Source organism: Salmo salar, chromosome ssa12, assembly GCF_905237065.1.
Source record: "Salmo salar chromosome ssa12, Ssal_v3.1, whole genome shotgun sequence".
Lineage (NCBI taxonomy): Eukaryota > Metazoa > Chordata > Actinopteri > Salmoniformes > Salmonidae > Salmo > Salmo salar.
In genome coordinates this window covers 97,735,827-97,880,005 of record NC_059453.1, presented here as the reverse complement: position 1 = coordinate 97,880,005, position 144,179 = coordinate 97,735,827, and the positions used below count along the sequence as shown (strand labels likewise).

The 144,179-nt window shown below is 44.2% G+C and overlaps 1 protein-coding gene across 3 annotated transcripts; it reads right to left on the bottom strand.

The window, feature by feature from the left end:
* Positions 1 to 55,001: 55,001 nt before the first annotated feature.
* Positions 55,002 to 125,455, bottom strand: LOC123725578 (transcription cofactor vestigial-like protein 4). Of its 3 annotated transcripts, XM_045691971.1 has the most exons (6): positions 125,175 to 125,455; positions 124,418 to 124,494; positions 71,391 to 71,613; positions 57,593 to 57,833; positions 57,341 to 57,437; positions 55,002 to 55,973 (listed from the first exon to the last, which is right to left on the bottom strand). In XM_045691971.1, exons 2-6 carry the CDS (start codon positions 124,479 to 124,481, stop codon positions 55,726 to 55,728), a joined length of 873 nt encoding a protein of 290 aa, XP_045547927.1. In that variant the 5' UTR covers positions 124,482 to 124,494; positions 125,175 to 125,455; the 3' UTR covers positions 55,002 to 55,725. The 3 variants fall into 3 exon arrangements, with proteins under 3 accessions (XP_045547927.1, XP_045547926.1, XP_045547928.1); XM_045691970.1 differs by lacking the exons at positions 124,418 to 124,494; positions 125,175 to 125,455 and adding an exon at positions 89,476 to 90,012; XM_045691972.1 differs by lacking the exons at positions 124,418 to 124,494; positions 125,175 to 125,455 and adding an exon at positions 84,568 to 84,756.
* Between the last annotated feature and the right edge of the window lie 18,724 nt (positions 125,456 to 144,179).

Here is a 144,179-nt window from a genome sequence, read left to right as displayed (position 1 = left end):
GGCTATATACAGAGGGTACCGGTACAGAGTGAGTGTGGAGGCTATATACAGGGGGTACCAGTACAGAGTCAATGTGGAGGCTATATACAGGGTGTTACGGTACAGAGTCAATGTGGAGGCTATATACAGGGGGTACCTGTACAGAGTCAATGTGGAGGCTATATACAGGGGGTACCGGTACAGAGTCAATGTGGAGGCTATATACAGGGGGGTACTGGTACAGAGTCAATGTGGAGGCTATATACAGGGGGGTACCAGTACAGAGTCAATGTGGAGACTATATACAGGGGGGTACCCGTTCAGAGTCAATGTGGGAGGCTATATACAGGGGGGTACCGGTACAGAGTCAATGTGGAGGCTATATACAGGGCGGTACCGGTACAGAGTCAATGTGGAGGCTATATACAGGGGGTACCGGTACAAAGTCAATGTGGAGGCTATATACAGGGGGTAGCGGTACAGAGTCAATGTGGAGGCTATATACAGGGGGTACCGGTACAGAGTCAATGTCGAGGCTATATACAGAGGGTACCGGTACAGAGTCAATGTGGAGGCTATATACAGGGGGTACCGGTACAGAGTCAATGTGGAGGCTATATACAGGGGGTACCGGTACAGAGTCAATGTGGAGGCTATATACACGGGGGTACCAGTACAGAGTCAATGTGGAGGCTATATACAGGGGGGTACTGGTACAGAGTCAATGTGGAGGCTATATACAGGGGGGTACCAGTACAGAGTCAATGTGGAGGCTATATACAGGGGGGTACCGGTACAGAGTCACTGTGGAGGCTATATACAGGGGGTACCGGTATAGAGTCAATTTGGAGACTATATACAGGGGGTACCGGTACAGAGTCAATGTGGAGGCTATATACAGGGGGTACCGGTACAGAGTCAATGTGGAGGCTATATACAGGGGGTACCGGTACAGAGTCAATGTGGAGGCTATATACAGGGGGGTACCGGTACAGAGTCAATGTGGAGGCTATATACAGGGGGTACCGGTACAGAGTCAGTGTGGAGGCTATATACAGGGGGTACCGGTACGGAGTCAATGTGGAGGCTATATACAGGGGGTACCGGTACAGAGTCAATGTGGAGGCTATATACAGGAGGTTACTGGTACAGAGTCAATGTGGAGGCTATATACAGGGGGTACCAGTACAGAGTCAATGTGGAGACTATATGCAGGTGGGTACCCGTTCAGAGTCAATGTGGAGGCTATATACAGGGGGTACCGGTACAGAGTCAATGTGGAGGCTATATACAGGGGATACCGGTACAGAGTCAATGTGGAGACTATATACAGGTTTGTTACGGTGCAGAGTCAATGTGAAGGCTATATACAGGGGGTACCGGTACAGAGTCAATGTTGAGGCTATATACAGGGGGGTACCGGTACAGAGTCAATGTGGAGGCTATATACAGGGGGTACAAGGGGGGGGGCAATGCAAATAGTCTGGGTGGCCCTTCTATTAGATGTTCAGGAGTCTTATGTCTTGGAGGTAGAAGCTGTTTAGAAGCCTCTTGGACCTAGACTTGGAGCTCCGGTAACCCTTGACGTGCGGTAGCAGAGAGAACAGTCTATGACTGGGGTGGTTGGAGTCTAAAGACACCTTTTTAGGGCCTTCCTCTGACACCGCCTGGTATAGAGGTCCTGGATGGCAGGAAGCTTGGCCCCAGTGATGTCCTGGGCTGTATGCACTACCCTCTGTAGTGACTTGCAGTCGGAGGCCGAGCAGTTGCCATACCAGGTGGTGATGCAACCAGTCAGGATGCTCTCGATGGTGCAGCAGTAGAACCTTTTGAGGATCTGAGGACCCGTGCCTAATCTTTTCAGTCTTCTTAGGGGGAATAGGTTTTGACGTGCCCTCTTCACGCTTGGACCATGTTAGTTTGTCTGTGATGTGTGCACCAAGGAACTTGAGGCTCTCAACCTGCTCCTCTACAGCCCCGTCGATGAGAATGGGGGCGTGCTCAGTCTTCTTTTTCACGTAGTCCACAATCATCTCCTTTGTCTTGATCACGTTGAGGGAGAGGTTGTTATCCTGGTACCACACGGCCAGGTTTCTGACCTCCCTATATGCTGTCTCGTTGTTGTCGGTGATCAGGCCTACCACTGTTGTGTTGTCTGCAAACTTAATGATGGGGTTGGAGTCTCACCTGGCCGTGCAGTCATGAGTGAACAGGGAGTACAGGAGGGGACTGAGTATGCACCCCTGAGGGGCCCCTGTGTTGAGGATCAGCGTGGCGGATGTGTTGTTCCCTACCCTTACCACCTGGGGGTGGCCCGTCAGGAAGTCCAGGATCCAGTTGCAGAGGGAGGTGTTTACTCCCAGGGTCCTTAGCTTAGTGATGAGCTTTGAGGGTACTATGGTGTTGAACGCTGAGCTGTCGTCAATGAACAGCATTCTCACATAGGTTTTCCTTTTGTCCAGGTGGGAAGGGCAGTGTGGAGTGCAATAGAGATTGCATCATCTGTGGATCTGTTTGGGCGATATGCAAATTGGAGTGGGTCTAGAGTTTCTGGGATTATGGTGTTGATGTGAGCCATGACCAGCCTTTCAAAGCACTTCATGGCTCCAGACGTGAGTGCTACGGGGCGGTAGTCATTTAGGCTGGTTACCTTTGTGTTCTTGGGCACAGGGATTATGGTGGTCTGCTTAAAACATGTTGGTATTACAACCTCGGACAGGGAGAGGTTGAAAATGTCAATGAAGACACTGCCAGTTGGTCAGCGCATGCTCGCATTACATGTCCTGCTAATCTGCCTGGCCCTGCAGCCTTGTGAATGTTGACTTGTTTAAAGGTTTTGTTCACATCAGCATTATCATCCAGAACAGCTGGTGCTCTCGTGCATGCTTCAGTGTTGCTTGCCTCGAAGCGAGCATAAAAGGCATTTAGCTCGTCTGGTAGGCTCGCATCACTGGGCAGCTCGCATCTTGGTTTCCCTTTGTAGTCCATAATAGTTTTCAAGCCCTGCCACATCCGACGAGCATCAGAGCAGGTGTAGTAGGATTCAATCTTAGTCCTGTATTGATGCTTTGCCTGTTTGATGGTTCGTCTGAGGGCATAATGGGATTTCTTATAAGCATCCGGATTAGTGTCCCGCTCCTTGAAAGCGGCAGCTCTACCCTTTAGCTCGATGCGGATGTTGCCTGTAATCCATGGCTTCTGGTTGGGATATGTACGTACCCGTAGCACGCGTTCCAGCAGGTATATTTCACTGGTCATCCCCAAAGCCAACACCTGCTTTGGCCGCCTTTCCTTCCAGTTCTCTGCTGCCAAAGACTGGAACGAATTGCAAAAATCACTGAAGTTGGAGACTTCTATCTCCCTCACTAACTTTAAGCGTCAGCTGTCAAAGCAGCTTACCAATCGCTGCAGCTGTACACAGCCCATCTGTAAATAGCCCATCCAACCAACCAACTACCTACCTCATCTACATATTTGTTTTTGTTTTTCTGCTCTTTTGCACACCAGTATTTGTGCTTGCACATCCTCATCTGCACATCTATCACTCCAGTGTAAATTGCAAAATTGTAATTACTTCACCACTATTGGCCTATTTATTGCCTTACCTCCTTACTTCGTTTGCACACACTGTATACAGATTTTTCTATTGTGTTATTGACTGTATGTTTGTTTATCCCATGTGTAACTCTGTGTTGTTGTTTGTGTCACACTGCTTTGCTTTATCTTGGCCAGGTCGCAGTTGTAAATGAGAACTTGTTCTCAACTAACCTACCTGGTTAAATAAAGATTTTAAAAAATATATATATAATAAGTTACACAAAACGCCAAAAAAATAACAAAATAGCACAATTGGAGTAAAAGGTCAGCCATGTTCTTCGGCGCCATCTTTCTTTTTAACTTTTGCAACGATGAACGTTTTCTTGCGCCACTGCCACAGTTGGCTACCAACCAGGAACTAGACAAAACCTCCTGGAGGACCATGACACAACGTCCCAAGAACATCCTAAAAAAAATCCTCGGGACAAATCGGGAACTATAAAAAGGTCCCCCAGAGAACAGTAATAATACAATGAAATCCTGAGAACGTCCTAAAATGGTCCTGACATGGTCCTCAGTGACGTCCTGGGAACGTGCAGGGAACTAAACAAAGGTCCCCAGAGAACGTTCCCTTGGGAGCATCATGCAACATTCTCAGAATGTTCTCAAAACGTCCTTGGGATAACGACGCGCCGAAACCTTTACGGGACCTAATGGCAACGTCACAAAATGTCCTCAGGACGTCCCCTGTTTTCTGGGTAAGCTACTCTTTTATAGGTTGAGTTGAAGGGAATTAACAGGGCTGGGACTGAATCATTTTCCTGATAACCTCTTGTGTAGGGCAGGAAATGTGTCACACATACAGAGCGTGAAAGGAAGAGAATAAAGAAAGAGCAATTAGAGGGACACTGTTAACAGAGAGAGAAAAAATAGAGAGAGAGACAGAGACAGAGAGAGAAAGAGAGAGAAAAAGAGAGAGAGAGTGAGACAGAGAGAGAGAGAGAGAGAGAGACAGAGAGAGAGAGAGAGAGAGAGAGAGAGAGAGAGAGAAAAAAGAGCGAGAGAGTGAGACAGAGAGAGAGAGAGAGAGAGAGAGAAGGAAGGAAGGAAGGAAGGAAGGAAGGAAGGAAGGAAGGAAGGAAGGAAGGAAGGAAGGAAGGAAGGAAGGAAGGAAGGAAGGAAGGAAGGAAGGAAGGAAGGAAGGAAGGAAGGAAGGAAGGAAGGAAGGAAGGAAGGAAGGAAGGAAGGAATAATACAGATGGAGAGAGTGGAGTCTCTATCTATCCAGAGGAACAACAAACCACAGCTGTTGCTCTCTGTCTTGGTCATCACCCCCAGGAGAGACTCACTGGGTTTTTCTGTTATTTATGAGAATCTGCTCAAAATGGAGCTGAGAGAGAGAGAGGGAGGGAGGAGGGAGAGAAAGGGAGGAGGGAGAGAAAGGGAGGACGGAGAGAGAGGGAGGGAGAGAAAGGAAGGAAGGAAGGAGAGAAAGGGAGGAGGGAGAGAAAGGGAGGAAGGAGATAAAGGGAGGAGGGAGAGAGAGGGAGGAGGGAGAGAGAGGGAGGGAGAGAAAGGAAGGAAGGAGAGAAAGGGAGGAGGGAGAGAGAGGGAGGAGGGAGGGAGGGAGAGAGAGGGAGAGAGATACTCTCTGTGGAGTTGTTTTGAATTGATTGGGGTAGTATGGAGATGTTGAGGCTAGTTTGTGGTGGTAGCTGTTTGGGGTGGTTCTGGGTATCTGGTTTGTTTTGGGTAATTGGTAGGACCCAGGGAATGTACTGTAGCTAAAGTACAGACAGCCCGTCCTGGTTGGTCGTTAGTTAGTGTTGTTCATGTAGTGGTAAAGAAAATAGGTGGGAAAACGCTCAAACAAAATAAAAATAAAATGTGTGTTTACTCTCCACTACAACACTGACTGTACTGTAGGAACTGTATGACTGTGTGAGGTGGTGACAGGCTGAGAGAGAGGGAGAGAACGCCAGGCAGTAAAACAGCCCAGAGCCCCTGCTGACAGAGTGGGGAAACCCCTAGTTTGTCTGAAACACTGCCCCCTTTCTCCTCTCCTCCCACCTCCTCCTCCTCTCCTCCTCTTCTCTCCTCTTCCCTTCTAGCTCTCCTCTCCACCCACTTCTCTCCTCTCCCATTATCTCTCTCCTCTCCTAGCCTCCTCCCCTCCCTTCCTCTCCCCTTCTCCCCTCCACTCCCCTTCTCTCCTCTACCATTCTCTCTCTCTCCTCTCCTAGCCTCCTCCCCTCCTCTCTCTTCCCCTTCCTTTCTCCACCTCCACTCCCTTCCTCTACCCTCCTCCTCCCCTCCCTTCCTTTCTCCCCCTCCCATCCTCTCCTCTCCCTTCCTCTCCTTCCTCTTCCCTTCTATCTCCTCCCATCCTCCTCTCCTTTCCTCTTGTCCTTTCTCTCCTCTGGTCGTGGTCTGTTTGAATAGTCTGGCACGGATATGACCTCAGCTGGGATCTTCACACTAACCCTGTTCCCACTACAAGTCCCCCCTGTCCCTGTCACCTCCCCCTTGCAGTTTTATCTCAATCTCTTCACTCAAAGACTCAATCATGGACACTTTTACTGAGAGTTGTGGCTGCTTTGTGTGATGTATTGTTGTCTCTACCTTCTTGCCCTTTGTGCTGTTGTCTGTGTCCAATAATGTTTGTACCATGCTGTGTTTTCTACCATGTTGTTGTTATGTTGTGTTGCTACCATGCTGTGTTGTCATGTGTTGCTGCCTTGCTATGTTGTTGTCTTAGGTCTCTCTTTATGTAGTGTTGTGTTTACTCTCTTCTCGTGATGTGTGTTTAGTCCTATATTTATATATTTCAAAAAAATTTATTTTTAATCCCAGCCCCGGTCCCCCCAAGACGCCTTTTGCCATTTGGTAGGCCGTCATTGTAAATAAGAAATTGTTTTTAATTGACTTGCCAAGTTAAATAAAGTTTAAATAAAATTAAAATCCTTACTCTCCTCAACCTCTTCCCCCTTCTCTACTACCCTCACCAACCCCTCAGCCCCTCACCAACCCCTTCTCTACTACCCTCACCAACCCCTCACCAACCCCTTCTCTACTACCCTCAGCCCCTCACCAACCCCTTCTCTACTACCCTCAGCCCCTCACCAACCCCTTCTCTAGTACCCTCAGCCCCTCACTAACCCCTTCTCTACTAACCTCACCAACCCTTCAGCCCCTCACCAACCCCTTCTCTACTACCCTCAGCCCCTCACCAACCCCTTCTCTAGTACCCTCAGCCCCTCACCAACCCCTTCTCTACTACCCTCAGCCCCTCACCAATCCCTTCTCTTGTACCCTCAGCCCCCAGCCTCCTTTGCATCCCGGTTCTCCACCATTCTTCCGAAGTGTGCATTGATAAGCTTTCTCACGTGGATTCAACAATGGTGGAACACTTTCTCTAGCCAATGCTTTCACCAATCCAATGATTTTACATTCATGATGGGGAGTGTGCAGGTGTACACTTCTGGAAAATGGTGGATCATTAGAGGTCGGGATGCAGCCATACTCTCTTCACTGAGGAAGTAGCATATATTGTCTTGGGTTCATTCAGGAGAAATGTTTTCAGAGGACACACCATTTCTCTGTCCACACACATCATGTTATGTTCAGCTCTGGCCTGCTCACTCTGTTCCCTCCTGAGACCAAGGCTTAGAACACCGAGAAACGTAAACCCTACCACAAAACCTCACTATAGTAAACAAACCAACATTTTACCAACTGGGTACATTCTGTTTGTCCCCACAAGGTCAAATGCTATTTCTAGGGGGTTTAGGTTAGAGTTTGTCTTCAGGTTAGGAGCTAGGGTTAGTTTCAGACTTAGGTTTTCGGGTTATTATTTTGAATGAATTGTGTGTCCCCACAACATTAGTAATACAAGACCGTGTGTGTGTGTTATGTCCCCAGCAACTCAAACAGAAGGGGAAACTAACAGAGTCACAGACAACCAAAACTAAACAGGTGGGGTTTTTGGAGGGGTTCTGAAAGACACTCATGGGAGTGTCCTCAGAAAGCGACTAGCAACAACAACTAAGACCTAAAAGACATCCACCATGAACTTCCACTAAATTTTCCCCAGGACAGGCAAACAAAATTAAAAGCAACACCAAACTTAAAGACAGGAAGCAAACCAGGAATTGGAGCAAAATTAAAACAGGGAAGATCAGATAAAGGATTGTTTTTTTGGAAATCAATTAGGCAGAGACAACTAAAGGTGTTAACCCACTGCATCTATCAAGACAACTGGAACACTAGGCCAGCCACTCTTAAATAGCACCTGGGCCAGCACAGGTGAAACACCTTTCCACTAACGAGATGGACAAGCCAGCACAGGTGAAACACCTTCCCACTAACGAGATGGACAAGCCAGCACAGGTGTAACACATACTGACTAACGAGGTGACACCAATTGGTGCACCCTACGTGCTAACGAGCTATACATGCTATACCGTAAGTCCAAACTCAAAATATAAATGGAAAATCCAAAGCCTGTAACTATGTGTGTGTGTGTGTGTGTGTGTGTGTGTGTGTGTGTGTGTGTGTGTGTGTGTGTGTGTGTGTGTGTGTGTGTGTGTGTGTGTGTGTGTGTGTGTGTGTGTGTGTGTGTGTCTGTGTGTGTGTGACGTAGATCCACCTCTGAAAGATGGAGAGGAAAAATTAAAGTTTAGAGCTGTGCAATGCATTCAGATTTTTAGAATGATCGTTTTCTGCCATACAATGAACAGATTCAACGTTACTTTTAAAGATACTTTACTAATGAAAGCATGTTTGTTAAGTAATAAAGACCAGACCTCGCTGTAGCAGCAGGCACCGACTAGGATCTCTCAGTGATAAAGACCAGACCTCGCTGTAGCAGCAGGCACTGACTAGGATCTCTCAGTGATACTTGGAAATACTTCACAAATGAAAGCATGTCATTTATTTCAAGTAGTTGTGATATCACTGAGAACATGTCAGTTATTCTAAGTCGTTGTCCAAGTCTAGAGCCCCAGAAAATCAGTGTTGCGGAGAATGCGATCCGTAACAACAATATACATTTTTTTTTTATTGAACTTAGTAGGAAATCAACTAAATGTATTTGAACGTATTAGAAAAGTCCTTATTTTGTCCAAGATTAACTTAAGACATGAACAAAACACATCAGTTATTCATATTTTCCTTCATCTTCTTGAAAACGGCACAGGACTGCCCATCTGTGGGTGCGGTTCATGTCTACACTTTGTGTAGCAGTTAGCGGTGTAGCAGTTAGCGATGTAGCAGTTAGCGTAGTAGCAGTTAGCGATGTAGCAGTTAGCGTAGTAGCAGTTAGCGGTGTAGCAGTTAGCGATGTAGCAGTTAGCGGTATAGCAGTTAGCGGTGTAGTGGTTAGCAATAATGATAACATTCTTTTGGTAGAGATGGAAAAGCTTCCCCAAAAAGCTTCTCAATTAAATCTTAACCTAATATGTAGTTATGCCTACCTGGCAGAATGATATCATGATTATTTGGTGCATTAAAGGGTAACTGCACCAAAAAATCCACATTTCATTTACTTTTCCCAAACCTCAAAAGTGGTCTCCTGATGTGGTTTAAGCATCGTTGTGGACTTAAAATATCAAATTGTGTTTTTATTTATTTTTTTTTTTTTTTTACTACCTCATGAAGCTGGTTGAGAGAATGCCAAGAGTGTGCAAAGCTGTCATCAAGGCAAAGAGTGGCGACTATGATGAATCAAAAATATAAAATATATTTTTATTTGTTTAACACTTTTTGTTGGCTACTACATGATTCCATATGTGTTATTTCATAGTGTTGATGTCTTCATTATTATTCTACAATGTAGAAAATAGTAAAAAATAAAGAATAACCCTTGAATGAGTAGGGGTTCTAAAACCTTTGACCGGTTGTGTATATGTGGTAGTAGAGTGGTTGGTGAGTGACCAGAGGGCACACACTTAGTATGTTGTGACATCTGTTGAGAAGGTATTGTAATGTTTTTAAAATTGTATAACCGTCTTAAGTTTGCTGGACCCCTGTAAGAGTAGCTGCTGCTTAGGCAGGAACTAAAGGGTAATCATAATAAATACAAATCTTTGAACATATTCCAATCAGTATTCTTAAAACAATCCCGCAGCATTGTCCAGCACCTCACTGTTGTCTTTGTTGGTGGTGGCTCCCTCTTGAGTTGCTGCTTGTAAGCGAGGAGTAGGAACAGAAAGACGTGATCTGATTGGCCGTAGTGGGGGCAGGGAATGGCTTTGTATGTGTCGTTGATGGTCTTCTTGTTGGGGAAGGATACAAGTCGGTGATATTTTTGGGAAAATGTGTTTCACACAAGTTTGGTTAAAAGTCACTAGCGACAATAAAGATTTCTTCCCGGGGTGAGAGGAATCTTGCTGGCGAATGATCTTGTACAGTTCGTCGCCTTGGTGTTTACTTGTGGCACCAGTCCTGAGCATTACGGGGACAGACAGGCTTACTGGACTGGCTGGAATTTACCTTGGCTGTTATAATGATGGAGGCTTCTTGGGCACCTTCAATACTGCAGAAATGTTTTTGTACCCTTCACCAGATCTGTGCCTCGACACAATCCTGTCTCGGAGCTCTACAGACAATTCCTTCGACCTCATGACTTGGTTTTTGCTCTGACATGCACTGTCAACTGTGGGATCTTTATATAGACAGGTGTGTGCCTTTTCTAAATCATGTCCAATCAATTTAATTTACCACAGATGGACTCCAATCAAGTTGTAGAAACATTTCAAGGATGATCAATGAATCTGCACATCTATCACTCCAGTGTTTAATTGCTAAATTGTCATTATTTTGCCACTGTGGCCTATTTATTGCCTTACCTCCCTTAACTTACTTCATTTGCACACACTGTATATAGACTTTTCTATTGTATTATTGACTGTATGTTTGTTTATTCCATGTGTAACTCTGTGTAGTTTGTGTCAAACTGCTTTGCATTATCTTGGCCAGGTCACAGTTGTAAATGAGAACTTGTTTTCAACTGGCCAACCTGATTAAATAAAGGTGAAATATATATATTTTTTATTTTTTATAAATGGAAACAGGATGCACCTGAGCTCAATTTTGAGTCTCATAGCAAAGGGTCTAAATACTTATGAAAATTAGATATACGTTTTTAATACATTTACATTTTGCTTTGTCATTACGGGGTATTGTGTGTAGCTTAATGAGGAAAAACAATTTAATAAACGTTAAAATAAGGCTGTAATGTAACAAAATGTGGAAAAAGTCAAGGGGTCTGAATACTTTCCGAACGCACTGTACATCCATTAGTTTATAATTGGCATCAGTGACTGTGTAAATATCCATTATTATAATTGGAGTCAGTGATTGTGTTCTATAGACGCGATGGTAGTCACGTATACAGGCATTGGTTGAAGCTCGGTGTTAAATTCTCCCTACCATCAAGTCTAACACGGAACCCAAACTGCCATCATGCATACATTTATTTTGTCCCCCCACACCAAACGCGATCACGACATGTAGGTTAAAATATCAAAACAAACTCTGAACCAATTATATTAATTTGGGGACAGGTCAAAAAACATGAAATAATTATGGCAATTTAGCTAGTTAGCTTGCACTTGCTAGCTAATTTGTCCTATTTAGCTAGCTTGCTGTTGCTAGCTAATTTGTCCTGGAATATAAACATTGAGTTGTTATTTTACCTGAAATGCACAAGGTCCTCTACTCCCACAATTAATCCACACATAAAACGGTCAACCGAATCGTTTCTAGTCATTTCTCTTCCTTCCAGGCCTTTTCTTCTCTGGACTTTATATTGCGATTGGCAACTTTCATAAATTAGGTGCATTACTGCCACTGATCTCGGTCGTCTTCAGTCACCCACATGGGTATACCCAAAGAGGAGATGGCACGTGGGTACCTGCTTCTATAAACCAATGAGGAGATGGGAGAGGCAGGACTTGCAGCGCGATCTGCGTCAGAAATAGGAATGACTTCTATTTTAGCCCTTGGCAATGCAGATGCTCGTTGGCGCTCGCGAGCAGTGTGGGTGCAATAATTGAATAACATAGATTTCTAAATTTATTTTGCAACGCTCGCGGTGTGGTCAGCCTGTAAGCCAATATGAAACCAATACGGAGAACCACATACAGATGTCTTTTTTTTAACAGCGTCGGTAGCAATTTACTTTTTAAAACTATTTGTAGTGGCTACCGAGCTCAAACTCTAGACGTCACATTAAAATGAGTCTATAGTGTGCATAACGTGACCCTTAGACTTAGCGCCAGAAAGACTAAATTTGTAGGTGCAACAGTTTTTATTGAATCTATAATTTGATGCTCTCACGTGTCCATTTCTATCCATTATGAACCAATGATATGCTACCTTTTTTGTAGCATTTCTGACAATGCTAACATATTTTTTTTTTCAGTTGAATCGGGCCAACAATTCTAAAACCGGGGCCAGAAATTCAGAATCATCTTGAATAAACAAGATTATTAAAAAAAGCTAAACTATTTCCAGCCTGTAGTAAGGTTTCCATCCAACAGGTGACAGATTTGCATGCAAATATTCAAAAATCCACATAAAGAAAATGCACATTTTCCCACCAGTAGTGTTTCCACCAAACGGACTCCGAGTCGTAGAGGGAGGACCACACAACCATATCATCACGTGACTCCAAGTTTCCTTCGATATGATGGGTATTATATAAATATTTGCACATAATGACATTTCCCCCCGCCATTTCTCACATAATAATATATATTTTTTTTTACAGACACATAAAAGATCATGAAATGGTTGGATGGAAACCTGGTTTGTGTCCGAATGAGATGTAGTAAAGTGTTGGCTTCACTAATAAAAAAACGATCTATTCAGATTATATAAATCTACACACGCACGCACACACACACACACACACACACACACACACACACACACACACACACACACACACACACACACACACACACACACACACACACACACACACACACACACACACACACACACACACACACGCACGCACACACACACACACACACACACACACACACACACACACGCACGCGCACACACACACACACACACACACACACACACACACACACACACACACACACACACACGCGCACACACACACACGCACGCGCACACACACACACACACACACACACACACACACACACACACACACACACGAGCATGGAGCTCCAGTTGGTCCATTTCAAAGCGTTTCCGCTCGCTGTTCCTTTTGATGTTTATAAAGCAGCAACAGAGGAACAAGGAAGGGACTTTGTTTGATATGAATGTGCTGTTAGGTCCCACTGGAGCCCTGTCTGTCTGTCTGTCTGTCTGTCTGTCTGTCTGTCTGTCTGTCTGTCTGTCTGTCTGTCTGTCTGTCTGTCTGTCTGTCTGTCTGTCTGTCTGTCTCTGTCTGTCTGTCTCTCTGTCTGTCTGTCTGTCTGTCTGTCTGTCTGTCTGTCTGTCGGTCTCTGTCTGTCTGTCTGTCTGTCTGTCTGTCTGTCTGTCTGTCTGTCTGTCTGTCTGTCTGTCTGTCTGTCTGTCTCTCTGTCTCTCTGTCTGTCTGTCTCTCTCTCTCTTTCTCTCTTTCTCTCTTTCTCTCTCTCTCTTTCTCTCTCTCTCTTTCTCTCTCTCTCTTTCTCTCTCTCTCTCCCTTGTTTGTAGTCTCTTACAACCCAGGGGGTTGGCACAGCGAGACTATCTCTGAGGTATAGGTTACTGTCGGTTATGGGATGCAGGACAATATGTAATCATGCCAAGACTGTTCTACAGCAATTAATGTGAAGCCGCCCCTCTCTTCAAGTTTATTGATTGGGGCAGCAGGTAGCCTAGTGTTTAGAGTGGAGCGGCAGGTAGCCTAGTGGTTAGAGAAGCAGGTAGCCTAGTGGTTAGAGTGGGGAGGCAGGTAGCCTAGTGGTTAGAGAAGCAGGTAGCCTAGTGGTTAGAGTGGGGAGGCAGGTAGCCTAGTGGTTAGAGTGGGGAGGCAGGTAGCCTAGTGTTTAGAGTGGGGAGGCAGGTAGCCTAGTGTTTAGAGTGGGGAGGCAGGTAGCCTAGTGGTTAGAGTGGGGAGGCAGGTAGCCTAGTGGTTAGAGTGGAGCGGCAGGTAGCCTAGTGGTTAGAGTGGGGAGGCAGGTAGCCTAGTGGTTAGAGTGGGGAGGCAGGTAGCCTAGTGTTTAGAGTGGGGAGGCAGGTAGCCTAGTGTTTAGAGTGGGGAGGCAGGTAGCCTAGTGTTTAGAGTGGGGAGGCAGGTAGCCTAGTGTTTAGAGTGGGGAGGCAGGTAGCCTAGTGTTTAGAGTGGGGAGGCAGGTAGCCTAGTGTTTAGAGTGGGGAGGCAGGTAGCCTAGTGTTTAGAGTGGGGAGGCAGGTAGCCTAGTGTTTAGAGTGGGGAGGCAGGTAGCCTAGTGTTTAGAGTGGGGAGGCAGGTAGCCTAGTGGTTAGAGTGGGGAGGCAGGTAGCCTAGTGGTTAGAGTGGGGAGGCAGGTAGCCTAGTGTTTAGAGTGGGGAGGCAGGTAGCCTAGTGTTTAGAGTGGGGAGGCAGGTAGCCTAGTGTTTAGAGTGGGGAGGCAGGTAGCCTAGTGTTTAGAGTGGGGAGGCAGGTAGCCTAGTGTTTAGAGTGGGGAGGCAGGTAGCCTAGTGTTTAGAGTGGGGAGGCAGGTAGCCTAGTGTTTAGAGTGGGGAGGCAGGTAGCCTAGTGTTTAGAGTGGGGAGGCAGGTAGCCTAGTGTTTAGAGTGGGGAGGCAGGTAGCCTAGTGTTTAGAGTGGGGAGGCAGGTAGCCTAGTGTTTAGAGTGGGGAGGCAGGTAGCCTAGTGTTTAGAGTGGGGAGGCAGGTAGCCTAGTGTTTAGAGTGGGGAGGCAGGTAGCCTAGTGTTTAGAGTGGGGAGGCAGGTAGCCTAGTGTTTAGAGTGGGGAGGCAGGTAGCCTAGTGGTTAGAGTGGGGAGGCAGGTAGCCTAGTGTTTAGAGTGGGGAGGCAGGTAGCCTAGTGTTTAGAGTGGGGAGGCAGGTAGCCTAGTGTTTAGAGTGGGGAGGCAGGTAGCCTAGTGTTTAGAGTGGGGAGGCAGGTAGCCTAGTGTTTAGAGTGGGGAGGCAGGTAGCCTAGTGTTTAGAGTGGGGAGGCAGGTAGCCTAGTGTTTAGAGTGGGGAGGCAGGTAGCCTAGTGTTTAGAGTGGGGAGGCAGGTAGCCTAGTGTTTAGAGTGGGGAGGCAGGTAGCCTAGTGTTTAGAGTGGGGAGGCAGGTAGCCTAGTGTTTAGAGAAGCAGGTAGCCTAGTGGTTAGAGTGGGGAGGCAGGTAGCCTAGTGGTTAGAGTGGGGAGGCAGGTAGCCTAGTGGTTAGAGGAAGCAGGTAGCCTAGTGGTTAGAGGAGGCAGGTAGCCTAGTGTTTAGAGTGGGGAGGCAGGTAGCCTAGTGGTTAGAGTGGGGAGGCAGGTAGCCTAGTGGTTAGAGTGGGGAGGCAGGTAGCCTAGTGGTTAGAGTGGGGAGGCAGGTAGCCTAATGGTTAGAGTAGGGAGGCAGGTAGCCTAGTGTTTAGAGTGGGGAGGCAGGTAGCCTAGTGGTTAGAGTGGGGAGGCAGGTAGCCTAGTGTTTAGAGAAGCAGGTAGCCTTGTGGTTAGAGGAGGCAGGTAGCCTAGTGTTTAGAGTGGGGAGGCAAGTAGCCTAGTGGTTAGAGTGGGGAGGCAGGTAGCCTAGTGGTTAGAGAAGCAGGTAGCCTAGTGGTTAGAGAAGCAGGTAGCCTAGTGGTTAGAGGCAGGTAGCCTAGTGGTTAGAGGCAGGTAGCCTAGTGGTTAGAGGCAGGTAGCCTAGTGGTTAGAGCGTTGGACTACTAACCGAAAGGTCGGTGGATCAAATCCCCGAGCTGACAAGGTAAAAATCTGTCGTTCTGCCCCCTGAACAAGGCAGTTAACCCACTGTTCCCCTGGTAGGCCGTCATTGAAAATAAGAATTTGTTCTTAACTGACTTGCCTTGTTGAATAAAGGTAAAATGCAGTTGCAAAATAATGTTTTATTTTTTTTTGTACTTGTTAAAACCCATAGTCTTATTTTGGACATGTCTTGAGTTAAAAACACATATTTTACTGAGGCCATAACCACAGCGACGTTTCAGTGCATGACGTCACTACATACAGAGGTCCTGGGCCGCAACAGGAGCACATGGCATCTCACATTTCAGAAGATATCTATTTATTATCTAATTAGGCAAGTCAGTTAAGAACAAATTCGTATTTACAACAACAGCCAGTGGGTTAACTGCCTTGTTCAGGGACAGAACGACAGATTCGATCCAGCAACCATTTCGGTTACTGGCCCAACGCTCAAACCACGAGGCTACCTGTCGCCCCCTCTCTTCAAGTTTATTGATTGATTTATTGCTAATGCTGTTGTTAAAATGATAACGTGAAGCCTCAGTGAACACATTATGGCTGTCTATGCATGAATAATCCAGCTTGACATATACACCATGTCTAAACCAGCTTGACATATTGGGCTGCATTTAGAGCTCCTCATGAAGAAAAAGATAGAGCATAGTCTCATAAGTCCTATAGCAGCATCACAACAGAGGAGAGTTCTATAGCAGCATCACAACAGAGGAGAGTTCTATAGCAGCATCACAACAGAGGAGAGTTCTATAGCAGCATCATAACAGAGGAGAGTTCTATAGCAGCATCACAACAGAGGAGAGTTCTATAGCAGCATCATAACAGAGGAGAGTTCTATAGCAGCATCACAACAGAGGAGAGTTCTATAGCAGCATCAAAACAGAGGAGAGTTCTATAGCAGCATCACAACAGAGGAGAGATCAATAGCAGCATCACAACAGAGGAGAGTTGTATAGCAGCATCAAAACAGAGGAGAGTTCTATAGCAGCATCACAACAGAGGAGAGTTCTATAGCAGCATCAAAACAGAGGAGAGTTCTATAGCAGCATCACAACAGAGGAGAGATCAATAGCAGCATCACAACAGAGGAGAGTTGTATAGCAGCATCAAAACAGAGGAGAGTTCTATAGCAGCATCACAACAGAGGAGAGTCCTATAGCAGCATCAAAACAGAGGAGAGTTCTATAGCAGCATCACAACAGAGGAGAGTTCTATAGCAGCATCATAACAGAGGAGAGGAGAGTTCTATAGCAGCATCAAAACAGAAGAGAGTTCTATAGCAGCATCACAACAGAGGAGAGTTCTATAGCAGCATCACAACAGAGGAGAGTTCTATAGCAGCATCATAACAGAGGAGAGTTCTATAGCAGCATCACAACAGAGAAGAGTTCTATAGCAGCATCAAAACAGAGGAGAGTTCTATAGCAGCATCACAACAGAGGAGAGGAGAGTTCTATAGCAGCATCACAACAGAGGAGAGTTCTATAGCAGCATCAAAACAGAAGAGAGTTCTATAGCAGCATCAAAACAGAAGAGAGTTCTATAGCAGCATCACAACAGAGGAGAGTTCTATAGCAGCATCACAACAGAGGAGAGTTCTATAGCAGCATCACAACAGAGGAGAGTTCTATAGCAGCATCAAAACAGAGGAGAGTTCTATAGCAGCATCAAAACAGAGGAGAGTCCTATAGCAAGCATCACAACAGAGGAGAGTTCTGTAGCAGCATCAAAACAAAGGAGAGTTCTATAGCAGCATCAAAACAGAGTTCTATAGCAGCATCACAACAGAGGAGAGTTCTATAGCAGCATCACAACAGAGGAGAGTTCTATAGCAACATCAAAACAGAGTTCTATAGCAGCATCACAACAGAGGAGAGTTCTATAGCAGCATCACAACAGATGAGAGTTCTATAGCAGCATCAAAACAGAGGAGAGTTCTATAGCAGCATCACAACAGAGGAGGGGAGAGTTCTATAGCAGCATCACAACAGAGGAGAGTTCTATAGCAGCATCAAAACAGAAGAGAGTTCTATAGCAGCATCAAAACAGAAGAGAGTTCTATAGCAGCATCACAACAGAGGAGAGTTCTATAGCAGCATCACAACAGAGGAGAGTTCTATAGCAGCATCACAACAGAGGAGAGTTCTATAGCAGCATCACAACAGAGGAGAGTTCTATAGCAGCATCACAACAGAGGAGAGTTCTATAGCAGCATCAAGACAGAGGAGATTTCTATAGCAGCATCACAACAGAGGAGAGTCCTATAGCAGCATCAAAACAGAAGAGAGTTCTATAGCAGCATCACAACAGAGGAGAGTTCTATAGCAGCATCATAACAGAGGAGAGTTCTATAGCAGCATCACAACAGAGGAGAGTTCTATAGCAGCATCACAACAGAGGAGAGTTCTATAGCAACATCAAAACAGAGTTCTATAGCAGCATCACAACAGAGTTCTATAGCAGCATCACAACAGAGGAGAGTTCTATAGCAACATCAAAACAGAGTTCTATAGCAGCATCACAACAGAGGAGAGTTCTATAGCAGCATCACAACAGAGGAGAGTTCTATAGCAGCATCACAACAGAGGAGAGTTCTATAGCAGCATCACAACAGAGGAGAGTTCTATAGCAGCATCACAACAGAGGAGAGTTCTATAGCAGCATCAAGACAGAGGAGATTTCTATAGCAGCATCACAACAGAGGAGAGTCCTATAGCAGCATCAAAACAGAAGAGAGTTCTATAGCAGCATCACAACAGAGGAGAGTTCTATAGCAGCATCATAACAGAGGAGAGTTCTATAGCAGCATCACAACAGAGGAGAGTTCTATAGCAGCATCAAAACAGAGGAGAGTTCTATAGCAACATCAAAACAGAGTTCTATAGCAGCATCACAACAGAGTTCTATAGCAGCATCACAACAGAGGAGAGTTCTATAGCAGCATCACAACAGATGAGAGTTCTATAGCAGCATCAAAACAGAGGAGAGTTCTATAGCAGCATCACAACAGAGGAGGGGAGAGTTCTATAGCAGCATCACAACAGAGGAGAGTTCTATAGCAGCATCAAAACAGAAGAGAGTTCTATAGCAGCATCAAAACAGAAGAGAATTCTATAGCAGCATCACAACAGAGGAGAGTTCTATAGCAGCATCACAACAGAGGAGAGTTCTATAGCAGCATCACAACAGAGGAGAGTTCTATAGCAGCATCACAACAGAGGAGAGTTCTATAGCAGCATCACAAGAGAGGAGAGTTCTATAGCAGCATCAAGACAGAGGAGATTTCTATAGCAGCATCACAACAGAGGAGAGTCCTATAGCAGCATCAAAACAGAAGAGAGTTCTATAGCAGCATCACAACAGAGGAGAGTTCTATAGCAGCATCATAACAGAGGAGAGTTCTATAGCAGCATCACAACAGAGGAGAGTTCTATAGCAGCATCAAAACAGAGGAGAGTTCTATAGCAGCATCACAACAGAGGAGAGATCAATAGCAGCATCACAACAGAGGAGAGTTTTATAGCAGCATCAAAACAGAGGAGAGTTCTATAGCAGCATCACAACAGAGGAGAGTTCTATACTAGCATCAAAACAGAGGAGAGTTCTATAGCAGCATCACAACAGAGGAGAGATCAATAGCAGCATCACAACAGAGGAGAGTTGTATAGCAGCATCAAAACAGAGGAGAGTTCTATAGCAGCATCACAACAGAGGAGAGTCCTATAGCAGCATCAAAACAGAGGAGAGTTCTATAGCAGCATCACAACAGAGGAGAGTTCTATAGCAGCATCATAACAGAGGAGAGGAGAGTTCTATAGCAGCATCAAAACAGAAGAGAGTTCTATAGCAGCATCACAACAGAGGAGAGTTCTATAGCAGCATCACAACAGAGGAGAGTTCTATAGCAGCATCATAACAGAGGAGAGTTCTATAGCAGCATCACAACAGAGAAGAGTTCTATAGCAGCATCAAAACAGAGGAGAGTTCTATAGCAGCATCACAACAGAGGACAGGAGAGTTCTATAGCAGCATCACAACAGAGGAGAGTTCTATAGCAGCATCAAAACAGAAGAGAGTTCTATAGCAGCATCAAAACAGAAGAGAGTTCTATAGCAGCATCACAACAGAGGAGAGTTCTATAGCAGCATCACAACAGAGGAGAGTTCTATAGCAGCATCACAACAGAGGAGAGTTCTATAGCAGCATCAAAACAGAGGAGAGTTCTATAGCAGCATCAAAACAGAGGAGAGTCCTATAGCAAGCATCACAACAGAGGAGAGTTCTGTAGCAGCATCAAAACAGAGGAGAGTTCTATAGCAGCATCACAACAGAGGAGAGTTCTATAGCAGCATCACAACAGAGGAGAGTTCTATAGCAGCATCAAAACAGAGGAGAGTTCTATAGCAGCATCACAACAGAGGAGGGTTCTATAGCAGCATCAAAACAGAGGAGAGTTCTATAGCAGCATCAAAACAGAGGAGAGTTCTATAGCAGCATCAAAACAGAGGAGAGTTCTATAGCAGCATCACAACAGAGGAGAGTTCTATAGCAGCATCACAACAGAGGAGAGTTCTATAGCAGCATCACAACAGAGGAGAGTTCTATAGCAGCATCACAACAGAGGAGAGTTCTATAGCAGCATCAAAACAGAGGAGAGTTCTATAGCAGCATCAAAACAGAGGAGAGTCCTATAGCAAGCATCACAACAGAGGAGAGTTCTATAGCAGCATCACAACAGAGGAGAGTTCTATAGCAACATCAAAACAGAGTTCTATAGCAGCATCACAACAGAGGAGAGTTCTATAGCAGCATCACAACAGAGGAGAGTTGTATAGCAGCATCAAAACATAGGAGAGTTCTATAGCAGCATCACAACAGAGGAGAGTCCTATAGCAGCATCAAAACAGAGGAGAGTTCTATAGCAGCATCACAACAGAGGAGAGTTCTATAGCAGCATCATAACAGAGGAGAGGAGAGTTCTATAGCAGCATCAAAACAGAAGAGAGTTCTATAGCAGCATCACAACAGAGGAGAGTTCTATAGCAGCATCACAACAGAGGAGAGTTCTATAGCAGCATCATAACAGAGGAGAGTTCTATAGCAGCATCACAACAGAGAAGAGTTCTATAGCAGCATCAAAACAGAGGAGAGTTCTATAGCAGCATCACAACAGAGGACAGGAGAGTTCTATAGCAGCATCACAACAGAGGAGAGTTCTATAGCAGCATCAAAACAGAAGAGAGTTCTATAGCAGCATCAAAACAGAAGAGAGTTCTATAGCAGCATCACAACAGAGGAGAGTTCTATAGCAGCATCACAACAGAGGAGAGTTCTATAGCAGCATCACAACAGAGGAGAGTTCTATAGCAGCATCAAAACAGAGGAGAGTTCTATAGCAGCATCAAAACAGAGGAGAGTCCTATAGCAAGCATCACAACAGAGGAGAGTTCTGTAGCAGCATCAAAACAGAGGAGAGTTCTATAGCAGCATCAAAACAGAGTTCTATAGCAGCATCACAACAGAGGAGAGTTCTATAGCAGCATCACAACAGAGGAGAGTTCTATAGCAACATCAAAACAGAGTTCTATAGCAGCATCACAACAGAGGAGAGTTCTATAGCAGCATCACAACAGAGGAGAGTTCTATAGCAACATCAAAACAGAGTTCTATAGCAGCATCACAACAGAGGAGAGTTCTATAGCAGCATCACAACAGATGAGAGTTCTATAGCAGCATCAAAACAGAGGAGAGTTCTATAGCAGCATCACAACAGAGGAGGGGAGAGTTCTATAGCAGCATCACAACAGAGGAGAGTTCTATAGCAGCATCAAAACAGAAGAGAGTTCTATAGCAGCATCAAAACAGAAGAGAGTTCTATAGCAGCATCACAACAGAGGAGAGTTCTATAGCAGCATCACAACAGAGGAGAGTTCTATAGCAGCATCACAACAGAGGAGAGTTCTATAGCAGCATCACAACAGAGGAGAGTTCTATAGCAGCATCACAACAGAGGAGAGTTCTATAGCAGCATCAAGACAGAGGAGATTTCTATAGCAGCATCACAACAGAGGAGAGTCCTATAGCAGCATCAAAACAGAAGAGAGTTCTATAGCAGCATCACAACAGAGGAGAGTTCTATAGCAGCATCATAACAGAGGAGAGTTCTATAGCAGCATCACAACAGAGGAGAGTTCTATAGCAGCATCAAAACAGAGGAGAGTTCTATAGCAACATCAAAACAGAGTTCTATAGCAGCATCACAACAGAGTTCTATAGCAGCATCACAACAGAGGAGAGTTCTATAGCAACATCAAAACAAAGTTCTATAGCAGCATCACAACAGAGGAGAGTTCTATAGCAGCATCACAACAGATGAGAGTTCTATAGCAGCATCAAAACAGAGGAGAGTTCTATAGCAGCATCACAACAGAGGAGGGGAGAGTTCTATAGCAGCATCACAACAGAGGAGAGTTCTATAGCAGCATCAAAACAGAAGAGAGTTCTATAGCAGCATCAAAACAGAAGAGAATTCTATAGCAGCATCACAACAGAGGAGAGTTCTATAGCAGCATCACAACAGAGGAGAGTTCTATAGCAGCATCACAACAGAGGAGAGTTCTATAGCAGCATCACAACAGAGGAGAGTTCTATAGCAGCATCAAAACAGAGGAGAGTTCTATAGCAGCATCACAACAGAGGAGGGTTCTATAGCAGCATCAAAACAGAGGAGAGTTCTATAGCAGCATCAAAACAGAGGAGAGTTCTATAGCAGCATCAAAACAGAGGAGAGTTCTATAGCAGCATCACAACAGAGGAGAGTTCTATAGCAGCATCACAACAGAGGAGAGTTCTATAGCAGCATCACAACAGAGGAGAGTTCTATAGCAGCATCACAACAGAGGAGAGTTCTATAGCAGCATCAAAACAGAGGAGAGTTCTATAGCAGCATCAAAACAGAGGAGAGTCCTATAGCAAGCATCACAACAGAGGAGAGTTCTATAGCAGCATCACAACAGAGGAGAGTTCTATAGCAACATCAAAACAGAGTTCTATAGCAGCATCACAACAGAGGAGAGTTCTATAGCAGCATCACAACAGAGGAGAGTTGTATAGCAGCATCAAAACATAGGAGAGTTCTATAGCAGCATCACAACAGAGGAGAGTCCTATAGCAGCATCAAAACAGAGGAGAGTTCTATAGCAGCATCACAACAGAGGAGAGTTCTATAGCAGCATCATAACAGAGGAGAGGAGAGTTCTATAGCAGCATCAAAACAGAAGAGAGTTCTATAGCAGCATCACAACAGAGGAGAGTTCTATAGCAGCATCACAACAGAGGAGAGTTCTATAGCAGCATCATAACAGAGGAGAGTTCTATAGCAGCATCACAACAGAGAAGAGTTCTATAGCAGCATCAAAACAGAGGAGAGTTCTATAGCAGCATCACAACAGAGGACAGGAGAGTTCTATAGCAGCATCACAACAGAGGAGAGTTCTATAGCAGCATCAAAACAGAAGAGAGTTCTATAGCAGCATCAAAACAGAAGAGAGTTCTATAGCAGCATCACAACAGAGGAGAGTTCTATAGCAGCATCACAACAGAGGAGAGTTCTATAGCAGCATCACAACAGAGGAGAGTTCTATAGCAGCATCAAAACAGAGGAGAGTTCTATAGCAGCATCAAAACAGAGGAGAGTCCTATAGCAAGCATCACAACAGAGGAGAGTTCTGTAGCAGCATCAAAACAGAGGAGAGTTCTATAGCAGCATCAAAACAGAGTTCTATAGCAGCATCACAACAGAGGAGAGTTCTATAGCAGCATCACAACAGAGGAGAGTTCTATAGCAACATCAAAACAGAGTTCTATAGCAGCATCACAACAGAGGAGAGTTCTATAGCAGCATCACAACAGAGGAGAGTTCTATAGCAACATCAAAACAGAGTTCTATAGCAGCATCACAACAGAGGAGAGTTCTATAGCAGCATCACAACAGATGAGAGTTCTATAGCAGCATCAAAACAGAGGAGAGTTCTATAGCAGCATCACAACAGAGGAGGGGAGAGTTCTATAGCAGCATCACAACAGAGGAGAGTTCTATAGCAGCATCAAAACAGAAGAGAGTTCTATAGCAGCATCAAAACAGAAGAGAGTTCTATAGCAGCATCACAACAGAGGAGAGTTCTATAGCAGCATCACAACAGAGGAGAGTTCTATAGCAGCATCACAACAGAGGAGAGTTCTATAGCAGCATCACAACAGAGGAGAGTTCTATAGCAGCATCACAACAGAGGAGAGTTCTATAGCAGCATCAAGACAGAGGAGATTTCTATAGCAGCATCACAACAGAGGAGAGTCCTATAGCAGCATCAAAACAGAAGAGAGTTCTATAGCAGCATCACAACAGAGGAGAGTTCTATAGCAGCATCATAACAGAGGAGAGTTCTATAGCAGCATCACAACAGAGGAGAGTTCTATAGCAGCATCAAAACAGAGGAGAGTTCTATAGCAACATCAAAACAGAGTTCTATAGCAGCATCACAACAGAGTTCTATAGCAGCATCACAACAGAGGAGAGTTCTTTAGCAACATCAAAACAAAGTTCTATAGCAGCATCACAACAGAGGAGAGTTCTATAGCAGCATCACAACAGATGAGAGTTCTATAGCAGCATCAAAACAGAGGAGAGTTCTATAGCAGCATCACAACAGAGGAGGGGAGAGTTCTATAGCAGCATCACAACAGAGGAGAGTTCTATAGCAGCATCAAAACAGAAGAGAGTTCTATAGCAGCATCAAAACAGAAGAGAATTCTATAGCAGCATCACAACAGAGGAGAGTTCTATAGCAGCATCACAACAGAGGAGAGTTCTATAGCAGCATCACAACAGAGGAGAGTTCTATAGCAGCATCACAACAGAGGAGAGTTCTATAGCAGCATCACAACAGAGGAGAGTTCTATAGCAGCATCACAACAGAGGAGAGTTCTATAGCAGCATCAAGACAGAGGAGATTTCTATAGCAGCATCACAACAGAGGAGAGTCCTAAAGCAGCATCAAAACAGAAGAGAGTTCTATAGCAGCATCACAACAGAGGAGAGTTCTATAGCAGCATCATAACAGAGGAGAGTTCTATAGCAGCATCACAACAGAGGAGAGTTCTATAGCAGCATCAAAACAGAGGAGAGTTCTATAGCAGCATCACAACAGAGGAGAGATCAATAGCAGCATCACAACAGAGGAGAGTTGTATAGCAGCATCAAAACAGAGGAGAGTTCTATAGCAGCATCACAACAGAGGAGAGTTCTATAGCAGCATCAAAACAGAGGAGAGTTCTATAGCAGCATCACAACAGAGGAGAGATCAATAGCAGCATCACAACAGAGGAGAGTTGTATAGCAGCTTTAAAACAGAGGAGAGTTCTATAGCAGCATCACAACAGAGGAGAGTCCTATAGCAGCATCAAAACAGAGGAGAGTTCTATAGCAGCATCACAACAGAGGAGAGTTCTATAGCAGCATCATAACAGAGGAGAGGAGAGTTCTATAGCAGCATCAAAACAGAAGAGAGTTCTATAGCAGCATCACAACAGAGGAGAGTTCTATAGCAGCATCACAACAGAGGAGAGTTCTATAGCAGCATCATAACAGAGGAGAGTTCTATAGCAGCATCACAACAGAGAAGAGTTCTATAGCAGCATCACAACAGAGGAGAGTTCTATAGCAGCATCACAACAGAGGAGAGTTCTATAGCAACATCAAAACAGAGTTCTATAGCAGCATCACAACAGAGGAGAGTTCTATAGCAGCATCACAACAGAGGAGAGTTCTATAGCAACATCAAAACAGAGTTCTATAGCAGCATCACAACAGAGGAGAGTTCTATAGCAGCATCACAACAGATGAGAGTTCTATAGCAGCATCAAAACAGAGGAGAGTTCTATAGCAGCATCACAACAGAGGAGGGGAGAGTTCTATAGCAGCATCACAACAGAGGAGAGTTCTATAGCAGCATCAAAACAGAAGAGAGTTCTATAGCAGCATCAAAACAGAAGAGAGTTCTATAGCAGCATCACAACAGAGGAGAGTTCTATAGCAGCATCACAACAGAGGAGAGTTCTATAGCAGCATCACAACAGAGGAGAGTTCTATAGCAGCATCACAACAGAGGAGAGTTCTATAGCAGCATCACAACAGAGGAGAGTTCTATAGCAGCATCAAGACAGAGGAGATTTCTATAGCAGCATCACAACAGAGGAGAGTCCTATAGCAGCATCAAAACAGAAGAGAGTTCTATAGCAGCATCACAACAGAGGAGAGTTCTATAGCAGCATCATAACAGAGGAGAGTTCTATAGCAGCATCACAACAGAGGAGAGTTCTATAGCAGCATCAAAACAGAGGAGAGTTCTATAGCAACATCAAAACAGAGTTCTATAGCAGCATCACAACAGAGTTCTATAGCAGCATCACAACAGAGGAGAGTTCTATAGCAACATCAAAACAAAGTTCTATAGCAGCATCACAACAGAGGAGAGTTCTATAGCAGCATCACAACAGATGAGAGTTCTATAGCAGCATCAAAACAGAGGAGAGTTCTATAGCAGCATCACAACAGAGGAGGGGAGAGTTCTATAGCAGCATCACAACAGAGGAGAGTTCTATAGCAGCATCAAAACAGAAGAGAGTTCTATAGCAGCATCAAAACAGAAGAGAATTCTATAGCAGCATCACAACAGAGGAGAGTTCTATAGCAGCATCACAACAGAGGAGAGTTCTATAGCAGCATCACAACAGAGGAGAGTTCTATAGCAGCATCACAACAGAGGAGAGTTCTATAGCAGCATCAAAACAGAGGAGAGTTCTATAGCAGCATCACAACAGAGGAGGGTTCTATAGCAGCATCAAAACAGAGGAGAGTTCTATAGCAGCATCAAAACAGAGGAGAGTTCTATAGCAGCATCAAAACAGAGGAGAGTTCTATAGCAGCATCACAACAGAGGAGAGTTCTATAGCAGCATCACAACAGAGGAGAGTTCTATAGCAGCATCACAACAGAGGAGAGTTCTATAGCAGCATCACAACAGAGGAGAGTTCTATAGCAGCATCAAAACAGAGGAGAGTTCTATAGCAGCATCAAAACAGAGGAGAGTCCTATAGCAAGCATCACAACAGAGGAGAGTTCTATAGCAGTATCACAACAGAGGAGAGTTCTATAGCAACATCAAAACAGAGTTCTATAGCAGCATCACAACAGAGGAGAGTTCTATAGCAGCATCACAACAGAGGAGAGTTGTATAGCAGCATCAAAACATAGGAGAGTCCTATAGCAGCATCAAAACAGAGGAGAGTTCTATAGCAGCATCACAACAGAGGAGAGTTCTATAGCAGCATCATAACAGAGGAGAGGAGAGTTCTATAGCAGCATCAAAACAGAAGAGAGTTCTATAGCAGCATCACAACAGAGGAGAGTTCTATAGCAGCATCACAACAGAGGAGAGTTCTATAGCAGCATCATAACAGAGGAGAGTTCTATAGCAGCATCACAACAGAGAAGAGTTCTATAGCAGCATCAAAACAGAGGAGAGTTCTATAGCAGCATCACAACAGAGGACAGGAGAGTTCTATAGCAGCATCACAACAGAGGAGAGTTCTATAGCAGCATCAAAACAGAAGAGAGTTCTATAGCAGCATCAAAACAGAAGAGAGTTCTATAGCAGCATCACAACAGAGGAGAGTTCTATAGCAGCATCACAACAGAGGAGAGTTCTATAGCAGCATCACAACAGAGGAGAGTTCTATAGCAGCATCAAAACAGAGGAGAGTTCTATAGCAGCATCAAAACAGAGGAGAGTCCTATAGCAAGCATCACAACAGAGGAGAGTTCTGTAGCAGCATCAAAACAGAGGAGAGTTCTATAGCAGCATCAAAACAGAGTTCTATAGCAGCATCACAACAGAGGAGAGTTCTATAGCAGCATCACAACAGAGGAGAGTTCTATAGCAACATCAAAACAGAGTTCTATAGCAGCATCACAACAGAGGAGAGTTCTATAGCAGCATCACAACAGAGGAGAGTTCTATAGCAACATCAAAACAGAGTTCTATAGCAGCATCACAACAGAGGAGAGTTCTATAGCAGCATCACAACAGATGAGAGTTCTATAGCAGCATCAAAACAGAGGAGAGTTCTATAGCAGCATCACAACAGAGGAGGGGAGAGTTCTATAGCAGCATCACAACAGAGGAGAGTTCTATAGCAGCATCAAAACAGAAGAGAGTTCTATAGCAGCATCAAAACAGAAGAGAGTTCTATAGCAGCATCACAACAGAGGAGAGTTCTATAGCAGCATCACAACAGAGGAGAGTTCTATAGCAGCATCACAACAGAGGAGAGTTCTATAGCAGCATCACAACAGAGGAGAGTTCTATAGCAGCATCACAACAGAGGAGAGTTCTATAGCAGCATCAAGACAGAGGAGATTTCTATAGCAGCATCACAACAGAGGAGAGTCCTATAGCAGCATCAAAACAGAAGAGAGTTCTATAGCAGCATCACAACAGAGGAGAGTTCTATAGCAGCATCATAACAGAGGAGAGTTCTATAGCAGCATCACAACAGAGGAGAGTTCTATAGCAGCATCAAAACAGAGGAGAGTTCTATAGCAACATCAAAACAGAGTTCTATAGCAGCATCACAACAGAGTTCTATAGCAGCATCACAACAGAGGAGAGTTCTATAGCAACATCAAAACAAAGTTCTATAGCAGCATCACAACAGAGGAGAGTTCTATAGCAGCATCACAACAGATGAGAGTTCTATAGCAGCATCAAAACAGAGGAGAGTTCTATAGCAGCATCACAACAGAGGAGGGGAGAGTTCTATAGCAGCATCACAACAGAGGAGAGTTCTATAGCAGCATCAAAACAGAAGAGAGTTCTATAGCAGCATCAAAACAGAAGAGAATTCTATAGCAGCATCACAACAGAGGAGAGTTCTATAGCAGCATCACAACAGAGGAGAGTTCTATAGCAGCATCACAACAGAGGAGAGTTCTATAGCAGCATCACAACAGAGGAGAGTTCTATAGCAGCATCACAACAGAGGAGAGTTCTATAGCAGCATCACAACAGAGGAGAGTTCTATAGCAGCATCAAGACAGAGGAGATTTCTATAGCAGCATCACAACAGAGGAGAGTCCTAAAGCAGCATCAAAACAGAAGAGAGTTCTATAGCAGCATCACAACAGAGGAGAGTTCTATAGCAGCATCATAACAGAGGAGAGTTCTATAGCAGCATCACAACAGAGGAGAGTTCTATAGCAGCATCAAAACAGAGGAGAGTTCTATAGCAGCATCACAACAGAGGAGAGATCAATAGCAGCATCACAACAGAGGAGAGTTGTATAGCAGCATCAAAACAGAGGAGAGTTCTATAGCAGCATCACAACAGAGGAGAGTTCTATAGCAGCATCAAAACAGAGGAGAGTTCTATAGCAGCATCACAACAGAGGAGAGATCAATAGCAGCATCACAACAGAGGAGAGTTGTATAGCAGCTTTAAAACAGAGGAGAGTTCTATAGCAGCATCACAACAGAGGAGAGTCCTATAGCAGCATCAAAACAGAGGAGAGTTCTATAGCAGCATCACAACAGAGGAGAGTTCTATAGCAGCATCATAACAGAGGAGAGGAGAGTTCTATAGCAGCATCAAAACAGAAGAGAGTTCTATAGCAGCATCACAACAGAGGAGAGTTCTATAGCAGCATCACAACAGAGGAGAGTTCTATAGCAGCATCATAACAGAGGAGAGTTCTATAGCAGCATCACAACAGAGAAGAGTTCTATAGCAGCATCAAAACAGAGGAGAGTTCTATAGCAGCATCACAACAGAGGACAGGAGAGTTCTATAGCAGCATCACAACAGAGGAGAGTTCTATAGCAGCATCAAAACAGAAGAGAGTTCTATAGCAGCATCAAAACAGAAGAGAGTTCTATAGCAGCATCACAACAGAGGAGAGTTCTATAGCAGCATCACAACAGAGGAGAGTTCTATAGCAGCATCACAACAGAGGAGAGTTCTATAGCAGCATCAAAACAGAGGAGAATTCTATAGCAGCATCAAAACAGAGGAGAGTTCTATAGCAGCATCAAAACAGAGGAGAGTTCTATAGCAGCATCAAAACAGAGGAGAGTTCTATAGCAGCATCAAAACAGAGGAGAGTTCTATAGCAGCATCACAACAGAGGAGAGTTCTATAGCAGCATCACAACAGAGGAGAGTTCTATAGCAGCATCAAAACAGAGGTGAGTTCTATAGCAGCATCAAAACAGAGGAGAGTTCTATAGCAGCATCACAACAGAGGAGGGTTCTATAGCAGCATCACAACAGAGGAGGGTTCTATAGCAGCATCAAAACAGAGGAGTGTTCTATAGCAGCATCAAAACAGAGGAGAGTTCTATAGCAGCATCACAACAGAGGAGAGTCCTATAGCAGCATCACAACAGAGGAGAGTTCTAAAGCAGCATCACAACAGAGGAGAGATCTATAGCAGCATCACAACAGAGGAGAGTTGTATAGCAGCATCAAAACAGAGGAGAGTTCTATAGCAGCATCACAACAGAGGAGAGTCCTATAGCAGCATCAAAACAGAGGAGAGTTCTATAGCAGCATCACAAAAGAGGAGAGTTCTATAGCAGCATCATAACAGAGGAGAGTTCTATAGCAGCATCACAACAGAGGAGAGTTCTATAGCAGCATCAAAACAGAGGAGAGTTCTATAGCAGCATCACAACAGAGGAGAGTTCTATAGCAGCATCAAAACAGAAGAGAGTTCTATAGCAGCATCACAACAGAGGAGAGTTCTATAGCAGCATCACAACAGAGGAGAGTTCTATAGCAGCATCACAACAGATGAGAGTTCTATAGCAGCATCAAAACAGAGGAGAGTTCTATAGCAGCATCAAAACAGAGAAGAGTTATATAGCAGCATCACAACAGAGGAGAGTTCTATAGCAGCATCACAACAGAGGAGAGTTCTATAGCAGCATCAAAACAGAGGAGAGTTCTATAGCAGCATCACAACAGAGAAGAGTTCTATAGCAGCATCAAAACAGAGGAGAGTTCTATAGCAGCATCACAACAGAGGAGAGGAGAGTTCTATAGCAGCATCACAACAGAGGAGAGTTCTATAGCAGCATCAAAACAGAAGAGAGTTCTATAGCAGCATCAAAACAGAAGAGAGTTCTATAGCAGCATCACAACAGAGGAGAGTTCTATAGCAGCATCACAACAGAGGAGAGTTCTATAGCATCATCAAAACAGAGGAGAGTTCTATAGCAGCATCAAAACAGAGGAGAGTTCTATAGCAGCATCACAACAGAGGAGAGTTCTATAGCAGCATCACAACAGAGGAGAGTTCTATAGCAGCATCACAACAGAGGAGAGTTCTATAGCAGCATCACAACAGAGGAGAGTTCTATAGCATCATCAAAACAGAGGAGAGTTCTATAGCAGCATCAAAACAGAGGAGAGTTCTATAGCAGCATCACAACAGAGGAGAGTTCTATAGCAGCATCACAACAGAGGAGAGTTCTATAGCAGCATCACAACAGAGGAGAGTTCTATAGCAGCATCACAACAGAGGAGAGTTCTATAGCAGCATCAAGACAGAGGAGATTTCTATAGCAGCATCACAACAGAGGAGAGTCCTATAGCAGCATCAAAACAGAAGAGAGTTCTATAGCAGCATCACAACAGAGGAGAGTTCTATAGCAGCATCATAACAGAGGAGAGTTCTATAGCAGCATCACAACAGAGGAGAGTTCTATAGCAGCATCAAAACAGAGGAGAGTTCTATAGCAGCATCACAACAGAGGAGAGATCAATAGCAGCATCACAACAGAGGAGAGTTGTATAGCAGCATCAAAACAGAGGAGAGTTCTATAGCAGCATCACAACAGAGGAGAGTTCTATAGCAGCATCAAAACAGAGGAGAGTTCTATAGCAGCATCAAAACAGAGGAGAGTTCTATAGCAGCATCACAACAGAGGAGAGTTCTATAGCAGCATCACAACAGAGGAGAGTTCTATAGCAGCATCACAACAGAGGAGAGTTCTATAGCAGCATCACAACAGAGGAGAGTTCTATAGCAGCATCACAACAGAGGAGAGTTCTATAGCAGCATCAAGACAGAGGAGATTTCTATAGCAGCATCACAACAGAGGAGAGTCCTATAGCAGCATCAAAACAGAAGAGAGTTCTATAGCAGCATCACAACAGGGGAGAGTTCTATAGCAGCATCATAACAGAGGAGAGTTCTATAGCAGCATCACAACAGAGGAGAGTTCTATAGCAGCATCAAAACAGAGGAGAGTTCTATAGCAGCATCACAACAGAGGAGAGATCAATAGCAGCATCACAACAGAGGAGAGTTGTATAGCAGCATCAAAACAGAGGAGAGTTCTATAGCAGCATCACAACAGAGGAGAGTTCTATAGCAGCATCAAAACAGAGGAGAGTTCTATAGCAGCATCACAACAGAGGAGAGATCAATAGCAGCATCACAACAGAGGAGAGTTGTATAGCAGCATCAAAACAGAGGAGAGTTCTATAGCAGCATCACAACAGAGGAGAGTCCTATAGCAGCATCAAAACAGAGGAGAGTTCTATAGCAGCATCACAACAGAGGAGAGTTCTATAGCAGCATCATAACAGAGGAGAGGAGAGTTCTATAGCAGCATCAAAACAGAGGAGAGTTCTATAGCAGCATCAAAACAGAGTTCTATAGCAGCATCACAACAGAGGAGAGTTCTATAGCAGCATCACAACAGAGGAGAGTTCTATAGCAACATCAAAACAGAGTTCTATAGCAGCATCACAACAGAGGAGAGTTCTATAGCAGCATCACAACAGAGGAGAGTTGTATAGCAGCATCAAAACATAGGAGAGTTCTATAGCAGCATCACAACAGAGGAGAGTCCTATAGCAGCATCAAAACAGAGGAGAGTTCTATAGCAGCATCACAACAGAGGAGAGTTCTATAGCAGCATCATAACAGAGGAGAGGAGAGTTCTATAGCAGCATCAAAACAGAAGAGAGTTCTATAGCAGCATCACAACAGAGGAGAGTTCTATAGCAGCATCACAACAGAGGAGAGTTCTATAGCAGCATCATAACAGAGGAGAGTTCTATAGCAGCATCACAACAGAGAAGAGTTCTATAGCAGCATCAAAATAGAGGAGAGTTCTATAGCAGCATCACAACAGAGGACAGGAGAGTTCTATAGCAGCATCACAACAGAGGAGAGTTCTATAGCAGCATCAAAACAGAAGAGAGTTCTATAGCAGCATCAAAACAGAAGAGAGTTCTATAGCAGCATCACAACAGAGGAGAGTTCTATAGCAGCATCACAACAGAGGAGAGTTCTATAGCAGCATCACAACAGAGGAGAGTTCTATAGCAGCATCAAAACAGAGGAGAGTTCTATAGCAGCATCAAAACAGAGGAGAGTCCTATAGCAAGCATCACAACAGAGGAGAGTTCTGTAGCAGCATCAAAACAGAGGAGAGTTCTATAGCAGCATCAAAACAGAGTTCTATAGCAGCATCACAACAGAGGAGAGTTCTATAGCAGCATCACAACAGAGGAGAGTTCTATAGCAACATCAAAACAGAGTTCTATAGCAGCATCACAACAGAGGAGAGTTCTATAGCAGCATCACAACAGAGGAGAGTTCTATAGCAACATCAAAACAGAGTTCTATAGCAGCATCACAACAGAGGAGAGTTCTATTGCAGCATCACAACAGATGAGAGTTCTATAGCAGCATCAAAACAGAGGAGAGTTCTATAGCAGCATCACAACAGAGGAGGGGAGAGTTCTATAGCAGCATCACAACAGAGGAGAGTTCTATAGCAGCATCAAAACAGAAGAGAGTTCTATAGCAGCATCAAAACAGAAGAGAGTTCTATAGCAGCATCACAACAGAGGAGAGTTCTATAGCAGCATCACAACAGAGGAGAGTTCTATAGCAGCATCACAACAGAGGAGAGTTCTATAGCAGCATCACAACAGAGGAGAGTTCTATAGCAGCATCAAGACAGAGGAGATTTCTATAGCAGCATCACAACAGAGGAGAGTCCTATAGCAGCATCAAAACAGAAGAGAGTTCTATAGCAGCATCACAACAGAGGAGAGTTCTATAGCAGCATCATAACAGAGGAGAGTTCTATAGCAGCATCACAACAGAGGAGAGTTCTATAGCAGCATCAAAACAGAGGAGAGTTCTATAGCAACATCAAAACAGAGTTCTATAGCAGCATCACAACAGAGGAGAGTTCTATAGCAGCATCACAACAGATGAGAGTTCTATAGCAGCATCAAAACAGAGGAGAGTTCTATAGCAGCATCACAACAGAGGAGGGGAGAGTTCTATAGCAGCATCACAACAGAGGAGAGTTCTATAGCAGCATCAAAACAGAAGAGAGTTCTATAGCAGCATCAAAACAGAAGAGTATTCTATAGCAGCATCACAACAGAGGAGAGTTCTATAGCAGCATCACAACAGAGGAGAGTTCTATAGCAGCATCACAACAGAGGAGAGTTCTATAGCAGCATCACAACAGAGGAGAGTTCTATAGCAGCATCACAACAGAGGAGAGTTCTATAGCAGCATCACAACAGAGGAGAGTTCTATAGCAGCATCAAGACAGAGGAGATTTCTATAGCAGCATCACAACAGAGGAGAGTCCTATAGCAGCATCAAAACAGAAGAGAGTTCTATAGCAGCATCACAACAGAGGAGAGTTCTATAGCAGCATCATAACAGAGGAGAGTTCTATAGCAGCATCACAACAGAGGAGAGTTCTATAGCAGCATCAAAACAGAGGAGAGTTCTATAGCAGCATCACAACAGAGGAGAGATCAATAGCAGCATCACAACAGAGGAGAGTTGTATAGCAGCATCAAAACAGAGGAGAGTTCTATAGCAGCATCACAACAGAGGAGAGTTCTATAGCAGCATCAAAACAGAGGAGAGTTCTGTAGCAGCATCACAACAGAGGAGAGATCAATAGCAGCATCACAACAGAGGAGAGTTGTATAGCAGCATCAAAACAGAGGAGAGTTCTATAGCAGCATCACAACAGAGGAGAGTCCTATAGCAGCATCAAAACAGAGGAGAGTTCTATAGCAGCATCACAACAGAGGAGAGTTCTATAGCAGCATCATAACAGAGGAGAGGAGAGTTCTATAGCAGCATCAAAACAGAAGAGAGTTCTATAGCAGCATCACAAATGAGGAGAGTTCTATAGCAGCATCACAACAGAGGAGAGTTCTATAGCAGCATCATAACAGAGGAGAGTTCTATAGCAGCATCACAACAGAGAAGAGTTCTATAGCAGCATCAAAACAGAGGAGAGTTCTATAGCAGCATCACAACAGAGGACAGGAGAGTTCTATAGCAGCATCACAACAGAGGAGAGTTCTATAGCAGCATCAAAACAGAAGAGAGTTCTATAGCAGCATCAAAACAGAAGAGAGTTCTATAGCAGCATCACAACAGAGGAGAGTTCTATAGCAGCATCACAACAGAGGAGAGTTCTATAGCAGCATCACAACAGAGGAGAGTTCTATAGCAGCATCAAAACAGAGGAGAGTTCTATAGCAGCATCAAAACAGAGGAGAGTCCTATAGCAAGCATCACAACAGAGGAGAGTTCTGTAGCAGCATCAAAACAGAGGAGAGTTCTTTAGCAGCATCACAACAGAGGAGAGTTCTATAGCAGCATCACAACAGAGGAGAGTTCTATAGCAGCATCAAAACAGAGGAGAGTTCTATAGCAGCATCACAACAGAGGAGGGTTCTATAGCAGCATCAAAACAGAGGAGAGTTCTATAGCAGCATCAAAACAGAGGAGAGTTCTATAGCAGCATCAAAACAGAGGAGAGTTCTATAGCAGCATCACAACAGAGGAGAGTTCTATAGCAGCATCACAACAGAGGAGAGTTCTATAGCAGCATCAAAACAGAGGTGAGTTCTATAGCAGCATCAAAACAGAGGAGAGTTCTATAGCAGCATCACAACAGAGGAGGGTTCTATAGCAGCATCACAACAGAGGAGGGTTCTATAGCAGCATCAAAACAGAGGAGTGTTCTATAGCAGCATCAAAACAGAGGAGAGTTCTATAGCAGCATCACAACAGAGGAGAGTCCTATAGCAGCATCACAACAGAGGAGAGTTCTAAAGCAGCATCACAACAGAGGAGAGATCTATAGCAGCATCACAACAGAGGAGAGTTGTATAGCAGCATCAAAACAGAGGAGAGTTCTATAGCAGCATCACAACAGAGGAGAGTCCTATAGCAGCATCAAAACAGAGGAGAGTTCTATAGCAGCATCACAAAAGAGGAGAGTTCTATAGCAGCATCATAACAGAGGAGAGTTCTATAGCAGCATCACAACAGAGGAGAGTTCTATAGCAGCATCAAAACAGAGGAGAGTTCTATAGCAGCATCACAACAGAGGAGAGTTCTATAGCAGCATCAAAACAGAAGAGAGTTCTATAGCAGCATCAAAACAGAAAAGAGTTCTATAGCAGCATCACAACAGAGGAGAGTTCTATAGCAGCATCACAACAGAGGAGAGTTCTATAGCAGCATCACAACAGATGAGAGTTCTATAGCAGCATCAAAACAGAGGAGAGTTCTATAGCAGCATCAAAACAGAGAAGAGTTATATAGCAGCATCACAACAGAGGAGAGTTCTATAGCAGCATCAAAACAGAGGAGAGTTCTATAGCAGCATCACAACAGAGAAGAGTTCTATAGCAGCATCAAAACAGAGGAGAGTTCTATAGCAGCATCACAACAGAGGAGAGGAGAGTTCTATAGCAGCATCACAACAGAGGAGAGTTCTATAGCAGCATCAAAACAGAAGAGAGTTCTATAGCAGCATCAAAACAGAAGAGAGTTCTATAGCAGCATCACAACAGAGGAGAGTTCTATAGCAGCATCACAACAGAGGAGAGTTCTATAGCATCATCAAAACAGAGGAGAGTTCTATAGCAGCATCAAAACAGAGGAGAGTTCTATAGCAGCATCACAACAGAGGAGAGTTCTATAGCAGCATCACAACAGAGGAGAGTTCTATAGCAGCATCACAACAGAGGAGAGTTCTATAGCAGCATCACAACAGAGGAGAGTTCTATAGCATCATCAAAACAGAGGAGAGTTCTATAGCAGCATCAAAACAGAGGAGAGTTCTATAGCAGCATCACAACAGAGGAGAGTTCTATAGCAGCATCACAACAGAGGAGAGTTCTATAGCAGCATCACAACAGAGGAGAGTTCTATAGCAGCATCACAACAGAGGAGAGTTCTATAGCAGCATCAAGACAGAGGAGATTTCTATAGCAGCATCACAACAGAGGAGAGTCCTATAGCAGCATCAAAACAGAAGAGAGTTCTATAGCAGCATCACAACAGAGGAGAGTTCTATAGCAGCATCATAACAGAGGAGAGTTCTATAGCAGCATCACAACAGAGGAGAGTTCTATAGCAGCATCAAAACAGAGGAGAGTTCTATAGCAGCATCACAACAGAGGAGAGATCAATAGCAGCATCACAACAGAGGAGAGTTGTATAGCAGCATCAAAACAGAGGAGAGTTCTATAGCAGCATCACAACAGAGGAGAGTTATATAGCAGCATCAAAACAGAGGAGAGTTCTATAGCAGCATCAAAACAGAGGAGAGTTCTATAGCAGCATCACAACAGAGGAGAGTTCTATAGCAGCATCACAACAGAGGAGAGTTCTATAGCAGCATCACAACAGAGGAGAGTTCTATAGCAGCATCACAACAGAGGAGAGTTCTATAGCAGCATCACAACAGAGGAGAGTTCTATAGCAGCATCAAGACAGAGGAGATTTCTATAGCAGCATCACAACAGAGGAGAGTCCTATAGCAGCATCAAAACAGAAGAGAGTTCTATAGCAGCATCACAACAGAGGAGAGTTCTATAGCATCATCATAACAGAGGAGAGTTCTATAGCAGCATCACAACAGAGGAGAGTTCTATAGCAGCATCAAAACAGAGGAGAGTTCTATAGCAGCATCACAACAGAGGAGAGATCAATAGCAGCATCACAACAGAGGAGAGTTGTATAGCAGCATCAAAACAGAGGAGAGTTCTATAGCAGCATCACAACAGAGGAGAGTTCTATAGCAGCATCAAAACAGAGGAGAGTTCTATAGCAGCATCACAACAGAGGAGAGATCAATAGCAGCATCACAACAGAGGAGAGTTGTATAGCAGCATCAAAACAGAGGAGAGTTCTATAGCAGCATCACAACAGAGGAGAGTCCTATAGCAGCATCAAAACAGAGGAGAGTTCTATAGCAGCATCACAACAGAGGAGAGTTCTATAGCAGCATCATAACAGAGGAGAGGAGAGTTCTATAGCAGCATCAAAACAGAAGAGAGTTCTATAGCAGCATCACAACAGAGGAGAGTTCTATAGCAGCATCACAACAGAGGAGAGTTCTATAGCAGCATCATAACAGAGGAGAGTTCTATAGCAGCATCACAACAGAGAAGAGTTCTATAGCAGCATCAAAACAGAGGAGAGTTCTATAGCAGCATCACAACAGAGGAGAGGAGAGTTCTATAGCAGCATCACAACAGAGGAGAGTTCTATAGCAGCATCAAAACAGAAGAGAGTTCTATAGCAGCATCAAAACAGAAGAGAGTTCTATAGCAGCATCACAACAGAGGAGAGTTCTATAGCAGCATCACAACAGAGGAGAGTTCTATAGCAGCATCACAACAGAGGAGAGTTCTATAGCAGCATCAAAACAGAGGAGAGTTCTATAGCAGCATCAAAACAGAGGAGAGTCCTATAGCAAGCATCACAACAGAGGAGAGTTCTGTAGCAGCATCAAAACAGAGGAGAGTTCTATAGCAGCATCACAACAGAGGAGAGTTCTATAGCAGCATCACAACAGAGGAGAGTTCTATAGCAGCATCAAAACAGAGGAGAGTTCTATAGCAGCATCACAACAGAGGAGGGTTCTATAGCAGCATCAAAACAGAGGAGAGTTCTATAGCAGCATCAAAACAGAGGAGAGTTCTATAGCAGCATCAAAACAGAGGAGAGTTCTATAGCAGCATCACAACAGAGGAGAGTTCTATAGCAGCATCACAACAGAGGAGAGTCCTATAGCAGCATCAAAACAGAGGAGAGTCCTATAGCAGCATCAAAACAGAGGAGAGTCCTATAGCAGCATCAAAACAGAAGAGAGTTCTATAGCAGCATCAAAACAGAGGAGTGTTCTATAGCAGCATCAAAACAGAGGAGAGTTCTATAGCAGCATCACAACAGAGGAGAGTCCTATAGCAGCATCACAACAGAGGAGAGTTCTATAGCAGCATCACAACAGAGGAGAGTCCTATAGCAGCATCAAAACAGAGGAGAGTTCTATAGCAGCATCACAAAAGAGGAGAGTTCTATAGCAGCATCATAACAGAGGAGAGTTCTATAGCAGCATAACAACAGAGGAGAGTTCTATAGCAGCATCAAAACAGAGGAGAGTTCTATAGCAGCATCACAACAGAGGAGAGTTCTATAGCAGCATCAAAACAGAAGAGAGTTCTATAGCAGCATCAAAACAGAAAAGAGTTCTATAGCAGCATCACAACAGAGGAGAGATCTATAGCAGCATCACAACAGAGGAGGGTTCTATAGCAGCATCACAACAGAGGAGGGTTCTATAGCAGCATCAAAACAGAGGAGTGTTCTATAGCAGCATCAAAACAGAGGAGAGTTCTATAGCAGCATCACAACAGAGGAGAGTCCTATAGCAGCATCACAACAGAGGAGAGTTCTAAAGCAGCATCACAACAGAGGAGAGATCTATAGCAGCATCACAACAGAGGAGAGTTGTATAGCAGCATCAAAACAGAGGAGAGTTCTATAGCAGCATCACAACAGAGGAGAGTCCTATAGCAGCATCAAAACAGAGGAGAGTTCTATAGCAGCATCACAAAAGAGGAGAGTTCTATAGCAGCATCATAACAGAGGAGAGTTCTATAGCAGCATCACAACAGAGGAGAGTTCTATAGCAGCATCAAAACAGAGGAGAGTTCTATAGCAGCATCACAACAGAGGAGAGTTCTATAGCAGCATCAAAACAGAAGAGAGTTCTATAGCAGCATCAAAACAGAAGAGAGTTCTATAGCAGCATCACAACAGAGGAGAGTTCTATAGCAGCATCACAACAGAGGAGAGTTCTATAGCATCATCAAAACAGAGGAGAGTTCTATAGCAGCATCAAAACAGAGGAGAGTTCTATAGCAGCATCACAACAGAGGAGAGTTCTATAGCAGCATCACAACAGAGGAGAGTTCTATAGCAGCATCACAACAGAGGAGAGTTCTATAGCAGCATCACAACAGAGGAGAGTTCTATAGCATCATCAAAACAGAGGAGAGTTCTATAGCAGCATCAAAACAGAGGAGAGTTCTATAGCAGCATCACAACAGAGGAGAGTTCTATAGCAGCATCACAACAGAGGAGAGTTCTATAGCAGCATCACAACAGAGGAGAGTTCTATAGCAGCATCACAACAGAGGAGAGTTCTATAGCAGCATCAAGACAGAGGAGATTTCTATAGCAGCATCACAACAGAGGAGAGTCCTATAGCAGCATCAAAACAGAAGAGAGTTCTATAGCAGCATCACAACAGAGGAGAGTTCTATAGCAGCATCATAACAGAGGAGAGTTCTATAGCAGCATCACAACAGAGGAGAGTTCTATAGCAGCATCAAAACAGAGGAGAGTTCTATAGCAGCATCACAACAGAGGAGAGATCAATAGCAGCATCACAACAGAGGAGAGTTGTATAGCAGCATCAAAACAGAGGAGAGTTCTATAGCAGCATCACAACAGAGGAGAGTTCTATAGCAGCATCAAAACAGAGGAGAGTTCTATAGCAGCATCAAAACAGAGGAGAGTTCTATAGCAGCATCACAACAGAGGAGAGTTCTATAGCAGCATCACAACAGAGGAGAGTTCTATAGCAGCATCACAACAGAGGAGAGTTCTATAGCAGCATCACAACAGAGGAGAGTTCTATAGCAGCATCAAGACAGAGGAGATTTCTATAGCAGCATCACAACAGAGGAGAGTCCTATAGCAGCATCAAAACAGAAGAGAGTTCTATAGCAGCATCACAACAGAGGAGAGTTCTATAGCAGCATCACAACAGAGGAGAGTTCTATAGCATCATCAAAACAGAGGAGAGTTCTATAGCAGCATCACAACAGAGGAGAGTTCTATAGCAGCATCACAACAGAGGAGAGTTCTATAGCAGCATCAAAACAGAGGAGAGTTCTATAGCAGCATCAAAACAGAGGAGAGTCCTATAGCAAGCATCACAACAGAGGAGAGTTCTGTAGCAGCATCAAAACAGAGGAGAGTTCTATAGCAGCATCACAACAGAGGAGAGTTCTATAGCAGCATCACAACAGAGGAGAGTTCTATAGCAGCATCAAAACAGAGGAGAGTTCTATAGCAGCATCACAACAGAGGAGGGTTCTATAGCAGCATCAAAACAGAGGAGAGTTCTATAGCAGCATCAAAACAGAGGAGAGTTCTATAGCAGCATCAAAACAGAGGAGAGTTCTATAGCAGCATCACAACAGAGGAGAGTTCTATAGCAGCATCACAACAGAGGAGAGTTCTATAGCAGCATCAAAACAGAGGTGAGTTCTATAGCAGCATCAAAACAGAGGAGAGTTCTATAGCAGCATCACAACAGAGGAGGGTTCTATAGCAGCATCACAACAGAGGAGGGTTCTATAGCAGCATCAAAACAGAGGAGTGTTCTATAGCAGCATCAAAACAGAGGAGAGTTCTATAGCAGCATCACAACAGAGGAGAGTCCTATAGCAGCATCACAACAGAGGAGAGATCTATAGCAGCATCACAACAGAGGAGAGTTCTATAGCAGCATCACAACAGAGGAGAGTTCTAAAGCAGCATCACAACAGAGGAGAGATCTATAGCAGCATCACAACAGAGGAGAGTTGTATAGCAGCATCAAAACAGAGGAGAGTTCTATAGCAGCATCACAACAGAGGAGAGTCCTATAGCAGCATCAAAACAGAGGAGAGTTCTATAGCAGCATCACAAAAGAGGAGAGATCTATAGCAGCATCACAACAGAGGAGAGTTGTATAGCAGCATCAAAACAGAGGAGAGTTCTATAGCAGCATCACAACAGAGGAGAGTCCTATAGCAGCATCAAAACAGAGGAGAGTTCTATAGCAGCATCACAAAAGAGGAGAGTTCTATAGCAGCATCATAACAGAGGAGAGTTCTATAGCAGCATCACAACAGAGGAGAGTTCTATAGCAGCATCAAAACAGAGGAGAGTTCTATAGCAGCATCACAACAGAGGAGAGTTCTATAGCAGCATCAAAACAGAAGAGAGTTCTATAGCAGCATCACAACAGAGGAGAGTTCTATAGCAGCATCACAACAGAGGAGAGTTCTATAGCAGCATCAAAACAGAGGTGAGTTCTATAGCAGCATCAAAACAGAGGAGAGTTCTATAGCAGCATCACAACAGAGGAGGGTTCTATAGCAGCATCACAACAGAGGAGGGTTCTATAGCAGCATCAAAACAGAGGAGTGTTCTATAGCAGCATCAAAACAGAGGAGAGTTCTATAGCAGCATCACAACAGAGGAGAGTCCTATAGCAGCATCACAACAGAGGAGAGTTCTAAAGCAGCATCACAACAGAGGAGAGATCTATAGCAGCATCACAACAGAGGAGAGTTGTATAGCAGCATCAAAACAGAGGAGAGTTCTATAGCAGCATCACAACAGAGGAGAGTCCTATAGCAGCATCAAAACAGAGGAGAGTTCTATAGCAGCATCACAAAAGAGGAGAGTTCTATAGCAGCATCATAACAGAGGAGAGTTCTATAGCAGCATCACAACAGAGGAGAGTTCTATAGCAGCATCAAAACAGAGGAGAGTTCTATAGCAGCATCACAACAGAGGAGAGTTCTATAGCAGCATCAAAACAGAAGAGAGTTCTATAGCAGCATCAAAACAGAAGAGAGTTCTATAGCAGCATCTCAACAGAGGAGAGTTCTATAGCAGCATCACAACAGAGGAGAGGAGAGTTCTATAGCAGCATCACAACAGAGGAGAGTTCTATAGCAGTAAAAGTGATGGGAGTTCCTCATAGTTCAGTCATCAGAACAATGGCAGCCTTCCTGAGAGAATCATGTCCACATTTTACAAGCCCATCTCAGTTCTTTCATTCTGATGTTAAAATAATAATGTGCATAATTACAGTCTCTTCACTGGCTGACTCCCTCTTGAAAAACAAGGCAGATGCCGTCATGCCAAAACCACAGCCAGGGATAAAAAAAAAAGAGAGGGCTTTCTGTGTGGTTCTCAGACACACAGCCTCGAGTCTCTCCACTGGTGCCTAACTTTAGTTACTAGACCTACCGCACTCGCCCACACACACACACACACACACACACACACACACACACACACACACACACACACACACACACACACACACACACACACACACACACACACACACACACACACACACACACACACAGAGAGATACACAGTTTTCCCGGTGATGATATAGTTACCAGACATGGGAACCAATAGTATTTGAACTCTTTTAAATACATTGACCATTTTCTTTAGCCTGCCTTGGAGTGCCAGGTAGGCGGGGTTTGCACTTTTGGGACATTTCTATTGGTTACATTGCAGCGTGCAAGCTTAAATAAAAAACTAAAATGTGTAAATGATTTGAAACAGTATGTAAACCCAGGTCTGGTAGCTAGTAGACCTTGTGCACTCTAAACTCTATGTGTTTAACCAATACACTCTGTTCAAACACACTATTTATGACCAACGTTTACATGGTCTCTGAATGAGTCCCAAATGGCCCCTATCCCCAACATAGGGCCCTTCAAAAAATAGGGTGCAATTTGGGCTGCAGGTTCAGTGCCCTGAAATCACATTTCCATTTTCAGGTGTCTCTGTGTGTGTGTGTGTGTGTGTGTGTGTGTGTGTGTGTGTGTGTGTGTGTGTGTGTGTGTGTGTGTGTGTGTGTGTGTGTGTGTGTGTGTGTGTGTGTGTTACATTCCATACAGTGCTCCGAGGCATGTGAATTGCGTCTGAAGGAAGTGGGAATGTGAGGAATGCCAGAAGGCTCCAGTGTGTGTTTACTGGCAGTCCTATGGGAAGACCACGGCTGTGTGTTTACTGGCAGTCCTATGGGAAGACCATGGCTGTGTGTTTACTGGCAGTCCTATGGGAAGACCACGACTGTGTGTTTACTGGCAGTCCTATGGGAAGACCATGGCTGTGTGTTTACTGGCAGTCCTATGGGAAGACCACGACTGTGTGTTTACTGGCAGTCCTATGGGAAGACCACGACTGTGTGTTTACTGGCAGTCCTATGGGAAGACCACGACTGTGTGTTTACTGGCAGTCCTATGGGAAGACCATGGCTGTGTGTTTACTGGCAGTCCTATGGGAAGACCATGGCTGTGTGTTTACTGGCAGTCCTATGGGAAGACCATGGCTGTGTGTTTACTGGCAGTCCTATGGGAAGACCATGGCTGTGTGTTTACTGGCAGTCCTATGGGAAGACCACGGCTGTGTGTTTACTGGCAGTCCTATGGGAAGACCATGGCTGTGTGTTTACTGGCAGTCCTATGGGAAGACCATGGCTGTGTGTTTACTGGCAGTCCTATGGGAAGACCACGGCTGTGTGTTTACTGGCAGTCCTATGGGAAGACCATGGCTGTGTGTTTACTGGCAGTCCTATGGGAAGACCACGACTGTGTGTTTACTGGCAGTCCTATGGGAAGACCATGGCTGTGTGTTTACTGGCAGTCCTATGGGAAGACCACGGCTGTGTGTTTACTGGCAGTCCTATGGGAAGACCATGGCTGTGTGTTTACTGGCAGTCCTATGGGAAGACCACGGCTGTGTGTTTACTGGCAGTCCTATGGGAAGACCATGGCTGTGTGTTTACTGGCAGTCCTATGGGAAGACCACGGCTGTGTGTTTACTGGCAGTCCTATGGGAAGACCATGACTGTGTGTTTACTGGCAGTCCTATGGGAAGACCATGGCTGTGTGTTTACTGGCAGTCCTATGGGAAGACCACGGCTGTGTGTTTACTGGCAGTCCTATGGGAAGACCATGGCTGTGTGTTTACTGGCAGTCCTATGGGAAGACCACGGCTGTGTGTTTACTGGCAGTCCTATGGGAAGACCATGGCTGTGTGTTTACTGGCAGTCCTATGGGAAGACCATGGCTGTGTCTCAGTGTCTGTTAGAGGCCTCTGTTAATTCTTTGAACAGGGCTGTATAGACCTTGGCGATCGCTGCGTGTCTCTTTAAAGTGGAAGCAAACCTGTCCTTCTCCTTTTCCTCTCTCTCTCTCTCTTCCTCTCCCCTCCATGTCAGCAGTTCATCTGACGTGAACTGAATTGTTACGTTTGTTTATATTGTCTCTAGATCTGGGACATGGGTGATGAGAGCGTCCGAGGAGGAGGAGGAGGAGGATGGAATCATCAGAGTTCTAGAACAGAACACAGTCCCACAGGGATTCTACTGCGTTCCAACAAGCCATCTCGTCTAACCTCTTTACTGTAGGTTATCTGGTCAGGGAACAGCTAAGAATGGGACTTGGTTATTATTATTTTGTAAAACCCAGTCGGTGTTTGTTATGTATGCCACTGATACGGTTTTAATAACGGCTCTATAAATGGTCAGATGGAGCCCTACTGAACGGCCGCCGTTTTTGCAAGCTCCGACCCAACTTTTCTGAAAGAGATTTTTTATTTTATTTAACCTTTATTTAACGAGGCAAGTCAGTTATTAAGAACAAATTCTGATTTTACAATGACGGCCTACACCAGCCAAACTCTCTCCTAACCCGGACGACGCTGGGCCAATTCTGCGCCGCCTAATGGGAATCCCGATCACGGCCGGTTGTGATACAGCCCGGAATCGAACCAGGGTCTGTAGTGACGCCTCTAGTTCTGAGATGTAGTGCCTTAGACTGCGGCACCACTCGGGAGCCCAAGTGAAGGTATCATCAGAAAGTTGCATAACAATCTTACCAGTGATGTAATTTTTTATAGCGGCTAATAACATCTAAAATGTGATTTTTTTTTCTTCCCCCCTCTCCACTTAAAGTCAGTTCACTGCTGTAACAAGGAAAACTATACAGGGAAAACCCCTTTGGACAAGCACATGCGAACAAACTAATTGCAAGGACAGACATCCCAGCTCATAAAGTTCCATCTCAAAAGGACATGGTAAATTGGTACTGCACGCACAATACTAGTATAAAACAGCGATCTGGATCCTGAAGGGGATCCACCTGGCTCAAAGAAGGGATTTGATCTGGATCCATGATCGATTGGCTCTGCTGTAATCAACCACTTAGCCAGCAAGTTAGGAAACCACATGCATAGCTGGAGCCCTAAGCTGGAGATAACTGGAGATAATGTACCACCACATTAAATTAACTTTGAGTTATAAACAGTGGTGTAACACACTTAAAGCTTTAGGCCTTACACCAAAAATATAATAAATAAACGTTATTGGTATTTATGGGACGGTATTGCTCAAGGTATATTGCTCAAGCCTGATTACCATTGGAAATGTTAAAATTACTTTCAGGTGTCACCTGAGTCTTTGTAGTCATATTTTTTTTGTTTTTGTTTTCAAGGACTTATTTAAATTGTCCTGATATTAACCATACCGGCTCACTGTACGTTGGCTCAAATGGGTATTTTTCAGTTATAGATATGTTACAGGGAATGTATTGATTTCAGATATGTTACAGGGAATGTATTGATTTCAGATATGTTACAGGGAATGTATTGATTTCAGATATGTTACAGGGAATGTATTGATTTCAGATATGTTACGGGGAATGTATTGATTTCAGATATGTTACAGGGAATGTATTGATTTCAGATATGTTACAGGGAATGTATTGATTTCAGCCTTTCAGATATGTTACAGGGAATGTATTGATTTCAGCCTTTCAGATATGTTACAGGGAATGTATTGATTTCACCCTTTCAGATATGTTACAGGAAATGTATTGATTTCAGCCTTTCAGATATGTTACAGGAAATGTATTGATTTCAGATATGTTACAGGGAATGTATTGATTTCAGCCTTTCAGATATGTTACAGGGAATGTATTGATTTCAGCCTTTCAGATATGTTACAGGGAATGTATTGATTTCAGCCTTTCAGATATGTTACAGGGAATGTATTGATTTCAGCCTTTCAGATATGTTACAGGGAATGTATTGATTTCAGCCTTTCAGATATGTTACAGGAAATGTATTGATTTCAGCCTTTCAGATATGTTACAGGAAATGTATTGATTTCAGATATGTTACAGGGAATGTATTGATTTCAGCCTTTCAGATATGTTACAGGGAATGTATTGATTTCAGCCTTTCAGATATGTTACAGGGAATGTATTGATTTCAGCCTTTCCGATATGTTACATGGAATGTATTGATTTCAGCCTTTCAGATATGTTACAGGGAATGTATTGATTTCAGCCTTTCAGATATGTTACGGTCACATCTTCTCCTGCGGCCGTCGTACCACCGGAATTCTAACCACCGGTCCTGGGATTCTTCATTACGCACACCTGCCACTCATCATTACACGTACCTGTTAATCATTATGATTCACACCTGGACTCCATTACCTTCATCATTTCCTCCCATTTATATGTCACTGTCTTATGTTCACTCACCAGTTGGTATTATTCTTGTGTACCGGTCTTTAGTCTCCTTCTTGGTTTTGTTGTTTCATTAAACATTGCACCTGCTTCCCGACTCACAGCTACTTTATTACAGTTACAGGGAATGTATTGATTTTCCAATTTGACCTTTAACTGCAACAATTTGACCTTTACTGAGTGTACAAAACATTAAAACACATTCCTAATATTGTGTTGCAACCCCTCTTTTGCCTTCAGAAAAGCCTCAATTTGTCGGGGGACGGACTCTACAAAGTATCAAAAGCGTTCCCCAGGGATGCTGGCCCATGTTGACTGTGGGAAGCATTGGTGATGTGTCAAAATAGCTGGATGTCCTTCGGGCGGTGGACCATTCTTGATACACACAGGAAACTGAAAAACCCAGCAGCGTTGCAGTTCTTGACACAAAGTGGTACACCTGGCACCTACTACCATACTTAAATATTTGGTCTTGCCCCATTCACCCTCTGAATGTCACACATAGACAATCCATGTCTCAATTGGCTTAAAAAATCCTTCTTTAACCTGTCTCCTCCCCTTCATCTACACTGACTGAAGTGGATTTAACAAGTGGACATCAATAAGGGATCATAGCTTTTACCTATGTCATGGAAAGTGCAGATGTTCTTAATGTTTTAAGGCCAGTGTTTTGTGGCCAGTTTATTAGGTACACCACCACGTTCACAATCGTTTGCTCATACAGGAATTAAGTCATGTGGCCGTGGCTTGCTATATAAGGCAGGCAGACGGGCATCGAGGCATTCAGTTACTATTTGATTGAAAGTGTGTGGGCAAATCCGAGTGACCTAAGCGACTTTGAGAGTGGTATGATTGTTGGTGCAAGGCACGACGGTTCCAAACCCTCCTGGGTTTTTCACGCACTATAGTGTTTAGAGTTTCCCCGAGAATGGTGTGACTGTTTTTATCTGATAGGAACCCGGTGTGGTCGTCTGCTGCAGTAGCCCATCCGTGACGAGGACCGACGAGTTGTTTGTTCCGAGATGCCGTTCTGCACACCAGTGTGTACTAAGCCATTATTTGTCCGTTTGTGGCCCGCCTGTTAGCGTACACGAGTCTTGCCATTCTCCTTCGGACCTCTCAACTGTTTTTAGCCCACAGGACTGCCACTGACTAGATGTTTGTAGAAGAAGTGGCTCCAATGGGCAGGTGATCACCAACACTGGACAAATAAGAAGTGGAAAAACATCGCCCGGTCTGACGAATCCCGCTTCCTGTTAAGTCATTCTGATGGCAGAGTCAAGATTTGGCGAACGCAGCATGAGTCCATGGCACCGTCCTGCCTGGCGTCAACGGTACAGGCTAGTGGCGGTGGTGTAATGGTATGGGGAATGTTTTTAGGTCCCTTGACACCAATTGAGCAATGTTTCCATGCCGCAGAGAATTCAGGCTGTTCTGGAGGTTCTAGTTGGGTGTACTTAATAAGCGGCTACTGCGTGTGAATATAAACTCAAAAGAAACGTCCTCTCACTGTCAACTGCGTTTATTTTCAACAAACTTAACATGTGTAAATATTTGTATGAACATAAGATTCAACAGACATAAACTGAACAAGTCCTACAGACATCTGACATGTGACTAACAGAAATGGAATAATGTGTCAAAATCAAAAGTACCAGTCAGTATCTGTCAGTATCAGTGTGGCCACCAGCTGCATTAAGTACTGCAGTGCATCTCCTCCTCATGGACTGCACCAGATTTGCCAATTCTTGCTGTGAGCATCCCAGAGTCACCTCTTCACTGTTGACGTTGAGACTGGTGTTTTGCGGGTACTATTTAATGAAGCAGCCAGTTGAGGACTTGTGAGGCATCTGTTTCTCAAACTAGACACTCTAATGTACTTGTCCTCTTGCTCACTCTTTCTATTCTGGTTAGAGCCAGTTTGCGCTGTTCTGTGAAGGGAGTAGTACACAGCGTTGTATGAGATCAGTTTCTTGGCAATTTCTCGCATGAAATAGTCTTCATTCATTAGGCCTCTGTACACCTATGTCGATACGCCCTTAAAAATCTGCCGTTTCCAGCTAAAATAGTCATTTACAACATTAACAATGTCTACACTGTATTTCTGATCAATTTGATGTTATTTTAATGGACCAAAAAAAAGTGCTTTTCTTTCAAAAACAAGGACATTTCTAAGTGACCCCAAACGTTGTCTGTATATATATATATATATATATATATTTTTTTTTTACTCAGAACATATTAAATAACGTAGAAAGAAGAGTAACAAACTATTGACAATAACAGACTGAGACTTGCCGTTTAAGAGCACTTTATTGTTCATTGAGGCTACTTAAGTACAAAAACTTTTTCAGTTGGAGGAACAAGGCCACAAAATTAAGGTTTAATAAAGATGTACAGTTTGGAGAGTACAATACATAGTACTACAGTACTACTACATAGTACTACGTTTTACAATGTTGATACAGCTTGAAAGTTGTGTGTCTCAATGGCACCCAATTCCATATATATATGCACTACCTTTGACCAGGGCCTACAGTTGAAGTGGGAAGTTTACATACACTTAGGTTGGAGTGATTATAACTCGTTTTTCAACCACTCCAGAAAGTTCTGGTTAACAAACTAGTTACGGCAAGTCGGTTAGGACATCTACTTTGTGCATGACACAAGGAATTTTTCCAACTATTGTTTACAGGCAGATTATTTCACTTATAATTCACTGTATCACAATTCCAGTGGGTCAGAGGTTTACATACACTAAGTTGACTGTGCCTTTAAACAGCTTGGAAAATTTCTGAAATTTAAGTCATGGCTTTAGAAGCTTCTGATAGGCTAATTGACATCATTTGAGTCAATTGGAGATGTACCTGTGGATGTATTTCAAGGCCCACCTTCAAACTTAGTGCCTCTTTGCTTGACATCATGGGAAAATCAAAAGAAATCAGCCAAGACCTCCAGAAGTCTGGTTCATCATCTGTACAAACAATAGTACGCAAGTATAAACACCATGGGACCACGCAGCCGTCACACCGCTCAGGAAGGAGACGCATTCTGTCTCCTAGAGATGAACGTACTTTGGTGCGAAAAGTGCAAATCAATCCCAGAACAACAGCAAAGGACCTTGTGAAGTTGCTGGAGGAAACAGGTACAAAAGTATCTATATCCACAGTAAAACGAGTCCTATATCGACATAACCTGAAAAGCCGCTCAGCAAGGAAGAAGCCACTGCTCCAAAACCGCCATAAAAAAGCCAGACTACGGTTTGCAACTGCACATGGGGACAAATATCGTACTTTTTGGAGAAATGTCCTCTGGTCTGAGGAAACAAAAATAGAACTGTTTGGTCATAATGACCATCGTTATGTTTGGAGGAAAAAGGGGGAGGCTTGCAAGCTGAAGAACACCATCCCAACCGTGAAGCACGGGGGTGGCAGCATCATGTTGTGGGGGTGCTTTGCAGCAGGAGGGACTGGTGCGCTTCACAAAATAGATGGCATCATGAGGTGGGAAAATTGTGTGTATATATTGAAGCAACATCTCAAGACATAAGACTTAACTGACCTAAGACAGGGAATTTTTACTAGGATTACATTTCAGGAATTTTGGAAAAACTGAGTTTAAATGTATTAGGTGTATGTAAACTTCCGACTTCAACTGTATATTCCCTGTATAGTGCACTACCTTTGAGAAAAGGGTACCACTTAGGACACAACTGTTGATTTGGAAGCACACAGCCAGTCTTCCTGGGATCTACCATTAAATAACATAACTAATACAGTAGTGTTTGGATCTCACAAACAAGATGGACGACAGAGATCTTTTGTTCCATTGTCACAAAATAAAAAAGTATTGTCCCGAATGACCCCCCCATTCCCTATTTAGTGCACTACTTTTGACCTCTGGTAGTGTACTATAAAGGGAATAGGCAGTCATTTGGGATATACCTTTGTTGAGTGTCTGCTGAGTAGCCTTGATTCAGCATTATAACTGTCATAATACACAAGTGGCTATCATCAACGCAGTGTTTATATTATTACTGTGTTCCTGCACTTTAACCTTTTAAAAGAACAAATCAACAACAAAAAAAGATCAACTTTTAAAAAAAAGGGAAAATTAAATAGCTCATTAAACAAATTGATCCTCAAAAAATACCTACAATTTTCTCTGTACAATCGTTACGCACAGCGTAATGATGGTCTCATAATAAAAACTACTTTTTATATATATATATATATATATATATATATATATATATATAGGTAATTAAGTGATTTTCCTACAGCGTGTAGGGAATTGTGTTGCCAAAGCAGAACGAGTGAGAACCTCCAAATTAGGGTTGCAAAAAATTCTGGTAGCTTTCCAAAAATTCCCAGGTCACCGGAAATGTGCGACCCTACGTCTACCTAGAGCTACGGTAGTGACATGTTTTTATAATAAATGACCTCGGGACACTACGCCCCTTTTCCCTTTCTGTTCACGCACATTATAAACGACAATTAATTTAAATGACATTTATCAACGTTTTTAGTTCTCTCATAACATTTACAGAAAGTACAAAGCGAAAATCAACCAGTCATCTTTGAAGAACTACACATGAGTTTTTGTTTAAATCTGAACTCAGATTAAAGTCAATAATAATAACAACATCAACTGACTAGCAGCTGGATCCTGTCTCTTGAGAGAATATGGTTTAGGTTCAGCTGGATCCTGGCTCTGAGAGAATATGGTTTAGGTTCAGCTGGACCCTGGCTCTGAGAGAATATGGTTTAGGTTCAGCTGGATCCTGGCTCTGAGAGAATATGGTTTAGGTTCAGCTGGACCCTGGCTCTGAGAGAATATGGTTTAGGTTCAGCTGGACCCTGGCTCTGAGAGAATATGGTTTAGGTTCAGCTGGACCCTGGCTCTGAGAGAATATGGTTTAGGTTCAGCTGGATCCTGGCTCTGAGAGAATATGGTTTAGGTTCAGCTGGATCCTGTCTCTTGAGAGAATATGGTTTAGGTTCAGCTGGATCCTGGCTCTGAGAGAATATGGTTTAGGTTCAGCTGGACCCTGGCTCTGAGAGAATATGGTTTAGGTTCAGCTGGATCCTGGCTCTGAGAGAATATGGTTTAGGTACAGCTGGATCCTGGCTCTGATAGAATATGGTTTAGGTTCAGCTGGATCCTGGCTCTGAGAGAATATGGTTTAGGCTCTGTCCCTAATGACATCGCTAATTCCCTATGCACTAATTGTGGCCAGACAAAGTGTCAAGAATTACATTGGGAATAGGGTTTTATTTAGGACGTGTAGCCTTGGATGTAGTTACATGAACAATGGATTTGACTTGGGATGATGGAATGTAAGGGCATATAGGAGCTGTATAAAATGGTTTTAAAGCGTTAAGATGGACAGTGCTTCATCAACCCTAGAGCTTTAACCATGTTCTGTCACCTTCACCACTAGGTTTGCACCTTATGGTTACTTCCCCCCAAAAATTCTCAGATTTTCTACAAATTCTGTTTGCTTGGAGGATTCATGGGTTATTCCAACCAGCATTTCCGCGGGAAAAAAATCTAGGAATTTTCTGGAAAGTTTCCAGAATATTGCAACACTAATCACCACCTTTCCCGTTACTAAGTTAGTAGCTATACTAATACTGAGAAACAATGAAACACCTGTACTAGGTTCCCTATAGGAAGGAATGTATGCTGCCTTGGTACAGGTTGGTAAAGAAGGAGTTATTAAAACAAGTCAGTTTCACAAGCCGCAGCTGCCAATCTACCCAGTGAGCAAAAAAAATGGTTGAAAGACTTATTTTCAACGTCTTGTGTTCATAAAGATACCTACCGCTACACATCACAGAAGTAGAAACAACGATGACGTGGAAAACACTAAATAAAAACTAGGTCGACAGAAAAGGTTATCAATAAAGATCGACTCTGGGTCGAACTCGCTGGCCGGTCGTTGCGCCATTCCATTTTTCAGTCATGCAAAACAAAAAACGCTGTAGCATCCAGGGATTATTAATAACGCTATAGAACAATTACATTAACGTTATGGAAACATATTATTGTTATAGATTATAATCCAACTGATCATATAGAATAGTAAAGAAAGCCTGTCCGGAGGCTGTCCTCTGTGTCGCTAGCTGGTTGCTACCAGAGAGAATAATACTAAATAAAAACATGGAGTCTGACTGAACCAGCAGTAAAGTGTATCTACAACTGTTGTTATTATTACTGAAGAAAAAAAAATATATATATATAAAAACAAAACAATGTAACTTGTAATAAGATTGAAATGTCTAATAAACATGAATAGATACCAGCTATTTAAAAACAAAATGCACATCTTATTCTGTAAGCACTACTTTTACTTGACCAATCAAACCAGAGAGCTATCTATATAATCTACCTACCACAACACAGTGCCGCAGAGAGAGACCAGAGAGAGACAGAGGAGATATAATCTAACAACCACAACACAGTGCCGCAGAGGAGATATAATCTACCAACCACAACACAGTGCCGCAGAGAGAGAGAGAGACAGAGGAGATATAATCTACCAACCACAACACAGTGCCGCAGATAGAGACCAGAGAGACAGAGGAGATATAATCTACCAACCACAACACAGTGCCGCAGAGAGAGAGACAGAGGAGATATAATCTACCTACCACAACACAGTGCCGCAGAGAGAGAGACAGAGGAGATATAATCTACCAACCACAACACAGTGCCGCAGAGAGAGAGACAGAGGAGATATAATCTACCTACCACAACACAGTGCCGCAGAGAGAGAGAGAGACAGAGGACATAATCTACCTACCACAACACAGTGCCGCAGATAGAGAGACAGAGGAGATATAATCTACCAACCACAACACAGCGCCGCAGAGAGAGAGACAGAGGAGATATAATCTACCTACCACAACACAGTGCCGCAGATAGAGACCAGAGAGAGACAGAGGAGATCTAATCTAACTACCACAACACAGTGCCGCAGAGAGAGAGACAGAGGAGATATAATCTACCTACCACACCACAGTGCCGCAGAGAGAGAGACAGGGGAGCTAAACCAAAGGAAATACAACAAAGCCCCAGGAGGGATAGAAAATAAAAAGGACAACAGTCCAGTTGTGAGCACCAACAATAGTAACAACTGTTTGAATAAAGTAAGAGAGGCATCGCCAACATTCTCTCTCATCCCCCAAAAATGTCAATGTTGTTTTGACCACCCGATAAGATGGCAAAGCAATGGGAAATAGGGAAGGGGAGTTGGAGAGAGAAGAGGAGAGGAAAGGAAACGAGGGGAGGGAAAGGGGGGAGAGGAAACGAGGGGAGAGGAAAGGAAAGGGGAAAGGAGGGGAGGGAAACGAGAGGGGATACGAGGGGAGGGGAAAGGAAGGGAGGGAAACGAGGAAACGAGGAGAGGGAAAAGGAAGGGAGGGAAACGAGGAGAGGGAAACAAGGGGAAAGGAAAGTAGGGGAAAGGAAAGTAGGGGAGGGGAAAGTAGGGGAGAGGAAACGAGAGGAGGGGAAACGAGAGGAGGGGAGGGAAATGAGGAGAGGGAAAAGTAGGGGAGGGAAAAGTAGGGGAGGGAAAAGTAGGGGAGGAAGGGGGAGAGGAAAGTAGGGGAGAGGAAAGGGGGGGTGGAGAGGTGAGGGAGCTTTACTTTACAGAGCAGAGAGATGAGGGGAAATAAAATGGCTTTTTCTTTCTTTTAAAAAGAGGTGACAGATTTGCATCAGAGTTCTCTTTGGTAACGAAAGCATGTGGTTGGTTGGGATGCGTCTCCATATTGAATCCATTCATCTCATTGGACACAAACAAACCGTTTCTCGATTTTCTTTTCAAAATCTCTGGCATCCAATAACACAGAAAGAAGTACGCAAACCTACTTCAACATAAAAAGTCAATTCAAAACTAAATAAAATGACTAAAGTCAAAACGTTGACAAAATAAAATGCTTCCCTTATTCCATGGTTATATATATATATATATATATATATATATATATATATTGCCTTATTCCATGGTTATACACATGGCTATATCCCTAGCTACCAGCACAGCTCTCAGCGGGGTTAAATCATGCAGGGTAGTCTTCAACCAGGGAACAAGACCAACCCTCTTCCTGGAAGGATATACATTGGACACGCAGGGTTTTGCTCCAGCCCTGCTCTGAAACACACCTGGGTCGTATTTGTTAGTGCACACGACAACTAAATATTTTTGCAACACAAAATGAAAAAAAATTTAAAAAAAAAGTTTGGTGCCTCATGAATATGACTGATTCTTCTACATCAGCTGTTCATCAGGACCTTGATTAGCTGAATCAGGTGTTAGTTACAACAGGGCTGGAGCAAAAATGAATACAGCCTGCCTAGCCAGTAGCTCTCCAGCAGGGCAGTTCAACCAGCCTGGTGGTGTTACAGTGAGTAATGGATGGGGGGGGGGGGGCGGGTTTTAGCTGTGTCTGACTAGTTGAGACTAAGCCACTCCCTTCAGGACACAATGGATGGAGAGTGGCTGTGGTTGACCATGTGACTGTTGGGGGAGGAGTCAGGGGAGGAGGAGGAGCTTCCTTTGGCTTTGATCTGCAGCCAGGTCTCTCCTAAGGCCTTGGTGAAGTGGTCGTCCACAGAGCCGGTGATGGACACAGAGTTAGTGACTGGTTCCGGCTGCTTGTAGTTCCTCCCCAGGCTGCGACGGAAATGCTCCTCGATCACCGGGTCAACACACGCAGAGTTGGCTGGAAGAGAGAAGGACAGGGCTATAAACTATTACATCCAGACAGGCGGGGCTCTAACCCCCCAGACAGGCGGGGCTCTAAACCCCCAGACAGGCGGGGCTCACTAAACCCCATCACAAGATCACCAGACCTCATCACTAGACCCCATTTTTTACATTTTATTTTATCTTTATTTAACTTCGCAAGTCAGTTAAGAACAAATTGTTATTTTCAATGATGGCCTACCAGGGAACAGTGGGTTAACTGCCTTGTTAAGGGGCAGAACGACCGGTTTTTACCTTGTCAGCTTGGGGGATTCGATCTAGCAACCTTCCGGTTACTAGTCCAACGCTCTAACCACTAGGCTACCCTGCCCCATCACCAGACCCTATTCATATGTAGTGCACTACTTTTAACCTTACACTTCACTTCTGGGCTAATCCCAAACCACAATCTATACCCCTTTATAGTGCACTTCTGACTAGACCCTTATGTGGGCCCCTTTGGAGTCTACAGACAGCATAGGACTCATCTGATGACTTACAGCTGTTACCTGATAAGGGTGTCTGCTGGCTGGTCTATGGTAGCTGTGTAGCAGTATGGTATACCGTAAATTCCGGACTATAAGCGGCAACTTTTTTCCCAGGCTTTGAACCTCGCGGCTTAAACAATAACGCGGCTTATATATGGATTTTTCCCGCTTTCAATTTTTTTTTTCTTAAAAAAAACACATTCTGTGACGTGCTCAGTTTTTTGGCGGCATGAAGCTATCATTAGACCAATGAAATTGCCGAACGGGTTAAGGTCAAACAACTTTTTTGTTTACTGTTTAGATTAAATCGAGCGCCCTCAAACTTCCCATCATTCTGATTACGGTAGTCATTTTGTCACCCTCATCATGGCAAAGACACGGAGAAATGCATATGATGCAGCTTTCAAGTTTAAGGCTCTATTGATCTGGCTGTTGGAAAAGGAAATAGAGCTGCTGCACGGGAGCTTGGTCTTAATGAGTCGATGATAAGACATTGGAAACAGCAGCGTGAGGAATTGACTCAGTGCAAAAAGACAACTAAAGCTTACTGCAATTTTTTTATTTTTTGTTCCAAGCCGTGTTTCGTTAAAGCCAATTTATTTTTGTTCCAAGCCGTGTTTCGTTAAAGCCTGTGTAAAGTTCATTTGTTTCAATGTACCGGTAGGCACCTGCGGCTTATAGACATGTGCAGCTTATTTATGTTAAAAAAAATCAAAAAAATTAATTCAGTGGGTGCGGCTTATATTCAGGTGCGCTAAATAGTCCGGAAATTACGGTAATATATATTATGTTACTTACAGTTGCTGGCTGGTCTATTGTAGCTGTGTAGCAGTATGGTATAATATATGTTACTTACAGTTGTAGTTGTTAGGGAGGTTGTTGGAACAGCCGTTGTGAGACAGGTCACAGTTACGGTTGCTTGTCGGAGCGCACGTTATCACTGACGGACGATTCTAAACAAAACACAAACAAATCAAACATGTTCAGGACTTTAGAGGGTTTGAAGACAATGTGTTAACTGCATATTCTTATGCCCTGAAAGTGTGATTGTGTCCGTTTCGGTTGTGTGTGTGTGTGTGTGTGTGTGCGCGTGTGTCTTGAGTCTTACCTGCTGGCGTTCCACAGGGCTGACGGTTGGTGAGATGACAAAGGTACGGGCGGCATCCATGTTGTTTTTGGTCAGGGCGAGAGGCTGATCCATGGCCAGGTTGGGCATGTGGTGGTGTGGGGCGTACAGGTGGTGGTTGCCATGGAGAACCGTGGAGGGGGCGGCGGCTCGTTCCACGGGGCTGCGGCTACAGTCCCGAGGGTCCTTGGTACTACGGAAGTCGCCATTGGAAGGCTTGCCTCTGCAGAGAGAAGATGATAAAAGATTACTTTATTGTCCAATTTCAGGAAACTAGGCGTGTCACTACTTCACAGGAGAGACATTTGAAAGTACTGTTTTTTTTTTTTTTTGTTATCAAAATACATTTTGGGGCAGAAATGTCTTCTGGAACATGTGAACTTTCACGTGGCTTAATAACAAACTTGTATACCATCTGTAAATGGTCAGTATGTGTAGGTAATCCTGTCTAACGCGGCTTTTTATAAAGATATCACGTCGTAGAACTGCATCAGTGTTGCTCTCCACTTTCTGGAGGACCCGGTTTTTGAAATCAGTGGAATTAGAGTATGATAGCTAAGGAGATGGAGAAAGTTCTGGCGTTTGTTTAATACGCAGATGGAGTTGAAAAGAGAACACACAGAAGTCTCTGGATTACATGTTCAAAATAAAGGGCAACCATGGCATCCATGACCGTTACCTCTGCTGCAGAGGATAAGTTCATTAGAGCTGCATCAGATGACCTTGGCCTCCACAAACACCCAGCCTCAACCCAATTGAGATGATTTGGGATGAGTTGGACCGCAGAGTGAAGGAAAAGCAGCAAACAAGTGCTCAGCATATGTGGGAACTCCTTCAAGATTGTTGGTAAAGCATTACAGGTGAAGCTGGTTGAGAGAATGCCAAGAGTGTGCAAAGATGTCATCAAGGAAAAAAAGTGTCTACTTTGAAGAATCTAAAATATATTTTGATTTGATGAACAATTTTTTTGGTTACTACATGATTCCATATGTGTTATTTCATAGTTTTGATATCTTCACTATTATTCTACAATGTAGAAAATAGTAAAACAATTAAGAAAAACCCTTCAATAAGTAGGTGTCCAAACTTTTGACTGGTACTGTATATTATCCACGTCCTTTTTCAGCCACGACTCTGAGAAACATAGAATACATAGAATATTACAGGTCCCGTGGATAGAATAGTCTGGAACAGAGCTCATCTAGTTTGTTCTCTAGTGACTCTACGCTCGCCAACAGAAGTGAGGGCAGAGGCGGTTTATTTGCTCGCCAACGTCGTCTCTTCAGGATGCCGCCTCGCCTGCCTCTCTTTCACCGTCGCGTCCCCGGGGGATCAGGGCCTGGTCCGGAGTACGCAGAACATCCAGAGCTGCCGACTCGTTGAGGTACAAATCTAGTCTATTTTCAAGTCACAGGAAATTATGTCAGAAGACATTATGTACAAAAAAAAGTTCCAATCAGAAAATAATTGGCCAGGAGCCCGTAAGACTATCCACAGCAGCACCATTTTTTTAACAGAGATTGTTTTCAGTGTGGTTCTTTGTCAGAAAGTATTTAAACTGTGGTTAACCCAGTCAGCACCACCCTGCTGTGCTGCTGTCTTGAAGAAGTGTTGTTTTTAACTGATTAGGTACATTTTCATTTATGTGATTGATGTGGAATTACTCTGGAGCCATATGTGTGTGTGTGTCTGTCTATGTGTGTGTGTGTGTCTGTCTCTGTGTGTGTGTGTGTGTGTTTCTGTCTCTCTCTGTGTGTGTGTGTGTGTGTGTGTGTGTGTGTGTGTGTCTGTGTCTGTCTCTGTGTGTGTGTGTTATTGACGTGGCAATATCCTGGAGCCGTGTGTGTGTGTGTGTGTGTGTGTCTCTGTCTCTCTCTGTGTGTGTGTGTGTGTGTGTGTGTGTGTGTGTGTGTGTGTGTGTGTGTGTGTGTCTCTGTCTCTCTCTGTGTGTGTGTGTGTGTGTGTGTGTGTGTGTGTGTGTGTTAGCTGCTACTTGACACCTCATGCTTGGGTACCTAGATATTATCTCTCTCTCTCCCTGTGCTAGTCAGTCGTATGAAAGACAGACCTGGGTCCTGGGGGGATAGGGGTAGGGCGAGGGAGAAAAGAAAAACAAGTTACTAATGTCACAAAACCCTGGAACGTGGAAACGAGGGTAATATTTCCCTCCCTGGGTCAGTTTCGCTTCAGAACTATTGTATATCCACTGTAAATGGAAACTTGTTGAATTGTAAAAAAATAAAAAATAAAAATAAAAAAAACTGCCCTGTTCTTGACTGTAGTTCAAGTCAGACGACAACCGAGGGACAATTTCTATCTGAAAACAAAGAGCCCTTATCCTGCTACTGCCCGCCTCTCTGTGGGCTACGGCCCGCCTCTCTGTGGGCTGGAAGCCTGCTATGCCCGCCTCTCTGTGGGCTACGGCCCGCCGCTCTGTGGGCTGGAAGCCTGCTACGGCTGCCTCTCTGTGGGCTACGGCCCGCCTCTCTGTGGGCTACGGCCCGCCTCTCTGTGGGCTACGGCCCGCCGCTCTGTGGGCTACGGCCCGCCGCTCTGTGGGCTACGGCCCGCCGCTCTGTGGGCTGGAAGCCTGCTACGGCCCGCACCTTTGTAACACACTCGGTCCTCTGATTGGACCAGCAAACTGTCAGTCAACACAGGTCGGGTGAGCTAACGATAGCTTATTTACTGTACAGCTATACGATCAGGTGCAGCGCAAACATAAAATCATAGGTAGAGAGGATCGCCACAACTGTTCTTTTGCTGTGTCAAACCACAGGCCGGCTCTTCTTTTGCTGTGTCAAACTTGCTTGATATTGATAACGTACAAATGAAAATCACATTTAGACTGTTCTGTTAAAATGTATTCTTACTGTGGTGAGGGGACACACACAGTGGAAAACGCTTTGTTGTTAAAATGTTTACTGTTGCTTTCGCATGTTTAAATGCATATTATGGTGCATCTATATTCCATCTAATGCTTCAACAATCGCTAGCGTTCGATCATTAATCTATTGTAACACACATTTTTTTTTTGCTTCATGTTTGATACATTTTCATTTAATCATTTCTTACCTTCCGAGTTTAATTCAACGGGTTCCTTTGGTCTCCTGGGCGATGTCGGAGTTCAGTGCGTCTTGTCATTCTGGTTGTGTGTAATAGAAGCACAGCTCAGGGTGTACAGAAATAGGCTGTGTTGCCTTCGCGCACCACGCTTCAGAGTACGTACGTTGAACAAAATACAATTATTGGTCTATGAACGGTGATGAAATATCATTAATTTAAAAAAAAAAAAAAAAAAAAAATCACCAAGTCTGATTAAGACTAAGATATAAAGACAAAATGAACGAATGGAATTTGCCTTTTTTGTTGTTGTTGCGGAACCTATTTTATTGGTCGTGTAAATGCCAATTGTAATTATATGGTCCTGGGAGGGGGCAGTAATATATTCACTACTGTTTAAAGGTTTGGGATCAGTTAGAAATGTCATGGTTGAAAGAAAAGCACATTTTTTTGGTCCATTAAAATAACATCAAACTGATCAGAAATACAGTGTAGACATTGTTGTAGCTGGAAACGGTGGATAATTAATGGAATATCTACATAGGCGTACAGAGGCCCATTATCAGCAACCATCACTCCTGTGTTCCAATGGGACGTTGTGTTAGCTAATCCAAGTTTATCATTTTAAAAGGCTAATTGATTATTAGAAAACCCTTTTGCAATTATGTTAGCACAGCTGAAACTTGTTCTAATTAAAGAAGCAATAAAACTGGCCTTCTTTAGACTAGTTGAGTATCTGGAGCATCAGCATTTGTGGGTTCAATTACAGGCTCAAAATAGCCAGAAACAAATAACTTTCTTCTGAAACTCGTCAGTCTATTCTTGTTCTGAGAAATGAAGGCTATTCCATGCGAGAAATTGGCAAGAAACTGAAGATCTCGTACAACACTGTGTACTACTCCCTTCACAGAACAGCTCAAACTGGCTCCAACCAGAATAGAAAGAGGAGTGGTAGGCCCCGGTGCACAACTGAACAAGAGGACAAGTACATTAGAGTGTCTAGTTTGAGAAACAGACGTCTCACAAGTCCTCAACTGGCAGCTTCATTAAATAGTACCCGCAAAACACCAGTCTCAACGTCAACAGTGAAGAGGTGACTCCGGGATGCTGGCCTTCTAGGCAGAGTTGTAAATAAAAAGCCATATCTCAGACTGGCCAATAAAAAGAAAAGATTAAGATGGGCAAAAGAACACAGACACTGGACAGAGGAAGATTGGAAAAAAGTGTTATGGACAGACGAATCTAAGTTTGAGGTGTTCGGATCACAAAGAAGAACATTTGTGAGACGCAGGAAAAATGAAAAGATGGTGGAGGAGTGTTTGACGCCATCTGTCATCATGGTGGAGGCAATGTGATGGTCTGGGGGTGCTTTGGTGGTGGTAAAGTGGGAGATTTGTACAGGGTAAAAGGGATCTTGAAGAAGGAAGGCTATCACTCCATTTTGCAACGCCATGCCATACCCTGTGGACGGAGCTTAATTGGAGCCAATTTCCTCCCACAACAGGACAATGACCCAAAGCACAGCTCCAAACTATGCAAGAATTATTTAGGGAAGAAGCAGTCAGCTGGTATTCTGTCTATAATGGAGTGGCCAGCACAGTCACCGGATCTCAACCCTATTGAGCTGTTGTGGGAGCAGCTTGACCGTATGGTACGTAAGAAGTGCCCATCAAGCCAATCCAACTTGTGGGAGGTGCTTCAGGAAGCATGGGGTGAAATCTCATCAGATTACCTCAACAAATTGACAACTAGAATGCCAAAGGTCCGCAAGGCTGTAATTGCTGCAAATGGAGGATTTGTTTATTTCAATTTAAAAAATCATTATTTATAACCTTGTCAACGTCTTAACTATATTTCTTATTCATTTTGCAACTCATTTCATGTATGTTTTCATGGAAAACAAAGACATTTCTAAGTGACCCCAAACTTTTGAATGGTAGTGTACATGTTGAGCTCCTGTTAGATTGGATGTGGTTTCCCCAGGGGAGGCGGTCCTCTCTACCTGTATCCATCCAGACAGGACATGTTAACCTATCTTGGGTAGGGGGCAGTATTTTCACGGCTGGATGAAAAACATACCCAAATTAAACTGCCTACTACTCGGGCCCAGAAACTATAATATGCATATTATTAGTAGATTTGGATAGAAAACACTCTGAAGTTTCTAAAACTGTTTGAATGATGTCTGTGAGTATAACAGAACTCATATGGCAGGCAAAAACCTGAGAAAAATCCAACCAGGAAGTGGGAAATCTGAGACTTGTAGTCTTTCAAACCATTGCCTATTGAAACGACAGTGTCTGTGGGGTCATTTTGCACTTCTTAAGGCTTCCACTAGATGTCAACAGTCTTTAGAAAGTTGTTTGAGGCTTCTATGGTAAATTTTGAGGGAATAACAGCCGGTTCAAGCAGTGGACTGTCTGAGGTCATGTAGTTACTTCATGCGCATTCACGCATGGCTAGCATTTTTTATTTTTCTTCTGTAATGAATACGCTATTGTCCGGTTGGAATATTATCGATTATTTATGTTAAAAACACCCCAAGGATTGACTGTAAACATCGTTTGACATGTTTCTTCAAACGGTAATGGAACTTTTGAGCTTTTTATTGATTTGCGCTCCCGCATCGTGCCTTTGGAATAGCGCCAACAAAACGGAGGTATTTGGACATAAATTATGGACTTTATCGAACAAATGAACATTTCTTGTGGAAGTGGGAGTCCTGCGAGTGCATTCCGCCGAGGATCAGCAAAGGTAAGGAAAGATTTATAACACTAATATAGAGTTTTGTTGATGGCATGACTTGGCGGGTAGCTGTATAGCTTGCATTGATAGCTGAGCTCTGTACTCAGAATATTGAACAATGTGCTTTCTCCGTAAAGCTATTTTGAAATCGGACACAGCGGCTGCATTAAGAAGTAGTGTATCTATAATTCTTTAAATAATTGTTATATATTTTGTCAACGTTTATGATGAGTATTTCTGTAAATTAATGTGCACATTCACCGGAAGTTTTGGGAGGCAAACATTTTCTGAACATCACGCGCCAATATAAAACGCTGTTTTTGGATATAAATATGAACTTGATCGAACAAAACATACATGTATTGTGTAACATGATGTCCTATGAGTGTCATCTGATGAAGATCGTCAAAGGTTAGTGCTTAATTTTAGCTGTATTTCTGTTTTTTGTGACGCCTCTCCTTGCTAGGAAAATGGCTGTGTGGCTTTTCTTGTTTAGGTGGTGTCCTAACATAATCCAATGTTTTGCTTTCGCTGTAAAGCCTTTTTGAAATCGGACAATGTGGTTGCATTAAACCTGATTCTTCTTCTCGTCTTCCTATTTGTGGTGAAAGCAAAGAAAAATCACTTAAAAACATCACCACTGTTAGCTAATTACAATGAAAACCAACAGCATGTATTTTTATTATAGCTACATGTAATGAAAGTTTTGGGGTTTGTTTTACATGACCTTGTTTTGTGTCTGTTGGCTGAAGGCTACTCTGCTAGCAGCTTGCTAGCTAGCTGGCTAAAAACAGCAAGCAAGCTAACTTTTTGAGCTTCCCACATCTCCTCCATGTGAAATAATTGAGGGGGGGGGGGTTTAAAAAGGCTGCAATGTTGCTTGACTTATTTTTTTGAACATTCGCTGAGATTATATTTAGTTATTTAGTTGTCAATGCAAAATAGGCTGCCCAGCTAAACCAAGTCCAAGCAATCTTTAAATTCAAGTGAAACAGAGATTGTTGTTATCTGTAGTCTCATAGACCACTGAAACCAGGTCAATAACTCTATCCACAGTCCTATTGACTAGGAATTGTCCTTTATTGTGAGTAGGCCTTCGCCATCACCAAGTTTATCAAGACATTTACCATTCAAACGAATGACTACCATTATCCTATGTAGTTAAGATAGTTAAAACCAAAAGTCAAATTGATTGTATGGTTGTACAATTCATGTGTTAATGGCTGTCTCCGGGGAACATTTCTCATCAATATCTTTCAAGTTTAATTATATTTATTAAATCGGCATGAAATATTGACCATCGCCCTCCATACCGGTCATTCTCTAGTCGTCAGGACGACGTAACGCAAGGAGCCGCACATTTTGTGACGACAAAAAAAAAATGCCATTCAAGTACTCTGCCATATTTGCATAGTTTGCTTAAGCTCCGTTTCTCGCTTTAGTTGTTTGTATATGAGTTCCATGACTTCAGCAGTCTTGTCTGTTACGCAGCGTACCAGAATGTGTGGTTAGATCCCTCTACTGTACTGAGAGCTTATATAGCTGTAACTACTACTGCTGGGAACTTTAACCTCTGCCAACTGAACAGCAGAGAGGAGGAGCAGAGCCAAGATGGCTGATTAAATTATACTCTTGTTGTTTTACATGGGGCTTTGTGTCTTTCGCGTGTGTGTGTGTGTGCACGCGCAGGGGCAGACTTAGTAATTTGGAGGCCCCAGGCAGAGGCCTGTGTGAGTAAGGAGCAAATGTTGCACAATCCAGGGATAGAAAGCTTTTAGAGACTTACCCAGAAAGAGTGCAAAAGGTTATTCTAACATGTATTGACTGAGGTGAATGATTAGATAAGTAATTCAAGATATATTAGTGTTTTACCTTTCTTGAATTTTTCTTTCACTTTGACTGAGTTGTGTAAATTGTTGACAAAAAATAAAAAAAAAAATCACAATTTCATTTTTTATCCTACTTTGTAACACAAACAAAATGGAACAAGTAAAGTGGTGTGAATACTGTACATTTTTTTTTTGAGTCTTTCCTTGTCAACAATATGGCCTCACACCCCCCCCCCCCATTTCCTTTGTAACTTTGAAGCTTCCTGCAGATTTTGCTGCTGTTGAACCAGCCTGCTGAAACAAGACAAAAACTGCTGAAACAAGACAAAACTGAGAGCAGCCCATGACAGCAGGTTGGGGGGAGCTCGAGTGGCGCATGGGGGGGGGGCCCTCGAGTGGCGCATGGGGGGGGAGGCCTCAAGCTGAAACATGACTTTTTTTGAAAAATTATTACTAGTATCATTATTTCTAATGCCCAGCTCGCGAGGCCCCTTTACGTGAGGCCCGAGGCAATTGCCTCTTCTGTGTAATGGTAAGTACGCCTCTGTGAGTCAAATCAAATGCGCCGAAAACAACCGGTGTAGACTTTACCGTGAAATGTTTATTTATGAGCCCTTAACCAACAGAGTTAAAAACTAAGTATGTGGACACCTGCTTGTCAAATATCTCATTCCAAAATCATGGGCATTAATATGGAGTTGGTCCCACCCCCCTTTGCTGCTAATAACATCCTCCACTCTTCAGGGAAAGCTTTCTACTAGATGTAGGAATATTACTGCAGGGACTTAGTGAGGTCGGGCACTGATGTTGGGCGATTAGGCCTGGCTAGCAGTCAGCGTTCCAATTCCTCTCAAAGGAGTTTGATGGGGTTGAGGTCAGGGCTCTGTGCTGGTCGTCAAGTTCTTCCACACCGATCGACAAACCATTTCTGTATAGACCTCTCTTTGCGCACGGGGGCATTGTCATGCTGAAACAGGAAATGGCTTCCCCCAAACTGTTGCCACAATGTTGGAAGTACAGAATCATCTAGAATGTCATTGTATTGCTGTAGCGTTAAGATTTCCCTTCACTGGAACTAAGGGGCCTGAACCATGAAAAACAGCCCCAGATCATTGTTCCAGATGGATTACCAGGACGTGTACTGCGAGCATGCGCTGACCAGCTGGCAAGTGTCTTCACTGACATTTTCAACCTCTCTCTGATCCGGTCTGTAATACCAACTTGTTTCAAGTAGACCACCGTAGTCCAGTGCCCAAGAACAACAAGGTAACCGCCCCATAGCACTCACATTTGTAGCCATGAAATGCTTTCAAAGGCTGGTTATGGCTCACATCAACACCATCATACCAGACACCCTAGACCCACTCCAATTTGCGTACCAGCCCAACAAATCCACAGATAATGCAATCTCTACTGTACTCCACACTGTCCTCACCCACCTGGACAAAAGGAACACCTATGTGAGAATGCTATTCATTGACTACAGCTCAGCGTTCAACACCATAGTGCTCTCAAAGCTCAGGACTCCAGGACTGAACACCTCTTTCTGCAACTGGATCCTGGACTTCCTGACGGGCCGCCCCCAGGTGGTAAAGGTAGGCAACAACCCATCCGCCATGCTGACCCTCAACATGGGGGCCCCTCAGGGGTGCGTGCTCAGTCCCCTCCTGTACTCCCTGTTCACCGTCGACTACGTGGCCGCGCACAACTCCAACACCATCATCACTTTTGCTGATGACACAACGGTGGTAGGACTGGTCACTGATGACGAGGACGCATCCTATAGGGAGGAAGTCAGAGACCGGCAGTCTGGCGCCAGGAGAACAACCTCTCCCTCAATGTCAGCAAGACAAAGGAGCTGATCGTGGACTACAGGAAATGGAAGGGCGAGCACGCCCCCATTCACATCGATGGCGATGTAATGAAGCTGGTCGAGAGCTTCAAGTTCATCGGTGTCCAAATCACTAAGGAATGAAAATAGTACACACACACACACACACACACACACACACACAGTTGTAAAGAGGGCATGACAACGCCTCTTCCCCCTCAGGAGGCTGAAAAGATCTGGCATGGGCCCTCAGATACTCAAAAAAGTTCTACAGCTGCACCATTGAGAGCATCTTGACTGGCTACGTTACCGCCTGGTACAGCAACTGCAAGGCAACCGACCACAAGGCGCTACAGAGGGTGGGGGGAGTACGGCCCATTAAATCCCTGGGGCCAAGCTCCCTGCCATCCAAGACCTCTATACCAGGCGGTGTCAGAAGAAAGCCCCCCCTAAAAAAATGTCAAAGACTCCAGCCACCCAAGCTATATGCTGCTGCTCTTTGCTTTTCACAAGATTTTTTATTTTATTTATTTCACCTTTATTTAACCAGGTAGGCTAGTTGAGAACAAGTTCTCATTTACAACAGCGACCTGGCCAACATAAAGCAAAGCGGTGTAATAAGATTAGGGAGGCAAATTGTTGATGGCCAATCAGAAGTCATCAAAATGGCAATAGTATAGTCATAGAGTCTCCGTGTGGAGCAAACGTTAGGAGATAATATAATCAATAATAATAATCTATAATCAATGGAAGACGGGATTAAAATGATAGAATTAAAAGTTAAAGGAGAAGGACGGTCTACAACGACCAAGAGCCAACAGGTAGACTGCTACTTAACATTCTGAATGGGAGTTGTTGTTGTTTGTAACTGTAGGATTAGAAAACGCATTGCCTCAATTAGCCTAGCTAGATTACCTACCTTCTCCCGGGTTTGCTGCAGTCAACACAGATACTACGTAATCATATTGGATGAGAAATATCTTAGCTATTGCAGCTAACAGTATAGTTGGTTGCAGTCTCTCCCTCCCTGTTCCGTGTCACTCGCTCAGTCACAGTAGCCTACACACACACACACACACACACCCTGCGAGAGCATCACCTCTCTCTCCACATCCTTGTGCTTTATCAGGTTATTAATGAAGCTTAAATATGGACTTTTCTGCTGCTTCTCTCACTCGGATTGGGTCTGGATCCGACCAGATATATGTATACACGGAACGGAAGAAAAATATTTTAAAAAACGCAACAATCAACATTTTCAGTTATAATTCAGATAAAGAAAGGAATCCATTGAAAAAAAAAATATGAATTGGGACCTAATCTATGGATTTCACATGACTGGGAGTACAGCTATAGCTCTGTTGGACAGATACCTTAAAAAAAATAAAGGTAGGTTCTTGGATCGGAAAACCAGTCAGTATCTGGTGTGACCATTTGCCTCATGCAGCGCTACACATCTCCCTCACATAGAGTTCATCAGGATGTTGTCCCACTCCTCTTCATTGGCTGTGTGAAGTTGCTGGATATTGGCGGGAACTGAAACACGCTGTCGTACACGTCTATACAGAGCATCCCAAACATGCTCAATGGGTGACATGTCTGGTGAGAATAGAGTAGGCCATGGAAGAACTGGGAAATTTTCAGCTTCCAGGAATTGTGTACAGATCCTAGCAAAACGCAATTGTGTTCGTGGTCCGTAGCTTATGCCTGCCCATACCATAACCCCACCATGGGGTACTCTGTTTACAACGTCAACAAACCGCTCACCCACCATACCGTCTGCCCGGTACAGTTGAAACCAGGAAACCTTAATCTGTGAAGAGCACACTTCTACAGCATGCCAGTGGCCATCGAAGGTGAGCATTTGCCCACTGAAATCATTTACGACAGCGAACTGCAGTCAAGTCAAGACCTTGGTGAGGACGATGGGCACGCAGATGAGCGGACAGTTTGTGCAGAAATTCTTCACTTGTGCAAACCCAGAGATTCAACAGCTGTCCGGGTGGCTGTCTCAGATGATCCCGCAGGTGAAAAAGCCAAATATGGAGGTCCTGGGCTGGCATGGTTACAAGTGGTTTGCGGTTGTGAGGCCGGTTGGACGTACTGCCAAATTCTCTAAAATGGCGTTGAGGCGGCTTATGGTAGAGAAATGAACATTACATTATCTGGCAACAGCTCTGGTGGACATTCCTGCAGTCAGAATGCCATTTGCACGCTCCCTCAACACTTGAGACATCTGTGGCATTGTGTTGTGTGACAGAACTGTACATTTTAGAGTGGCCTTTTATTTTCCCCAGCACAAGGTGCACCTGTGTAATGATCATACTGTTTAATCAGCTTCTTGATATGCCACACCTGTCAGGTGGATGGATTATCTTGGCAAAGGAGAAATGCTCACTAACAGGGATGTCAACAAATTTACGCACAACATTTGAGAGAAATAAGCTTTCTGGGATCTTTTATTTCAGCTCATGAAACTTGGGACCAACACGTTTATATTGTTAGTCAGTGTAGTTGTCCTCGGGTCTGTTCAGAACGGGTCTCTATATTTAAAAGATGAACTCCTGCATATCGGGTCTGGATGGGAAAGCCCCAGGTCCATTTAGGAATGGTAAAACATTTTGGACCGGTCAAGGCCTCTAACCTGCATTGACCCTTTTTACTAACTCTATGCACCCACCGGACCCTGCCCCGCACCCACCGGACCCTGCCCCGCACCCACGGACCCTGCCCCGCACCCACCGGACCCTGCCCCGCACCCACCGGCACATACTACACTGACACAGGAGAGGGGAGGGCGGAGAGTCGGCCAGTGAGGAGAGGGGAGGCAGGGAGCAGAGGGGAGGCAGGGAGCAGAGGGGAGGCAGGGAGCAGAGGGGAGGCAGGGAGCAGAGGGGAGGCAGGGAGCAGAGGGGAGGCAGGGAGCAGAGGGGAGGCAGGCATGGGAGGGCAAGCAGGCAGGCAGGCAGGGGAGGAATTTGAGTTATGTGAGCTAGGGCCCTCAACAACAGCAGCCTATCCCCTTGATAATGCACTACATCAGACATCTAGACCAGAGAGCACTATATAGGGAATATGGTGCCCTTTGAGATACAGCCCAGGACCAAGCATGAAGGGAGGGCATGACCAGCCTCTTCTGCCCAGACGTGTGCTCCAATCACAGGCATGGTATTTGAGGAATTCTGGGCCTCAGAGAGCGCAGTAGATAAATACCAACATCCAGGCAGCACATTCTCTCTCAGGCATCCAGGAATCTGCAGCATGGGGCGCTAGCTAGTTACCGTAGCTGCCTGCTCAGCCACACGGGAATCCATCTGATGGGGCGCTAGCTAGTTACCGTAGCTGCCTGCTCAGCCACACGGGAATCCATCTGATGGGGCGCTAGCTAGTTACCGTAGCTGCCTGCTCAGCCACACGGGAATCCATCTGATGGGGCGCTAGCTAGTTACTGTAGCTGCCTGCTCAGCCACACGGGAATCCATCTGATGGGGCGCTAGCTAGTTACCGTAGCTGCCTGCTCAGCCACACGGGAATCCATCTGATGGGGCGCTAGCTAGTTACCGTAGCTGCCTGCTCAGCCACACGGGAATCCATTTGATGGGGCGCTAGCTAGTTACCGTAGCTGCCTGCTCAGCCACACGGGAATCCATCTGATGGGGCGCTAGCTAGTTACCGTAGCTACCTGCTCAGCCACATGGGAATCCATCTGATGGGGCACTAGCTAGTTACTGTAGCTGCCTGCTCAGCCACACGGGAATCAATCTGATGGGGCGCTAGCTAGTTACTGTAGCTGCCTGCTCAGCCACACGGGAATCCATCTGATGGGGCACTAGCTAGTTACCGTAGCTGCCTGCTCAGCCACACGGGAATCCATCTGATGGGGCGCTAGCTAGTTACCGTAGCTGCCTGCTCAGCCACACGGGAATCCATCTGATGGGGCACTAGCTAGTTACCGTAGCTGCGATATTATACTGATACTTTAACTCCAAGAATAAAATAAAATAAAAAAACATGTTTTTGCTAGTCGGCTGTACCTGAGGCAAAACGCTGTGGCTACCTGTCCTGTGCATTTCACAGCACTCTGAATACAGAGTGAATTCCCTTCACTAGCAATTATTCAGCTTCCTGTAAAACACTTCCCCAAGAATTCATATATGCCACATTTGGAAAATTGGACATTCCTGCACAGAAGACAACATTCCATTACGATGTCACAATGCATGTGGAGCCAAAACAAACGTCATCTGTCACTTTCTCTCTGTGTGTGTGTGTGTGTGTGTGTGTGTGTGTGTCTCTCTGAGTATCTACTTACAGCTGTGCAGCAAACAGCCGGCTCATCTTGGCCATGTGTTGGTTGTCACAGTCTTGGTCATCATTGTCTTGTTGGTCCTGTCCTGTGCTGTGGCTACGGCTGTACTTCCTCTTGCTGGGGCTGATGGGAGGAGGGCCCGTCCGGTGGCTATGGTTGGTGACGCCAGACGATGACAAGGACATGGATTGGTGCATCATGGGATCACCTCGACGCGCCGCCTCACCTGGACGGAGAGAAACACACAATAACATAAAGAAGGCCTGGTTATAAAATGGGGAGGAAGTTGTACTCATGACCGGGAAGTTGTACTCATGACCGGGAAGTTGTACTCATGACCGGGAAGTTGTACTCATGACCGGGAAGTTGTACTCATGACCGGGAAGTTGTACTCATGACATTTCTATCTCCAACATTCTGACCTGCATCAAAACAGATGCCTCCCTGGGGAAAAGCAAATCCACGGTGACAGAATGATGCCGAGACTGGCACAAACCGTCATTCGGTTACCAAACTTCGCATCTACACCTGTAAATGTGCTTTTTTTTTTGTTGTCAAATTTTAAGTGGATTTAATTCTAAACTGCGATTAAGACTCCAAGCTCTTTTCAACCTAACTTCACGAGGATTCATTGAATATGGTTTATATGAACCAAGTGAAAAGACGCCGACTTTGATAGTACAGTAGGGCGGTACGCTGCAGAGAGACAACAGAGCGTGAGAAAAAATGTGTTTTGATCAGTCAGGGGGAAATAAACGTGCTGGAAAATATGTTCTCACTATTTAAAAAGAAGATGGAGAACAAGCTACAGGATGAACAGAGTTTTGGCGCAGGTACAGCTGACTAGCGCTAATTAACGCTACCTACCGTAGCAAAAAATAATAACACGAGTCAAATATCTATATAATATCGTCCAAAAATAATATTGCAATATGTAAACTGTATGTTCTTGTTCACTAGTAAATAGGATGCCATTGGGGACGTGTCTAATTATTGTAGATTACAACGACCGGGAAGAATCTGTGAAAACTTTATTACTGTGTTCAAAAGTTAAAAACACATAGTATAAGTAAGACATTTGAAAAAGTAGCTGACTTCCTGTAAATAATATTGTAAAAGTCAACACTTTGCTGAATGTGTGAATGTTCTGGCATAACGTGTCAGAAGAAAAAAAAAAAAAAAAAACTGGTTGAAATGTAATGTTTTGAACAAACAGTTTAAAATAATTATTGTACGCCGTTTCTTCCTTCCTTCCCGGCCAGTAGCTCCCAGAGTACAGTAGACCAGCGAGAGAGTGAGGACGACAGGAAGCAGGAAGGGAGACTGGAAAACTACTGGTGGCAGTAGGTACAGATGGGGACTTTCCACTAGAAGACTTTACCCCTAATGTTACACTCAGTCAACTCTGGAAAGACTTACTGAACTCAGCACTATTTACATTTTAGTCATTTAGCAGACATTCTTATCCAGATCGACTTACAGTAGTGAATGCATACATTTCATACATTTTTTTTTTTTTTCTTTCTTCGTACTGGTCCCCCGTGGGAATCGAACCCACAACCATGGCGTTGCAAACACCATGCTCTAACCAACTGAGCCACACTATGTTAATGTAACACCGCAAGGAGAATATTTCAAAGCCCATACCAATCACATTCACATAATGCTCTTCACCAAAACAATACAGAGCCAAGTGCTCACCTAAACAATACAGTGCTCACCTAAACAATACAGTGCTCACCTAAACAATACAGTGCTCACCTAAACAATACAGTGCTCACCTAAACAATACAGTGCTCACCTAAACAATACAGTGCTCACCTAAACAGTACGGTAAAGGCACATTGTCAAGCTAAGCATAGGGCCGGATAACTCAATGAAACCTACTGTTCAATTGTCTACAGCGAGAAAGTGCGGTGTATAGAACAGTAGACGGTGCAGAACAGTAGACGGTGCAGAACGGTGCAGAACAGTAGACGGTGCAGAACGGTAGACGGTGCAGAACGGTAGACGGTGCAGAACGGTGCAGAACGGTAGACGGTGCAGAACGGTAGACGGTGCAGAACGGTGCAGAACAGTAGACGGTGCAGAACAGTAGACGGTGCAGAACAGTAGACGGTGCAGAACGGTGCAGAACAGTAGACGGTGCAGAACGGTAGACGGTATGGTCTATAGAACAGTAGGCGGTGGAGAACAGTAGGCGGTGGAGAACAGTAGGCGGTGCAGAACAGTAGACGGTGCAGAACAGTAGACGGTGCGGTGCAGAACAGTAGACGGTGCGGTGCAGAACAGTAGGCGGTGCAGAACAGTAGGCGGTGCAGAACAGTAGACGGTGCAGAACAGTAGACGGTGCAGAACAGTAGACGGTGCAGTCTATAGAACAGTAGGCGGTGCAGAACAGTAGGCGGTGCAGAACAGTAGGCGGTGCAGAACAGTAGGCGGTGGAGAACAGTAGGCGGTGGAGAACAGTAGGCGGTGCAGAACAGTAGGCGGTGGAGAACAGTAGACGGTGCAGTCTATAGAACAGTAGACGGTGCAGAACAGTAGACGGTGCAGTCTATAGAACAGTAGACGGTGCAGAACAGTAGACGGTGCAGAACAGTAGACGGTGCAGAACAGTAGACGGTGCAGAACAGTAGACGGTGCAGAACGGTGCAGAACGGTAGACGGTGCAGAACAGTAGACGGTGCGGTCTATAAAACAGTAGGCGGTGCAGAACAGTAGACTGTGCAGAACAGTAGACGGTGCAGAACAGTAGACGGTGCGGTGCAGAACAGTAGACGGTGCAGAACAGTAGACGGTGCGGTGCAGAACAGTAGACGGTGCAGAACAGTAGACGGTGCAGAACAGTAGACGGTCTGACTGACTTTATCGAGCCACAACTCACCACACAGCCGCTCACTACACAGCCGCTACACTACACAGCCGCTCACTACACTACACTACACAGCCGCTCACTACACTACACAGCCGCTCACTACACTACACAGCCGCTCACTACACAACACAGCCGCTCACTACTAGAGGTCGGCCGATTAATCGGAATGGCCGATTAATTAGGGCCGATTTCAAGTTTTCATAACAATCGGTATTTTTGGCCACCGATATATATATATATATATCTATATATATATATCTATATCTATATATATATCTATATATATATCTATATATATATATTATATCTATATATATATATATTATATCTATATATATATATATTTATATTATATCTATATATATTTTTTTTAAATGTTTATTTAACTAGGCAAGTCAGTTAAAGAACATATATAGATATAATATATATATAAATATATATATATTTTTTTAAACCTTTATTTAACTAGGCAAGTCAGTTAAAGAACACATTCTTATTTTCAATGAGGGCCTAGGAACGGTGGGTTAACTGCCTTGTTCAGGGGCAGAACGACAGATTTTTACCTTGTCAGCTCGGGGATGCAACCTTACGTTAACTAGCCCAACGCTCTAACCACCTGCTTTACGTTGCCAAGGTAAGTTGCTAGCTAGCATTAAACGTATCTTATAAAAAACAATCAATCAATCATAAACACTAGTAACTACACATGGTTGATGATAATACTAGTTTATCTAGCCTGTCCTGCTTTGCATATAATCGATGTGGTGCGCATTCGCAAAAAAGGACCGTCTTTGCTCCGACGTGTACCTAACCATAAACATCAATGTCTTTCTTAAAATCAATACACAAGTATATATTTTTAAACCTGCATATTTAGTTAATATTGCCAGCTAACGTGAATTTATTTTCACTAGGGAAAATGTGTCACTTCTCTTGCAAACAGAGTCAGGGTATATGCAGCAGTTTGGGCCGCCTGGCTCGTTGCGAACTGTGAAGACAATTTCTTCCTAACAAAGACAGCCGACTTCGCCAAACGGGGGATGATTTAACAAAAGCGCATTTGCGAAAAAAGCACAATCGTTGCACGACTGTACCTAACCATAAACATCAATGCCTTTCTTAAAATCAGTACACAGAACTATATATTTTTAAACCTGCATATTTAGCTAAAAGAAATCCAGGCTAGCAGGCAATATTAACCAGGTGAAATTGTGTCAGTTCTCTTGCGTTCGTTGCACGCAGAATCAGGGCATACAGAATCTGGCTCGTTGCGAACTAATTTGCCAGAATTTTACGGAACTATGAAATAACATTGTAGCGATGTAACAGGAATATTTAGACTTATGGATGCCACCCGTTAGATAAAATACGGAACGGTTCCGTATGTCACTGAAAGAATAAACGTTTTCGAGATGCTAGTTTCCGGATTTGACCATATTAATGACCTAAGGTTTATTATATTATAGTTAAGTCTATGATTTGATATTTGATAGAGCAGTCTGACTGAGCGGTGGTAGGCAGCAGCAGGCTCGTAATAGTCAAAGGTATATGGTTTAGAGAGAAATAGTCGACGCGTCATAATTCCTGTAATAACTTGCGGCTGAACTTGAAAGGGGTTCCTTCGTTATTTTACCGTTCATGTCTTCCATAGAGAATGTCTTGATCTACTTCAAATAAGGTCTGTGTTTTGTGCTTAAACCGCCTCGGCGTTCTGATACCCGTGTAAATCTCACTAGGTAACGTTTGTCAACATATTTTCATAAATCCACTCTACAAAAAAAAAATTTATCTTCGCTTATATTGATCAGAGTTATATCCTATGGATATCTACACAGTTATAAAATTGGCAAGGTGGTGTAAGCCTAAACCAAACACAGACCTTATTTTAAGTTAATCTAAAAATATCCTATGGAATAAATGAAGGAACCGCTTTTCAGATTTTGCTAGAAGGTGTCATGGGAATTATGACTCGCACTTTGGTAGTCAATTCTTACCATGCCCATTATTAAAATAGGATTTCCTGCATATAGAAATGACAGTTTTTATTTTCAGCATTCATCACAGGTAACTTAAACTCTATTTTTATTATTCAAACAGTTGAGAGTATTTGTCTCCTAAGCAGACTCTTCAGTATCGTTGTCACTTCAGAGCTGTGTGTGTGTGTGTGTGTGTATGTATATATACACATAGAAAAAAAAAAAGTCATAATAATAATCGGCAGCGGCTTTTTTTTGGGTCCCCCAATAATCGGTATCGGCGCGAAAAATCATAATCGGTCGACCTCTACTCACTACACAGCCGCTCACTACACTACACAGCCGCTCACTACACAGCCGCTCACTACACAGCCCATTGTAACCTATTTTATAGACATTCATGAAAGCAAGAGGATCAATTGATCCTAGACCTATTAGTATAAAAACATAGCTTGAACTACGTTTCAAACTATGATGAGATAGGCCAGTGGAGTCGCCAGCAGAGATGTGGGAACTGTGCAGACGTTGATACATTTGAGTGACAGCTGTTCTCCATCATTCTATCAGCAGACAGCCCTCTGACTGATGTGGAGCTACTGTTCTCCATCATTCTATCAGCAGACAGCCCTCTGACTGATGTGGAGCTACTGTTCTCCATCATTCTATCAGCAGACAGCCCTCTGACTGATGTGGAGCTACTGTTCTCCATCATTCTATCAGCAGACAGCCCTCTGACTGATGTGGAGCTACTGTTCTCCATCATTCTATCAGCAGACAGCCCTCTGACTGATGTGGAGCTACTGTTCTCCATCATTCTATCAGCAGACAGCACTCTGACTGATGTGGAGCTACTGTTCTCTGGTAAAATTCAAGATTAATTTCAAGCAAAACATAGCTGGCTACTATTCCTCATATGATAAATATTAGAAATATGATGGGAAGGTATCCTTTTTGAAACCAAGACAAAAAAATTGATTTGTAATTTATTTTCAACGATCTACGCAAAATACTAAAAGTGCAAGGAAAGAAAATTCAAATATTTTGTCAATAAAATATTTTCTAAAATAACACTAATCAGTGTCTACAGCTTCTAGGACTCTACGGCGCTGAACGCTGAGCTGGGGCTCTACGGCGCTGAACGCTGAGCTGGGGCTCTACGGCGCTGAACGCTGAGCTGGGGCTCTACGGCGCTGAACGCTGAGCTGTAGTCAATGAACAGCATTCTCACATAGATGTTCCTTTTGTCCAGGTGGGAAAGGGCTCTATGGTGTTGATTCTCTGCCTCTACCCCTATTACAGGGTCCGAGTCACTGGCTTATTGGTGTTCTTCCATGCCGTCCCTAGGAGGGGTGCGTCACTTGAGTGGGTTGAGTCCTGTCTGGGTTGGCGCCCCCCCCCTTGGGTTGTGCCGTGGCGGAGATCTTTGTGGGCTATACTCGGCCTTGTCTCAGGATGGTAAGCTGGTGGTTGAAGATATCCCTCTAGTGGTGTGGGGGCTGTGTTTTGGCAAAGTGGATGGGGTTATATCCTGCCTGTTTGGCCCTGTCCTGGGGTATCATCGGATGGGGCCACAGTGTCTCCTGACCCCTCCTGTCTCAGCCTCCAGTATTATGCTGCAGTAGTTTATGTGTCCGGGGGCTAGGGTCAGTCTGTTATATCTGGAGTATTTCTCCTGTCTTATCCAGTGTCCTGTGTGAATTTAAGTATGCTCTCTCTTTCAGAGGACCTGAGCCCTAGGACCATGCCTCAGGACTACCTGGCATGATGACTCCTTGCTGTCCCCAGTCCACCTGGCCGTGCTGCTGCTCCAGTTTCAACTGTTCTGCCTGCGGCTATGGAACCCTGACCTGTTCACCGGACGTGCTACCTGTCCCAGACCTGCTGTTTTCAACTCTCTAGAGACAGCAGGAGCGGTAGAGATACTCTCAAAGATCGGCTATGAAAAGCTAACTGACATTTACTCCTGAGGTGCTGACTTGTTGCACCCTCGACAACTACTGTGATTATTATTATTTGACCCTGCTGGTCATTTATGAACATTTGAACATCTAGGCCATGTTCTGTTATAATCTCCACCCGGCACAGCCAGAAGAGGACTGGCCACCCCTCATAGCCTGGTTCCTCTCTAGGTTTCTTCCTAGGTTTTGGCCTTTCTAGGGAGTTTTCCCTAGCCACCGTGCTTCTACACTCACTTGCTTTTGTTTTAGGCTGGGTTTCTGTACAACACTTTGAGATATCAGCTGATGTAAGAAGGGCTTTATAAATACATTTGATTTGAAGTTGAACACTGAGCTGTAGTCAGTGAATAGCCTTCACACATAGGTGATCCTTTTGTCCAGGTGGGAAAGGGCTCTACGGTGTTGAACACTGAGCTGGAATCAGTGAATAGCATTCACACATAGATGTTCCTTTTGTCCAGGTGGGAAAAGGGCAGGGTGGAGTTTAATAGAGATTACGTCACCTGTGGATCTGTTGGGGCGGTATGCAAATTGGACTGGGTCTAGGGTTTCTGGGACAATGGCGTTGATGTGAGCCATGACCAGCCTTTCAAAGAACTTCATGGCTACAGACGTGAGTGCTACTGGTCGGTAGTCATTTAGACAGGTTACCTTCACTTTCTTGGGCACAAGGACTACAGTGGTCTGCTTTAAACATGTAGGTATTAGACTCGGACAGGGAAAGGTTGAAAATGTCAGTGAAGACCGACAGCCAGGCTGGAATAGACAGGACATGTGTTCAGTCTTCTTCAGAGTTGCACACCCAAAATAACTGAGCTGCCTTGCTGCCTTAGTGTGGACTGGGACGGAGAGAGAGACAGACACACAGCACATGTGTCCCCTGAGCAGAAATGGATTGTTTATTTCTATCCTGTCACCGGGTCACGTGACAATCTGCGTGGCGGAGGGGCCCGAGATGGAGACAGAACCCAGTTGCCCTGACAGTGGCCAGACCAGGGACCAAGTATTGGAGGAGTGCTGATTTAGGATCAGTTTTGTCTTTTAGATACCAAATAAGATTACATGGACGGGGGGGGCCCTTGGCTGATGTCATCCTTTCTGGGGAGGCTCCTGAGACGAGGCCTGACGAGACGAGGCCTGACGAGACGAGGTAAAACCCAAAATGCAGGTCTAACAATACACAGCTGATTCAAATGATCAAAGCTTGATGATTAGTTGATTAATTTGAATCAGCTATGTAGTGTTAGGACAACAAGCTAACCTCACACGCCTTGTGGTCCCGAGGACTGAGTTTGGGGAAATGCTGTTATAGACCTTCAGATCAGATCTTACTAGCTGTGTGTGTGTGTGTGTGTTAGGCGATATAATGATGTCACTATCGTCGACAGACCATGCTGATGACGTGATGTGACAGACGATGGTTCAGCCTATTTGAACTTGACTGGAGCCACGCAGGAAAGGGGAGTCGGGCAGCACACGACACGGCGGCACACGGCAAGATTCCTCCGTGTTATAGCCTATTCTAATCAATATGTTACATAGTCTACAGAAGACAAGATAGAAATGCAGACCAGATAGAATGGACAACTCCACCACAGCAGAACGTCTCGTCATGGGCATTCTGCTATAAGCTGAAAATATTCACATAGAAATGTGATGTAGGTATGTGACTCTCATTGAAAGCAAGTCTAAGAAGCGGTAGAGCTGTTCTATGAGCGCTATTTCTATGCTTCCCATTCCATAGGTTTAGTTTTTGCGTCTTTTACTTTCGGTTTTGCCCACCAGCTTCAAAAACAGATAAAAATACAATATTTGTTATGTAAAAGATATTCCACAGCAGTTTAGATGGTACAATAATTCTCTACACTCTACTTCCTTGTTTTGTCACAAACTGAAATGAGGTGAACTATTAGAATTTAAACAACCGGGAAATGGCGGAGAATATTATGTTTAGCTGTTTTTACATTCCCTTCTCTCTCCATTCCATAAGATATGAACATGACTGAAGGCTGCTCTCTCTCTCCATTCCATAAGCTATGAACATGACCGAAGGCTGCTCTCTCTCTCCATTCCCTAAGCTATGAACATGACTGAAGGCTGCTCTCTCTCCATTCCCTAAGCTATGAACATGACCGAAGGCTGCTCTCTCTCCATTCCATAAGCTATGAACATGACTGAAGGCTGCTCTCTCTCTCCATTCCCTAAGCTATGAACATGACTGAAGGCTGCTCTCTCTCTCCATTCCATAAGCTATGAACATGACTGAAGGCTGCTCTCTCTCTCCATTCCCTAAGCTATGAACATGACTGAAGGCTGCTCTCTCCCCATTCCCTAAGCTATGAACATGACCGAAGGCTGCTCTCTCTCTCATTCCCTAAGCTATGAACATGACTGAAGGCTGCTCTCTCTCTCCATTCCATAAGCTATGAACATGACCGAAGGCTGTCCGTGGTTTTATTAGGTTTTGTCATGAATCGTCCCGCCAATTTCAATTTCGTGCTATTCAATTTCAATAGGGACTAAAGCATTCTATGTCAAAATGTTTTATGGGTAAACAATCACGACAGGAGAAGGACTGACATCGACTAACCCAAGTGTGTGTGTGTGTGTGTCAGTCAAATCACTCAGGTAGACCTGCATGTTACGACCTGCAGTTCAAACATTGATTGGCCCAGCTATCGTCACCACTGGCTTATCAGAGTGAGTGAGTCTGCTCTGTGGTAGTCAATCAGAGTGGAGTGAGTGAGTCTGCTCTGTGGCAGTCAATCAGAGTGGAGTGAGTGAGTCTGCTCTGTGGTAGTCAATCAGAGTGGAGTGAGTGAGTCTGCTCTGTGGCAGTCAATCAGAGTGGAGTGAGTGAGTCTGCTCTGTGGCAGTCAATCAGAGTGGAGTGAGTGAGTCTGCTCTGTGGTAGTCAATCAGAGTGGAGTGAGTGAGTCTGCTCTGTGGTAGTCAATCAGAGTGGAGTGAGTGAGTCTGCTCTGTGGCAGTCAATCAGAGTGGAGTGAGTGAGTCTGCTCTGTGGCAGTCAATCAGAGTGGAGTGAGTGAGTCTGCTCTGTGGTAGTCAATCAGAGTGGAGTGGGTGAGTCTGCTCTGTGGCAGTCAATCAGTCAGATGGAAAGGACAAGTCATTTCTGACAGAAATGATTTCAGAAGAAAGTCTTCTCTTCCTCTGCTAAGGTACAAACAGGAAATAGTCTTTATACTCTCCTCAAAAGGAGAAATAAATTGCAGAGAACAGGAAAGAGAGGAGAGAATAAGAAAGATAGAGAGGGATAGAGAGAGGAGGAGAGAACAGTCAGAGATGGTGAAAACAGTCAGAGATGGTGAAAACAGTCAGAGATGGTGAAAACGACCAGAGAGAGAACAGTCAGAGATGGTGAAAACGACCAGAGAGAGAACAGTCAGAGATGGTGAAAACGACCAGAGAGAGAACAGTCAGAGATGGTGAAAACGACCAGAGAGAGAACAGTCAGAGATGGCGAAAACGACCAGAGAGAGAACAGTCAGAGATGGCGAAAACGACCAGAGAGAGAACAGTCAGAGATGGCGAAAACGACCAGAGAGAGAACAGTCAGAGATGGTGAAAACGACCAGAGAGAGAACAGTCAGAGATGGCGAAAACGACCAGAGAGAGAACAGTCAGAGATGGCGAAAACGACCAGAGAGAGAACAGTCAGAGATGGCGAAAACGACCAGAGAGAGAACAGTCAGAGATGGTGAGAACGACCAGAGAGAACACAGTCAGAGATGGCGAGAACGACCAGAGAGAACACAGTCAGAGATGGTGAAAACGACCAGAGATGGTGAAAACGACCAGAGAGAGAACAGTCAGAGATGGTGAAAACGACCAGAGAGAGAACAGTCAGAGATGGTGAGAACGACCAGAGAGAGAACAGTCAGAGATGGTGAGAACGACCAGAGAGAGAACAGTCAGAGATGGTGAGAACGACCAGAGAGAGAACAGTCAGAGATGGTGAGAACGACCAGAGAGAGAACAGTCAGAGATGGTGAGAACGACCAGAGAGAGAACAGTCAGAGATGGTGAAAACGACCAGAGAGAGAACAGTCAGAGATGGTGAAAACGACCAGAGAGAGAACAGTCAGAGATGGTGAAAACGACCAGAGAGAGAACAGTCAGAGATGGTGAAAACGACCAGAGAGAGAACAGTCAGAGATGGTGAAAACGACCAGAGAGAGAACAGTCAGAGATGGTGAAAACGACCAGAGAGAGAACAGTCAGAGATGGTGAAAACGACCAGAGAGAGAACAGTCAGAGATGGTGAAAATGACCAGAGAGAGAACAGTCAGAGATGGTGAAAACGACCAGAGAGAGAACAGTCAGAGATGGTGAGAACGACCAGAGAGAGAACAGTCAGAGATGGTGAAAACGACCAGAGAGAGAACAGTCAGAGATGGTGAAAACGACCAGAGATGGTGAAAACGACCAGAGAGAGAACAGTCAGAGATGGTGAAAACGACCAGAGAGAGAACAGTCAGAGATGGTGAAAACGACCAGAGATGGTGAAAACGACCAGAGAGAGAACAGTCAGAGATGGCGAGAACGACCAGAGAGAGAACAGTCAGAGATGGTGAAAACGACCAGAGAGAGAACAGTCAGAGATGGTGAAAACGACCAGAGAGAGAACAGTCAGAGATGGTGAAAACGACCAGAGAGAGAACAGTCAGAGATGGTGAAAACGACCAGAGAGAGAACAGTCAGAGATGGTGAAAACGACCAGAGAGAGAACAGTCAGAGATGGTGAAAACGACCAGAGAGAGAGAACAGTCAGAGATGGTGAAAACGACCAGAGAGAGAGAACAGTCAGAGATGGTGAAAACGACCAGAGAGAGAACAGTCAGAGATGGTGAGAACGACCAGAGAGAACACAGTCAGAGATGGTGAGAACGACCAGAGAGAACACAGTCAGAGATGGTGAAAACGACCAGAGATGGTGAAAACGACCAGAGAGAGAACAGTCAGAGATGGTGAAAACGACCAGAGAGAGAACAGTCAGAGATGGTGAGAACGACCAGAGAGAGAACAGTCAGAGATGGTGAGAACGACCAGAGAGAGAACAGTCAGAGATGGTGAGAACGACCAGAGAGAGAACAGTCAGAGATGGTGAGAACGACCAGAGAGAGAACAGTCAGAGATGGTGAGAACGACCAGAGAGAGAACAGTCAGAGATGGTGAGAACGACCAGAGAGAGAACAGTCAGAGATGGTGAAAACGACCAGAGAGAGAACAGTCAGAGATGGTGAAAACGACCAGAGAGAGAACAGTCAGAGATGGTGAAAACGACCAGAGAGAGAACAGTCAGAGATGGTGAAAACGACCAGAGAGAGAACAGTCAGAGATGGTGAAAACGACCAGAGAGAGAACAGTCAGAGATGGTGAAAACGACCAGAGAGAGAACAGTCAGAGATGGTGAAAACGACCAGAGAGAGAACAGTCAGAGATGGTGAAAACGACCAGAGAGAGAACAGTCAGAGATGGTGAGAACGACCAGAGAGAGAACAGTCAGAGATGGTGAAAACGACCAGAGAGAGAACAGTCAGAGATGGTGAAAACGACCAGAGATGGTGAAAACGACCAGAGAGAGAACAGTCAGAGATGGCGAGAACGACCAGAGAGAGAACAGTCAGAGATGGTGAAAACGACCAGAGAGAGAACAGTCAGAGATGGTGAAAACGACCAGAGAGAGAACAGTCAGAGATGGTGAAAACGACCAGAGAGAGAACAGTCAGAGATGGTGAAAACGACCAGAGAGAGAACAGTCAGAGATGGCGAGAGATGATTAACTGATAATTGATAACAGCAGTGAAAAAAAAATGCATCTAGTCGCTTGATTGTCTGCAACAAGAGGTAGTCACAGCCTCCATCTCTAAAGGCACCATATTCCCTACATAGTGCACTACTTTTAACCAGGGGCCCCATGGGGAATAGGGTGCCATTTGGGATTGGAACATTCAGCCTCAATTATCTCAAGCACTCCTTCAGAAGTGTGTAGTGCACTCTGTCCGCCCAATTCCTGTCTGTTCAATACGCATTTAGAAATAAACACGGTCCGAATATTTTTCTAACACAACAACAGGAGTCCAAGAATTTCACCTCTGTGGTCTATTTATTGCCTTTACCTCCCTAATCTTCTACACATTTGCACACACTCTATATAGATTTTTTCTATTGTGTTATTGACTGTATGTTTTGTTTAACTCCATGTGTAACTCTGTGTTGTTGTTTGTGTCGCAGTGCTTTGCTTTAAAAGTACCACCACGAATTATGTCACAGTTTTAAGAAAAACCTACAGGGCAAAAACACATCCTAGAAAAGTCATGTGAAAACAATGAGAATAAACTTACCATCCAACGCAGAACAACATGTTTGTGCCAACAGTTATACTGGTGAGGAGCAGCACTACTAGAAGATGTACGGAGACGGTTTCCAGTAGCTCACAGGGCTTTTAACAACCTACATGACAGAAAACTCCTGTAAAAGCATGTTAAAACACCGAAATAACACAGACTGGCAGAGTGAACCATCCTAACAGAGTGAACCATCCTAACAGGAAGTGAACCATCCTAACAGAACAGAGTGAACCATCCTGACAGAACAGAGTGAACCATCCTGACAGAACAGAGTGAACCATCCTAACAGAACAGAGTGAACCATCCTGACAGAACAGAGTGAACCATCCTGACAGGACAGAGTGAACCATCCTAACAGGACAGAGTGAACCATCCTAACAGAACAGGACTGGCAGAGTGAACCATCCTAACAGAGTGAACCATCCTAACAGAACAGAGTGAACCATCCTGACAGAACAGAGTGAACCATCCTAACAGAGTGAACCATCCTAACAGGACAGAGTGAACCATCCTAACAGCGACAGAGTGAACCATCCTAACAGAGTGAACCATCCTAACAGAGTGAACCATCCTAACAGAACAGAGTGAACCATCCTAACAGGACAGAGTGAACCATCCTAACAGAACAGAGTGAACCATCCTAACAGAACAGAGTGAACCATCCTAACAGAGTGAACCATCCTAACAGGACAGAGTGAACCATCCTGACAGAACAGAGTGAACCATCCTAACAGAACAGAGTGAACCATCCTAACAGAACAGAGTGAACCATCCTAACAGAACAGAGTGAACCATCCTAACAGAACAGAGTGAACCATCCTAACAGAACAGAGTGAACCATCCTAACAGGACAGAGTGAACCATCCTGACAGAACAGAGTGAACCATCCTGACAGAACAGAGTGAACCATCCTAACAGGACAGAGTGAACCATCCTAACAGAACAGGACTGGCAGAGTGAACCATCCTAACAGAGTGAACCATCCTAACAGAGTGAACCATCCTGACAGAACAGAGTGAACCATCCTAACAGGACAGAGTGAACCATCCTAACAGAGTGAACCATCCTAACAGAGTGAACCATCCTAACAGAACAGAGTGAACCATCCTAACAGGACAGAGTGAACCATCCTAACAGAACAGAGTGAACCATCCTGACAGAGTGAACCATCCTAACAGAGTGAACCATCCTAACAGGACAGAGTGAACCATCCTGACAGAACAGAGTGAACCATCCTAACAGAGTGAACCATCCTAACAGAGTGAACCATCCTAACAGAACAGAGTGAACCATCCTAACAGAACAGAGTGAACCATCCTAACAGAACAGAGTGAACCATCCTAACAGAGTGAACCATCCTAACAGGACAGAGTGAACCATCCTGACAGAACAGAGTGAACCATCCTAACAGAACAGAGTGAACCATCCTAACAGAACAGAGTGAACCATCCTAACAGAACAGAGTGAACCATCCTAACAGAGTGAACCATCCTAACAGGACAGAGTGAACCATCCTAACAGAGTGAACCATCCTGACAGAACAGAGTGAACCATCCTAACAGGACAGAGTGAACCATCCTAACAGAACAGAGTGAACCATCCTAACAGAACAGAGTGAACCATCCTGACAGAACAGAGTGAACCATCCTAACAGAACAGAGTGAACCATCCTAACAGAACAGAGTGAACCATCCTGACAGAACAGAGTGAACCATCCTGACAGAACAGAGTGAACCATCCTGACAGAACAGAGTGAACCATCCTGACAGGACAGAGTGAACCATCCTAACAGAACAGAGTGAACCATCCTAACAGAACAGAGTGAACCATCCTGACAGAACAGAGTGAACCATCCTGACAGGACAGAGTGAACCATCCTAACAGGACAGAGTCAACCATCCTGACAGGACAGAGTGAACCATCCTGACAGAACAGAGTGAACCATCCTAACAGAACAGGACTGGCAGAGTGAACCATCCTAACAGAGTGAACCATCCTAACAGAACAGACACCAGAGAGAGAGAGCGACACCAGAGAGAGAGGGAGAAGAGACCAGAGAGACCAAAGCGAGACCGAAGAGAAAGAGCGAGACCAGAGAAAGAGCGAGACCAGAGAAAGAGCGAGACCAGAGAAAGAGCGAGACCAGAGAAAAGGAGAGAGACCAGAGAGAGACCAGAGAGAGAAGGAGAGAGACCAGAGCGAGAGAGCGACCAGCGAGTGAGAGAGAAGAGACCAGAGAGAGAGAGCGAGACCAGAGAGAGAGAGCGAGACCAGAGAGAGAGAGCGAGACCAGAGAGAGAGAGAGCGAGACCAGAGAGAGAGAGAGCGAGACCAGAGAGAGAGAGAGCAAAGAGACCAGAGAGAGAGAGAGCAAAGAGACCAGAGAGAGAGAGAGCAAAGAGACCAGAGAGAGAGAGAGAGCGAGACCAGAGAGAGAGAGAGCGAGACCAAAGAGAGAGAGAGCAAAGAGACCAGAGAGAGAGAGAGCAAAGAGACCAAAGAGAGAGAGAGCAAAGAGACCAAAGAGAGAGAGAGCAAAGAGACCAAAGAGAGAGAGAGCAAAGAGACCAAAGAGAGAGAGAGCAAAGAGACCAAAGAGAGAGAGAGCAAAGAGACCAAAGAGAGAGAGAGCAAAGAGACCAAAGAGAGAGAGAGCAAAGAGACCAAAGAGAGAGAGAGCAAAGAGACCAAAGAGAGAGAGAGCAAAGAGACCAAAGAGAGAGAGAGCAAAGAGACCAAAGAGAGAGAGAGCAAAGAGACCAAAGAGAGAGAGAGCAAAGAGACTCTGCCAGACCAGGCTGACCTGACTGTCAATAGAAGACAGGCTATGTGCTACACAGCCCACAAAATGAGGTGGAAACTGAGCTGCACTTCCTAACCTCCAGCCAAATGTATTACCATATTAGAGAGACATATTTCCCTCAGATTACACAGACCCACAAAGAATTCGAAAACAAACCCGATTCTGATAAACTCCCATATCTACTGGGTGAAATACCACAGTGTTCCATCATGTTGTGGGGGTGGTTTTCTGCAGAAGGGACTGGTGCACTTCACAAAATAGATGGCATCATGAGGATGGAAAATTATGTGGATATATTGAAGCAACATCTCAAGACATCAGTCAGGAAGTTAAAGCTTGGTCGCAATTGGGTCTTCCAAATGGACAATGACTCCAAGCATATTTCCAAAGTTGTGGCAAAATGGCTTAAGGACAACAAAGTCAAGGTATTGGAGTCGCCATCACAAAGCCCTGATCTCAATCTCATAGAAAATTTGTGGGCAGAACTGAAAAAGCGCGAGCAAGGAGGCCTACAAACCTGACTCAGTTACACCAGCTCTGTCAGGAGGAATGGGACAAAATTCACCCAACTTATTGTGGGAAGGTTGTGGAAGGCTACCCGAAACGTTTTTTATTTTACCTTTATTTAACTAAAGAACAAAGTCAGTTAAGAACAAATTCTTATTTTCAATGACAGCCTAGTTCTGTCATTAACCCACTGTTAACCCACTCGGTTACTAGTCCAACACTCTAACCACTAGGCTACGCTGCCGCCCCAATTTGACCCAAGTTAAACATTTAAAGACAATGCTACCAAATACTAATTGAGTGAATGTAAACTTCTTACCCACTGGGGATGTGATGAAAGAAATAAAAGCTGAAATAAATCATTCTCTCTACTATTATTTTGACATTTCACATTCTTAAAATAAAGTGGTGATCCAAACTGACCTAAGACAGGGTAGGATTAAATGTCAGGAATTGTGATAAAACTGAGTTTAAATGTATTTGGCTAAGGTGTATGTAAACTTCTGACTTCAACTGTAGACCATTTCACCACAGGTAGACCATTCCACCACAGGTAGACCATTCCACCACAGGTAGACCATTCCACCACAGATAGACCATTCCACCACAGATAGACCATTCCACCACAGGTAGACCATTCCACCACAGATAGACCATTCCACCACAGATAGACCATTCCACCACAGATAGACCATTCCACCACAGATAGACCATTCCACCACAGATAGACCATTCCACCACAGGTAGACCATTCCACCACAGGTAAGCCATTCCACCACAGGTAAGCCATTCCACCACAGGTAGGCCATTCCACCACAGATAGGCCATTCCACCACAGGTAGGCCATTCCACCACAGGTAAGCCATTCCACCACAGGTTTTACTGGAAGTTATTTTTTGTAGCAGGTTAGGAGAACTTAACATCTGTTTTTTTAAGTTTAAATGTCTTGTTGCCTACAATTTCTAGGCCAGGGATGAGCAACTGGCTGCCAGTGGGGAACTCAGTCAGGGTCTGAACTTACTGTTGAGAGTTAGAATAGTAGAAAACACAAGGTGACATTTTGATATTTGTTTGAAGCATCGTTACCATAATTAAAAACTGCAAACATCTCTCCTTCCCATGACAAAATGAGTAGAATCGCATTAAATGAGTTGTAAAAAAATTGCAATATCTTCTCTCCGCCCAACGGTAAAAAATGTGTTGAATTGAAGCAAACTTGCTTTAAAAAACTACAACATTTTTATCTATGCCCCATTGCTAAAATGTGTACAATTCCAGGAAATGTACTCTTAAAAAAATCGTACATTTCTCTCCACTGTAAAGGGGGCTGCTTATTAAATGTTCTTCTCATGCTGGGGGGGAACTAAATATCACTTAGGGCCCCCAAAAGGATAGGACTGGCCCTGTGTGGGTATAGATGTGGATAGGCAGACCCGTGAGCCACTGCTTCCCCTCACGATGAATTGAGTTTTTTTGTGTGTCCACAAGCCCATCAAGAAGTTGCCCATCCCTGTTATATGTGACAAAGTCAACATCAATGTTATTTATATACGTTATGTTGTCAATGTATCGCGTGTATAAACAAAGTTTACCTTCGTAGCAGAGTATGCCGATGTTGTTGTTCATTTTGTCCAGGTACTGATAATTCAACAGATCCATGTTCGTAACAAGCATTTAAACAGTTTAGCAACAACAGCAACAAAAAAAGACCAGCTTTTTTTTTGTTGCTTCCAACCGAGTCGCAAAGAAAAAAAGGAATTGCGACCACAGCACGACGTGGAGGACCCGACCACACGGAGCTGCTAAAGGCTCACACTTCAACTAAAAACTTTTATACGCGCAAATTAACTCCTCCAATCAAAGAAAAACGTTTTTTTTTTTTAAATATAAAAATAGTTCCCGATAAAAATCATAAGGAGTTTTTAAAAATCTTGTAAAAGATGATATAATAAGTATTTGTTCGGACATAAAAAAGGGGGTAGCGCCAGTTGTTCCTAACCTTACAGCCAGCTGTAAAGTCGCACTGAGGCGCAGCAGGCTGTGCTCGGTATGACTCCAATGTTATCCGTTTCCTCCGTGGAGCCTGCGGACACTGGGCATGCTCGGTAAATCCCGGGAGCGCCTCAAATGTCAGGGATTTTTTTCCCAGAAGATCAGCCTTCCAAATGCAGAGCCAGGCAGGGCCGGGGAGGGGAGAGAGGAGAGAGAGGAGAGAGAGAGAGAGAGGGGAGAGAGTGGGAGAGAGAGGGGAGAGAGGAGAGAGAGAGGTAGAAAGAGACCAACAACAAGGAGGGGCTACTACATCATTTGGGAGACAGGAAATAGTGCTGTCTTGGCGAAAATAACATACAATGAGCACCCTATTCAGAATACATTTAACCTGGTTCCTTTTTTTTACAAACATACGGATATTAACTGTGATTTATGGAACTATAGGTGTTCTTGAAGACAGTTTGGCTACTATAATTCTGTATGGTACAACTGTCCTTCAAAATACACTCCTCAAATCTCCAAATACAACGGTATTTCTTGTTTTGATAGGAGAGAAAGAAAAAATACAATGCTCTGGCATTACCCAAATATTTGAGTACGTACAGTGATGCTGTGCTGCCCTCCAGTGGAACAGAATCACTACTCCCCTACCTGGTTTGATAGGCAGTAGGGCCGTGGGTCAGACAACCCGACCAGTATCTGGTGTACGTGGAGCAGTGTGATGTTGTTCCACTAGATTACGCAACAAGTTGCACACAAGGACCAGTTCAAATAGGCCAGGTCAAGAGGGGACGTTCATCATTTAATAATAATAATAACAATAATAATAATAACAATAATAATAATAATAATAATAATAATAATAATAACAATAATAACAATAACAATAATAATAACAATAATAACAATAACAATAATAACAATAATAACAATAATAATAACAATAATAACAATAATAACAATAATAATAACAATAATAACAATAATAATAACAATAATAACAATAATAATAACAATAATAACAATAATAACAATAATAATAACAATAATAACAATAATAATAACAATAATAATAACAATAATAACAATAATAACAATAATAATAACAATAATAACAATAATAACAATAATAATAACAATTCAGAGAATGTTTATTATTTCATTACAGCTGCATAGCTAATGCTATTTTTGTTGTTGTGTGTAAACACTTTTATATCTATATTGTAAATACACTTGATTGTAAATGTTTAGTTTTTTTTTGGGGGGGGGGGGTTTGGTCCGTCGTGGGGTATCTGTTGTAGTCTGTGGCTACCTATTGTAATATGTGGCTACCTATTGTAGTCTGTGGCTCCTATTGTAATATGTGGCTACCTATTGTAATCTGTGGCTACCTATTGTAATCTGTGGCTACCTATTGTAATCTGTGGCTCCTATTGTAGTCTGTGGCTACCTATTGTAATATGTGGCTACCTATTGTAGTCTGTGGCTACCTATTGTAATCTGTGGCTCCTATTGTAGTCTGTGGCTACCTATTGTAATCTGTGGCTACCTATTGTAGTCTGTGGCTACCTATTGTAATCTGTGGCTACCTATTGTAATCTGTGGCTACCTATTGTAATCTGTGGCTACCTATTGTAATCTGTGGCTACCTATTGTAGTCTGTGGCTACCTATTGTAGTCTGTGGCTACCTATTGTAATCTGTGGCTACCTATTGTAGTCTGTGGCTACCTATTGTAATCTGTGGCTACCTATTGTAATCTGTGGCTACCTATTGTAATCTGTGGCTACCTATTGTAATCTGTGGCTACCTATTGTAGTCTGTGGCTACCTATTGTAATATGTGGCTACCTATTGTAGTCTGTGGCTACCTATTGTAATCTGTGGCTCCTATTGTAGTCTGTGGCTACCTATTGTAATCTGTGGCTACCTATTGTAGTCTGTGGCTACCTATTGTAATCTGTGGCTACCTATTGTAATCTGTGGCTACCTATTGTAATCTGTGGCTACCTATTGTAATCTGTGGCTACCTATTGTAGTCTGTGGCTACCTATTGTAGTCTGTGGCTACCTATTGTAATCTGTGGCTACCTATTGTAGTCTGTGGCTACCTATTGTAATCTGTGGCTACCTATTGTAATCTGTGGCTACCTATTGTAATCTGTGGCTACCTATTGTAATCTGTGGCTACCTATTGTAGTCTGTGGCTACCTATTGTAATATGTGGCTACCTATTGTAGTCTGTGGCTACCTATTGTAATCTGTGGCTCCTATTGTAGTCTGTGGCTACCTATTGTAATCTGTGGCTACCTATTGTAGTCTGTGGCTACCTATTGTAATCTGTGGCTACCTATTGTAATCTGTGGCTACCTATTGTAATCTGTGGCTACCTATTGTAATCTGTGGCTACCTATTGTAGTCTGTGGCTACCTATTGTAGTCTGTGGCTACCTATTGTAATCTGTGGCTACCTATTGTAGTCTGTGGGTACTTGGGACAGTGTTTGAGTGAGTTTCCATCTGCTCGCGCAGGTGCCTGAGAGCTGTGACTGCGCCAAGGGCTAACATCTTGTACGTTGTCTCTTTGTGTGCAGGACAAATAAAAAATTCCAACAAGCAGACCTCCAGTTGTGGCAGCGTCTTCATTAAAGTCACACAACGCAGAACGCACCACGTTACATAAGCACCACCAGGCTGTTGATTGTGGTACTGTAGAACGTTGTCCCACTTCTCTTCAAATGGCTGTGTGAAGTTGCTGGATATTGGCGGGAACTGGAAAATGTTCAGCTTGCAAGGAATTGTGTACAGATCCTTGTGACATGGGGCCCGTGCATTATCATGCTGAAACATGAGGTGATGGCGGTGGATGAATGGCACGACAATGGGCCTCGGGATCTCGTCACTGTATCTCTGTGCATTCAAATTGACATCAATAAAATACAATTGTGTTCGTTGTCTGTAGCTTATGCCTGCCACATACCATAACCTCACCGCCACCATGGGGCACTTAGCAAACTGCTCTCCCACAACACGCCATCTGCCCAGAAACAGTTGAAACCGGGATTCATCTGTGAAGAGCATACTTCTCCACCGTACCAGTGACCATTTTCCCACTGAAGTCGGTTACGACACCGAACTGCAGTCAGGTAAAGACCCTGTTGAGGATGACGAGCACGCAGATGAGCTTCCCTGAGACGGTTTCTGACTGTTTGGGCAGAGATTCTTCGGTTGTGCAAACCCACAGTTTCATCAGCTGTCCAGGTGGCTGGTCTCATACGGATGTGGAGGTTCTGGGCTGGCGTGATGACACGTGGTCTCTAAAACGACATTGAAGGCGGCTTATTGTAGAGAAATGTACATTCAATTCTCTGGCAACAGCTCTGGTGGACATTCCTGCAGTCAGCATGCCAATTGCACACTCCCTCAAAACTTGAGACATCTGTGGCATTGTGTTGCGTGACAAAACTGCACATTTTAGAGTGGCCTTTTATTTTCCACAGCACAAGGTGCACCTGTGTAATGATCATTATGTTTTATCAGCTTCTTGATATGCCACACCTGTCAGGTGGATGGATTATCTTGGCAAAGTAGAAATGCTCACTAACAGGGATGTCAACAAATTTGAGAGAAATGTTTTTTTTTGTTCTGGAATCCTTTATTTCAACTCATGACCAACACTTTACATTTTGCTTTAATATTTTTGTTCAGTGTAGTAACTTTGCAGACACTCTTACGGCAGGTAGCCTAGTGGTTAGAGTGATGGCCGGCCGCCCAACAACCTGCCCCCTTCACCCTATCCCCTCCTCTCTTCTCCAGACCATTTCCGGAGACCTTCTCCCTTACCTCACCTCGCTCAACTCATCCCTGACCGCTGGCTACGTCCCTTCCATCTTCAAGAGAGCGAGAGTTGCACCCCTTCTGAAAAAACCTACACTCGATCCCTCCGATGTCAACAACTACAGACCAGTATCCCTTCTTTCTTTTCTCTCCAAAACTCTTGAACGTGCCGTCCTTGGCCAGCTCTCCTGCTATCTCTCTCAGAATGACCTTCTCGATCATAATCAGTCAGGTTTCAAGGCTGGTCATTCAACTGAGACTGCTCTTCTCTGTGTCACGGAGGCTCTCCGCACTGCTAAAGCTAACTCTCTCTCCTCTGCTCTCATCCTTCTAGACCTATCTGCTGCCTTTGATACTGTGAACCATCAGATCCTCCTCTCCACCCTCTCCGAGTTGGGCATCTCTGGCGCGGCTCACGCTTGGATTGCGTCCTACCTGACAGGTCGCTCCTACCAGGTGGCGTGGCGAGAATCTGTCTCCGCACCACGTGCTCTCACCACTGGTGTCCCCCAGGGCTCTGTTCTAGGCCCACTCCTATTCTCGCTATACACCAAGTCACTTGGCTCTGTCATATCCTCACATGGTCTCTCCTATCATTGCTACGCAGACGTCACACAATTAATCTTCTCCTTTCTCCCTTCTGATAACCAGGTGGCGAATCACATCTCTGGATGTCTGGCAGACATATCAGTGTGGATGATGGATCACCACCTCAAGCTGAACCTCGGCAAGACGGAGCTGCTCTTCCTCCCGGGGAAGGACTGCCCGTTCCATGATCTCGCCATCACGGTTGACAACTCCATTGTGTCCTCCTCCCAGAGTGCTAAGAACCTTGGCGTGACCCTGGAAAACACCCTGTCGTTACTGCAACTCGCTGTTGGCTGGGCTCCCTGCCTGTGCCATTAAACCCCTACAACTCATCCAGAACGCCGCAGCCCGTCTGGTGTTCAACCTTCCCAAGTTCTCTCACGTCACCCCGCTCCTCCGCTCTCTCCACTGGCTTCCAGTTGAAGCTCACATCCGCTACAAGACCATGGTGCTTGCCTACGGAGCTGTGAGGGGAATGGTACCTCCGTACATTCAGGCTCTGATCAGGCCCTACACCCAAACAAGGGCACTGCATTCATCCACCTCTGGCCTGCTCGCCCCCCTACCTCTGAGGAAGCACAGTTCCCGCTCAGCCCAGTCAAAACTGTTCGCTGCTCTGGCACCCCAATGGTGGAACAAGCTCCCTCACGACGCCAGGACAGCGGAGTCAATCACCACCTTCCGGAGACACCTGAAACCCCACCTCTTTAAGGAATACCTGGGATAGGATAAAGTAATCCTTCTAAACCCCCCCATAAAAGATTTAGATGCACTATTGTAAAGTGGTTGTTCCACTGGATATCATAAGGTGAATGCACCAATTTGTAAGTCGCTCTGGATAAGAGCGTCTGCTAAATGACTTAAATGTAAATGTAAATGTAGGTAGTGCTGTGCTGTCTGGTTTGCTTAATATAAGTAATTAGAAATGATTTATTTTACTTTTACATTCAATACTTAAGTATATTTTAGCAGTTACATTTACTTTCTCACTAAAGTGGCTGAAAATAGGTGAAAATTCTACAAGGATCCAGCAAAAAAAAATAATATATATATATATATATATATATATTTTTTTTTTGCTGGATCCTTGTAGAATTTTCACCTATATATATATATATATATATATATATATCCTTCTAGAATATATATATATTTTAAAAGGACCTTAACCCAATGTTTATATCCAAGGACAAACTAGCTAGCAACGGCAAGCTTGCTAAATGTCCATGAATGTTTCAGATGCATTTCGACCTTGTCCCCAATTTCACAGTTGGTTTTGGTATTTTAACCTGCGTGTCACGATCGAGTCTGGTTTGGATGGACAAAATCAACATGGGGACGCACACGCGTAACTCAGCAAATCAGTTAAGAACAAATTCTTATTTTACAATAACGGCCTACCCCGGCCAAACCCTCCCCCGGCCAAACCCTCCCCGGGCCAAACCCTCCCCGGGCCAAACCCTCCCCGGGCCAAACCCTCCCCCGGCCAAACCCCTCCCCGGGTCAAACACTGGGCCAATTGTGCGCCACAATTGTACATTTTCGCTCAATAAAGTATCAACTCAGAAGTAAATATCAGATGAGGTGGTAATAACTCAAACTGGAGGACATCATGACTACTGTCTGATGATGCTGCTGCTTAGTGTAGATGAGGTGTTAAGCTGGGTCTATTACAGTGTCTGACACACTCAGGTTACAGGAAAGAAGGGCTCCAAACTGATGGAAACCTAGGCCTGTATTCAGGAAATGCCTCAGAGCTGTTCTAGGATCAGGACCCCCCCCCAATATATGACCCATTTCAAGAAGCTGGACGTATGTCGCACGTCACTACTTCACAGGAGAGGCATTTTGGCAGAAATGTCTTCTGGAACATGTGAACTTTCATGTGCCTTAAGAACAGACTTGTATGCCATCTGTAAATACTAATACATTTAAAAAACGATGAGCCTAGTTGGTTTAGCCACAGAAAAATACAGGAACCTTCCCGCTAGCCATGATTGGCTGAGATAATGAGTGGGCTGGACATGCTGAGAAATGAGTTGGGATTGGTCTGCCATGTAGCACACGTTGGCCCTATAACATGAGCTGCTCTGTATGTGTAGCTACTCCCTTCTACCACGTCTTCGGTTTTGAAGATATCGCAAATAACAAACAAAAAACTTTGCTGAACTACTTAATGCAGGACGATCATGACATGTTGACGCCGAGTCTGAATATGAATCAGACAATGAGGAAATCCCTGATTTTAGGTAAAAAAAAAAACATTTTTCATTGAACCAGACATTTTAGAGTCTTCTGATGATAGTGGTGGGGAAGAAATGTCTTTTTCCATGGAAGAAGTTGACAAGAGTTTTGAAAATCAGCGGAATGCCGTGGGAAGCAGACAGATGATTGCCAAATGCGGAGAGAGAGAGAGTCTCTAAAAGAGAACACAGAAGGCTGTTGTATAAAACCTTTCTCCGGTTTACATCTTCAAACTAAAGGGCAACCATGGCATCCATGACAGAGAAAAGAGAAGCGTTCATCCATGTATACGGGTAAAACCCTAGCTACATTTCCAGATATTATACATTTCTAATGTTGTCAGATAGCCGTTTTCATTTCAAGTTAAAGCTTACTATTAGCTCGCTAGCTAACGTTGGCTGGCTGGCTGGCTGGCTAGCTAACATTGGCTGGCTTGCTGGCTGGCTAGCTAACGTTGGCTGGCTCGCTGGCTGGCTGGCTGGCTCGCTAGCTAACGTTATGTGTATGATCTGTGTAGTGATATTATTACTATCTCAGAGTTGGATCACTGTTCTTTTCCAAGTTCCCAGTTGTTTTGAACGAACTGAAGTCGGAAGTTGGAGATTTACGAGTTCCCAGTTGTTTTGAACGAACTGAAGTCGGAAGTTGGAGATTTACGAGTTCCCAGTAGTTTTGAACGAACTGAAGTCGGAAGTTGGAGATTTACGAGTTCCCAGTAGTTTTGAACGCGGCATTAGAGTTGGGATTATGGTTCATTGTTTAGCTAGCTAGCTACACGTCTAAACAAAACAGACTCCATTATGCAAGTAACCATTTCACTGTACACCGTCTGTATCTAGTGCACGTGACAAATCAATTGAGATTTTATTTGATATAGTGTGTGTTTACCAGAGACGGCAATGTGAAGAACAACATGACCTGCTTCAAAGTCAGATTAGGATCCAGGTCAAGGACTAGATAAAGTGTACGTTTACCTGGAGTTTTTCCTTATTGTAGGCTACTACTTTCACCACTTTTAGTCTTGATATCTTTTGTTGTTTAATACACTACTCACTCTGTTTAGCACATGTCCTCACATGAATCCTTAAAGAGATGGGTGGTGCTAAGGCTTAAGAGGGTGTGAACGATGCTGAATGGGTGAAGACAAAAAGCTCTCCAGTAGTAGTAACAAAACATTTAATTGCCATTTTCTCAAAAGTGAGTTTACAAGTTGATCAACTTTCAAAGCAGAATTACTTTCCCCATTGTTCCTCAACTGTAGTGTATGATACATCATGTTCTAGCTCTGAGTCTCTACTTTTTATCCAATATAAAAATATTTTTTGCTATATAGGACCAGATTCAGGTGGTGGGTAACAATATTACTCATTATGATATTAAAAAAAAACCTGCAAAACTGATCCGAGATCAGCTACTGAGACGCTTTCTGGATACAGACCCAGTCTGTTTGATTTCTTCTGCTTCAGGATTATTATATAGCCTTCATGAAACACAACACTACTCGAATCATGTCATCATATTACCTACAAATCAAACACGCAAAGCTCTTAGCTTTGTGATGTACCCAGTAGGTCCCTCAGGTCCTCTGGCCTTTTAACTATCCCAAAGCCCAGGACCAAGAGGCATGGAGAGACAGCCTTTTAACTATCCCAAAGCCCAGGACCAAGAGGCATGGAGAGAGCAGCCTTTTAACTATCCCAAAGCCCAGGACCAAGAGGCATGGAGAGACAGCCTTTTAACTATCCCAAAGCCCAGGACCAAGAGGCATGGAGAGAGCAGCCTTTTAACTATCCCAAAGCCCAGGACCAAGAGGCATGGAGAGACAGCCTTTTAACTATCCCAAAGCCGAGGACCAAGAGGCATGGAGAGACAGCCTTTTAACTATCCAAAGCCTAGGACCAAGAGGCATGGAGACTTAACTATCCCAAAGCCTAGGACCAAGAGGCATGGAGAGAGCAGCCTTTTAACTATCCCAAAGCCTGGGACCAAGAGGCATGGAGAGAGCAGCCTTTTAGATATTATGCCCCTAGCCTCTGGAATAGCCTGCCAGAGAACCTGAGGAGGAAGGCTCAAAACTGTGGACATATTTAAGAGAAATCTTAAAATATATTTTTAGCTTTGCTTTTCCTCAGCGCGCTTTTAAAGTTCAGTTTGTCATTCTTTTTTTTCTTTTTTATCTCACGTTGTGTTTTTTTTCCCTGTGAAGCACATTGCATTGTGTCCGATGTCTGAAATGTGCTGTATTAATAAAGTTGAATTTGATTTGGTTTAGACCTATACAATTATCTCTTAACATTAGCTCTCAAATCCAAAACAAACTGCAAGCTATTAAGAAATACTATAGATGGAAGGAAAATAGAAAACAAACCAAAGAACAGTTGGCCAACAACAAACTACCAGGACAATAGTCATGGTGTACATATATTTGACCTAATCAGCTGTCATATCAAAATTTAAAGTCAAACTGAAAACCTAAAGAAAACTAACAAATGAGAAATGGTTTGATGAATTTACAAAACTATCCAACAAAAAAACACAGATAGCCAGGAATAAAAACACAAAAACATTAAAAATAAATAAATAAATAGAACAGTAAAACATGTAAAAAATAATAATAAATACACAATGATTAACGATAACTTGGCTATATACAAGTATCGAGTCGATGTGCAGGGGTACGAGGTCATTGAGGCAGATATCTACATAAAAGGGTAAGGATAAATAAACAGGCAACAGGATAGATAATAAACAGTAGCAGCTGCATATATGATGAGTTGAAAGAGGTAGTGTGAAAGCAGGTCTATGCAGATACTCCAGGTAGCTTGTTGGTTAGAGTTCAGGGTTCTGTTGGTTCCATATCGGATAACATATTCCAGTCTGTGCTAGCGAAACAGTCCTGTAGTTTAGCATACGCATCATCGGACAACTTCTGTACTGAGCGTGTCACCGGTACTTCCTGTATATGATTTTCTGCTTGTAAGCAGAAATCAGGAGGATAGAGTTACGGTCAGATTTGCCAAAGGGCTTGCGAGGGAAAGTCTTGTATGAGTTTCTGTTTGTGGAGTGAAGATAAATATAGAATTTTGTTCCTCAAGTCGCCATGGTGACACGCTGATAGAAACTAGGTCAAACGGATGTCAGTTTTCCTGCATTAAAATCAGACTATACCAGGCGGTGTCAGAGGAAGGGATCCAGGCCATCCAGGACCTCTATACCAGGCGGTGTCAGAGGAAGGGATCCAGGCCATCCAGGACCTCTATACCAGGCGGTGTCAGAGGAAGGGATCCAGGCCATCCAGGACCTCTATACTAGGCGGTGTCACAGGAAGGGATCCAGGCCATCCAGGACCTCTATACCAGGCGGTGTCAGAGGAAGGCCCTAAAAATTGTCCAAGACTCCAACCACCATAGTCATAGACTGTTCTCTCTGCTACTGCACGACAAGCGGTACCGGAACGCCAAGTCTAGGTCCAAGAGGCTTCTAAACAGCTTCTACCCCCCAAGCCATAAGACTCCTGAACAGCTAATCAAATGGCTACACAGACTATGTGCATTGCCCCCCCTCTTCTACACTGCTGCTACTCTGGTTATCATCTATGCATAGTCACTTTAATAAATCTACCTACATGTACATATTACCTCAATTACCTTGACAGCGGTGCCCCCACACATCGACTCTGTACTGGTACCTCCCTGTATATAGCCTCGCTATTGTTATTTTACTGCTGCTCTTGAATTATTTTTAGGTATTTTCTTAAAACTGCATTGTTGGTTAAGGGCTTGTAAGTAAGCGTTTCACTGTTGTATTCAGCGCATGTGACAAATAACATTTGATTTGATACACACCTAATATAACTTCAGAAATATGAGATGGAATAGATGAGTTCCATGCAATAGTGGCTGTATATAAAACTGTATATCAAGACTTACTTGAATTTGTTCTGGATTTGGGGACTGTGAAAAGACCCCTGGTGGCATGTCTGGTGATGTAAGTGTGTGTGTCAGAGCTGTGTGTAAGTTGACTATGCAAACAATTTGGAATTTCCAACACATTAATGTTTCTTATAAAAAGAAGAAGTGATGCAGTCAAGTCTCTCCTCAACTCTTAACCTAGAGAGACTGGTATGCATAGTATTTATATCAGCCCTCTGATTACTATGTAGAGCAAGACGCGCCGCTCTGTTCTGGGCCAGCTGCAACTTAACTAGGTCTTTCCCTTTCAGCACTCGACCACATGACTGGACAATAATCAAGATAAAACTAGAGCCTGCAGGACTTGCTTTGTTGAGTGTGGAGAACCTCTTCATTATGGAGAGACCTCTCCCTATCTTTACCACCATTGAATCTACATTGAACATAAATATAGAAAAGTAACATGTAAAGTTGTTGGTCCCATGTTAAAAAGGCTTATTTCTGCATATTGCACCTTTAAAAGACAGTCAGTGGGGGCCCCTTAGCAGCTGGGAGCCCCGATTCATTTAAACCTATAAAACATGGGCCAAGCGTGCCTACGAACACATAGCCATGTATACTGACTCAATCAATCTGTTCAGACACACGTCTTCCCTGCAGATGTCCTGACCTGCTCGACATTACTACTAAACACTACTAAACCCGTAGCTAACCCACAGCCCCTCCTCCTAACCCAGCCCCCCCTCCTAACCCAGCCCCCCCCTCCTAACCCAGCCCCCCCCCTCCTAACCCACAGCCCCCCCTCCTAACCCAGAGCCCCCCCCTCCTCCTAACCCCCCCTCCTAACCCAGCCCCCCTCCTAACCCAGAGCCCCCCCTCCTAACCCAGCCCCCCCTCCTAACCCAGAGCCCCCCTCCTAACCCAGCCCCCCCTCCTAACCCAGCCCCCCTCCTAACCCAGAGCCCCCCTCCTAACCCAGCCCCCCTCCTACCCCAGAGCCCCTCCTCCTCCTAACCCAGAGCCCCCCCTCCTCCTAACCCAGAGCCCCTCCTCCTCCTAACCCAGACCCCCCTCCTCCTACCCAGAGCCCCCTCCTCCTCCTAACCCAGAGCCCCCCCTCCTCCTAACCCAGAGCCCCCCCTCCTAACCCAGAGCCCATTATCACTCCATTGTGATTGTATTAGTGCTGCCTGCCTGCCACTACAGGTCCATTGTGATTGTATTAGTGCTGCTGCAGCCTGCCACTACAGGTCCATTGTGATTGTATTAGTGCTGCTTGCCACTACAGGTCCATTTTAGTGCTGCCGCTGCCACTACAGGTCCATTGTGATTGTATTAGTGCTGCAGCTGCCACTACAGGTCCATTGTGATTGTATTAGTGCTGCTTGCCACTACAGGTCCATTGTATTAGTGCTGCCTGCATGCCACTACAGGTCCATTGTGATTGTATTAGTGCCTCATGAACACCAGCACAGTTTAGTCCACACTACCAGAGAAAGCAGGGCCAAACACTGAGTTTACACTACAACAGACAGTCCAGTCCTCCCTGTTTACACTACAACAGACAGTCCAGTCCAGTCTCCCTGTTTACACTACAACAGACAGTCCAGTCCACCCTGTTTACACTACAACAGACAGTCCAGTCCAGTCCTCCCTGTTTACACTACAACAGACAGTCCAGTCCAGTCCTCCCTGTTTACACTACAACAGACAGTCCAGTCCACCCTGTTTATACTACAACAGACAGTCCAGTCCTCCCTGTTTACACTACAACAGACAGTCCAGTCCACCCTGTTTACACTACAACAGACAGTCCAGTCCAAACTGTTTACACTACAACAGACAGTCCAGTCCAGTCCTCCCTGTTTACACTACAACAGACAGTCCAGTCCTCCCTGTTTACACTACAACAGACAGTCCAGTCCACCCTGTTTACACTACAACAGACAGTACAGTCCTCCCTGTTTACACTACAACAGACAGTCCAGTCCACCCTGTTTACACTACAACAGACAGTCCAGTACAGTCCTCCCTGTTTACACTACAACAGACAGTCCAGTGTACCCTGTTTACACTACAACAGACAGTCCAGTGTACCCTGTTTACACTACAACAGACAGTCCAGTCCACCCTGTTTACACTACAACAGACAGTCCAGTACAGTCCACCCTGTTTACACTACAACAGACAGTCCAGTCCACCCTGTTTACACTACAACAGACAGTCCAGTACAGTCCACCCTGTTTACACTACAACAGACAGTCCAGTCCAGTCCACCCTGTTTACACTACAACAGACAGTACAGTCCACCCTGTTTATACTACAACAGACAGTCCAGTCCACCCTGTTTACACTACAACAGACAGTCCAGTGTACCCTGTTTACACTACAACAGACAGTCCAGTCCACCCTGTTTACACTACAACAGACAGTCCAGTACAGTCCACCCTGTTTACACTACAACAGACAGTCCAGTCCAGTCCACCCTGTTTACACTACAACAGACAGTACAGTCCACCCTGTTTACACTACAACAGACAGTCCAGTCCACCCTGTTTATACTACAACAGACAGTCCAGTCCACCCTGTTTACACTACAACAGACAGCCCAGTCCACCCTGTTTACACTACAACAGACAGTCCAGTCCACCCTGTTTACACTACAACAGACAGTCCAGTCCAGTCCACCCTGTTTACACTACAACAGACAGTCCAGTCCATCCCCCTGTTTACACTACAACAGACAGTCCAGTGCACCCTGTTTACACTACAACAGACAGTCCAGTCCACCCTGTTTACACTACAACAGACAGTCCAGTCCAGCCCCCTGTTTATACTACAACAGACAGTCCAGTCCAGTCCACCCTGTTTACACTACAACAGACAGTCCAGTCCACCCTGTTTACACTACAACAGACAGTCCAGTCCAGTCCACCCTGTTTACACTACAACAGACAGTCCAGTGTCCACCCTGTTTACACTACAACAGACAGTCCAGTCCACCCTGTTTACACTACAACAGACAGTCCAGTCCACCCTGTTTACACTACAACAGACAGTCCAGTCCAGTCCACCCTGTTTACACTACAACAGACAGTCCAGTCCACCCTGTTTACACTACAACAGACAGTCCAGTCCACCCTGTTTACACTACAACAGACAGTCCAGTCCACCCTGTTTACACTACAACAGACAGTCCAGTCCACCCTGTTTACACTACAACAGACAGTCCAGTCCACCCTGTTTACACTACAACAGACAGCCCAGTCCAGTCCACCCTGTTTACACTACAACATACAGTCCAGTCCACCCTGTTTACACTACAACAGACAGTCCAGTCCACCCTGTTTACACTACAACAGACAGTCCAGTCCACCCTGTTTACACTACAACAGACAGCCCTCCAGTCCTCCCTGTTTACACTACAACAGACAGTCCAGTCCACCCTGTTTACACTACAACAGACAGTCCAGTCCACCCTGTTTACACTACAACAGACAGTCCAGTCCACCCTGTTTACACTACAACAGACAGTCCAGTCCTCCCTGTTTACACTACAACAGACAGTCCAGTCCACCCTGTTTACACTACAACAGACAGTCCAGTGTACCCTGTTTACACTACAACAGACAGTCCAGTCCACCCTGTTTACACTACAACAGACAGTCCACTACAGTCCACCCTGTTTACACTACAACAGACAGTCCAGTCCACCCTGTTTACACTACAACAGACAGTCCAGTCCACCCTGTTTACACTACAACAGACAGCAGTCCAGTGCACCCTGTTTACACTACAACAGACAGTCCAGTCCATCCCCCTGTTTACACTACAACAGACAGTCCAGTCCACCCTGTTTACACTACAACAACAGTCCAGTCCAGTCCACCCTGTTTACACTACAACAGACAGTCCAGTCCAGTCCACCCTGTTTACACTACAACAGACAGTCCAGTCCACCCTGTTTACACTACAACAGACAGTCCAGTCCACCCTGTTTATACTACAACAGACAGTCCAGTCCAGTCCTCCCTGTTTACACTACAACAGACAGTCCAGTCCACCCCCTGTTTATACTACAACAGACAGTCCAGTCCACCCTGTTTACACTACAACAGACAGTCCAGTCCAGTCCACCCTGTTTATACTACAACAGACAGTCCAGTCCTCCCTGTTTACACTACAACAGACAGTCCAGTCCACTCCACCCTGTTTATACTACAACAGACAGTCCAGTCCACCCTGTTTATACTACAACAGACAGTCCAGTCCACCCTGTTTACACTACAACAGACAGTCCACCCTGTTTACACTACAACAGACAGTCCAGTCCACCCTGTTTATACTACAACAGACAGTCCAGTCCAGTCCACCCTGTTTATACTACAACAGACAGTCCAGTCCACCCTGTTTATACTACAACAGACAGTCCAGTCCACCCTGTTTATACTACAACAGACAGTCCAGTCCACCCTGTTTATACTACAACAGACAGTCCAGTCCAGTCCACCCTGTTTACACTACAACAGACAGTCCAGTCCAGTCCACCCTGTTTATACTACAACAGACAGTCCAGTCCAGTCCACCCTGTTTACACTACAACAGACAGTCCAGTCCACCCTGTTTACACTACAACAGACAGTCCAGTCCACCCCGTTTAGGAAAGGGGGATACCTGGTCACCATGGTCAGTTTAACAACTGAATGCATTCACTACAATAATCACACTACTGTATAGTACGGTCACAATCACTGTGTTGTTGTATATAACTATCAACATACCAATCTCCCATCTGCATAAAAACGATTGCTGTTGAAGCAGGCTACGAACCTTCTTTCTCTCTCTCTGCCCTTACATATATTTTTTATTTAACTAGGCAAGTCAGTTAAGAACAAATTCTTATTTACAATGACGGCCTACTAGGGAACAGTGGGTTAACTGCCTTGTTCAGGGGCAGAACGACAGATTTTTACCTTGTCAGCTCGGGGATTCGATCTAGCAACCTTTTGGTGACCGGCCCAACACGCTAACCACTAGGCTACCTGCTGCCCCTGCTGAACAGACAGACAATACATACATTTGAAGTCGGAAGTTTACATACACTTAGGTTGGAGTCATTAACTTGTTTTTCAACCTCTCCACAAATTTCTTGTTAACAAACTATAGTTTTGGCAAGTCAGTTAGGACATCTACTTTGTGATTGACACAAGTCATTCTTCCAACAATTGTTTACAGATAGACTATTTCACTTTTAATTCACTGTATCACAATTCCAGTGGGTCAGAAGTTTACATACACTAAGTGGACTGTGCCTTTAAACAGCTTGGAAAATTCCAGAAAATGATGTCATGGCTTTAGAAGCTTCTAATAGGCTGATTGACATAATTTGAGGCAATTGGAGGTGTACCTGTGGATGTATTTCAAGGCCTACCTTCAAACTCAGTGACTCTTTCTTGACATCATGGGAAAATCAAAATAAATCAGCCAAGGCCTCAGAAAAACAATTGTAGACCTCCACAAGTCTGGTTCATCCTTGGGAGCAATTTCCAAAAGCCTGAAGGTACCACGTTCATCTGTACAAACAATAGTACGCAGGTATAAACACCATGGGACCACGCACCCGTCACACCGCTCAGGAAGGAGATGCATTATGTCTCCAAGAAATGAACATACTTTGGTGCGAAAAGTGCAAATCAATCCCAGAACAACAGCAAAGGACCTTGTGAAGATGCTGGAGGAAACTTGTACAAAAGTATCTATATCCACAGTAAAACGAGTCCTATATCGATATAACCTGAATGGCCGCTCAGCAAGGAAGAAGCCACTGCTCCAAAACCGCCATAAAAAAGCCAGACTACGGTTTACAACTGCACATGTGGACAAACTCGTACTTTTTGGAGAAATGTCCTCTGGTCTGAGGAAACAAAAATACAACTGTTTGGCCATAATGACCATCGTTATGTTTGGAGGAAAAATTGGGAGGCTTGCAAGCCAAAGAACACCATCCCAACCATGAAGCACGGGGGTGGCAGCATCATGTTGTGGGGGTGCTTTGCTGCAGGAGGGACTGGTGCACTTCACAAAATAGATGGCATCATGAGGATGGAAAATTATGTGGATATATTGAAGCAACATCTCAAGACATCAGTCAGGAAGTTAAAGCTTGGTCGCAATTGGGTCTTCCAAATGGACAATGACTCCAAGCATATTTCCAAAGTTGTGGCAAAATGGCTTAAGGACAACAAAGTCAAGGTATTGGAGTCACCATCACAAAGCCCTGATCTCAATCTCATAGAAAATTTGTGGGCAGAACTGAAAAAGCGCGAGCAAGGAGGCCTACAAACCTGACTCAGTTACACCAGCTCTGTCAGGAGGAATGGGCCAAAATTCACCCAACTTATTGTGGGAAGCTTGTGGAAGGCTACCTGAAACGTTTTACCCAAGTTAAACAATTTAAAGGCAATGCTACCAAATTGAGTGTATGTAAACTTCTGACCCACTAGGAATGTGATGAAAAAATAAAAGCTGAAATAAATCATTCTCTCTACTATTATTCTGACATTTCACATTCTCAAAATAAAGTGGTGATCCTAACTGACCTAAAACGGGTTATTTTTACTAGGATTACATGTCAGGAATTGTGAATTTTTTTGTTTTAAATGTATTTGGCTAAGGTGTATGTAAACTTCCGACTTCAACTGTATATATCAGCCTAGTCTGTCTAACTCACTGAGACTGGTCCAGTTCTATTATGGTGGGCAGTGCCAGTCCAATTACAGGCCTACAGACAGTGTGTTGTCGTCTCCAATCCCTAGCCACCATAGAAGACAATAGTCCAAGCAGCCAGCAGTCTGAATGGGATCAGTGTTCTACAGCTGTCCTGCTGGAGAGTTCTAGATTCTGCACAGTGTGTGAAACATGAGACAATGGACTCTTCAGATAACCAATGAGAACACTTTTCTTTAGTTTGGATTAAGGGAGGGGGAGAGGAAGGGGTGAGAGAGGAAGGGGGAGAGCAGTGAGGGGGGGGGGGGAACGAGGCCTTCAGTGTTAGTTTGGACTAGGCATTGTTGTAATAAGGTAACCTGATATTTCCTACTGTTGGGTGGCGATGTATCTAGCCCTGTCTCTCACAAAAACCAGGTGGAGGGTGGAACAAAAGAAGCCCAGGAACAAAGAACCTGGGTGCCAGTTACATCTCTGAGAAACAACAGGGGAGCAGAAACAAAGATTAACAATACACAGCAACTCATGGAAGGACAGCACTTTTTTTTTTAAAGCACTGGCATTTCAGTCAGAGCGTATTCTAAACAGCATTGTTTGGATTGTGTGGGAGACTCAAGTTCAACAAAATACAAGTGGTGTTTGTAACTCAGTCAGACATACCTCCCGACAACACATGCACACACAAATCAAATCACATTTTATTTGTCACATGCTTTGTAAACAACAAGTGTAGACTAACAGTGAAATGCTTACTTACGGGCCCTTCCCCAACAATGCCGAGTTAAAGATAAAACATAATAAAAAAATTGAAACTGACAAGGAATAAATTACAAAATGAATAACGAGTAAAAGTAACATGTCTATATAACAGGGAGTACTGAGTTAATGTGCAGGGGTATGAGGTAGTAACATGGCTATCTACAGGGAAGGGAGAGTACCAGTATCACACAATTGTCCGGAACAGTTGGTGCTCTCAGGCATGGTTCAGTGTTTGTTGAGATTTCTAGCTCACTCAGGAAAAGAAAAAAAATATATATATAAATAGATAAAAGAGAAGCAAATGGGTCTGATGTGTTCAATTAAATGGGGAACGAGTGATTTCTTTAAGTTTCTTAGATGCTCAAATATGTTACGTTATGTGCGCATGCGTAGCTTCACTAGAGACTTAAATTACAGCACCTGGTAATCACTTCCCCGTAGACAATCATCAGGAGCACACAGCCCGTTGGTATGTAACTGCGAACTACTCAGTCTAGCATTGATGTTTAAGTCACTTATATGTTTGTGCACTGAACGTTTACCTCACTGTGTTGGTGTTAGTTGGCCGGGAGTAACTTGTAGCTCGCTGGGTGCGGTAGCTCAGCGACCCAGATGCTATATAGCATTAGGCTATTATTATCAGCCATTTGCATTGTGCTGATTGTTCGGAGCACTCTGCTGGTTTCTGGTGGCGGTGGTGATAGCGGTGGTTTGGTTCGGTGATCCCTGGTGGAGTGCCGCATTATGTTGCGTTTGTGTGTAAATCCTTTGGACGAGGCATGTGGTGGCATGGGTTCTGTGTCCTGTGACAGCGTCCATAGCAACCTGTGACGGCAGAGTCACTGTGCGCATGCTCCTCTGGCGCTGGGCATTCTGGGTGATGTAGTCGGTGCTGTTTTAAGCCAGATTCGCCACATCTTTGATGGTGTTGCAGGCTTATTTGATTTATTATTTACATTATTATTATTATATTACTTGAATAATATACTAAATAATATATCTGAATAATATATTGTCATTACTTGTTTGTTGTATTTCAGGTTTATGACCTGTGGTCATTTGATTTAAAATAAAATTAAGGACAAAACACGAGTCATGACATTGTGTGCTTCCTGGTGAGCCTTTTCGGAGGGCTAAATAACGAAAATCCGAACAGTGTTGCTTGCCTCGAAGCGAGCATAGAGTTCAGTGTGTCAAATCGGAAGGCCTGTTGTCTGGACCTCTGGCAATGTCTATGGGGGTATCACAGCGTTCAATTCTCGGGCCAACTCTTTTCTCTGTATATATCAATGATGTCGCTCTTGCTGCTGGTGAGTCTCTGATCCACCTCTACGCAGACGACACCATTCTGTATACTTCTGGCTCTTCTTTGGACACTGTGTTAACAACCCTCCAGCCGAGCTTCAATGCCATACAACTCTCCTTCCGTGGCCTCCAACTGCTCTTAAATGCAAGTACAACTAAATGCATGCTCTTCAACTGATCGCTGCCCACACCTGCCCGCCCATCCAGCATCACTACTCTGGACGGTTCTGACTTAGAATATGTGGTACAAATACCTAGGTGTCTGGTTAGACTGTAAACTCTCCTTCCAGACTCACATTAAGCATCTCCAATCCAAAATTAAATCTAGAATCAGCTTCCTATTTCGCAACAAAGCATCCTTCAATCATGCTGCCAAACATACCCTCGTAAAACTGACCATCCTACCGATCCTCGACTTTGGCGATGTCATTTACAAAATAGCCTCCAACACTCTACTCAGAAAACTGGATGCAGTGCCATCCGTTTTGTCACCAAAGCCCCATATTCTACCCACCACTGCGACCTGTATGCTCTCGTTGGCTGGCCCTCGCTTCATATTCGTCGCCAAACCCACTGGTTCCAGGTCATCTATAAGTCTTTGCTAGGTAAAGCCCCGCCTTATCTCAGCTCACTGGTCACCATAGCAGCACACGCTCCAGCAGGTATATTTCACTGGTCACCCCCAAAGCCAATTCCCCCTTTGGCCACCTTTCCTTCCAGTTCTCTGCTGCTTATGACTGGAATGAACTGCAAAGATCACTGAAGCTGGACACTCATACAGTGGGGGAAAAAAGTATTTGATCTCCTGCTGATTTTGTACGTTTGCCCACTTACAAAGAAATGATCAGTCTATAATTTTAATAGTAGGTTTATTTGAACAGTGAGAGACAGAATAACAACAAAAAAGTCCAGAAAAACGCATGTCAAAAATGTTATAAAATGATTTGCATTTAAATGAGGCAATGTGGTGCAACAACCTCTACCTCAACAAGACCAAGGAGCTGATAGTGGACTACAGGAAATGGAGGACCGAGCAAGACCCCATTCACATCGACAGGGCTGTAGTGGAGCGGGTCGAGAGCTTCAAGTTCCTTGGTGTCCACATCACTAAGGATCTATCATGGTCCAAACACATCAAGACAGTAGTGAAGAGGGCACGGCAACTGCTCAGCATCCGACCGCAAGGCTCTACAGAGGGTAGTGCGTACGGCCCAGTACATCACTGGGGCCTTGCTTCCTGCCATCCAGGACCTCTATACCAGGCGGTGTCAGAAGAAGGCCCTAAAAATGGTCAAAGACTTAAGCCACCGAAGTCATAGGACTGTTCTCTCTGCTACTGCACAGAAAGCACTACTGGAGCGCCAAGTCTGAACAGCTTCTACCACCAAGCCATAAGGCTCCTGAACAGCGTCTACCCCCAAGCCATAAGACTGCTGAACAGCTTCTACCCCCAAGCCATCAGGCTCCTGAACAGCTTCTACCCCCAAGCCATCAGACTGCTGAACAGCTTCTACCCCCAAGCCATCAGACTGCTGAACAGCTTCTACCCCCAAGCCATCAGACTGCTGAACAGCTTCTACCCCCAAGCCATCAGACTGCTGAACAGCTTCTACCCCCAAGCCATCAGACTGCTGAACAGCTTCTACCCCCAAGCCATTAGACTCCTCAACAGTTGGCTATATCAAATGGCTATTTGCATTGACCTCAAATATAAATAAAGAGATCGACCGATTAATCAGAATGGCCGATTTCAAGATTTCATAACAATCGGACATTGGTATTTTTGGACACCGATTTGGCCGATAAATAAAGGTGTTAAAAAAAAAAACAATTAAGTCAGTTAAGTCAGTTAAGAACACATTCTTATTTTCAATGAGGGCCTAGGAACAGTGGGTTACTGCCTTGTTCAGGGGCAGAACGACAGATTTTAACCTTGTCAGCTCGGGGATTCAATCTTGCAACCTTGCGGTTAACTAGTCCAATGCTCTAACCACCTGCTTTACATTGCACTCCACGAGGAGCCTGCCTGTTACGCAATGCAGTAAGAAGCCAAGGTAAGTTGCTAGCTAGCATTAAACTTATCTTATAAAAAACAATCAATCAATCATAATCACTAGTTAACTACACATGGTTGATGATATTACTAGTTTATCTAGCCTGTCCTGCATTGCATATAATCGCTTAGGTACACGTTGCTCCAACGTGTACCTAACCATAAACATCAATGCCTTTCTTAAAATCAATACACAAGTATATATTTTAAAACCTGCATATTTAGTTAATATTGCCTGCTAAAATGAATTTCTTTTCACTAGGGAAAATGTGTCACTTCTCTTGCAACAGAGTCAGGGTATATGCAGCAGTTTGGGCCGCCTGGCTCGTTGCGAACTGTGTGAAGACTATTTTTTCCTAACAAAGACAGCCGACTTCGCCAAACAGGGGATGATTTAACAAAAGCGCATTTGTGAAAAAAGCACAATCGTTGCACGACTGTACCTAACCATAAACATCAATGCCTTTCTTAAAATCAATACACAGAAGTATATATTTTTAAACCTGCATATTTAGCTAAAAGTAATCCAGGTTAGCAGGCAATATTAACCAGGTGAAATTGTGTCACTTCTCTTGCATTCATTGCACGCAGAGTCAGGGTATATGCAACAGTTTGGGCCACCTGGCTCGTTGCGAACTAATTTGCCAGACTTTTACGTAATTATGACATAACATTGAAGGTTGTGCAATGTAACAGGAATATTTAGACTTAGGGATGCCACCCGTTAGATAAAATACGGAACGGTTCCGTATTTCACTGATAGGAAATATGGATAGGTCATTAATATGGTCGAATCGGAAACTAAGGCTCGTATTTCTGTGTGTTATTATGATATAATTAAGTCTGATTTGATAGAGCAGTCTGACTGAGCGATGGTAGGCACCAGCAGGCTCGTAAGCATTCATTCAAACAGCACTTTTGTGCGTTTTGCCAGCAGCTCTTCAATGTGCTTCTAGCATTGCGCTGTTTATGACTTCAAGCCTATCAACTCCCGAGATTAGGCTGGTGTAACCGATGTGAAATGGCTAGGTAGTTAGCCGGGTGCGCGCTAATAGCGTTTCAAACTTCACTCGCTCTGAGACTTGGAGTAGTTGTTCCCCTTGCTCTGCATGGGTAACGCTGCTTTGAGGGTGGCTGTTGTCGATGTGTTCCTGGTTCGAGCCCAGGTAGGAGCGAGGAGAGGGACGGAAGCTATACTGTTACACTGGCAATACTAAAGTGCCTATAAGAACATCCAATAGTCAAAGGTATATGAAATACAAATCGTATAGAGAGAAATAGTCCTATAATAACTACAACCTAAAACTTCTTACCTGGGAATATTGAAGACTCATGTTAAAAGGAACCACCAGCTTTCATATGTTCCCATGTTCTGAGCAAGGCACTTAAACGTTAGCTTTCTTACATGGCACATATTGCACTTTTACTTTCTTCTCCAACACTTTGTTTTTGCATTATTTAAACCAAATTGAACATGTTTCATTATTTATTTAATGCTAAATAGATTTTATTGATGTATTAAGTTAAAATAGTGTTAATTCAGTATTGTTGTAATTGTCATTATTACTACAAAAAAAAAATACAAAAAAAAAAAAAAATTCGAATAAAAAAATATTTAAAACAATTAGGCCGATTAATCGGTATCGGCTTTTTTGGTCCTCCAATAAATCGGTATCGGCGCTGAAAAAACATAAAATCGGTCGACCTCTAATAAATAAATAAATAAATATATTAAAAAAATACTGACTCCCTTACACAGGCTTCATGTACACTTACTGGTCTCTTTTAATGTTGAATAAAAATGTGAAAGTGTATTTCAGATTATAGACAGACTCCAAATGCTAAAGCACACTACAAGGAGTATAATGATGCCAAGATGTCTGTATTTTTGGTAAAAAAAAAAAAAACTGCCTTAAATTATGCTTGCATCATGATTTTCAAATACAAATGTAAAGCATGTCAAACATCCTTCCTCCCAATGAAGTTTCTATGTGAGAATTGCCAGAACATTCCGAGATACCCCCAAAATGTCTGTCAGACAGACAGACAGACCTGGGTTCCAGTGCACATACTGGTACTTAAAGTTCACATGTATATGAATCCAGGTCTGCAGGCAGACTGGCAGGTAGATGAGCAGGGCAGCAACTCAGAGTTGTGATATACTTCAATGGCAGAGGGATGCCACGCCAGAGGGATGCCACGCCAGAGGGAGGTGGAAGTTGTGTAGCAGTATTGCTCTAGACCAGTGTTCCCGCTGCAGTCGTTTAGCTGTGACGCTGCACCACAGACAGAAAATCCCCTGCCGCCATACGCCCCCCCCAAAAAAAAAAAAAATTGGAACATGAACAAATATTTCTACCGAGGTAAACTTTATTCACATTTACATATTTTGCATTACTCATCTCATATGCATATTACTGTATCTTAGTCTATGCCGCTCGTCCAAATATTTATATATTCTTAATTCCATTCCTTTGGATTTGTGTGTATTGTTGATAAATTGTTAGATATTACTGCACTGTTGGAGCTAGGAACACAAGCATTTCGCTACACCCGCAATAACATCTGCTAAACACGTGTATGTGACCAATAACTTTTGATTTGAAGATGCTAGAACAGTTCACATTTACTATTCCTCTCCAAATAAAACGAGTAATGAATGGAAAAAAACAGACAAGCCTCTACATAGTCGGCGATCCGTTCACCTAGTCGGCTCGTCGGCGATCCGTTCACCTAGTCGGCTCGTCGGCGATCCGTTCACCTAGTCGGCTCGTCGGCGATCCGTTTACCTAGTCGGCTCGTCGTTGATCTATGCCAGAGGGAAGGAAACCTGCATTCTGACAAGCAGTCCACGCACAACAATTCATAATGAAACTGCGGGGGAAAAGCTGTTTTAAATGGGCGTTGTTAAACAGAGAGGGATCCCAGCTTTACATTGCTACTTTATTTAACTCCTAAATATGCGCAAACTGCACCATTTTAAACCCAGAGTTTTTAGCAGCTGCATTGTTAAGCACTTTCAGTTCCCTATGAATGAATAGGGGAGAGTGGGGCTAAATGTAACGTGTCAGTTGTAGGGTAAATTCGGGATAAAACACACTGCTTCCAAAAAAAAAGAAAAGGAAAAAGAGACTTATTGGTTTCTGTGAGAAATGTGTGTTGCCCTGGATGGCATTTTACCCCAAGTAACCCTAAAAAGGTAGGCCTACTTATTTCTTAGTTATTTCCCTTGTGTTTTTTGTTCATACCCTGTTATTTTTAGTACTACATTGATTCATGCATTGTTGGGTTTTGAGCTTTCAAGAAAGGCATTTCACTGTACTTGTCCACATAACATTAAAACTTATACTGATATTTAAAAACATATTCAAATGTGTTTATAGGGACACAAAAAATCCTCAACATGATGCAAACTAGTTAAAATATTACATTTGGGATCTAGCCAATGATTAGCTCAATAGGGTAAATGCAGATAGAAACTGAATAAATAGACCTGGGGTTGCCTGTTATTAGTTGGGCTACAGGTGATCATGCGTATTGCTAATAGCATACCTGATAATAATGGGCCATGCATAGCATATATGTATGATCCAATATGTAAAAATAATTTTACCAATATGTTATTGGTCTATTTTCTGGAGATGGACATTATATTATTTTAGATGTTGACAGCATAATTTTATTTTCATTCATTTAAGAGTAGAATGTACTTATAAAAAAAAGTTACCATAACTTCTTCTCAGGCCATCTACATAAAAATTATCTGGGGCGGGGACCCCCCAACCCCCCTCCCCTAACCCTTTGACCCACTGCTACACATTTTTCCAGGTTAAAACCTGCTCTAGATGGTCCAGAACAAAAACACACAAAGGATAAAAGCCTGGCTACAGCAGGGTCTGAGATCACTGTCCTACTATAACCCTCCACAATACAATCTCAATGGCGCAGTTGATAACAGAGAAACATTGGGGGATTCCAGCACACATACAACAACCTCACTGTAAAAGCTGATCATACAATACAAGTTCCTGTGTTTTAAAACATATGCCGTTTTCTTTTGTGCACATGGGTTTACTTATAGGGAATAGTGACAGTAGCCTGACTGATCCAGTTAGTGCAGTGTAGCATAACAGTGTAGCAATGTAACAGTGTAGCAATGTAACAGTGTAGCAATGTAACAGTGTAGCAATGTAACAGTGTAGCAATGTAACAGTGTAGCAATGTAGCATAGCAGTGTAGCAATTAGCAGTGTAGCAATGTAGCAGTGTAGCAATGTAACAGTGTAGCAATGTAGCAGCAGTGTAGCATAACAGTGTAACAGTGTAGCATAACAGTGTAGCAGTGTTGCATAACAGTGTAGCATAACAGTGTAGCAGTGTAGCATAACAGTGTAGCATAACAGTGTAGCATAACAATGTAGCAGTGTAGCAGTGTAGCATAACAGTGTTGTATAACAGTGTTGCATAACAGTGTTGCATAACAGTGTAGCAGTGTAGCATAACAGTGCAGCATAACAATGTAGCAGTGTTGCATAACAGTGTAGCATTACAGTGTAGCATAACAGTGTAGCAGTGTAGCATAAAAGTGTAGCAGTGTCGCATAACAGTGTAGCAGTGTAGCATAACAGTGTGTAGCATAACAATGTAGCAGTGTTGCATAACAGTGTAGCAGAAGTGTAGCAGTGTAGCATAACAGTGTAGCAGAACGTGTAGCAGTGTAGCATAACAGTGTAGCATAACAGTGTAGCAGAGTAGCATAACAGTGTAGCAGTGTAGCATAACAGTGTAGCATAACAATGTAGCATTGTTGCTTAACAGTGTCGCATAACAGTGTAGCAGTGTAGCATAACCGTGTAGCAGTGTAGCATAACAGTGTAGCATACAGTACCAGTCAAAAGTTTGGACACACTTACTCATTCAAGGGTTTTTCTTTATTTCTACTATTTTCTACATTGTAGAATAAAAGTGAAGACATCAAAACTATGAAATAACACATATGGAATCATGTAGTAAGCAAAAAAAGTGTTAAACCAAAATATATTTTATATTTGAGATTCTTCAAAGTAGCCACCCTTTGCCTTGATGACAGCTTTATACACTCTTGGCATTCTCTCAACCAGCTTCACCTGGAATGGTTTTCCAACAGTCTTGAGGGAGTTCCCACATATGCTGAGCACTTGGTGGCTGCTTTTCCTTCATTGCGGTCCAACTTATTCCAAACCATCAATTTGGATGACGTTGGGTGTTTGTGGAGGCCAGGTCATCTGATGCAGCTCTCCATCACTCTCCTTCTTGGTAAAATAGCCCTTACACAGCCTGGAGGTGTGTTGGGTCATTGTCCTGTTGAAAAACAAATGATAGTCCCACTAAGCCCAAACCAGATGGGATGTCGTATCGCTGCAGAATGTTATGGTAGCCATGATGGTTAAGTGTGCCTTGAATTCTAAATAAATCACAGCTATAAAGAATAACAAATATAAAACATATTTTGATTTGTTTAACACTTTGTTGGTTACTACATGATCCCATAAGTGTTATTTCACAGTTTTGATAAAGAAAAGAAAAACCCCTGAATTAGTAGGTGTATCCAAATGTTTGACTGGTACTGCAGTGTAACAGTGTAGCGTAGTGTAACAGTTTCAGAGTATTATAGTGTAGCATAGTATACTACTGTAGCGTAGTTGTGTAGCATTGTATAGTGTACGAGTGTAGTATAGTGTAGTAGTGTAGCATAGTGTAACAGTATAGCACAGTGTAACAGTGTAGCAGTATAGCAGTGTAGAGTAGTATAGTGTAGCAGTATAGCACAGTGTAGCAGTGTAGCAGTACAACACAGTATAGCAGAATAGCAGTATAGCACAGTGTAGCAGTATAGCACAGTGTAGTAGTATAGCAGAGTAGCAGTATAGCAGTATAGCACAGTGTAGCAGAGTAGCAGTATAGCACAGTGTAGCAGTATAGCACAGTGTAGCAGTATAGCACAGTGTAGCAGTATAGCAGTATAGCGCAGTATAGCACAGTATAGCAGAATAGCAGGATAGCAGTATAGCACAGTGTAACAGTATAGGACAGTTTAGCAGTGTAGCATTATAGCAGAGTGTAGCAGTATAGCACAGTGTAGCAGTATAGCAGTATAGCACAGTGTAGCAGTATAGCAGTATAGCAGTATAGAAGGATAGCAGTATAGCACAGTGTAACAGTATAGCATATTGTAGCAGTATAGGACAGTACAGCAGTGTAGCAGTATAGCAAGGTGTAGCAGTATAGCACAGTATAGCAGGAAAGCAGTGTAGCAGTACAGCACAGTGTAGCAGTACAGCACAGTGTAGCAGTACAGCACAGTGTAGCAGTACAGCACAGTGCAGCAGTACAGCAGGATAGCACAGTATAGCAGGATAGCACAGTGTAGCAGTATAGCACAGTGTAGCAGTATAGCACAGTGTAGCAGTATAGCAGTACAGCACAGTGTAGCAGTACAGCAGTATAGCACAGTATAGCAATATAGCAGTATAGCAGGATAGCATAGTGTAGCAGAATAGCACAGTATAGCAGTTTAGCAGTACAGCGGTATAGCACAGTGTAGCAGGATAGCACAGTATAGCAGTGTAGCAGTATAGCACAGTATAGCATAGTGTAGCAGTACAGCAGTATAGCAATATAGCAGGATAGCAGTGTAGCACAGTGTAGCAGTATATCACAGTGTAGCAGTATAGCAGTACAGCACAGTGTAGCAGTCCACAGTATAGCACAGTATAACAATATAGCAGGATAGCATAGTGTAGCAGGATAGCATAGTGTAGCAGTATAGCATAGTGTAGCAGTACAGCGCAGTGTAGCAGTACAGCAGTACAGCACAGTGAAGCAGGATAGTACAGTATAGCAGTATAGCGCAGTGTAGCAGTACAGCACAGTGTAGCAGTACAGCACAGTGTAGCTGTAGCAGTACAGCACAGTGTAGCAGTACAGCACAGTGTAGCAGTACAGCACAGTATAGCAGTATAGCACAGTATAGCAATATAGCAGGATAGCAGTAGAGCACAGTGTAGCAGTATAGCACTATAGCACAGTATAGCACTATAGCACAGTGTAGCAGGATAGCACAGTGTAGCAGTACAGCAGTATAGCACAGTATAGCACAGTATAGCAGGATAGCAGTATAGCACAGTGTAGCAGAATAGCGCAGTATAGCACAGTATAGCAGTATAGCACAGTATAGCAGGATAGCAGTATAGCATAGTATAGCAGTGTAGCAGTATAGCAGTATAGCAGTGTAGCAGTGTAGCAGTATAGCAGAGTATAGCAGTATAGCACAGTATAGCAGTGTAGCAGTACAGCAGTATAGCACAGTATAGCAGGATAGCAGTATAGCACAGTATAGCATAGTGTAGCAGTACATCACAGTGTAGCAGTATAGCACAGTGTAGCAGTGTAGCACAGTGTAGCAGTACAACACAGTATAGCAGTATAGCACAGCGTAGCAGTATAGCACAGTGCAGCAGTACAGCACAGTGTAGCAGCACAGCACAGTGTAGCAGCACAGCACAGTGTAGCAGCACAGCACAGTGTAGCAGTATAGCACAGTGTAGCAGTATAGCAGTACATCGCAGTATAGCACAGTGTAGCAGTATAGCACAGTGTAGCAGTATAGCACAGTGTAGCAGTATAGCATAGCATAGCAGTATAGGACAGTGTAGCAGTATAGCAGGATAGCATAGCGTAGCAGTATAGCACAGTGTAGCAGTACAGCAGTATAGCATAGCGTAGCAGTATAGCACAGTGTAGAAGAGTATAATATAGTGTACCGTATTATAGTATAGCAGTGTACTGTAGCATAGCATAGTGTATTACAGTATAGTCTACCAGTATAGTGTAGCCCTGTTGTGTAGCAGTTCAGCGTAGTTTAGTGTAGCTCAGCCTGGGAGCCTCTCCCTCTCGAATGTCGTTGCAAACGGGAGCATTCCAAGATTCCTAAATGCAAACAAGGGGGCGGATCTTCCAGTGCCTTGGTTGTTGGGCCGTGGGGCTGAGTCTATTGTGGAAACAGGTTGTCTGCATTGTGTTGGGACAGACAGACTACACACAACATCAGCCAGTGACAACAGCCCAGGGAAAAAAATAAAACCCCAGCAGGAGACATGAGAAGACCAGAGTGGTGCCCTCACCACTGAGAAGACCAGAGTGGTGCCCTCACCACCATCAATACAGGAGACATGGGAAGACCAGAGTGGTGCCCTCAGCACCATCAATACAGGAGACATGAGAAGACCAGAGTGGTGCCCTCAGCACCATCAATACAGGAGACATGAGAAGACCAGAGTGGTGCCCTCAGCACCATCAATACAGGAGACATGAGAAGACCAGAGTGGTGCCCTCAGCACCATCAATACAGGAGACATGAGAAGACCAGAGTGGTGCCCTCAGCACCATCAATACAGGAGACATGGGAAGACCAGAGTGGTGCCCTCAGCACCATCAATACAGGAGACATGAGAAGACCAGAGTGGTGCCCTCAGCACCATCAATACAGGAGACATGGGAAGACCAGAGTGGTGCCCTCAGCACCATCAATACAGGAGACATGGGAAGACCAGAGTGGTGCCCTCAGCACCATCAATACAGGAGACATGAGTAGGCAGTTCACAGAGGCTACGTCCCAAAAGAAGCCCTATACAGAGCCCTACTTTTGACCAGGACCCCTACGGAATAGGCTGCCATGAGGGACGGACCCAGAGAGACACATGGTATTGTAGAGAGCAGGGGGACATGAGGGACAGACCCAGAGAGACACATGGTATTGTAGAGAGCAGGGGGACATGAGGGACAGACCCAGAGAGACACATGGTATTGTAGAGAGCAGGGGGACATGAGGGACAGACCCAGAGAGACACATGGTATTGTAGAGAGCAGGGGGACATGAGGGACAGACCCAGAGAGACACATGGTATTGTAGAGAGCAGGGGGACATGAGGGACAGACCCAGAGAGACACATGGTATTGTAGAGAGCATGGGGACATGAGGGACAGACCCAGAGAGACACATGGTATTGTAGAGAGCAGGGGGACATGACGGACGGACCCAGAGAGACACATGGTATTGTAGAGAGCAGGGGACATGAGGGACGGAATCACTGCTGCTACAGGACCTCTCTCTCTGAACTGAGGAGACAACTGAAATAAGTAGAGGGGACATTCAGAAACTCTTGGAGGACCATGGAATCAAATAAAAAGCGTATTTATTGTTAAAATGTAAAACCAACACCTTAAGGCTTTTGGCCTTAATTTTAAGTTTATTTTTGAAGGCCAGAATAGTGGCTCAGCGATACACTACAATGCTCAGTGGACATATCAGAGAGAATAACATGGTATGGCAGACGCTCAACACAGGATGTGGAAAACGAGCTACATGATGCCAGGCCTGAGCTGACAGATAAAAACACTTACCACTGAAGACAAGGATACCTATTCACAAAGAGTCTGAGTGGTAGTGCTGTTCTAGGATCAGGTCCCACCCGTCTTATTCATTATGAGCTAAAAGGCCGAACTGGTCCGACATCAGCACTCCTACTCCAATAATCTTTGTGAATATGGGCCCCTGAAGCCTTCCATAGACACCAGTCTCTCCACACAGAACAACTAGCAAGTTGCAACTAGCAAGAGAACACTGCCTACAAAATGAGGTGGAAACTGAGCTGCACTTCTTAACCTCCTACCAAATATATGACCATATTAGAGACACATATTTCCCTCAGATTACACAAGATATCCAAAAATTGTGAATTCTTTGTGTAAGAATTATAATTTTGATAAACTCCCTTATTTATTGGGTTAAATACCAGTGTGCCATCACAGCGGCAAAAATGTGTGACCTGTTGCCACAACAAAAAAACACAACCAGTGAAGAACAAACACAACCCAGCATAATATTATTGCTTATTTATTTTCCCTTTTTGCACATCGTTACAATACTGTACATGGACATAAAAAGACATTTGAAATGTCTTTATCCTTTTGGAACTTTTGTGAGTGTAACGTTTACTGTTAGCCCATATTTATTGTATTATCTAGTTCACTTGCTTTGGCTATGTTAATATATATGTTTCCATTGCCAGTAAAGCCCTTAAAATGTAAATGAAACACAGACCAACCCCCTTGCAGAGGTTAATACAATTAAAGCAAAAAAATAAACAACTCTAATTTCAGCAGCTCAATTATAACACTTCTGAAAGAAAGAACAGCATATTCTCCCTGCTGGGAGTGTCTGTCCTCCTAACTCAGTCTAGCCAGACTGCCCCGTCTGTCCTCCTAACTCAGTCTAGCCAGACTGCCCCGTCCGTCCTCCTAACTCAGTCTAGCCAGACTGCCCATCTCCTAACTCAGTCTAGCCAGACTGCCCGTCTCCTAACTCAGTCTAGCCAGACTGCCCGTCTCCTAACTCAGTCTAGCCAGACTGCCCGTCTCCTAACTCAGTCTAGCCAGACTGCCCGTCTCCTAACTCAGTCTAGCCAGACTGCCCCGTCTGTTCTCCTAACTCAGTCTAGCCAGACTGCCCCGTCTGTCCTCCTAACTCAGTCTAGCCAGACTGCCCATCTCCTAACTCAGTCTAGCCAGACTGCCCATCTCCTAACTCAGTCTAGCCAGACAGGCCCGTCTGTCCTCCTAACTCAGTCTAGCCAGACTGCCCCGTCTGTCCTCCTAACTCAGTCTAGCCAGACTGCCCCGTCTGTCCTCCTAACTCAGTCTAGCCAGACTGCCCATCTCCTAACTCAGTCTAGCCAGACTGCCCGTCTCCTAACTCAGTCTAGCCAGACTGCCCGTCTCCTAACTCAGTCTAGCCAGACTGCCCATCTCCTAACTCAGTCTAGCCAGACTGCCCATCTCCTAACTCAGTCTAGCCAGACTGCCCGTCTCCTAACTCAGTCTAGCCAGACTGCATCCCCGCTGAGAAGGATTTTCTGCTGCTTAATATAAGAAGGAATTTTCAACCAGACAGAATTAAAGCTTGATTATGTGTTGAGAAAGCCATGAGGAGTGACTGTAGGCCCAAGGGCTAGGGTAGGAGAAGGGTAGGGTTAAGGCCAGGGTAGGGTAGGAGAAGGGTAGGGTTAAGGCCAGGGTAGGGTAGGAGAAGGGTAGGGTTAAGGCCAGGGTAGGGTAGGAGGGGGTAGGGTTAAGGCCAGGGTAGGGTAGGAGAAGGGTAGAGTTAAGGCCAGGGTAGGGTAGGGTAGGAGAAGGGTAGGGTTAAGGCCAGGGTAGGGTAGGAGAAGGGTAGGGTTAAGACCAGGGTAGGGTAGGAGAAGGGTAGGGTTAAGGCCAGGGTAGGGTAGGAGAAGGGTAGGGTTAAGGCCAGGGTAGGGTAGGAGGGGGGTAGGGTTAAGGCCAGGGTAGGGTAGGAGAAGGGTAGGGTTAAGGCCAGGGTAGGGTAGGAGAAGGGTAGAGTTAAGGCCAGGGTAGGGTAGGGTAGGAGAAGGGTAGGGTTAAGGCCAGGGTAGGGTAGGAGAAGGGTAGGATTAAGACCAGGGTAGGGTAGGAGAAGGGTAGGGTTAAGGCCAGGGTAGGGTAGGAGAAGGGTAGGGTTAAGGCCAGGGTAGGGTAGGAGGGGGGTAGGGTTAAGGCCAGGGTAGGGTAGGAGAAGGGTAGGGTTAAGGCCAGGGTAGGGTAGGAGAAGGGTAGAGTTAAGGCCAGGCCAGGGTAGGGTAGAGTAAGGCCAGGGTAGGGTTGGAGAAGGGTAGGGGTAAGGCCAGGGTAGGGTAGAGTAAGGCCAGGGTAGGGTTGGAGAAGGGTAGGGGTAAGGCCAGGGTAGGGTAGTAGAAGGGTAGGGATAAGGCCAGGGTAGGGTTGGAGAAGGGTAGGGATAAGGCCAGGGTAGGGTTGGAGAAGGGTAGGGGTAAGGCCAGGGTATGGTTGGAGAAGGGTGGGGTGGCCAGGGTAGAGAATGGTAGGGATAAGGCCAGGGTAGGGTTGGAGAAGGGTAGGGATGAGGCCAGGGTTGGGTTGAAGAAGGGTAGGGATAAGGCCAGGGTAGGGTAGGAGAAGGGTAGGGATAAGGCCAGGGTAGGGTTGGAGAAGGGTAGGGATAAGGCCAGGGTAGGGTGAAGGCCAGTAGGGTTGGAGAAGGGTAGGGATAAGGCCAGGGTAGGGTTGGAGAAGGCTAGGGATAAGGCCAGGGTAGGGTTGGAGAAGGGTAGGGAGAGAGGCCAGGGTAGGGTTGGAGAAGGGTAGGGAGAGAGGCCAGGGTAGGGTTGGAGAAGGGTAGGGATAAGGCCAGGGTAGGAGAAGGGTAGGGATAAGGCCAGGGTAGGAGAAGGGTTGGGATAAGGCCAGGGTAGGGTAGGGTAGGATAGAAAGGGTAGGGATAAGGCCGGGGTAGGACAGGATAAGGGTATGGGTAAGGCCAGGATAGGGATAAGGCCAGGGTTGGGCTAGGGTTGGGTTAAGGCCATGGTAGGGCTAGGGTAGTAGAAGGTTATGGTAGGGAGAAGGGTAGGGGTAAGGCCAGGGTAGGTCTAGAGGCTAGGAGAAAGGTATGGCTAGGGTAGGGCCAAGGTAGGGTGGGGTAAAGGTTAGGGTAGGTGAAAGGTTAGGGTAGGGCTAAGGTAGGCTAGGGGTAACAGGTAGGGCCAGGACAATACCAGTATTGCGGTATTCATTGGTATCGGGCAAGGAATCCAAAACATGAAGCGGATTTAACTTCTTTAAGAAAACAGCCCTTATATGTTGTCTTCAAGAGAGTCACATTTATGTATTTTCCAGCTAGAGCCAGGGAGTCAGGGCCAGGGAGTCAGGGCTTGGGCCAGGGAGTCAGGGCTTGGGCCAGGGAGTCAGGGCTAGGGCCAGGGAGTCAGGGCTAGGGAGTCAGGGCTAGGGCCAGGGAGTCAGGGCTAGGGAGTCAGGGCTAGGGCCAGGGAGTCAGGGCCAGGGAGTCAGGGCCAGGGAGTCAGGGCTAGGGCCAGGGAGTCAGGGCTAGGGATTCAGGGCTAGGGCCAGGGAGTCAGGGCTAGGGCCAAGGAGTCAGGGCCAGGGAGTCAGGGCTAGGGCCAGGGAGTCACAGCCAGGGAGTCAGGGCTAGGGCCAGGGAGTCAGGGCTAGGGCTAGGGAGTCAGGGCCAGGGAGTCAGGGCTAACTTACGTTTCTCATCATCCGCATACACTAACGACGCAGCTCTTGACAGTACATCCAAGGGCGTTTCCATTCTTAACAACAACCTGAAGAAGAAAGATCAGATTGATTTACATTGCTGCAATTTTCTATCTTTAAGGACCATAAAGAAATCTGACTGCATGCTTATTAATTTTCGAGCTCTACCCTTAGATTTGGCAGTGACGGAACATTACCAACCCCTAAGCTCTGTATTTTCTGCTGGTTGCCCCACCACAACAGAAAGCACTGAGCTCGGCTGAAACACCTGCATTTTGGAGCTGCCTTACACAACTCCGTCCAGATCAGAGAACGGAGTTCCTCAACTACCCTGGGAGAAGGTCACAGTAGGGACTAAAGGAAGTTAAAGTTAAAGTCGATCATAGGAAATGGAGTAATTCCCATGGCACTAATAAACACAGGAGGGTCAGTTTTTATACATTTGTGCCAATACTTTATAGGCTACATAAAGTGTAAGACTTATTTTTGCAGCTTCTTCAACGTCGATTTAGTTATACAAATAAATATTGGTACTGTGGTCAGTCGCCCAATCAGGAAATCATTAGTCACAATTCATTTAACGTCGGAAAACGTTTATTTTACAACTGAAAGTAGATTGCAGCAACGTAATCCAAATCCCAACAACTGTCACGCAACACAAGCATGCATGCGAGGTTGCTACAAAATGTTTCAACCGTCCAAAATAAACCGGAGTAGGACAGTAGCCCAGTCGCTACAGTGTACATACCACCTTCCTTCTTAGTGCGCCACTTTGAAAACCTTCAGCAAGTCTATTCGCGCCGATAACAATTCTTGATGAAGAATCCTGGTGAAACTTCAAATCCACAGAAAAAAAAACGAAACGAATCAGCTGAATTGTTTCGTGTCCGATGCCAGTTCGGTAACAATGTGTCAGTGATGTTTGAGGGAAGTTGGTTGTTAATAACGAAGGCTGAAGAATGTCCGGAACGATAGAATTCTCTTCCTAGCAGGTGGTGAAAGTGGAGACTTCTCATTGGTGCTGCTCCACGAAATGATATCAGCATACATTATCACAACCACATTGCATCACATCCTTTGCAGGTAGGGTGAAGTCAGAGAGAAGTGGGACGTTGTTTACAGTTTAATCCTGACGCGGTTATTTATTACACCGAGAGAGAAAAACAAGGGGAATCTTTTGGGAGTTTGAGCGGTAAAGGCTGTGCAGCCGAATTTAGAGATGAAAGTCGAGGAGTGAAAATCCGGACACTGATATTGTTTTTCCAACAGAAAAAGCTCAGATCGGAATTATGGTTTCAAAAACCAGATAAAGCAACACTTCACGGCACAGCGCCTCTCCTCCATGTGACCTACTGGTTGTGTGGATATACTGACATGTATGGTGTAGCTGATAGATGTACACACACACACTACATGTTACAGTTTTAAATGTATGTTAATAATTGTAAAGTATTTTGTCTGTAATGTCTTTTTTCGTAATCTGTCGGACCCCAGTAAGACTAGCTGTCGCCATTGTCGTCGGTTAATAGGGATCTTAATCAAACGTCAACAAGGCAGTGTTGCAACTGTTTATATATAAAAAAAAACATCTTTATAATGTCAAAATAAACACATGTCCAACCCTCATATCACACTCACAAACTGAAAATATATCTGTGTGTACAATCAGTTAGTGAGAGATAGCCTGCTCTACTGAACAAATGCATACATGTTGAGGAGACTAAATTACTTGGTGTTACCTTAGATTGTAAACTGTCATGATCAAAACATATATAGAAACAAATATAAACGCAACATGCAACAATTTAATACATTTTACTGAGTTACTTTAGGCTCTAATCTAGAGTTTTCATATTACTGGGAATACAGCTATGCATCTGTTTCTGGATATTGGAGGGAACTGGAATGCGCTGTCTGTCGTACACGTCGATCCAGAGCATCCCAAACATGCTCAATGGGTGACATGTCTGGTGAGTACGCAGGCCATGGAAGAACTGGGACATTTTCAGCTTCCAGGAATTGTGTACATACCCTTGCGACACGACCGTGCTGAAACATGAGGTGATGGCGGCAGATGAACGGCACGACAATGGGCCTCAGGATCTCATCACTGTATCTCTGTACATTCAAATTGCCATCGATAAAACGCACATTGTGTTCGTTGTCCGTAACTTATACCTGTCCATACCAATTATCTGGCAACAGCTCTGGTGAACATTCCTGCAGTCAGCATGCCAATTGCACGCTCCCTCAAAACTTGAGACCTCTGTGGCATTGTGTTGTGTGACAAAACTACACCTTTTAGAGTGACCTTTTGTCTCCAGCACAAGGTGCACCTGTGTAATGATCATGCTGTTTAATCATCTTCTTGATATCCAACACCTGTCAGGTGGATGGATTATCTTGGCAAAGGAGAAAAAATGCTCACTAACAGAGATGTAAACAAATTTGTCATCATTTATTTCAGCTCATGAACCATGGGACCAACACTTTACACGTTGCGTTTATAATTGTTGTTCAGTGTAGTATGTGAATCGCTGCAAAGTTGTTTCCTGTTTCAGTCATGTCTTTGGTGACATTCGCATGAGTCAAACAAAAACACCTTAATGATTGGTTCCACAGTTAGTGATGGGCATTCCTAGGGTCTTTGTTTGTACCGGCTCATTTACGCTGCGGTCACGTAAAGGCTTACAATTAAAACCCAAAATGTCAGATCATGAAATGCTTCTTAAAAATATATATATATATATAAAGAGGAATTTCACCCTGGGCTTGTTTTCATCATGTCCAAGGCATTTCTAGGCCAGTGAGATGTGTTTCACACATAATTACCCAGGAAGAAGTTATGTTATGCTGATCACACTATAAGGCTTATAGAGGGTTATAGATAGAGATATAATCCCAGGGGGACAACAGATGGAGTAATGATCCCAGGGACAACAGGGTTATAGATGGAGTAATGATCCCAGGGAGGGGGACAACAGGGTTATAGATGGAGATATGATCCCAGGGAGACAACAGGGTTATAGATGGAGTAATGATCCCAGGGACAACAGGGTTATAGATGGAGTAATGATCCCAGGGGGACAACAGGGTTATAGATGGAGTAATGATCCCAGGGGGGGGGGGGACAACAGGGTTATAGATGGAGTAATGATCCCAGGGAGACAACAGGGTTATAGATGGAGTAATGATCCCAGGGGGACAACAGGGTTATAGATGGAGTAATGATCCCAGGGGACAACAGGGTTATAGATGGAGATATGATCCCAGGGGGACAACAGGGTTATAGATGGAGTAATGATCCCAGTGGGACAACAGGGTTATAGATGGAGATATGATCTCAGGGGGACAACAGGGTTATAGATGGAGTAATGATCCCAGGGGACAACAGGGTTATAGATGGAGTAATGATCCCAGGGGGACAACAGGGTTATAGATGGAGTAATGATCCCAGGGGGGACAACAGGGTTATAGATGGAGTAATGATCCCAGGGAGGGGACAACAGGGTTATAGATGGAGTAATGATCCCAGGGAGGGGGACAACAGGGTTATAGATGGAGTAATGATCCCAGGGGGACAACAGGGTTATAGATGGAGTAATGATCCCAGGGAGACAACAGGGTTATAGATGGAGTAATGATCCCAGGGGACAACAGGGTTATAGATGGAGTAATGATCTCAGGGACAACAGTGTTATAGATGGAGTAATGATCCCAGGGGGACAACAGGGTTATAGATGGAGTAATGATCCCAGGGACAACAGGGTTATAGATGGAGTAATGATCCCAGGGGGACAACAGGGTTATAGATGGAGTAATGATCCCAGGGGGACAACAGGGTTATAGATGGAGTAATGATCCCAGGGAGGGGGACAACAGGGTTATAGATGGAGTAATGATCCCAGGGACAACAGGGTTATAGATGGAGATATGATCCCAGGGGGACAACAGGGTTATAGATGGAGTAATGATCCCAGGGGACAACAGGGTTATAGATGGAGTAATGATCCCAGGGGGACAACAGGGTTATAGATGGAGTAATGATCCCAGGGAGACAACAGGGTTATAGATGGAGTAATGATCCCAGGGGGACAACAGGGTTATAGATGGAGATATGATCCCAGGGAGACAACAGGGTTATAGATGGAGTAATGATCCCAGGGGGACAACAGGGTTATAGATGGAGTAATGATCCCAGGGAGGGGGACAACAGGGTTATAGATGGAGTAATGATCCCAGGGGGACAACAGGGTTATAGATGGAGTAATGATCCCAGGGGGACAACAGGGTTATAGATGGAGTAATGATCCCAGGGGGACAACAGGGTTATAGATGGAGTAATGATCCCAGGGAGGGGGACAACAGGGTTATAGATGGAGTAATGATCCCAGGGGGACAACAGGGTTATAGATGGAGTAATGATCCCAGGGGGACAACAGGGTTATAGATGGAGTAATGATCCCAGGGGGACAACAGGGTTATAGATGGAGTAATGATCCCAGGGAACAACAGGGTTATAGATGGAGTAATGATCCCAGGGGGGACAACAGGGTTATAGATGGAGTAATGATCCCAGGGGGACAACAGGGTTATAGATGGAGTAATGATCCCAGGGAGACAACAGGGTTATAGATGGAGTAATGATCCCAGGGAGGGGGACAACAGGGTTATAGATGGAGTAATGATCCCAGGGGGACAACAGGGTTATAGATGGAGTAATGATCCCAGGGAGGGGGACAACAGGGTTATAGACGGAGTAATGATCCCAGGGGGACAACAGGGTTATAGATGGAGTAATGATCCCAGGGGGACAACAGGGTTATAGATGGAGTAATGATCCCAGGGGGACAACAGGGTTATAGATGGAGTAATGATCCCAGGGAGGGGGACAACAGGGTTATAGATGGAGTAATGATCCCAGGGAGGGGGACAACAGGGTTATAGATGGAGTAATGATCCCAGGGGGACAACAGGGTTATAGATGGAGTAATGATCCCAGGGGGACAACAGGGTTATAGATGGAGTAATGATCCCAGGGAGACAACAGGGTTATAGATGGAGTAATGATCCCAGGGGACAACAGGGTTATAGATGGAGTAATGATCCCAGGGGGACAACAGGGTTATAGATGGAGTAATGATCTCAGGGACAACAGTGTTATAGATGGAGTAATGATCCCAGGGGGACAACAGGGTTATAGATGGAGTAATGATCCCAGGGGGACAACAGGGTTATAGATGGAGTAATGATCCCAGGGGGACAACAGGGTTATAGATGGAGTAATGATCCCAGGGGGACAACAGGGTTATAGATGGAGTAATGATCCCAGGGAGGGGGACAACAGGGTTATAGATGGAGTAATGATCCCAGGGGGACAACAGGGTTATAGATGGAGTAATGATCCCAGGGGGACAACAGGGTTATAGATGGAGTAATGATCCCAGGGGGACAACAGGGTTATAGATGGAGTAATGATCCCAGGGGGACAACAGGGTTATAGATGGAGTAATGATCCCAGGGAGACAACAGGGTTATAGATGGAGTAATGATCCCAGGGGGACAACAGGGTTATAGACGGAGTAATGATCCCAGGGGGACAACAGGGTTATAGATGGAGTAATGATCCCAGGGAGACAACAGGGTTATAGATGGAGATATGATCCCAGGGAGACAACAGGGTTATAGATGGAGTAATGATCCCAGGGGGACAACAGGGTTATAGACGGAGTAATGATCCCAGGGAGACAACAGGGTTATAGACGGAGTAATGATCCCAGGGGGACAACAGGGTTATAGATGGAGTAATGATCCCAGGGAGGGGGACAACAGGGTTATAGATGGAGTAATGATCCCAGGGAGACAACAGGGTTATAGACGGTTGGTACAGAAGTGAATCAGTAGTTATTTTATCAGGGCAGAAAGGTACTGATCCAGGTGTCTTCCTTCTCCAGCCTTTCCGCTTCGAACTGTCCACCCACTATTACACAAAATAACCTCAACATCATCGTTGAGAAATAGTCAGTTGTCCAACTGAATGCATTCAACTGAAATGTGTCTTCCGCGTTTAACCCCCAACCCCTCTGAATCAGAGAGGTGTGGAGGGGGCTGCCTTAATCGACATCCACGTTTTCAACGCCCAGTGAACAGGTGTTGTCCATGTCATCGGCACCCAGGGAACAGGTGTTGTCCACGTCATCACCCAGGGAACAGGTGTTGTCCAAGTCATCACCCAGGGAACAGGTGTTGTCCACGTCATCACCCAGGGAACAGGTGTTGTCCATGTCATCACCCAGGGAACAGGTGTTGTCCACGTCATCGGCACCCAGGGAACAGGTGTTGTCCACGTCATCACCCAGTGAACAGGTGTTGTCCATGTCATCACCCAGGTAACAGGTGTTGTCCACGTCATCACCCTGAGAACAGGTGTTGTCCATGTCATCACCCAGGGAACAGGTGTTGTCCATGTCATCGCCCAGGGAACAGGTGTTGTCCATGTCATCGGCGCCCAGTGAACAGGTGTTGTCCACGTCATCACCCAGGGAACAGGTGTTGTCCAAGTCATCGCCCAGGGAACAGGTGTTGTCCAAGTCATCGCCCAGGGAACAGGTGTTGTCCACGTCATCGCCCAGGGAACAGGTGTTGTCCACGTCATCACCCAGGGAACAGGTGTTGTCCACGTCATCACCCAGGGAACAGGTGTTGTCCAAGTCATCACCCAGGGAACAGGTGTTGTCCAAGTCATCACCCAGGGAACAGGTGTTGTCCACGTCATCACCCAGGGATCAGGTGTTGTCCACGTCATCACCCTGAGAACAGGTGTTGTCCACGTCATCACCCTGAGAACAGGTGTTGTCCATGTCATCACCCAGTGAACAGGTGTTGTCCACGTCATCACCCAGGGAACAGGTGTTGTCCATGTCATCACCCTGAGAACAGGTGTTGTCCATGTCATCACCCTGAGAACAGGTGTTGTCCATGTCATCACCCAGGGAACAGGTGTTGTCCATGTCATCGCCCAGGGAACAGGTGTTGTCCATGTCATCGGCGCCCAGTGAACAGGTGTTGTCCACGTCATCACCCAGGGAACAGGTGTTGTCCAAGTCATCGCCCAGGGAACAGGTGTTGTCCACGTCATCACCCAGGGAACAGGTGTTGTCCACGTCATCACCCAGGGAACAGGTGTTGTCCACGTCATCCCCCAGGGAACAGGTGTTGTCCACGTCATCGCCCAGGGAACAGGTGTTGTCCACGTCATCGCCCAGGGAACAGGTGTTGTCCACGTCATCACCCAGGGAACAGGTGTTGTCCAAGTCATCACCCAGGGAACAGGTGTTGTCCACGTCATCACCCAGGGAACAGGTGTTGTCCACGTCATCACCCAGGGAACAGGTGTTGTCCACGTCATCACCCTGAGAACAGGTGTTGTCCATGTGATCACCCTGAGAACAGGTGTTGTCCACGTCATCACCCAGGGAACAGGTGTTGTCCACGTCATCACCCAGGGAACAGGTGTTGTCCACGTCATCACCCAGGGAACAGGTGTTGTCCACGTCATCACCCTGGGAACAGGTGTTGTCCACGTCATCGCCCAGGGAACAGGTGTTGTCCATGTCATCGCCCAGGGAACAGGTGTTGTCCACGTCATCACCCAGGGAACAGGTGTTGTCCACGTCATCACCCAGGGAACAGGTGTTGTCCACGTCATCGCCCAGGGAACAGGTGTTGTCCACGTCATCGCCCAGGGAACAGGTGTTGTCCACGTCATCGCCCAGGGAACAGGTGTTGTCCACGTCATCGCCCAGGGAACAGGTGTTGTCCACGTCATCGCGCCCAGGGAACAGGTGTTGTCCACGTCATCGCCCAGGGAACAGGTGTTGTCCACGTCATCGCCCAGGGAACAGGTGTTGTCCACGTCATCGCCCAGGGAACAGGTGTTGTCCACGTCATCACCCAGGGAACAGGTGTTGTCCACGTCATCACCCAGGGAACAGGTGTTGTCCACGTCATCGCCCAGGGAACAGGTGTTGTCCACGTCATCACCCAGGGAACAGGTGTTGTCCACGTCATCACCCAGGGAACAGGTGTTGTCCATGTCATCGGCGCCCAGGGAACAGGTGTTGTCCATGTCATCGGCGCCCAGGGAACAGGTGTTGTCCATGTCATCGGCGCCCAGGGAACAGGTGTTGTCCACGTCATCGGCGCCCAGGGAACAGGTGTTGTCCATGTCATCACCCTGGGAACAGGTGTTGTCCACGTCATCACCCAGGGAACAGGTGTTGTCCACGTCATCACCCAGGGAACAGGTGTTGTCCATGTCATCACCCAGGGAACAGTTGTTGTCGGGATTTAACTGTCTTCCTCAAGTGCAAGATGGCAGATTGTTCCACCTTGGTATTCAAACCAGTGACCTTTCAGTTACTGGCCCAACGCTCTGAATCGCTAGGCTACCGGCCGCCACAACGACGTATGTTTTTGACATAAGCACATGGAAAACAATGTAATGTGGCAGACCAGGGGGTTGGGTCAAAACGTTTACACAGATCAGACACGGACAGCGTAGGATTAGCTTCGTTTCAAAGGTGTTTATTAAACTAATAATAGTTCAAAAATAAAAGAATAGGTCTCCCCCAAGAGACCGTCTCTGGGTCTTGCTGTGTCCTGTGGGGATCAAAAACTGAACTCAGTCCTGTTACCTCTGGTACCGTCCCCAACTATACAGGAGTCCTTTCTCTCCCCGTCTCCTCCTCTGTGCTGCCCTTCTGGCAGCTTTATGGGGCTGGTACAGCTGGTGAGCAATCAGCCCCTTGATTACTCACCAATTCCCAGTTAGCCCCAATTAGTCCTGGCCGGAGAGCCCGTCGAGACCTGGCACGTCCAGCAGATGGAGCCATTGTCTCGTGATGTATACTCCGTCTGTCACCAGGCCTCGACGAGTCTCCCCCTGGTGGCTGACCTGCTGTACACCACAGTAAATAGGTCATTTTCCCAGCAGTGGTAATTCCTTTGGCAGTCCCCCCCCTCACCACGTCACTGGATCAAAGAAGGACCAGAGTTAGGTTTTACAGGACCTTGCTGCACCACAGAGCCACATTCAGGGGCCACCTGCAGTAGTATCTCCTCCACGTCCCGGTTCTTCCCTGGGGGGGGCCACCAGCCATGTGATCCTCAGTAGTGTCTCCTCCACGTCCCGGTTCTTCCCTGGGGGGGGCCACCAGCCATGTGATCCTCAGTAGTATCTCCTCCACGTCCCGGTTCTTCCCTGGGGGGGGCCACCAGCCATGTGATCCTCAGTAGTGTCTTCTCCACGTCCCGGTTCTTCCCTGGGGGGCCACCAGCCATGTGATCCTCAGTAGTGTCTCCTCCACGTCCCGGTTCTTCCCTGGGGGGGCCACCAGCCATGTGATCCTCAGTAGTGTCTCCTCCACGTCCCGGTTCTTCCCTGGGGGCCACCAGCCATGTGATCCTCAGTAGTGTCTTCTCCACGTCCCGGTTCTTCCCTGGGGGGGCCACCAGCCATGTGATCCTCTGCTGCAGTGTCCTGGGGAGAGCCATCAACTGGACAAACTGACTTTCCATACTCTAATACAGCTACAACAATCACACACGCGCACGCACGCACGCACGCACGCACGCACACACACACACAAACACAAAAAAAAGCCCCACCTGTTTTGAGCCACACATTTTTATCCCCCCCCCAAAGAAATTGTTTGGGGAGGGAGGGGCTTGTCTGTTTTGCATGTTATTTTGGCATTAATACGTGTCACATATCAGTTCGCAAACAATGTAAACAATATATATAATAATAGAGTTAATAAAACTGCATACAAACATGGTCTCGTTGTTGTTTTCTTGAGTAAAGTAGCTCCAAAATGCAGGTGTTTCAGCCTAGCTGTCGCGCCCCCTGACCTTAGAGAGCCTTTTCATTTCTCTATTTGGTTAGGTCAGGGTGTGATTTGGGTGGGCATTCTAGTTTTTCTATTTCTCTGTGTTTGCCGAGTATGGTTCCCAATCAGAGGCAACTGTCTATCGTTGTCTCTGATTGGGGATCATACTTAGGCAGCCTTTTTTCCCACCTTTAGTTTGTGTGAGCTTGTTTTTGGTACTGTGCTGTGCAGCCCCACTGAACGTTACGTTTTGTATTTGTTTTGTTTTCGGTGTTCATCTAATAAAGTATGATGTTGATGATGTTAAATGTTACGATGTTAAAACCTGTTGGGGATAGGGGGCAGTATTTGCACGGCCGGATAAAAAACGTACCCGATTTAATCTGGTTACTACTCCTGCCCAGTAACTAGAATATGCATATAATTGTTTGATTTGGATAGAAAACACCCTAAAGTTTCTAAAACTGTTTGAATGGTGTCTGTGAGTATAACAGAACTCATATGGCAGTCAAAACCCTGAGACAAATCCTGACAGGAAACTGAAATCTGATGTGTGGATATCACTTCAAACATTTGCCATTGAAACACACAGGGGCTTATGAATCATTTAGCACGTCCTAAGGCTTCCACTAGATGTCCCCAGTCTTTACAAAGTGGTTTGAGTCTCCTACTATCAAAACTGACTGAAAGAGAGGCTGTGGAAAGTGGTCACAGGTGGAGGGCCATTTACCATTATGACGCCGCCGCCCATGGCTACCCTCCCCTTTCGAAACGTTTTGAAAGACAATGCAAACGTCCCCATGGAATATTACTGAAGCTCTGGTTGAAAAAAGCCCTAAAGATTTATGTTATACAACGTTTGACATGTTTGAACGAACTTAAAAAAAAAAAAATTGTACATTCGTGACGACAAGTCCTACTCACCACGGTACATTTTCAGTAGCCTTCGGAGCGCGCTAACAATTGGGACATAAATTATTAACTTTTTCGAACAAATCTACATTTGTTATGGACCTGGGATTCCTGGAAGTGCTTTCTGATAAAGATAATCAAAGGTAAGGTTTTATTTACAATAGTATTTTTGATGGTTGATCGTTCCAAGATGGCTCCAACATGTATAGCCTAGCCTATTTTGCTGGGTATACCACGTCGTTTATTGCAAAGTGTGATTTCCCAGTAAAGTTATTTTTAAATCTGGCAAAGCAGTGGCATTCAAGACATGTTAATCTATAAGTCTTTGAATGACAATATTACATTTTAACAACGTTTTCGAATAGTAATTTTGTAAATTGTAGCGCTGATTCATCGGAAGCATTTGAGGGAAAAGATTTTCTGAATGTCACGCGCCGATGTAAAATGCTGTTTTTATATATAAATATGAACTTTATCGAACAAAAAATGCATGTATTGTGTAACATGATGTCCTAAGATTGTCATCTGATGAAGATCATCAAAGGTTAGTGCTTCATTTAGCTATGTTTTGGGTATTTGTGATGCATCTAGTTGCTTTGAAAATGGCAGTGTGATTGTTTTTGGCTGGGTTCTCTCCTAACATAATCTAATATTTTGCTTTTGCTTGTAAAGCCTTTTTGAAATCGGACAACGTGGTTCGATTCAGGAGAGGTGTATCTATAAAACGGTGTAAAATAGTCACGTTTGAGAAATTGAAGTTATAGCATTTATGAGGTTTTGCATTTCGCGCAACGCGATTCCACTGGCTGTTGATTAGGGCGTCCCACTGGCCCAGAGAGGTTAAAGTATGATTCCTAACACGCTGCACCTTGGTCCGATCCTTCCATTGACGGACGTAACACTAGCTCAGTGCTTTCTGTGGTGGTGGGGCGAGCCAGCAGATAATTGTAACATTTCGCCGTGATTGGCTCAGTGTTCTGTCACTCATGGGGACACTAGGTCATCGCCAAGTCTAAGTCCTTAAATAAGTGTAGACATCGAAAATGTCCTTTGGGTCCTGCCATACAGTTCCATTATAAGAAGGCTCAAGGTCATTAGCCACATCATGAATCAAGTCGACAATCTACTGGCAAATCCTTTTTTTAATCCTTGATCATATGAAGGGAAATAATGAAGAGAAATTATAGATAAAACGTATCGGTGCTCGTCGGCCATTGGACATAAACATTACATGACAATTTGGAAATGGAAAATTCAACAATGGGTGGTTTGGAAGGAAACAGTGGCAGTGGCTAACAGCAAGCACTGCAACTGGGAAGTCGGGAATAAACGAGCTCCGACTGGGAAAATATGTTTAGAACGGTCATCCAACTCGGAATGGTAAATCCGGGCCTCTTTCTCTTTGAAGACAAAATTTGGCCCACGAGGGACCGCCGTGCCACCACCTTCCTGTTCAAGTGGGCACATCACAACAAGGTGAGTCCAAGTATGTCTTATATGCTGCTGTATAAATGATGTAATATGCCAGGGAGATATGTATACTGTAGCTAAGAAAGTAATACTAAGTGTATGTTGTCTAGTAAGCTGTTAGTAACCCATGTATCTCACCCTAATAATTTGGTCTATTTTCACCTCTTCATTTCACCTAACGTTACTGTTCTGACTCGATGGTGCACATCGATGGTGCACATCGAGCCTATAACCTGTTTTTGAGAAAAGTCATCATGTCATATAAATGAGGCTGAATGAACTGTGTGGCTGCCAGACGAGGCTCCGCTGATAACCAGGTGTAGCGGTGGTAAGGATTCACTACATGGTGCTGAAAATAAAGCTCTGCTGTTGGGACAGCTTTATGTACTGTAGGCCCAAACAGCTTGTGGGCACCGCTTATCACTGTTATAGTGCAATGAATGTATTGTTTAGTGTTGTGTTGTGTAGTGGCTTTGCTGGCATCTACAATTTTTGTTGTTGTTGTTGAGTTTGCCCCAACCAAGATTTATATGCTAAAATCACCAACGCATACAAGTGATCATATTCACACTTCGGGAAGGAAGGACAGAATATTGGGTCGTTACTAGGGCCTGTGTCTATCTGTGTTTCACCTCCACGTTTTAAATTTGGAGCTACGGCAGTCTATTACAAATCAGTCTGATCGTACTTTTGACAGTATTTCAATTTCAATAGTCACTTTAAGCATATCTACATGTACATACTACCTCAATTAGCCTGACTAACCGGTGTCTGTATGTAGCCTCTCTACTGTATATAGCCTCTCTCCTGTATATAGCCTCTCTCCTGTATATAGCCTCTCTACTGTATATAGCCTCTCTACTGTATATAGCCTCTCTACTGTATATAGCCTCTCTACTGTATATAGCCTCTCTACTGTATATAACCTCTCTACTGTATATAGCCCCTCTACTGTATATAACCTCTCTACTGTATATAGCCTCTCTACTGTATATAACCTCTCTACTGTATATAGCCTCTCTACTGTATATAGCCTCTCTACTGTATATAACCTCTCTACTGTATATAGCCTCTCTACTGTATATAACCTCTCTACTGTATATAACCTCTCTACTGTATATAGCCCCTCTACTGTATATAGCCTCTCTACTGTATATAGCCTCTCTACTGTATATAGCCTCTACTGTATATAGCCTCTCTACTGTATATAGCCTCTCTCCTGTATATAACCTCTCTACTGTATATAGCCTCTCTCCTGTATATAGCCTCTCTACTGTATATAACCTCTCTACTGTATATAACCTCTCTACTGTATATAGCCTCTCTACTGTATATAGCCCCTCTACTGTATATAGCCCCTCTACTGTATATAGCCCCTCTACTGTATATAGCCCCTCTACTGTATATAGCCTCTACTGTATATAGCCTCTCTACTGTATATAGCCTCTCTCCTGTATATAACCTCTCTACTGTATATAACCTCTCTACTGTATATAGCCTCTCTACTGTATATAACCTGTCTTTTTGCTGTTCTTTTTATTTCTTTACTTACCTATTGTTCACCTAATACCGTTTTTTGCACTATTGGTTAGAGCCTGTAAGTCAGTATTTCACTGTAAGGTTGTTGTATTCGGCGCACGAGACAAATAAACGTTGATTTGATTTGAAATCTGTGTGGTTTGACGTGACTGAAATGCATCAGAAAGGTAATGGGAAGTTCAGAAAATCTTCTGTGTAGAAAAGATAATCGACAGCTGATTTAGTGCCTGGTCTTGTCCACTCTACTCTAATGAGTTCATAGGTGTTCCTGGGAGTCTTCTCCTTCAGTGATGGTGTTATAATATTATAATATTTTGTAGCTAAAACTGTTCAAAAGATAGAGCCACATTTGTAGAATGAAAACAGACAAAGCTCTGTTGTTTTATTATAACTGCAGCTAGATGTTAATGACGTAACCCTGGTTCTATGAACCAAGCCCACAGTTTTTAATTTTCGATTTTTCTCCTGCGACCCTATTATCAAATCAGGCGACCCCCACTTGGGGGTGCAACCCCCTAGTTTGGGAAACACGGGCCGATGACCTGTATATCGGACAGTGGGGGGGTTCTTCTCAGTTGCCACGCTGACCCTCAACACAGGGGCCCCCACAGGGGTGTATTCATAGTCCCCTCCTCTACACCCTGTTCACCTACGACTGTGTGGCCCCGCACGACTCCAACACCGTTATCAAGTTTGCTGACGACGCGACGGTGGTAGACTTGATCACTGACGACGATGAGACAACCTATAGGGAGGAGGTCAGTGACCTGGCAGAGTGGTACAGGAAACGGGGTGGGGGGTGTTGAATAAACCTTCTGATGTGTTGAATAAACCTGGGTCCATAGAAACCTGCCTACTGATGTGTTGAATAAACCTGGGTCCATAGAAACCTGCCTACTGATGTGTTGAATAAACCTGGGTCCATAGAAACCTGCCTACTGATGTGTTGAATAAACCTGGGTCCATAGAAACCTGCCTTCTGATGTGTTGAATAAACCTGGGTCCATAGAAACCTGATGTGGTTTCCCAACAGCAAGGCTCAGTGCAACATGTCATTGTTTCTATTGTTTAGAAAATGTGTTCTTTATGTCCAACCTCCATATCACACACTATATGTGTACTAGTGGTGCACGGGTCAGCAGTATGTGTGTACTAGTGGTGCACGGGTCAGCAGTATGTGTGTACTAGTGGTGCACGGGTCAGCAGTATGTGTGAACTATTGGTGCACGGGTCAGCAGTTTGTGTGTACTAGTGGTGCACGGGTCAGCAGTATGTGTGTACTAGTGGTGCACGGGTCAGCAGTTTGTGTGTACTAGCGGTGAACGGGTCAGCAGTTTGTGTGTACTGGTTGTGTACGGGTCAGCAGAATGTGTGTACTAGTGGTGCACGGGTCAGCAGTATGTGTGTACTAGTGGTGCACGGGTCAGCAGTATGTGTGTACTAGTGGTGCACGGGTCAGCTGTATAACTGTGACCTTAATTGCCTACCGTCTGTAAACTGTTAGTGTCTAAACGACAGTTCCACAGGTGCATGTTCATTAATTGTTTATGGTTCATTGAACAAGCATGGAAAACAGTTTTTAAACCCTTTACAATGAAGATCTGTGAAGTTATTTTAATTTTTATGAATTATCTTTGAAAGACAGGGTCCTGAAAAAGGGACGTTTCTTTTTTTGCTGAGTTTATAAAATACAACAGAACAATCCATCATTCAGGAGCAGGTGGGGCAGAGCAAGAAAATTCAGCTTTTCAAAACAAGACATTTCTAAAAACATAATTTCACTTTGACATTATGGGGTATTGTGGTATTATTGGGGTATTGTGGGGTATTGGGGTATTGTGTGTCTGCCGGAGACAAAAAAAAGCCTAAATTTAATACATTTTAAAATCAGGCTGTAACACAACAAAACGTGGAAAAAGTAAAGGGGTGTGGACTATAACTACTGCTGTACACACCTTTTCTATCCATATACTGTCTATACTGTCTATACACACCATCCTATATAACTACTGTCTATACTGTCTATACACACCATCCTATATAACTACTGTCTATACACACCATCCTATCTAACTACTGTCTATACACACCATCCTATATAACAACTGTCTATACACACCATCCTATATAACTACTGTCTATACACACCATCCTATATAACTACTGTCTATACTGTCAATACACACCATCCTATATAACTACTGTCTATACACACCATCCTATATAACTACTGTCTATACACACCATCCTATATAACTACTGTCTATACTGTCTATACACACCATCCTATATAACTACGGTCTATACTGTCTATATACACCATCCTATATAACTACTGTCTATACACACCATCCTATATAACTACTGACTATACACACCATCCTATATAACTACTGTCTATACTGTCTATACACACCATCCTATATAACTACTGTCTATACACACACCATCCTTAATAACTACTGTCTATACACTCCATCCTATATAACTACTGTCTATACACACCATCCTATAAAACTACTGTCTATACACACCATCCTATATAACTACTGTCTATACACACCATCCTATATAACTACTGTCTATAATGTCTACACACACCATCCTATATAACTACTGTCTATACACACCATCCTATATAACTACTGTCTATACTGTCTATACACACCATCCTATATAACTACTGTCTATACACACCATCCTATATAACTACTGTCTATACTGTCTATACACACCATCCTATATAACTACTGTCTATACATACCATCCTATATAACTACTGTCTATACACACCATCCTATCTAACTACTGTCTATACACACCATCCTATCTAACTACTGTCTATACACACCATCCTATCTAACTACTGTCTATACACACCATCCTATCTAACTACTGTCTATACACACCATCCTATATAACTACTGTCTATACACACCATCCTATATAACTACTGTCTATACACACCATCCTATATAACTACTGTCTATACTGTCTATACACACCATCCTATATAACTACTGTCTATACACACCATCCTATATAACTACTGTCTATACACACCATCCTATATAACTACTGTCTATACACACCATCCTATATAACTACTGTCTATACTGTCTATACACACCATCCTGTATAACTACTGTCTATACTGTCTATACACACCATCCTATATAACTACTGTCTATACTGTCTATACACACCATCCTATATAACTACTGTCTATACACACCATCCTATATAACTACTGTCAAAACACACCATCCTATATAACTACTGTCTATACACACCATCCTATATAACTACTGTCTATACTGTCAATACACACCATACTATATAACTACTGTCTATACACACCATCCTATATAACTACTGTCTATACACGCCATCCTATATAACTACTGTCTATACTGTCTATACACACCATGCAATATAACTACTGTCCATACTGTCTATATACACCATCCTATATAACTACTGTCTATACACACCATCCTATATAACTACTGTCTATACTGTCTATACACACCATCCTATATAACTACTGTCTATACACACCATCCTTAATAACTACTGTCTATACACTCCATCCTATATAACTACTGTCTATACACACCATCCTATAAAACTACTGTCTATACACACCATCCTATATAACTACTGTCTATACACACCATCCTATATAACTACTGTCTATACTGTCTATACACACCATCCTATATAACTACTGTCTATACTGTCTATACACACCATCCTATATGACTACTGTCTATACACACCATCCTATATAACTACTGTCTATACTGTCTATACACACCATCCTATATAACTACTGTCTATACACACCATCCTATATAACTACTGCCTATACTGTCTATATACACCATCCTATATAACTACTGTCTATACACTCCATCCTATTTAACTACTGTCTATACACACCATCCTATATAACTACTGTCAATACACACCATCCTATATAACTACTGTCTATACACTCCATCCTATATAACTACTGTCTATACACACCATCCTATATAACTACTGTCTATACACACCATCCTATATAACTACTGTCTATACTGTCTATACACACCATCCTATATAACTACTGTCTATACTGTCTATATACACCATCCTATATAACTACTGTCTATACACACCATCCTATATAACTACTGTCAATACTGTCAATACACACCATCCTATATAACTACTGTCTATACACACCATCCTATATAACTACTGTCTATACACACCATCCTATATAACTACTGTCTATACTGTCTATACACACCATCCTATATAACTACTGTCTATACTGTCTATATACACCATCCTATATAACTACTGTCTATACACACCATCCTATATAACTACTGTCTATACACACCATCCTATATAACTACTGTCTATACTGTCTATACACACCATCCTATATAACTACTGTCTATACACACCATCCTATATAACTACTGTCTATACTGTCTATACACACCATCCTATATAACTACTGTCTATACACACCATCCTATATAACTACTGTCTATACTGTCTATATACACCATCCTATATAACTACTGTCTATACACACCATCCTATATAACTACTGTCTATACACTCCATCCTATATAACTACTGTCTATACACACCATCCTATATAACTACTGTCTATACTGTCTATATACACCATCCTATATAACTACTGTCTATACACACCATCCTATCTAACTACTGTCTATACTGTCTATACACACCATCCTATATAACTACTGTCTATACACACCATCCTATCTAACTACTGTCTATACTGTCTATACACACCATCCTCTATAACTACTGTCTATACACACCATCCTATATAACTACTGTCTATACACACCATCCTATATAACTACTGTCTATACACACCATCCTATCTAACTACTGTCTATACACACCATCCTATATAACTACTGTCTATACACACCATCCTATATAACTACTGTCTATACACACCATCCTATCTAACTACTGTCTATACAAACCATCCTATATAACTACTGTCTATACACACCATCCTATATAACTACTGTCTATACACACCATCATATATAACTACTGCCTATACTGTCTATACACACCATCCTATAAAACTACTGTCTATACACACCATCCTATATAACTACTGTCTATACACACCATCCTATATAACTACTGTCTATACTGTCAATACACACCATCCTATATAACTACTGTCTATACACACCATCCTATATAACTACTGTCTATACACACCATCCTATATAACTACTGTCTATACACACCATCCTATCTAACTAATGTCTATACACACCATCCTATATAACTACTGTCTTTACACACCATCCTATATAACTACTGTCTATACACACCATCCTATATAACTACTGTCTATACTGTCTATACACACCATTCTATATAACTACTGTCTATACACACCATCCTATATAACTACTGTCTATACACACCATCCTATATAACTACTGTCTATACACACCATCCTATATAACTACTGTCTACACTGTCTATACACACCATCCTATATAACTACTGTCTATAATGTCTATACACACCATCCTATATAACTACTGTCTATACTGTCTATACACACCCTCCTATATAACTACTGTCTATACACACCATCCTGTAAAACTACTGTCTATACACACCATCCTATATAACTACTGTCTATACACACCATCCTATATAACTACTGTCTATACTGTCTATACACACCATCCTATATAACTACTGTCTATACACACCATCCTTTATAACTACTGTCTATACTGTCTATACACACCATCCTATATAACTACTGTATATACACACCATCCTATCTAACTACTGTCTATACTGTCTATAAACACCATCCTATATAACTACTGTCTATACACTCCATCCTATATAACTACTGT

What these genes read in the sequence shown, in the direction of transcription:
- LOC123725578 (XM_045691970.1), bottom strand. Translation starts at nt 89,557, where the DNA reads ATGCTTGTTACGAACATGGATCTGTTGAATTATCAGTACCTGGACAAA. An exon ending in CGGCATACTCTGCTACGAAG is followed by an intron (nt 71,614 to 89,475) that starts GTAAACTTTGTT and finishes CTCTCCGTCCAG; the next exon opens with GTGAGGCGGCGCGTCGAGGT. An exon ending in CGGCTGTTTGCTGCACAGCT is followed by an intron (nt 57,834 to 71,390) that starts GTAAGTAGATAC and finishes TTCTCTCTGCAG; the next exon opens with AGGCAAGCCTTCCAATGGCG.